The sequence below is a fragment of the Peromyscus leucopus genome, unplaced genomic scaffold (assembly GCF_004664715.2).
Source record: "Peromyscus leucopus breed LL Stock unplaced genomic scaffold, UCI_PerLeu_2.1 scaffold_300, whole genome shotgun sequence".
NCBI lineage: Eukaryota > Metazoa > Chordata > Mammalia > Rodentia > Cricetidae > Peromyscus > Peromyscus leucopus.
In genome coordinates, this window is record NW_023505179.1 from 1 (window position 1) to 127,355 (window position 127,355).

At 45.2% G+C, this 127,355-nt stretch overlaps 1 non-coding gene and 3 pseudogenes across 1 annotated transcript; 3 read left to right on the top strand and 1 right to left on the bottom strand.

The window, feature by feature from the left end:
• Positions 1–6,793: 6,793 nt before the first annotated feature.
• Positions 6,794–8,204, top strand: LOC114695735 (annotated as a pseudogene).
• A 29,394-nt stretch (positions 8,205–37,598) lies between these two features.
• On the top strand, positions 37,599–95,248 carry LOC114695736 (annotated as a pseudogene).
• On the top strand, positions 49,635–49,739 carry LOC114695764. Its single transcript, XR_003734914.1, has one exon. It is a non-coding gene; the product is annotated as a small nucleolar RNA U13 (small nucleolar RNA).
• LOC114695747 lies at positions 56,397–56,637 on the bottom strand (annotated as a pseudogene).
• Positions 95,249–127,355: the final 32,107 nt, after the last annotated feature.

The window sequence follows — 127,355 nt, forward strand, 5'->3', positions numbered from 1 at the left end:
ATGTTAGGTTAGTCTGTGCCAGTTCAACCACCGAAGGGGTCTCCATCCCTTCGGCTGGCAATCGGCCCACAAGTCCCAATGCACACACAAGCTCAGGCATAAAACACTCACACATGTGGCCACAGTTCTCACACATTTATACATTTATGAAGGTAACACTGATGAACAAGATAGGCAGACAAAAAGGAAGAACAAGGGCCCTACAGATGGTCCAGGCAGACGAGAGTCCGGAGAGAGAGCCTCAATAATGCCAAAGACCTACAGATGGGACAGGGACAATTCAACAGTCTCCCGATCCCCAGATGGATCCAAACAGACGGACCCCTCACGGGCATCCTAACAGACGGACCCCTCATGGGCATCTCCCGATCCCCAGATGGATCCAAACAGACGGACCCCTCACGGGCATCCTAACAGACGGACCCCTCATGGGCATCTCCCGATCCCCAGACGGATCCAAACAGACGGACCCCTCACGGGCATCCTAACAGACGGACCCCTCTCGGGCGTCCTATGACGGGGGGACCTGTAAGGATCCCCGCGTCCTGATGAAGGGTTGGAACGTCTTCCAACTCCTCCAGCGTCACCTTACAGGCGCGTCCGCCAAGGTGAGCCTGTCAGATTCAACCGCCGGCTTCGGATAAGAAAATGAAAGTAAAAGGAAAGCAAAGACAAGAAAATTGAGCGCTCTTACCGATCGGTGCAGATGAACCTCCGGAGCTCTTAGGTGTCCCGGCGGGGGGTCTCTGGGGATCCCGGACGAGCCCCCAAATGTTGTGCCCAGATCGTGACCCCCAGAGAGACCACCAAAGACGAGCATGCCGGAATGCAAAAGCAAGGTTTAATTCTGGATATCCAAAAGCAATACAAGCCTAGGCAGGGACTTCGTCCAATACATCCAACGCAGTGGAGGCTGGAGGAAGCGTCCACCTGTCTGCAAGCTCAGTTTTTAAAGGGAAAAGTCACAAGGTTACATCATTTAGGGGTGCTAGTACAGGTACAATTCTGATTGGCTCGCTTCTAGGGACTTCTAGAAATTACTTCTAAGGGAGTGGTTGCCTGCCACCATTTCTCATTGGCTGCCCTCAGGTGGGGGCATTTCTGTGGTCAGTTACCCTGGAAACCAGGGAGAGGACATTCCATAGTCTGGCAGGCATTACCTCGTGACTATCTTGTGGCTCTGTACTTTTACACTTCCTGGTTTCTGGAATCTGAACTGACTGGTCTCAGTAACTTCTGGCCTGTTCCAGTAACTTATGGCCTGTAGCTAAAAGGAGCAGTCTTAGGCCTTTAGTTTTGGGGTGAGAGCATTTTGGTCTTATTTTGGTTCCACAGTAAGAGCACCACTAAATAACTAACAGGCACAGCAATTTAAACTTAAAGCGTAACTTTAGCCCTTGCAGAACTAAGAGTAAAGGAGTGAGTATGTGTTTGTGGGTTGTATGGTGAGGGAAATCTAACATTGTTTTAACACCCCCATCTCCCCACTGCAGAAACAAAATAAGAGGGCATTGCTTTGAGCTCAGTTGTACCAAGTAGCTGAAAGGGAAACCATATGTCCTTAAGACCTCTCTTGAAGCTAGAGTGGCCTGTGTCAATGATGCGGGTACAAGGTTGCTACTGGTAGAAAGCTTATTGCTAAAGCTTCAGTGAATGCTTTAAGCTGTGTTAGCTAGAGAAAACATCTTCAACCTGAGTTAAGCAGAAGGACACCTTTAGCTGTATCGGTCAAATCTTTTTGGATGATTTATTTCCTGTCTTTGGAGGGCTGTTGACCTGTGCAGTTGCATCATGGTCCATACATTTCTGCAGCATCATGCTCTGAGAAGGGCTTTAATAGTCTGCTGTCCTATTCAGTTTTTTTTGTGATTGGGTGAGGGGGCCGTCTGTGTTTCAATTTGTCCCCAGGGCCTGCAAGTTGCATAAGGGGCCCTGCAATTCCTTGAGTGTTTCTTCATCTGCTACAAAAGGAGGAGATGACATCAGGAAGTGCAAGGAAACTTCACCAGCTGAGCTAATCTCATGGTCATTCCAGACACTGGAAACACGAATGTAACTCAACATTTTGGGTAGAGCATCCTGCACAACTCCCACTCAGGGCCTGGGGGCAAGGGTGATACTCTTCAGGTTCACCGAGGTCCTTGATGTTTGACAGAAAAGAATTTCAGCAGGAGTTAGAGTGAAGCCAAATGAGTGAGTTTATTGGTTAAGCAGAAAGGCAAGACAAACCTGAGCCTCCAAATGTGAGCGTCAGGAGAGGAACGCACCTAAGCGCCTCGGCAGTGGCCATATTTGACCTAGAGGCTTTGAAACAACTTAGTCCAAAACTGGTTTAGATATTAGGGGAAGTACAGGCTGGTAAACTTACTTTTTCTTGCCTGCAGAATTTTGTCCTTGAAGAGACTTTCCAGAATCATCATGAAGGCTTGCAGCCAGAGTGAAACAGCATTAGTGTGGCTATATTCCTGCTGAGTCCCTCCTGGCCTGGCTCCGGAGACTTGTAGAACCTAGCCCTCATCCATTTTTTTTTTTTTTTTTAATTTAACCAATACTTTCTGTTTCTATTATCCCTATGTGAATCTTGTCTGAGAGTCTCCAAAGAATCAAAGGCCTATGCAAAACTTGGTTCAGGAAACCTGGAAAACCGTGGAACCTGAGAAATCTGAGGAATTCGCACTCGGCATTGTATCTTTGGGAGCTCCTTTCAGGTTGCTGTAAAGGTATGGAAATTAACCGGTTAACTGTAAATAGAGAGAAAATAAAAATGCCCAGGGCGAAGGAAAGTGCTTCAGTCCTTAGAGGCTAGACGCCCCTGCAGCCACCAAAGACTAAATTCATTCTTAAGGTGCCTCTGAGTCTTCTTTCCATGATCCACGTGAACCCACACACCATTGCCACAACACATTAGGAAAGGCTTTTGCTAAAAAGCCTTGACTCTTCACTAGGGCAACCAGAAGCAGGGTGAAAACTTGACATTTCTGCTTCTGTTTTGTGTCTGTGTCTTTACTTTAAAGGCACAGAGATAAGTCTCATTGTCCTTAACCTTTTTCTTGAGTCAGCTTGGGTTTGAGGAACAGCAAAACTTTGCAGGTCAGAACAACTCAACTTCACCACAGATAAGGACGGTTTTCTATAAAGGAAAGACCTCATCCAGCCACAGAACTAACTGTTTCTCAACAACCACCTTTTCTCCCTTAAATGAAAAAACTTTTGAGACCACTTTGCAGGATTGGAGGTGAAATTAGGTCAGGAAGACCAGGTCTGCTTAGTTACAATACACTTTGCCTCTGGCCCAGTTTTTCCTCTATTTAAACCTAAATCTACCCTGAAGATGAACTTGGAGGCATCAGACTCCTATTTGTTTTTTTTTTTTTTTTTCTCAATGGTGCCACATGGAATCATTTCCTCTTCCTGCTGTTCACCTTGTATTTTTACATGGTATATTTGCGTGGATGGACAAATCTAGCCTTTCAGGGCTGCTGGAGGCCATATATTTGCCCTAGAAGCTCTGGTTCTACTCTAAGAGATAAAATGTTGATCAAATGGATCCTTGCTTGCGCATGGGTCACAGGGAGGTAGGTGAAAGGGTTTTGCAGTCAAAGGGTATCTTGGTGATCAGGGGCCCAAGGAATGCCACAAAATCACACCAGGAAACAGACCTCATGCAAGGGTTTTACTGGGGATGGTGTGTGTGTGTGTGTGTGTGTGTGTGTGTGTTCGTGTGCTCGTGCACGCACACATGTTGCCTCTGAGCTGGGATAGAAACAGACAGTGGTGGGCCAGGCTGTGATGGAGGGCTCCATAGGGGTATGGAGCATGAGCATAGGGAAAACATGGCAACAGTGTGATGGTAGAAATGTGTACCATTGGCAATTAGTGATGATGGGGCCTAGGCTCTGAGTCCTTGAAGGCAGAGAGGAGGGTTCCGAAATGTGGGTGGGTCTTAGTTGACTAACATTCCTCCCTTTTGTTTATTATAAAAGGTAAGGAACGAGAGCCATGCTCTCTAGACTGCTTCCTGTTGTCTGAGGGCATTGACATCTTTGGGGACCCAAGAAAGCTGGGATGCTGGCCAAGGCTGTGAGGAGCAGGCAGTTTCACTTGCTGTCCAGGCTCTGTGGGACCATCTAGTGCTAGGGAAGTGCAGACTGCATTGGAGCAGCTCTCAGTCTTTAGCTGATTGGAAACCTGCTGGAACAGATATATATTAGGGGCAGAAGGCAAAGTTAGGGAGTCTAGGGGAACATTTTTATATTGGGTGTACATTTGAAACTTCCAGGCCCATGGTCCTGGTAGTTGGGGGAGTGGAATCCCAAGACTAGGGGAGGGGGGGAGAGAGGGAGGGAGAGAGAGAGAGAGAGAGAGAGAGAGAGAGAGAGAGAGAGAGAGAGAGAGAGAGAGATCCCACCGTCAGGAATAGGCAAATGGAGAAACTTCATTCTTATCTGGAGTCTGTGTCACCTGTGAGAGGTGGACCTAAGTCGCTTCCCTGAAGCTTATATTATTTTCTTAAGTTTACAAAAAGGGGTAAGAAGTTTTAGATATGTTAACATTACCACTTGTCTGAAGTCTGTACTGCAATTCACACTGTAGAAGAGGCAGTAGACTCACGCCTTTGAGTCACAGTAAAAGCGTGGGAACCCAAAACTGATTCTGGGCTAGAAGCCCTAGCACTCTTTCCAGAAGGCTGGACATATTGATTGGACAGAGACGTTTTAAGCGTGATTGAGAAGCACTTTTAAGTCCAGTCTTAGAAGACAACCAAAGGAAATTTAAAATCTTGAACTTGTGACTAATAATAATAGTCAGTGCTTTACCAGCTTATCAGAACTCCATCAAATGAAATTCTGAACTTTAGAAGTTTTAATGTATGGGGGGAAAAGAAATATGAAACATTTTTTATTTTTCATATACGTTAAATCATTTTCTTAGACCTTTACAACTTGCATTTAAATGCCTTAAAGCACTTTCTTAGACCCTCAGAACTTACATCAACTTTCATATCCTCAGACTCTTCTGCACCTTGTGTTTATATACCTCAAAAAGCTTTCCTAGACCCTCAGAATTTACATCAAATTTAAGCTTCTTCCCATCCAGCCATTTACTGTGAGACTCAGGTGGTTGATTACTGACAAGCCGTCATTGTGAAGCAAGTCCCTTTAAACAAAGGAAAAGTAAAAAGTTACTTGAAACTTTATCTCTCTTCAGAGTCTGGTAACAGGTAAGCTGGAGATCCAGTCGCTCTAGGAAAGTGAGGCCTGAGGCTGGATCTAAATGAACTAACAAGGCAGCTGCCCCCTTGGGGAAGGAGTTGGTATGCTTGTTGCTGAAGAAGCTAGTTAGTCAATATCATCAGAGATATGAGAAGGATAAATCAGAGGAGTAAAGTTTAATCCAAATGGCCCATGAGTCAACTAAAACGACAGACTTGCCCACTACCTAAATAGACAGTTGCTCTAGGCTCCAGTGGTCTCCACGGCTTTGTTGGGGGCAGTGGTCATAGGTTTCTGGCTCTCATACAGGACAGTATTTAATCTTCAGCTTCCACACAGAACAACATTGGCCTTTGGCTGCCACACCCAGGAGAACTTCCTGTGGAGAAGGTTCTTGGAAAAAACTGCCCTTATGCTGGGCAGTGGTGGCGCACGCCTTTAATCCCAGCACTCGGGAGGCAGAGGCAGGCAGATCTCTGTGAGTTCGAGGCCAGCCTGGTCTACAAAGTGAGTTCCAGGAAAGGCGCAAAACTACACAGAGAAACCCTGTCTTGAAAAACCAAAAAAAAAAAAAGAAAGAAAGAAAGAAAGAAAACAACAACAAAAAACTGACCAGGCAGGGCAGGGCAATCAACCCAAAAGTGTCCACAGTTCGGGCAGAGCCCTAGCAGTAGGCAAGGCTTAGGGCAGTTTTCCCCCAGTGATTAGTGTTACCACAATTCAGGTAGAGTCATTGTGCTCCATTTACCTTCTTGGAAACCATAGGGTTCTTGGTTTGAGCTTGCATGTCTATTATGGGAAGCCTGTTTTAATTCAACATTTTAAATGTCATATTCAGCAATGAAGAGTTTGAGGACCATCAATCCACTAAGCATGCCTGATTTAGGTTTAACCTTGAAAACACATTCACTTGTATGTTGTAATTATCTTTAACAGTTTAAGTTGGCAGTATGGTGATGTATTGTGTCCCCCAATATACTGTGTCTCCCAATAAAATTTATCTGAGGATCAGAGGAAATAGCCAACCACTATAGGAAACAAAAGTCATGCAATGTTAGCACAGACCTTTCTTTAATCCTATCACCTGGCAGGCAGGGATCTGTTTGGTTCAAGGCCACACTGGGAACAGAGTCAGGTGTGGTGGCACATGCCTTAAATTCCAACACTAGTTAACTATAGAGGTCTCATCTGGAGGTCTGTACAGACAGACAGGAAGTGACAGAGTTGGACAAGAAGAGGAAGTGATGTAGCTGGGCTAAGATAGCCAATGAGAGAACAGAACAGAAAAGGTATATACACATGAATATACAGGAAGAAGCTCTCTTCGGAAGCTGCGGAGTTGGTGAGGTGAGGTTAGCTCATGGTTTGTCCTAGCCTCTGATCTTTCTCTCAGCCTTTAACCCAAATTTCTGGCTTTGTGTTTTTAAATTAATAAGACCATTTAGAAATTCATCTACATGGCAGCTTTTATGAGACTAGGATTTTACAGCTTTTATCCTTGTTAGGTTTAGCCTTTAAAAAATAATAATTCTTCAAATGAAGCTCTTTTAGCATCAAATAAAACTTTAAAACCGCCCTTTCGCTGATGCAAGAGCCTAGCGCGGTGCTGGGAGAGGTTTCGGTAGGCGCTGCGCCGACTCCGGGGTCTGAAGCTGACCGGTCTGACTTTCCATCCGTGCCGAACCCGCTCGAACCACAGCCATGTCCGGGGACGAGATGATTTTTGATCCTACTATGAGCAAAAAGAAAAAGAAGAAGAAGAAGCCTTTTATGTTAGATGAAGAAGGTGATGCCCAGACAGAAGAAACCCAGCCTTCAGAAACAAAAGAAGTGGAGCCAGAACCAGCTGAAGACAAAGATGTGGAAGCTGATGAAGAGGACAGTAGGAAAAAGGATGCTTCTGATGACTTAGATGACTTGAACTTCTTTAATCAAAAGAAAAAGAAGAAAAAAACAAAAAAGATATTTGATATTGATGAAGCTGAAGAAGGTGTAAGGGATCTTAAGATTGAAAGTGATGCTCAAGAGCCAGCTGAGCCAGAGGATGACCTGGATATTATGCTTGGCAATAAAAAGAAAAAAAAAGAAGAATGTCAAATTCCCAGATGAAGATGAAATACTAGAAAAAGATGAAGCTTTAGAAGATGAAGACAGCAAAAAGACGATGGCATTTCATTCAGTAACCAGACTGGGCCTGCTTGGGCAGGCTCAGAAAGAGACTACACATATGAGGAGTTGCTGAACCGAGTGTTCAACATCATGAGAGAAAAGAATCCAGATATGGTTGCTGGAGAGAAGAGGAAATTTGTTATGAAACCTCCACAAGTTGTCCGAGTAGGAACCAAGAAAACTTCTTTTGTCAATTTTACAGATATCTGTAAACTATTACATCGTCAACCCAAACATCTCCTTGCATTTTTATTGGCAGAATTGGGTACAAGTGGTTCTATAGATGGTAATAACCAACTTGTAATCAAAGGAAGATTCCAACAGAAACAGATAGAAAATGTCTTGAGAAGATATATCAAGGAATACGTCACTTGTCACACATGCCGATCACCGGACACGATCCTACAGAAGGACACCCAACTCTATTTCTTACAGTGTGAAACTTGTCATTCTCGATGCTCTGTTGCCAGTATCAAAACTGGCTTCCAGGCTGTCACGGGCAAGCGAGCACAGCTCCGTGCCAAAGCTAACTAATTTGCTAATCACCATCGATTTTTCCCAAAATGTGTGGTGGAGATTTGGCTGAACAGGTTACCATCAGAGTGGACGTACCATTTGATTAAAAACAAGATAGAAAAGCCAAGTTCTTTGGCAAGTGATTGATCTGAAATCCTTGCAAGATGCCGATACTCAAGCTGTTGACATACTCGTTGCCTACTTTAACAACTGTCAGAGAAACGTGATGGGGTAAGGAGGTGCTTTTTAAAATCGTTCATAGACTTCTGTAAAATGCAAGATAAATTAAAGTTATTATAACAGTGATTCTTTCAAAAAAAAAAAAAACTTTAAAACCATCCAAATAACCTTAACAAAGTGAGCAAAGACAAAGAAACTCGACAAATATTACTGTGAATTACTTGAGTAGACCATAGGAATTTATTATCAAATATACCTTATTTATTAAACATATGCTATTACCTATCTAAGTTTTTTTAGAAGCCTGGTGTTGAACAGTTAGCAAAAACATAAGTAGTTAGGCATACATCTTAAATCAGCTTTTGTTAACCAGAGTAGACCTTTACTCTCTTGCCTTCTTAGAGCCTCCTGGGGACACCATTAAGCAGGATTCTGAGGTCTTCTCTGGGGCTCATGGAAAAAGTGTCCTGGCTATTTATACTGTCAGCGGCAGACTGGAGAGAAAGACACTGGTGGGATTTATGTGCCATCTCTGAACCACACAATCACCAAAGCTCTTTCTAATCTGAAATTCCAGTGTTACTGATGTGGTTAGGGTCAGAGCCTAGCAGCCCTAACAGGCTAGATTTAGCCACCTGTCCTCGACATGCCAATTAAACAAGCAAGCAATGTTGAAAATGGATTAAAGAGATAGCTTCAGTGTGGCCACCTTGGGAAGAGAAACAGAGGTCCATTGACACCACTGTGTTCATCTTCAGGGTCCTAATGCTAGAATAAGTTTGGGGTCTGTGGTGCTTTGAAAGAAAATGGCCCCCAAAGGGAGTGACACCATTAGGAGGTGTGGCCTTGTTGGAGTAGGCATAGCCTTGCTGGGCTTTGAGTTCTCCTATGCTCAAGCTACTCCCAGTGTCTCAGTCCAGCTTCCTGTTGCCTGCAATTGTAGGACTTTCAGCTACGGCTCCAGCACCATGTCTGCCTGCATGCCACCGTGATGATAATGGACAAAACCTCAACCGTCTTATTAAATAAGAAACACAGAACCAACGAAAAGAGAAAGCCGAGAGGTCAGAGCTCAGAGCTAAAATCTTACCCTTCCTCCTGCGAGCTCCTAGCTTCCCGGAAGAGACCTATTTTCTGTGTAAGGCTTTTCATAGTCTTTTTGTTCTGCCTTCTCATTGGTTGTAAACCCAAACACGTGACTGCCTCGTCACTGTCTGTATGTACAGCCCCCTAGGTCTTAAAGGCGTATGTCTCCAATGCTGGCTGTATCCCTGAACACACGGAGATCTATGGGGTTAAAGGCATGCGCCACCACCGCCACACTCTGTCTATGGCTCTAATAGCTCTGACCCCCGGGCAACTTTATTTATTAACATACAATCAAAATCACATTTCAGTACAATTAGAATACCACCACAAACCTTAGAAACTGTAAGTCACCACCTCAATGAAATGTTTTCCTTTATAAGAGTTGCTGTGGTCATGGTGTCTCTTCACAGCAATAGAGACCCTAAGGCAGGGTCACAAAGAAAGGGGCATCTACCCCAGTGAAGTGTCTGGATAAGCAACTTTACTCTGGATCAAGAGGGTATGCTTGGAAGATCAAACACCCAGAGACAGGAGGGGCGCTTAGTTTTTATCCTAACTCAGGGGTGACTGTGTAGGGAAAAGGGGCCACAGGTCCAAGGAGAAAAGTGTCACTGATCCAGGCCATCAGATTTCTGGAATACCAAACTTGGTGTAAACAACAATTTTTCTGGTTGGTGAATATTGAAACATTTGCATAAAAATATCATGAGGTGGAAAAGGTAAAAAGATTTCTATTCTGGGCCAGGTGTGGTGGCACACACCTTTAATCCCAGCATTGGGCAGTCAGAGGCAGGTGGATCTCTGAGTTCAGGGTCAGCCTGGTCTACAGAGCATGTTCCAGGACGGCCAGAGCTACACAGAGAAACCCTGTCTTGAACCTCCCCCAATAAAGGGATTTGAATTCCTTGTCTTGAACACAAATTTTATAGTGTTTGATAGAAAAGTCTCTGGTTTGACATTTCTTACACTAACATGAGATTTAGGAATTGAGATCTGGCTGTGTCCTACCCTAAGTTACTCCAAGTTATGTAAAACACATTTTGTTTTTATTTTTGTTTTTTGCATTGCCCTAAGAGACTACACACACACACACACACACACACACACACACACATACACACACAAAATTATTTCTTTTTATTTCTTTATTTATGAGTCACCGTGTGATTGTGTTTGCTTCTCTGCATACCTGTCTCTGACTTGGAGGCAGAAGAGCATGTTGGGTGTCTTTTACCACTGCCTGCCTGCTCCATGGAGGCAGGATCTCTCCTTGAACCTGGGACTTGTGCTTTCCAGGGTACAATAGAAGTTACCAAGCCCAGGATCCTCCTGGAGAAATTCCATTTTAGAAGTAGCTTTGACTCAGTTTTGAGGATAAAGGATGGTTTTGGATTTGGTTGGATGTGTGAGCAGCCCCTCTGTCCAGAACTACCCTTGAAGCACAGACTGAGAAGTGACTCAGTTCTGGGAATTGGAATCTATTCCAAACTCCAAACGCATCAAGAGGAATTACTGAAGTGAGTAGGAAAAGAGTGAACGTTGACTTGAATGAGTTACCTACATCCAGGATGTAATTCACAAGCATAGTAAATGCTTTGGAACACTTAGCAGGTGAAGCATCATGCTCAGAGGCATGATCAATCCAAAGATGGGAGGAGAAAGACCGCTGACCCAAATCATCATGGCCAAGTTAATTAAGTCAAGTATTTAATTAAAGCAAGCTTGTTAATATTCTGAACCACCCCTTGGCACCAACCTGCGTCCTGTCGTTAAAGCCTCATTTTAAGGAAAAACTCCTCCCCTTCCTCTCTCTTTCTTCAACTTTTCCTCCCAGAGGTGTGCACCCTCGACCCCCCCTTTCTCTCTCACTTCTCCATCTTTCTTTCCTATCCTTCTCTTCATCTCTCTATTATAATAAACCATTTCCAAGGCAGATGCAGCATCTGGGTCGTGAATGACTGTCCCCTGCCCCCACCCCATGCCTGTATGGCGTGGGTCGCCTGCCAGCCTGCTGCTGCATTTGCACAGCATGCCAGCGTGTTTCCCTGCACACACGGGATACCGTCGGGGTCCCCCGTATATCATAACAAAGCTTTTTTTATTCCTGTACATGGGCTGCCTCCCTTTAAGGTGGGGTTTGAGAGAGGTCAGCATTGGGGTGAGGAGACAAGGCTTTTATACAGGGGTGGGTGGGGGTCCAAATGGGGGTTCTGGCTGGAAAAATAGGTGGGGTTGCAGGAGCAGAACATCATAATGTGTTAGTACTGAAGACCCCCTGAGAAAAAGACATGGCTGTAAGGTGGGCATAACAAGGTAGTCATACATGGTCATATAACCTTTTGAAACAAGTGGGGTTGCAAGATGGTTATAAATATCTTATTTGGGTTGTTTTGTTTGTTTGGTTTGGGTTGGGTTTATTGAGACAGGGTTTCTCTGTATAACTGTCCTGGCTGTCCTTGAACTTGATTGTAGACCAGGTTGACCTTGAACTCACCACCTGCCTTTGCCTCCTGCCTGCTGGGATCAAAGGTGTTCACCACTACCACCACCAACAACGCTGCCGCCTAGGTATAAACAACTATTTGAAACAAAAAACGTGATTGCCATTCCTGGAACAGGCAGTACAGAACCATTTGTAGTTAAGGTTGAGCAACAGAGGTTTAATCATAAAAAGGAATGAACCGAGTTTGTCTTTACTGTAAGATGGCTTTAAAGCCTACGATGGAGGCAGGCTGGTTCTTTACTACCTCATCAATAGTTCTCTAAGCATGATCCAGGAGTCACAGAATGTGCATATTTATTTTATTCATGCTTATATTGAAATAATTTATATCATTGCATGATACAAATTTCACTATGTACACATACATTGGTGTGTTTCCCTCTGATAGTTGTCCCCAGTCCTTCAATATCTCTTGACTAACTTTAAAAGTTGCTTTTGGGAGCTGGAGAGATGGCTCAGTGGTTAAGAGCACTTGCTGCTCTTCCAGAGGACCTGGGATCCAGCACCCACATAGTGGCTCACAGCCAGTTTTAACTCCAGTCTCAGAGGATCTGATGTCCTCTTCTGGCCCCTGAGGGCAACATACACAAACGCATGCAGGCGTTTACACATAAAAAGAAGTAAATTTATCTAAAAACTGTGAGTTGCTTTTCACAAGACTCAAGTGGTTTGTGCTTAGATAGCCACCAACCTCTGCGGAGGCTGACGCAAGAGGATCGCTCTGCAGAGCCCGAGACTTCAGAACTCAGCGTGGTCAACCCAGAGGTACATTGGTTTTAGTTTCATCTCTTTTGCTATGATAAAACAAACAAACAACAACAGCAACAACAACCACCCCACTCTGGCCTATGGGTGTGGTGGCACATGCCTTTAATCCCAGCAGAGGCAGAGTGATCTCTGAGTTCAAAGCCAGTCTGATCTACAGATTGAATTTCAGGACAGGCAGGGTTACACAGAGAAACCCTGTCTGGAAAAAAACCAAAACCAAACCAAACCACAAAACACTCTGACCAAAAGCAAGCTGGGGGAGGAAGGAATTTAGAGAAGCTTACAAGTTCCAGTCCATCATTGAAGGACGTCGGGGCAGGAGCTTGAGGTAGAAACACTGTTGTGGGCTTGCTTGCTGGCAGGCGTGTGCTGGATTCCCTGCCAGAGGAATAATATGCCATCCCAGTGGACTGAGCTCGTACATAAATTAACAACCAAGACAATCTCACATGGGTGTTCCACAGGATAGTCTGATCTGGGTAACCCCTCCCTTCTCAGGTAATGGTTAAAGCTAACTGGGACACCATCTCAAGAAAAAAATTAATTAACCAAATTGTTCCTATGCCCACAGATGAAATAAGTCAAAACATTGGGGATGATGCCCAAGCAGTGAAAACATTTCAATATACTGATAATGGGAGTCTTAAGTTTTATTATTATGGTTTACTTTATATGTATGAGTGTTTTGCCTACATTATGTCTGTGCACCAAGTGCTTCTGTGGTGCTCTCGGAGGTCAGAAGAGGCATCAGATCCCTTGGCTCTCGAGTTACAGACAAAAATAGCGGTGAGCCGCCCTGTGGGTGCTGGGAATCAAACCTGGGTCCTCTGGAAGAGCAGCCAGTGGTCTTAACCACTGAACTCCAGCTCCAAGTCCAGTTTTATAAATAACTGCTTTATGGGAGAGTATAGATGCTTTTGTGACCGAAATTTATGCGTGAATAATCTTACGAGGTGATGAGTAAGCTTGGACAAGTCTTGCTTCAGCACCCTAAAGACAGTGTTCCTCAGCTCTGTGGAGGAAGAATGAGCGGCAACACAGAGCCATTCTTGACCGGCTCCCGGCAGTCTTTCTTTGAAGCCCACGGACAGGAAGTCACAGACAGGTTTGCCCACGCAGTGGGAGAAGAACCAGACTGATTGATGGCTCTTTGGCTGGCTGGGAAGTGGGCTGTGGGGTTTTAAATGCTGCAGTCTGGATTGATTGTCCTTCCTCTGAAGTTTGTCTGTCCACGCTGAGGGTCTCTCCAGAGAGCGCACCTGACAGAAGCAGCTGCGGGAGACCCAGCCTTTAACTAGGAGAGGGAGTCAGGCTGCCTTCAAACACGCTGGTGCCTGGTGGGCGTGCTGAGAATACCCGAGATAACAGAAAGAAAAACACTTTGTAGACTCTGAAGTGGCTCCTCCTTGTTGTCATTACCCATGGTGCACCTGGCTAGGCATCACAAAGAAAGATGGGGGTGCTCAGCAGAACCAGAGCCGTGCCCCGTAGTCAGCGTATGTTCTGAAAACTTGCGAAAGTAGCCTTAGACTACAGACGCATTGGACCTTCCCTTTTCATCCCAGCACTTGGGAGGCAGAGCCAGGTGGATCTCTGTGAGTTCGAGGCCAGCCTGGGCTACCAAGTGAGTTCCAGGAAAGGCGCAAAGCTACACAGAGAAACCCTGTCTCGAAAAACAAAAAACAAAAAACAAAAAAAAAAAAATTAAATTATCATAGACCTGGGTAGAGAGCTGGCATTCTAAGCTGCCCAAAGAGACAGGAGGAATAATTATCTCTGTGTTGTGTACATTTCCTAAGAAATTAAACACTCCATCTTGCACGAAGTGCCCCCCCCCCAAACCCACCAGAGTGACTAGGACCCTCTCTGCCAGGGGAAGCAGTAAAATCCGAGAGTCCCTCTCAGAAGAGCAGAGTCAAGCCGCAAAGACGACTCTGAGACCAAACCGGTGTCCTAGAAGAAGCAGAAGCCAGCCAAGCCGCCTGGAAGAGGTTTAGCCCAACTTAGTCACCTGGAAAGGACGCTCTCCAACCAGCTGAGCTGCCTGCAGGCTGTGCAGTGTGCTCCGGGTTCCCAGCTCTGTGAGCTGTCACTGTGTCGGGGTGGGCTTTGGTGAAGCAGCTGTCTTTGAATCATTTCCGCTCTTACAAGTAACCACTCACCCATGCTCCTGTAAGTAACCCCAATAAAACTCCATAGTTCACCAAGGGGGACTTGGGAGTTGTCTGTACTTTGGTCTGTTGTGGGCTCCCTGTCTGGGGTGAATAGACCCGTGTATTTTGTCTCTCCTATACAATATTTTGTATCTCCTATTGAGATGACACACTTTTCCTTCCCAGAAGCCCCCTTTTCAGGACAGTCTCTTGGAGCTGCTTCTCAGTATCCGCCTCAAGGCCAAATACACAGAAAAGTGTGAATTTTTCTTCCGTTAATCAGGCATGCTTCCCCAAGGCCCTGTGCTTTTTCACACTTTTCTCTGAAGTCTCCGATCTCTTCTTCCAGCACCTGGCTGCTTGTCAGCCTCCATCCCAAGTGGCATTGTGTTTTCTCTTCCTCTTCCATTGCCTGCCGTGTTATTTTTTTGCTGAAGTTCTAAAACAATTGTCCCCGAGCTTTCTGTCTCCTGTCTTCAAATGACATTTTAATTCCACATATTTGAGGCTTTTGTCTGTGTACCTCGGGCATGCCTGGTGCAGGTGGAGGCCAGAAGAGGGGGCATCAGGCCCCTAGAACTGGAATCAGATGGTCATGAGCCACCTTGTGGGTACTGGGAATTGAACTCAGGTCCTCTGGAAGAATAGCCAGTGCTCTTAACCACTGAGCCATCCCTCCAGCCCCTTTCTTTTGTTAATGAAACTAACAGTCTCAGAAGGGAACCCCAGTTTCCTTTGTAACAAATGGTTGCACATATAGAGGCAAATTTTTAAATATTTGAGCTGTATCTTAGTAAAGCCAGCATACTTTAAAGGATGGATTTAAAACACACAAGCAGCAAGAGTTCCTTTAGCATCGAGCATCTGAACGAATACTTTTTTTTTTTTTCTGAGACAGAGTTTCTCTGTGTAGCTTTGGAGCCTGTCCTGGAACTCACTTTGTAGACCAGGCTGGCCTCGAACTCACAGAGATCCGCTTGCCTCTGCCTCCCGAGTGTTGGGATTAAAGGTACGAGCCACCGCTGCCACTGCCGCCACCGCCGCCGCCGCCGCAGCCACCACCACCACCACCATCCAGCCGAATACTTCTTGATTAACTAAAGGGATGTAGAAATTTCTGAAGTGTCCACCAATAACCTTTTAATCATTCCCTTCTGAACAGTCTCCTGTGCCAGAACTTTACTGATAATAACCATCACGGGTATATGAAAAGATTCAGATTTCACATACATGCACATATTCGCATTAATCACACATACATGAATTAGATACACATCATGTACATATACACATCACATCGTGCACATATACATATCACACATACACAATAATACATGGGACACACAGACACACACACACACAAAGATTTTTATTTTTATTTTTTTGGGATAGGGTTTCTTTGTGTTGTTTTGGTGCCTGTCCTGGATCTCTCTCTGTAGACCAGGGTGGCCTCGAACTCACAGAGATCTGCCTGGCTCTGCCTCCCAAGTGCTGGGATTAAAGGCGTGTGTCACCACCGCCCGGCATGCAAAGATTTTTTAAAGGGCACTGTGGGTAAAACACTGTGCAAATGTGAAGAACTGAGTCTGAATCCCCAGAACCATGTGAAGCTGAACATGTAGGACACACCATTAATTCTGATGCTTCTATGGTGACACAGAATCAGAGGCAGGAGATTCCCGGGAAGTTCACCAGCCAGCTAGCCTAACATACACAGCAGTGAATGACAAGAGATTGAAAGTAAGGACTATTACCCAAGGTTGTTCTCCGCCCCCCCCCATGTGTGCTGTGGTGCACACATGCCCTCATTTGCACACCTGCACACTTACTCGACACAAGATTGAAAAAGAAACAAATGCAAATTCTTTCTTGTAGTGAGAATAGTATTCTGAATCCTACTTAGGGTGTATCTGGCAGCAGGCTGCCACTGAGCTGTTCCATGTGTCTGGCTGCAACAAAATCAGCCGTCCTTGAAAGGTAGGGTAGTATTTGCTAAGACCAACGGAATCACTGGTGAGGGCATGGAGTGCACATAAACCTTCTGCTCAGGGTTACTATTGCTGTGGCGAAACACCATGACCAACAGCCATTTGGAGAGGAAAGGGTTTATTTGGCTTACACCTCCTGAATCACAGCCAACTGAGGGAAGCCCCATCAATCGTTAATTAAGAAAATGCCCTGCAGGCTTGTCTGTCTACAACCTGCTCTTATGGAGGCATTTTCTCAATTGGGTTCTCTCCTCTCGGATGACTCCAGCTTGTGTCAAGTAGATATAAAACTAGCCAGCCCACCTTCCCAGATGCTTTTATCCATGGGGAGTCTGTAGTCACCTCTGCTGGGTGAGGCAGCGCTCTGAACCCAGGCTTCACCTTAGCTTCCTTGTGGACTTGGAACTACCAACACTGCAGCTTGGTGGGGTTTGGTGGGGGTTGGTGGGGGCTGGTGGGGGTTGGTGAATTTGAGGGCAAGGCAGCTATGGGTTGTGGTTTACCGCTCCTTAGTAAATGGTAAATGGTGTTTTCACCAGTGTGAATGAGTCATTTTCTTCATTGTTGGTGCCTTCGCAGTTTGGGAGCAGAGGTTAATTTCATCTTTTCCCAGAAAAGCCACACATTTCTCCTATTTAAGTAAAGTCGTTCTAATTCCACAATGGGCCGAGATCACCAAATGCTCAGTCTAGCAAGACATAGGCGTGTAATAGGTCTGACTCGCTGGTTCAGTGGTTTGCGTAAATATTTTTAAGTCTCTGGTCCTGAAGACAAGTAACCACTGTCAAATGCTTAAGTTGCTAAGAAAGGGTGTCATATCACTGGCGTCTGTTGAAGCGGGGCACCTGTTGACCTAGATTGTCTGTCTATCCATCCATCCATCCATCCATCATCCATCCATTTGCTTAGCACATTTAGTGAACACCTTCAGTGTACTGAATGTATACAGATGCCGGTGGCTCAGAAGTAAGACCAGAGAGTCCATGCAGTGGAGTTCACCTCACCTTTGCTCCTGAGAAACCCTCGGATTCCCAGCTTGGGGTTCAGTGTGCCCCTGCACCTTTGGGTTACTCTTGTCCCCATACTATATTTACTGGACTTCGGTGGTTTTTTGTTTGCTTTTCTCTTTTGTATACAAGTTGCTCCATGAGGACTTTCCCTCATAAGGAGCGGCAGGTTCCATAAAGCCCACTCATGTACAAACCCGCGCACTCAGCCCCACAATCTGACACATAAACAGATCTGGTGAGACTCTGAACTGTCTTTTCCTCACTCGATCCAAATGTACACTGTTGAAAAATAATAAAAAGTTCAACCCTGACAACCTTAAGTTCTTTCTAACGTTAAGCATCTTTATCTCCAAGAGCTAAGGAGCTGCATTGTTATGGCTTACAGAAAAGTCTCTGTGACCTTCCACCAGGCAGGAAAATATGAAAAGATTTTTTTTGTTTGTTTGTTTTTGTCTCTCCTTTTATTTATTTATTTTTCCTTTTATTTTAAAATACCATTCAGTTCTACATATCAGCCACGGGTTCCCCTGTTCTCCCCTCCCACCCCTTCCCCTTCCCCCCAGCCCACCCCCCCTTCCCCTCAGCCCACCCCTCTTCCCCCAGCCCACCCCCCAATCCCACCTCCTCCAGGGCAAAGCCCCCCCCCCCCCCCCCCCCCGAGGACTGCGATCAACCTGGTAGACTCGGTCCAGGCAGGTCCAGTCCCCTCCTCCCAGACATAGCCAAGCATCCCTGCATAAGCCCCAGGTTTCAAACAGCCAACTCATGCAATGAGCACAGGACCCGGTCCCACTGCCTAGTTGCCTCCCAAACAGATCAAGCCAATCAACTGTCTCACCTGTTCAGAGGGCCTGATCCAGCTGGGGGCCCCTCAGCCTTTGGTTCATAGTTCATGTGTTTCCATTCGTTTGGCTATTTTTTTTTTCAATAATTGAGTAAATCCGAAATTTATTATAAGCCACAGTCATCCTAGGGACCTCCATGTTATATATATAGCCTCTATGGTTCTATGGGTTGTGGTCTGATTGTTCTTTATTTTATATCTAGAATCCACTTATGAGTAAGTACATACCATGACTGTCTTTCTGGGTTTGGGTTACCTCACTCAGGATGATTTTTTCTATTTCCATCCATTTGCCTGCAAATTTCAATGTTTTTCTCTGCTGAGTAGTACTCCATTGTGTATATGTACCATATGTATATGTACCACATTTTTTTCATCCATTCTTCCGTTGACGGGCATCTAGGTTGTTTCCAGGTTCTGGCTATTACAAATAGTGCTGCTATGAACATAGCTGAGCATGTATCTTTATGGTATGAATCAGCATTCCTTGGGTATATGCCCAAGAGTGGGATGGCTGGGTCTTGAGGTAGTTCGATTCCCAATTTTCTGAGAAACCGCCATACTGATTTCCACAGTGGTTGTACAAGTTTACATTCCCACCAACAATGGAGGAGTGTTCCCTTTGCTCCACATCCTCTCCAACATTGACTGTCATTGGTGTTTTTGATCGTAGCCATTCTGACAGGTGTAAGGTGGTATCTCAGAGTTGTTTTGATTTGCATTTCTCTGATGATTAAGGATGTTGAGCATTTCTTTAAATGTCTTTCAGCCATTTGTGAATCTTGTTTTGTGAATTCTCTGTTTAGCTCAAAAAGATTTTTTTTTTAATGTCACAAAGTCTTAAGTTAATTTTTTTTTTTTTTTTTTTTTTTGGTTTTTCGAGACAGGGTTTCCCTGTGTAGCTTTGTGTCTTTCCTGGAACTCACTTGGTAGCCCAGGCTGGCCTCGAACTCACAGAAATCCACCTGGCTCTGCCTCCCGAGTGCTGGGATTAAAGGCATGTGCCACCACCGCCCGGCCCTAAATCTGATTTTTTAAATTTAGCTTAACTCCTATTTAAAAGTTAACCGGAGTTATGGATAGTTGTGAGCTGCCATGAGGGTGCTGTGACCAAATGCTCTTAACCACAGGGCCATCTCTCCAGAGCTAAGCTACAGTTCTTAAAGCCGTTTTTTTTTTTTTTCATTTTTTTCTCTTGAATAGTAGCAGAACAATAGTCACATACTGAGGTAGACAGGGCCCTGGACCTGCAGTTAAGGAAGCCAGGTGCTCCCTCCTGGGGTCTAGGCCTGCTTGCCTGCTCCTGTGGAACTCCGGGGACAACTTTTGGTTCTTTTTTTCCAGGATGGGTTCCTGGGACAGAATTCAGGTGGTCAACTTGTACAGCAACCGTTTTTGCCTGCTAGGCCATGTCCTCAGCCTTGCTTTTTTGTTTGTTTGTTTGTCAGGGGTGGGGTGGGGTGGGGTGGGGATGCATGGGGGCCGGGGTGTGTTACGATACTGCACCAGGAGGCACCCAGCAGGCCGGGCCAGGGTATCCCATGCTGGAGGGAAAACATGCCCGGCAGATGCAAGGGCGGGCTACGGCGTGGACAGTCACTCATACCCCAGGCACTGTGTCCACGTGGAAATACGTTCATTATAACGGAGAGATGAAGAGATAGATATGTAGGGAAAGAGGGAGGCGGGGAGGAGAGGGGTCGGAGTTGCACACCTTGTGGGAATGGAAAGAGAAAGAGAAGAAAGGAGGGTTTTTTTTCCTTACGTCAGGACTCGGCGGCCCCAAGGGGCGGGTCAATACTAACGGGGTGGGAGAGGGTTGGGGCACATCTCACTCTGTAGCCCAGTCTCTCTAGAAACTCACTATGTAGCTTAGGCTGGCCTTGAACGCAAGGTAATATCTCCTGCCTCATCCTTCCAAGTGCTACATTGAATGACTTCCCACTCAGCAGTTGTGGAAGGGTCCAATACTTAGTGTCTGCTCAGCCTAACTGCTCTTCTCAGTATTTCCCCTAGGAGAGAGAAAACATAACTAAATAATGTTTAGTTACACTCCTCTATTTATCCTCAAGGACAGACAATAACTTTAAAAAAAGGTTTAAGGCGACTGATTTTTGTCTATCTCTAGGTTCTTTGTTAAATACACAGCAAAGAAGGCAGAATTTAAAATGATGAATAACTCTGGTGGCTTGAAAATGTTTATACCACACCGGCCGTGCTCAGGACTGTGGTGGTATTCTGGGATACATAGCCTCTGCAGGGAAAAGGAGGCAGAACATGGCTCCTGGTCTGGCGATGGACTCATCTTTGCAGAAAGTGTGTAGATACGGGAAACAAAGATTCATGTAAAACTGAAATGGCCTGTTAGAGAAGTTTCTCTGGCTCCCAAACAGCAGCCACCGCTGAAGTCTCAGCCCACGACCATGGTGCATAGTCTCCCGCTCAGAGCCCAATGACTGAAGCAGGTCAGAAGGAAGCATTGTCTTCCTCCTGGTACAGAAAGGTGCACTGCGCCCGCCCCTTCCTTATCTCCTGCCCCAAAGCTCTCTATCTCGGATGACAGACAGGAAGGATAAGAGCATCTGAGGGAAATCTGGGTGGTGGCTCTCACGGGGTGTGGCCTTGTCCTCTACAACCCTTTCAGCCAGTGGCCTCAGAACCTGTGGGATACTTTTCTTACATCATTAGCATCTCCGGACAAATGGCTCCTGGAGGGGGTCCCGGCAGGTGTCAGTCAGGGAAGTAAGCCGAAGGAAGAGTCTGGGATAACCATTCTGAGGGATTTGGGTGAGGCCTGCCTCTGTAGCAAAAGGTGGATGAGGTCTGTTTCCACAGAGAGCAAAAAGGTCACCAGGTCATTAAAATCCACTCCCAGCCTTCTGAGCTGGAAAACAGGGATTTCCTTCATTAAGGAGAGGCCCCTGTGTGTTTACCATTCCTGGTTCCCTAGTACTCTGTGGACACAAGGCCTTTGTGCTCCCAACATCATTTGGTACCCTTTTTAACTTTTTTTTTTTTTTTTTTTTTTTTTTTTTTTTTTGGAGCTGAGGACCGAACCCAGGGCCTTGCGCTTGCTCTACCACTGAACTAAATCCCCAACCCCCCATTTTAACTTTTTATTATGTTTATTTAGTGTGTGTGTGCACTACCCCCTTCCCCCGTGTGTGTGTGTGTGTGTGTGTGTGTGTGTGTGTGTGTGTGTGTGTGTGTGTGTGTGTACACGGACATGCATGTGGAGGTCAGAAGACAATTTTCTGTTCCCACCATGTGAATCCTGAAGATTGAACTCAGGCTTGGTAGCAGACACCTTTACCTGCTAAGATATCTCCCCTGCCCCTGACGGCCATTTTAAACAAATAATTAAAACCTTATACTCCATTGCAAATAATGAGGTGGCACAAATGAATGGTTCCATGTAAGCAGCAGCTGAGGAAGAACTGAAGGATTTGGAAGCCAAGTGTGGTGACGCACACCTTTAACCCCAGCACTTGGGAGGCAGGGGCAGGTGATCTCTGTGAGTCCCAGGCCAGCCTGGTTTACATATTGAGTTCCAAGACAGCCAGGACTATTTAGAGAGACCCTGTCTCCAATACCTGACCCCCTCATGAAAAAAAAATGTAGACTAGAGTTTTAAGAAACCAGTAATTCAGCTGCCCATGGAAGTATAGTATGAGACTTAGCTGCGCACTGCGAACATCAGCACAACCTCCCCATGTGAAGAGTGTATCAAAGGGCCAAGCCGAGACTGAGATTTTGGAAAATATTTAAGGTGGGCTGCGGAGATAGCTCACTGGCTAAGATGCTTGCTGCACAAGCTGGAAGACCTGAGTTTGGATCCTTGGAATGCTAAAAGCCAGGTGTAACCGTTAGGTTCCTGTAATCCCAGGACAGGGCGGGGTGGGTGAAGGGAGGCAGAGCCAGGCGATCCTCAGGGCTTGCTAGCCAGCCAGTCCAGATGAAAGCCATCCCAGGCTCAGTGAAAAACCCTGTCTCAAAATACATGGAAATGATAGAAAAGACACCAATGTGGACCTCTGCTCTCCACATACTCACGCACGGGTGAGTGTGCCCCTCACACCCATGAACACCCCAGCAAACACACACAATTTAAGGTAGAAGGTGAGTCAGGATTTGTTAGGAAGTTTGATGGTGGAAGTGGCTCAGTTTATAAAAGTCCAGCTCTTCCCTCAGACTTTCTTCTCTGACGCAGGATTGCTCAGTGCCCTGCTGCCCTGCCGTATACTGAAGGGTGCTCGTGTGCTGCCATACCATGTGGATCAGGGTTTTCTTAAAAGGATACAGTACAGCTGTATCCAGTATTACACATTTGTTCGTCCTAGATTCATGGTCTAAATTTTACTTTGCTCGTGTTTTGTGTGTGCACACATACATACTCTGTGTGTGTGTGTGTGTGTGTGTAGAGGGCAAAGGTCAACCATGCAAGCTGTTCCTCTAGAACCATCAACGTTGTTTTTTGAGACAGCATCTCCCACTGAGACCCGAGGCTCCCTGATTTGGTTAGGCTAGCTGGCTGGCGACCCTCAGGATGCCCCTGTCTCCCTCCACCTTTCAACCACTGGGATTAGCCATCATACCCAGCAATGGTGATCAAATTCATATCCTCTGCGTGTGCAGTGAGGACTTTACTGGCTAATCGATTCTGCAAGCTCTCTGCTTATTTTTATTAAATTACTCTGTACAAAGATGTGTCAGGGTTTTGTGTACTGTAAAAGTTGGCTGGCCAAGGAGAGAGGCAGTGAGTAGAGAGAATACTGTGTGTTGTGACTGTGCGCTCTTTCTTTCCAGAGCAAACCACTGGGAAGACTGTTACAGCCAAGTCATCAGGGGAAAACTTTGGTGTTTATGGGAGTTAAGCAACTTGCCAAGTGCATGCTTACTGTGGATCAGGTCATTGTACTACATGACCCAATCTTACTAGCCTTCACATAAACTCTTTAGAAGCAAGGGAGCCTTCGTGCCTTCCTGTAATCCAGATCTTCCCTGTGATCTGACTCTAAGGCCCAGAGCTTTAGCTAAGCTTTCTGTAGGTGAGCCCAGTGGTCCTGGCTCACTGCCAAGTAAGATGGGCACAGGGGAGGTCTCTGAGCTTAGGGAAGCTCAGTCTGCAGCTTCCAGTCTTGTCACCTCTGCTATGGTTAATCTTAGGTGCTTAAGAATACCTAGAAACTGGGTGTGGTGGCTGGAATGAGAACGGCCCGCCTAGGCTCATATGTTTGAAAGCTTGATCCCCAATTGGTGGTGGAACTGTTAGGGAAGGATTAGGAGGTGTGGCCTTGTTGGAGGAGGAGGTGTGTCACTGGGGGCTTTGGGGTTTCAAAAGCCCATGCCATTCCAGTGTCTTTCTCCCTGCCTCATGCTTGTGTCTCAAGACGTGAGCTCTCAGCTGCTGCTGCAGAGCCTTCCTTGCCTGCCTGTTGTCTTACTCCCATCCATGATGGTCAACTGTGAACCCAAGTAAACTCTTCTATAAGTTACCTTGGCCATGTGTCTAGAGAAGTAACTAAGAAACTCAGAGAAGACTTGTTTTTGAGTGTTCCTGTGAAGGTATGTCCAGAGAAGGTGTGATGCTCAGTAGAGTGGGTGAGAAAACCCTCCCTGAATGTGTGTGGTACCATCCAATTGGCCAAGAAGACAGTGAGAACAAAAACCAGACAAAATTTAAATGTGTGGACCTAGTGATCTCTGAGGTCTACGGCTCCTGTCCGTTGACACTGGCCTCTATGTGCCTGGCCTTGGTATCTCAGGACTCCCACGGGGTCTCAGCCTTTTGCTTTCAGTCTGAGAATTTCACACTTCCCAAGCTTCCCTTGTCCTTTTTGTGTTAAAGATATATTTTTTACTTTAAATTATGTGCCTGTTTCTGTGTGGCATGACACATGGGTACAGATGCTGTGCAGTCCAGAAGAGGGCGCTGGACCATTTTTGAGCTGGCGTTACAGGTGATTGAGTCACCTGACTTGGGTACTGAGAGCTGGAGGAGCAGTAGGAACTCTGAAACACTAGGCTGTTTCTCCCCTGGTGTTTTGGCCTTTGGACCTGAGCTAGGACACTACAGACATCCCAGGTTCTTCAGCTGGCTGCTGGTTTCCGCTTCCATGATTCTATAAGCCAAGTCCCCAATAAGTCATATACTGACATCTGTCTGTGTATCTGCCCGCTCACCTCCCAGTCATTCTGCCCCTTTCCTGTTGGTTTGTCTCTCTGAGTGTTGTCGGGATTCTTACACACCTGGACACCTGTGATGCAATGAACAAAACTTGGAGGGAGGGTTAGCTGAACTGGGGAACTTAAAAAAAAAAAATTTCCTTTCAAGTCATCTGTGAGCTGTTTCTTCTCTGGGAAATCGTGAATGGAACTACCCTTAGCTACACAAATGTAAATCATGTACGTAACCTTTGCTTTTAGTAGAAAACAAATAAAAGCAGAACCTTGGAAATCTTAGATAGAAGTCTTTTGTTGTTGTTGTTTGTTTTTGCTTTTTGAGACAGGGTTTATCTGAGTAGCCCTGGCTGTCCTGGAACTTGCTTTGTAGACCAGGCTGACCTTGAACTCAGAGATCCGCGTGCCTCTGTTTCCTGAGTGCTGGGACTAAAGGCGTGTACCACCATGTCTGGCTGACAACAAATCTTTTTGACATGGTAGAGGACAATTTTGAAAATGTTCTGGTTACTAGAAAAATATGCGCTGCACTATCCGTGGTTTCTAGTGTTCTGATTCACCATTTGTCTCTTATAAAGTTGGTTGTTAGGAAGTCAAGTTCCTTATTATGAAAGTGGAAAGGCTGCTAAGGACCACCACCGCTATCAAGTGACGTCATGTTGGGTGGAGCTTGGCTCTCAGCTGTACGTGGATCTCATTCTAAGAACTACACAGGTCGAAGCTGCAAGAGATTTACAGAGATTTACATTTGTGCATGGCTTTGTCCTTAAGAATCCTGGGGGAGCCCGGGCGGTGGTGGTGGCGCACACCTTTAATCCCAGCACTCGGGAGGCAGAACCAGGCAGATCTCTGTGAGTTCAAGGCCATCCTGGTCTGCAGAGTGAGATCCAGGACAGGCTCTCAGAGAAACCCTGTCTCAAAAAAAAAAAAAAAGAATAGCAACATGAGGGGTGGAAGTGTAGCTCAGTGGGTAGAGAGCTTTCTTAGCATGCACAGTGCCCTGGGTTGAATCAGAAGCCCCGCATGAACCCTGAATGGCAGTGCACATTTGCAATCTCAGCACTAAGAAAGTGGAGGCAGGAGGATCTGTAACATGAATCTTAAATGGTCTTATTAATAAAACAACTCAGAGCCAGCTATTGGGGTGAATTCTGAAAAATCAGAGAAGCAGAATAAGCCACAGCTAACCTCACCTTGCCAACTTCTCAGCCGATCCTGTTTCCTCAGACTGGAAGCCTCTGAGTCTTCATCCGGATGGATTTCAGCTGACCTGCTGCTAAAAGCCTAAAAGCTTAAAAGCCTAAAAGTTTAAAAGAGCCTCTAGTTCCTGGTTTTCATGCCCTATATACCTTTCTATTTCCTGCCATCACTTCCTCAGATTAAAGGTGTGTGTCTTTCCCAAGAAAGACATAAGATCTCAAATGTTGGGATTAAAGGTGTGTGTCATCATGCCTGGCTCTGTTTACAGTGTGGCCTTGAACTCCCAGAGATTTGGATGGATCTCTGCCTCCGGAATGCTAGAATTTAAGGTGTGTGTTACCACTGCCTCACCTCTAGGTTTAATATAGTGGCTGTTCTGTTCTCTGACCTGCCCCCCCATAAGTTTGGGGTGCACAATATATCAACCATAGAATCAGAAGTTCAAAGTCATCCCTGGCTCCAATAGTGTGAGGCTTTCCACCTCAATTAACCTAATCTAGGTAATCCTTCACAAGCAGGCCCAGAGGCTTGTCTCCCAGTGATTCTAGATCCTGGCAAGTTGAGCATCAATATTAACCATAATAACTCAATGTGGCACCCAAACTGGTAAGCCATAATCTTCTACTTCTTGTAACCATACGCTCATGACATAATGCAAGGAACAGTCATTCCAACTTCAAGAGTCCCCATAGTCTTTAACAGTTCCTAAACTGTTCAAAAGCTTTGGTGTAATCTCTTTTGAGACCCAGGCTCTGTCTTAACTGTGAACTTTTATAACATCAAAAACCAAGTTACATACTTCCAACATACAATGATACAGACTAAATGTTCCCACTCCAAAAGCGAGGAATAGGCCATTGCAAGAAACGATCAGACCAAAGTAAGATTGAAACCCAGCAGGGAAAAAAGAAAAAAAAAACAAATTCTGCAGCAATGTGTCCAGCCTCTGGTTAGTGACAGAAGTGTCTGGACTCCACAAGGCTTGGGTAGCCCTGCCCCTCCAGCAATACTGCCTGCAGCACATATATCCTTTCTCTAGGACTAGTTCCACTTTGTGCTTTCAATTTTCCCAGCAGACATCCCATGGTCCTGGCATCTCCAACATCCTTCCTAGCAGACATCCCATGGTCCTGGCATCTCAAACATCCTAGTGGCTCCGTTAAACCTTGGTTTCTAGAAATAACCTGAATGCTTCCTCCCTGAAGGTGCCATGGAAGCTTCCAAAGGAGGAAGGCAACTAAGAGTCCCACTCAGCTCTGCCACCTATGAACCACATCAATGGCCAGCATGCACAGGAGTGGCTGGCACATATATACCTCGGTGGTAGCCAGCTGCTCTCTCTAACTGGAGTTAAGACCTGCTTAACAAGAGAGATACGATGCCTGGCAGTGGAAACCTGGCTAACTAGTCAGTGCTAGTGATGTCCACGGCTATTGGAGGAGAATTTGCAACCATTAATTTACTAAATCAGCACCATCCCTAACAACAACTTGTAACCATTTGTTAAAGTTTAAGAGGAGAAAGCAAGGGCAGAAAGAAAGAATGTGAGCGCTGAAAAATGGGGAGGAGTACTGTGAAATGTGTCTTCTGGATATTATATGGCTGTTGCCCTCGTGAATTTGCAGCAGCTGTGGTTACCTGCACAAAGACGCAGCCCACCAACATTCCACCATGAATGGGGGAAGGGCTGGTAAGGCCCCATCTCTCCCTGAAGATTTATAAGCAGTTAATTTTTGTTGAGGGAGGTGGGTGTATTGGCTGCTTTGTATTGTTGTGATAAAACACCATGACCAAGGCAACTTATGGAAGGAAAAATCATTTGTGCTTACGATTCCAGAGGGTGAGAGTCCAAAATGGCCGAGACAGTGTGGCAACAAGTATCAGGCTTAGCAGGAGCTGGAAGCTTTGGGCTCTCATCCTGAGCCACAAGCATGAAGTGGGCGGGGTAGGGGGTGGGAATACACGAGCTTTGAAACTAGAGAGCCCACCCCCAGTGACACACTTCTTCCAGCAAGGCTGCATCTCCTAGACCTCCCCAAACAGCACCATAACCGAGGTCCAAATATTCAACTAGATGAGCCATGATGGACGTTCTCATTTAAACTACCAAAAGGTAGACATTTGAGTCGTAATTCTCAATGGTGTAGACACTGATAAACTTCTCAAATAAGTAACATCCCACCTATGCTCCTGAAAGCAGAACTTATTAAAAGGATCGGGGCACATTTTTTAAAAAAGCATGAAAATACTAGAGAGGACTTGTTGGGAAGAAAGAATTTGGCGGCAGGTGGTAGGAGAGGGTAACAGGGAATATGGTCAAAATCGTGTGTGTGTGTGTGTGTGTGTGTGTGTGTGTGTGTGTGTGTGTGTGTCTTTTATGAATGAATGAAAATGATAAAGAGGAGTAAACCACCAAACTGTGATTAAAAAAAAAAAATCTATCTTCCTTTAGTTAATTCTGTTGGGTATTTATCACAGCAACAGGAAAAGTAACTAATATCGATGATGGTCTTCCCACTAGTTTACAAAAATTGTCCTTCATTTCAATTGAGACGTCTTCAGAATGGCCTTTATTGATCAACAGTAAAGTGGTCAGACCATTCAGTCTCTAAGACTGAATATTCCCCACAGTTCTCCAGAGGGCTCACCATAATTTTCCTGAATACTCAGTTCATGGCAATCTAGTTTTTTTGTTTGTTTGATTGTTTTTTTTTTTTTTTAAGTCTTTCCACTAAATTATTCTAATTTCTACTCATCACTCAGTGTCAGAGCTTCTTCCACATTTTCAGGCATCTCATTATATCACCAACCCCACTCCTGGTACCAATTTTCTGGCTTATCTTGCCTTACACTGCCATATCTGAATGCTATGGACTTGGAAGTTTATAATGAACAGCAATTTATTTGGCTTACACTTTTGAAAGCTGGTAAGTTCAAGATCATGGAGCCTCACCTAATGGGAAAACCTTTGCTGTGTCATAGTACTGGAGAGAACACCACCTGGATACATATAAACACGTACAATCAAGGATATGTGTGTTTCAAACTCTTTTTGTTTTTGGTTTTTTTTTTTTTTTTTTTTTTTTGTTTTTTTTTGTTTTTCGATGATAGGGTTTCTCTGTGTAGTTTTGGTGCCTGTCCTGGATCTTGCTCTGTAGACCAGGCTGACCTTAAACTCACAGAGATCATCCACCTGGCTCTGCCTCACGAGTGCTGGGATTAAAGGCGTGTGCCACAACCACGAGGCTCAAACTCAATTTTTTTAAAAAAGATTTTATTTATGTGTTTATTTGTGTATACAGTGTTCTGCTTGCATACATGCCTGCACACCAGAAGAGGGCACCAGATCTCATCTTTACAGATGGTTGTATGTAGCTAGAGTTTTCCTGCCTTGCCCACACTCAGGACAAATCTTTGTCACCTGCCAGTCCCACAGCCGCTCAGACCCAACCAAGTAAACACAGAGACTTATATTGCTTACAAACTGTATGGCTGTGGCAGGCTTCTTGCTAACTGTTCTTATAGCTTAAATTAATCCATTTCCATAAATCTATACCTTGCCATGTGGCTCGTGGCTTACCGGCATCTTCAATGCTGCTTGTCCTGCAGCAGCGGCTGGCAGTGTCTCCTTCCGCCTTCCTGTTCTTTCTTTTCTCCTCTCTGTTAGTCCCACCTATACTTCCTGCCTAGCCACTGGCCAATCAGTGTTTTATTTATTGACCAATCAGAGTAATTTGACATACAGACCATCCCACAGCAGTTGTGAGCCACCATGTGTTTGCTGGACTTGAACTCAGGACCTCTGGAAGACCAGCCAGTGCTCTTAACCCCTGAGCCATCTCTCCAGCCCAACTCAAATTTTTTAATCAAGAACTCCTGCAATAATGAGACTAATCTTTCTATGGGGGCAGAATCTTCATTATGGCATCACTTCTTACATGTCACACTTCACATTGGGGATTAAATTCCCAACACATGGCCAGACATAGTAGCTCACACTTATAATTTCAGCATTTGAAAGACTCAGACACACATTTTGTCTTTGTTATTCTTTTGAGACAGGTTTTCTCTGTGTAACAGTCCTGGCTGTCCTGGAACTCACTCTGTAGACCAGGCTGCCTTGAACTCAGATATCCGCCCACCTCTGCCTCCTGAGTGCTGGAATTAAAGGCATGTGCCACTACTGCCAGGCAAAAAGGAGACATATTAACAAGAGAAAAGCAAGCAACTTTATTAGCCCATCAGTGCATACCATTTGGAACAAACCTCACTGAGAAAAGACAGGTCAAAGCAATACCTCCAAACTCTGGCTCAACTTTGACAAGAGAATATCAAAGTCTCGGTACATCTCATAGGGATTCCCGGAAGACCACCCATCCTTTCTCAGTGGGTGGGGGTCTACAATGTCAAAACTATTATGTTTATAACCTTGTGTTCACCCTCATTCTCTCTCACATATAATTGATGTTTTTCATGTGTCTGGCAGGCCAGCTACAGTCCCTAGTTACTGATTCAGACGCTAATCCCAGATGTCACTATAAAGTTGTTTTGTCTGTATAACCGACTGTAAGGTTTTGGCTGTAAATCAAAGACTGCCCTAGGACTGTCCAGGCAGTCTGAGGCAATTGGTCCAAAAACTCTACAGTCAGAGCTGAGGCCTTTCCAGAGAAGAAATTCTGACTGAACTGCTGGTGGGTCAGAGTTCCAGCTTTCCTTCCTCATAGCCTGTGCATTCATTACTCCTGGCAGCAGATCTCTACATTTGTGCCTTGTAGCAGGAATCTTAAAAGTTCTTATTAAAAAAATCAAACCCGAGGCAAGTTATTGGGGTCCATGCTGGTAGATCAGAGAGACAGAACAAGCCACAGCTATCTCACCTCACCGATCCTCATCTGGTCTTGTCTCCTCAGACTGGAAGCTTCTGAGTCTTCATCCGGAATGGGTCTCAGCTGAATTACTGCTCAAAAGCCTGAATGCTTAACCAGCCAAAATCTTCTAGTTTCTGGTCCTCACGCCTTATATATCTTTTTGCTTTCTACCACCACTCCCTGGGATTAAAGGCTTGCTTTCTGGGATTAAAGGCGTGTGTCACCATGCTTGGCTATTTCCAATGTGGCCTTGAACTCACAGAGATCCAGAGGATTTCTGTCTCTGAAATGCTAGGATTAAAGGTGTGAGTGCCACCATTTTCTAGCCTTTGTATCTAGTGGCTGTCTGTTCTCTGACCCCAGATAAATTTATTAGAGTACACAATATTTTTGGGAACACAATACCACCACAGTGCCTCCTACTATTGTATTCCCTGGCTTAGCCCAGAATGACAGATGTGGGCAGTGGAGGTGGGTATAGAGAAGCAGAATCCATTGGTGTTTCTGTTTTTTTCTTTTCTTTTCTTTTTCTTTTCTTTTCTTTTCTTTTCTTTTCTTTTTCTTTTCTTTTTTTTTTTTGAGACAGGGTTTTTGTTGTAGCCCAGGCTGTCCTGGAACTCAGAGATTTGCCTGCCTCTGCCTCCCCAGTGCTGGGATTAAAGGTGTGCACCACCACCACCACCACCACCACCACCACCACCACCACCACCACCACCCAGCTTTGGCATTTGCTCTTTCTATGGAGTCTCATGTAGCCTTGGCTGCCCCTGGCTGGCATGGTACTTGTGCTGTGTATACTTGGCCTTCAATTTACCAAAATCACAGCCATCTTCCAGCCTTCCAGTATCTCTCTCTTTTTTTTTTCCAACATAATAATTTTTATTGATTATTTGGAATTTCTTTTTTCTTTTTCTTTCTTTTCTTTTTTTCTTTTTTTTATGGTTTTTTGAGACAGGGTTTCTCTGTGTAGCTTTTGCACCTTTCCTGGAACTCATTTGGTAACCCAGGCTGGGATTAAAGGCGTGCAACACCACCGCCTGGCTGCGGAATTTCATATAATGCACCCCATCACACTCACTTCCCGTTCCTCCCAGGCCCACCCTCCCATCCTTGTACCACCCCACCCCACCACCAAGGGAAAAAAAACCCACACCAAGTCCAGTTTGTGTTGGATATGTACTCATTGGAGCATGGTCAAACTCTTGGTGGCCAGGCCTTAAAGATAGCTGAGTGTGGTCCCCCCAACCTCCCCCGTCCACCAGTCATCAGCTGTGAAGAGCTACACTTCAGCATCTTTATCACAGTTTTTAAGAACTCTCTTCGAAGGCTTCCTGTCTGGACTTGGGGGATTGTCACAGAAGCCTTCAACATCTCTCATTCCCAACGAGTCCGCAGTCACCCAGAACACTGCAAAAGAAGCTTCCTTGCCCATAACGGCCAGCATCATTACGGATCATAGGCTTCCACCTGGTTTCTGGTGGCGGAAACCATGAAACCTGCACCGGCACAAAGCAGAGGAGACAAGAAAGGTCTGGTTGGAATGTGTTCAAGTTAACGCCGACTGTGGAATGTGGAGAAGTCTGTCTGAAAACACAAGAAAACAAAACAAACCTCAAAACAAATAAAAAAGACCACTTGAGGGAGGAGGGAGGGAGGGAGGGAGGGAGAGGAGGAGAGAGAGAGGGGGGGCTAAAAAGTGACTCTCTTCTCTCATCTTAGGGATGTAACACATGATAGAGCATTGGCCTAGTGTGCTGCAAGGCCCTGGGTTTGATTTGCTAGTACTGTAACAAACAAACAAACAAACAAGTAAGTGTTAGTATGCTGTTTTATTTGAACCCGGGACCTTGTATATGTGCTCTACTGGTAAGCTATACTCCCTGCTGCCTGCCTCCCTCCCTCTCCCCACACCTCCCCTCTTTCCTATACAGGACTTGATATGTATTTATATTCTCTATCTATCTATCTTATCTAATCTATCTATCTATCTATCTATCTATCTATAGATGTATTGATATTCTATAGCCTTGGCTTGACTAGTATTGGCTGTGTAGCCCAGCCTGACTTCAAACAGGAATCTCCCAAGGGCTGGGACTGCAGGCTTGCCTACCCTTCTTGTTTTAAGTTGAAAGGACTTGGAAACCAGCAGTTGCTAGAATAGGTTTCTCTCTTAAGTTTCCTTATTTGCATACTGACCACAGCTCCCCAAGTGGAACGATTCCTTCTACTCCTCTGCAGAAGACCAAACTGATGATAGTTGAGGTTGAAACTCAAACATGGTGGGAGAATCTTTTTCTAGACCACCGGCTGTCACTGGGGTTTAGGGAACCAAACCCTCAACGTGGAGATTTTGTTGTCAGCATCTAACCAAAGCGGTGCATCTGTAAGGAGAGCCTCTCTGGAATTCCCTGATCTGTGTTAAGCTCAGACTGCAGAGCTGAGCTGAATACACAACTGCCCCACCCCCACCCTGCAGTCTCATTAGCCCAGAACCTCACCAGACAGATTCCTGTAAAACATGAGGCCAAAGAGATGCCTTTCTCTAAATCTCCTAGACCATTTCATTCAGCCTCAGGTGTTGACAAAATTCTCCAAATCCCCATGCACTGGTTTAAGGTAGAACAGTAATGAATGGATTAGGCTTCATGGTTGGTTGTGTTAGATAATCTAATATTTTAGGATTGCGAAGGATGTTAGAAATTATGGAAGCATAAAAGGAGTATTGATTTATCACCAAAACACAAACATTTTGAGAGTGAAAAAGGATGCTGTTAAAGTATATGCCAAGGGGCTGGAGAATGTAGCTTAGTAGGTAGAATGCTAGTGTAGGATGCATGAAGCCCTGGTTTGGCTACTCAGCCCAAGTGAACCAGACAAGATGGTGTATACGTGTTATCCCAGCACTCAGGAGGTAGGAGCAGGAGACTCTGAAATGGAAGGCCATCCCTAGCTATGGAGTGAGTTTGAGGGCAGCCTGGGATACTCACGTATACTCAGTCACACACACAACACACACACACACACACACACCAGATAATAGGTGAAAAACAGGCATCTGGACAACTTTCGTACTGAGCATTTACTATTAACTGAATTTTATGTTTAAAAAAATGTGCATGGTTTTATTCAGAAGTATGGACCTTGTCTTAAAACCCAAAGAAAAAGTGTTAATTGTGGGCTGGGTGTGCTGGCCTATGCCAGTGGTTCTCAACCTTCCAATGCTGCGACCCTTGAATACAGTTCCTCACGATATGATAACCCCCAACCATGAAATTATTTTCATTGCTACTTCATAACTGTAATTTTGCTACTGTTGTGAATCATAATGTAAATATCTGTGTTTTCCTATGGTTTTAGGCAACCCCAGTGAAAAGGGTTCAACCGCCAAAGGGGTTGAGACACAGGATGAGAATCAGTGATGACCTATATCATTAATTCCAGCACTCCGGAAGCAGAGGCAGGTGGATTTCTGTGGGTTCAAGGACAGCCTACTCTACAGGGCAATTCCAGGTCATCTAGGACTTCATAGTGAAACCCTGTCTAAATAAGGAAGAAAGGAGGGAGGGAGGTTGGGAGGAGGGAGGGAGAGAGAGAGAGAGAGAGAGAGAGAGAAAGAAAAAGACAAAATAGAATGTTAATTGTTCTGGAGTTCTAGAAACTTCGATCAGACTTAGGGATGATAGGCCACTCTCCTTCCTTTCTTTCTTTCTTTCTTTTTTTTTTTTTTTTTTTTTTCGAGACAGGGTTTCTCTGTGTAGCTTTGCGCCTTTCCTGGGACTCACTTGGTAGCCCAGGCTGGCCTCGAACTCACAGAGATCCGCCTGGCTCTGCCTCCTGAGTGCTGGGATTAAAGGTGTGCGCCACCACCACCCCCCGGCGGCCACTCTTCTTTCCTGTGTCCCTGTAATTTCTCTGTCCTATTCAGCCACAGCAACCAGTATTATTTGTTTGTTTAGTTTTGAGTCAAGGTCTGACTATGTAGCCCTGCTGGCCTTTAACTCAAAGAGACCCACCTGCCTTGTTTTCTTGAGTGCTGGGATTAAAGGTGTGTGCCATCATGCAGGCCTAAATAATGATGGATTTTTAGATAACTTCTTTCTAGATTAGTGTGGGCCCTAAAGCCAGTATTAAATGTCATTGTAAGAGAAGAAAAAGGCTGAGGATGTAGCTCAGTGGTAGAGTTTGCCTAGGAAGAAGGTCACACCAGTACTGTAGGGGGAACTGGAGTTATACACACCCAAGACCTCTGTGAACAACAGAAGCTTGAAGAGGCTTCTCCCTTAGGGCTTTTGAGGGAGCCTGACCATGCATCACAGACACCTCGATTTCAGATTTCTGCTTCCATTAAGGTAAAAACTCCAGGCAAGAAGGGAAGGAGGTTCCTAGGAGGTAAAGCCTCTCCTTTCCTAAGGTTGCCAAGGTGAGCCTGTGTCTTTTGCAAGACTGTTCTGACTTTGCAGTGTTCAGGTGAGAAGGAACACTGTCCTTGTTGCACATTTCCGATTTCCGGATCCAGCTTTGCTTACAGAGCCATTCCTAATCAAAACCCCAAACCACAAGTTTGGTTATGAACAAGCAAAACTTACTGGGGTGTGGATGCATTCAGCACCGGCATGTGGTAGCAGAAACAAGGGCTGCCTGTGTGTTTCCTCTGCAGGGGGACTATGGGTGGACTATTCAGCTTCCTTAGTTATTTTGGTTGGAGGAAATAGGGGAGGCTAGATATTTTACCTGGAGAGTATTAAATGATCTAGTAGATCCTAGATTGTGAGCTAAATATATACATCACACATGTATACACAGAGATATGTTGGCCAGCTTCCAGAAATGTTTATTTCTGCACATAGATGCTTCTTTTGTGTTTTCGAGACAGTCTCATATAGCCCATGCTGGCCTTGAACTCCTGGTCCAAGAGGAGTTCCATTTTCCAAGTGCTGGGATTACAGGTTTTTCTCATCATGCCTGGTAGCTGCTCCTCCATTTCCCTAGTGCTGGGAGTACAGGTTTTTCCTATCGTGCCTGGTAGATGCTCCTCAATAAACCAATTTTTAAATTATGTTTTATTTATCTTGTGTGTGTGAGGCATGTCTTGGAGCACCTGGGGTCAGGGGGTAGATTGGTTTTCCGTGAACACCATGGGGGTCCAAACAGGTCAGCGTGTTTGGCAGCAGGCACATTTGTTGATGAGCCGTCTCACTGGCCCAGCCGCTGCATTTTGAGTGTAAGCTCCTGACACTTTTTCCTTCACAACTTCCTATTGAGGAAAGTGTGGGCTGCTGGTAGGAGGTGCAGAGGCGCTTCCGTCTTCCTCCACGCCCCCTGCGGGTGGCGGCAGCTTTCTCTGCAATATTTACTATTAACACTTTCTATTCAGTTTGCTGGCCCTCCGACTTTTTATAGCTCCCCAAACAATTCCCGACTGTCAACTGTTAAACGGGTTTGGTCCTAAGAATTTTAGAGCCGATTCAGGATGGTCTGAACCCTCGGGCACTTTGCCCGCTACTGCTTTCAGTCAGCATCCCTTCTCGGCTTATTCTTAAAACTGGTTGAGCTGCGGCGGAATACACGTGCAGGATTTTTTGTTCTTTGTTCTAGTAACGGCTAGCACCCTAGCGGCGTGGGACGCCGACCCCGCCCGGGAAGCTCGTGCGGGTTGGGTGAAGGATAGCATTTGCTCAGCATTTTCTTCTGCAGTCTGTGCTCTGAGCGTGGGTGTATGCCAAGGGAAGCTTAGGCTGGAATCTCCTCCAGGGAGGGGAGTGACAAACAGCCCCCTCCCGCCCGCCCATTTAAGGGATCTGGCTATTTAGCCCTAGGCGGACTGTTGGAACGCTGCACAGCCCAGTCTCCAGTCTCAGATTCCTGAGTGCTGGAATTACAGTCCTGCGACACGGCCACTCCAGTCTTCTGGGTCTATTCTGTGCCAGGTAGGTGTTGGCAGGGTGGTTAAGGCGACTTGTGGAGAGAAACAGCGCGAGCGAGCTTTCTCCTTGCCTGCTCAGTTAGGAGTCAACCCTGCGGCTGGCTAGGGTAAGGAAGGAGATGTGGGGGAGCCAGGAGCGGCGGCGTGTGACTGCTCACCTTGCTCGGCAGTTTCCTCCTCCGGAAAGCCTTTCCCTGGAGGTCGTTTGGCACGCTCACAAAACAAGATTTTCCGCAGCTTCCGGGACGCGCCAGGGGTCCATTCTATGGGTGAAGATGGAAAGTCTGCTCCCCAAAGGACCTTCGCTTGGGAGTGCAGGGCACGGGGGCGGGGGAGAGGCGGGGCAGAGGGCGGCGGCTCTCCAGGCAGCGGTGCCCCCGGGACGCAGTCCTGCCAGGGAAGCTCCCCGTTGGGTGGCGAGGGGGGTGGGGCAAGGGCAGAGTGCAGAAAAAGGGCTCCCGGCACCCGAAAGCAAGCGGCTGGCTGCCCGCAGAGCCCGCAGCCCACGCGGAGGTGCAGGTAACCTGCAGGGATCCTCACTGCCCCGAGGGCCTCGGTGAGTCACCGCGGGGTTGTCGCAATCGCCACCCGGAGGAAATCAGGCCCGGGGTGGGGCGCGTTCCTGGCTGCCTCCGTGAGCTCTGACCGCACCAGGGTGTCCCCTAGATCGCCGCCAGCTGGGTCTCCTCGCCCGGCACTCAGGTCTGCTCCCGCGGCGGTGGCCACAGCTTGGCCTGGGCCTCTCGTGGAGAGTTAGCCCCCGGGGACAGCGGGGACCTAAGAGGAGGAGGGAAGGAGGTCGCCGTAGTTCTGAGAGTTCTTCCTCCCTCTGCCTTTCCCTCCGCAGAGCAGAAGGGAGTGAGGCGGGCGGCGCGGACTCCCCGGAGCTCAGCTCCGGGTGGGACGAAGTGTTTTGCGGTGTTTTCCGAGCTGCGTTGGACAGCCTGGGACTCGGATTGCTACCTACCGCGCTCGGATCTCCTGGGGACCTCTCCCAGAGGGCGCGCCGAAGACATGGAGGGCGCAGACTTGGCGATGAAGCTCCTGTCCACCTGGCTGACGCTGGTGATCGGCCTCATCCTGTTGCCCTCGGCCTTCGGATTGTCTATAGGCATCTCGGAGATCTACATGAAGATCCTGGTGAAAACCTTGGAGGTGAGTGAGTGCCGGGAAGGATGTGGAGCCCCGGCTGCTCTGAGAACTTAGGGAGCCGGGAGCGACTGAGCGCCTGGACTTAGAACTGTGGGAGCATTTTGAGCAAAGGGTCGGGGTTAGGGGTTAAGGGTAGGGAGTGGGGTTGGAGCAGGGACCTGAGAGAGTATTTCAGTTTCTAATCTGCTGTTTCAAGAAAGACTGGGTCTCTATTTGCTGGGAGAGCCAGGCTGATCCCAACCAAGAGCACCAGTCCACCTCACAGGAACCCCTCCACCTGGGTTCTGCCATCGCTGCTGTTTTTTACTTACTGGATGAACTCTATGACAGCTGATTGTTGTATCAGCAGATTTATTACCCACTATGCCTCTGGAGCTGTTACTTCCCTCCAATTTTTACAGCCCCAGGTTTCAGAGGTCCACAGAGGCATCATGTTCCACTTCATGCCCAAGATAAGAAACCAGTGGCTGGGTGGCAGAAGAAAAATCTGATTTTGTTTTAGTGGAGTCATGGGGATTTTTATCTAACCAGGGACACTGGAATACCACCGCAAAGGTTCTCTGCCCTCAGCTTGGGCCTTTGGTTTGTTTCCACACTCCACTTCAGCTTGAGTTTATCCAGGTCTTTAGTAAAATTCAGAGGGCCTCTCCATGCAGGGGGGCAAGTGCTGTGAGATTCAGAGTTGAAAGGTTTGTTTGAATTTAGTGTGACAAATGGCAGTGGTCTTAATAAAGAGAGGCCCTCAGGCTGTACAGATCTGCCTAGATTTGGTACCTAACTCTCGTCCCTGTTTCTTAGTGTCTGATCTAAGAAGGTAATCTGACCCCTGTACTTTATTTACTCATCTACCAAGTAGAAGTACCAACACCTATTTGCATATCATTTTCATCTGTCTGTTTATTTGGTTTGGTTTTTGTTTTTTTTCAGAGCTGAGGACCCGAACCCAGGGCCTTGCACTTGGCAAGCGCTCTACCACTGAGCTAAATCCCCAACCCTTGGTTTGGTTTTGAGATAGGCTGTCACTCTTGGAGCCCTAGCTGGCTTTGAAATTCGCGAATTCTTGACAGTCTATTTATTTTTTCCAGATAGGAGGCATCACACTTAGCTTTCCACATAAGGGTGTATGTGTGTGTGTTTTCTGAGACAGGGTTTCTCTGTATACCTTTGGAGCCTGCCCTGGAACTCACTCTGTAGACCAGGCTGGCCTCAGAGATCCATCTGCCTCTGCCTCCCAACTGCTGGGATTAAAGGCGTGTGCTACCACAGTGCCCCACATAGTTGTTTTTAAAATACATCAGGGTACAGGAAGTCCTCAGCAGGGTGCCTGTGTGTTAGGTGCACTGTGTGTTTGCTACGATTAAATGGCTGGTATGGTTGCTGTTTCTCCAGCATCTCTACCACCACCTACAGCTGTGCAGGGTTTTTGTTTGTTTGTATTTTTTTTTTTTTTTTTTTTGGCTGTACTTTCTGTCCTCCCATAGGACATGGCTCTGCCCTTTCTCAGTAAAGGAGTGGTCCTAGATATGTATCTCTAGCCCATGGCTGCCTGCTAATGCTTTCCTCCAGAGCCTGTGGGACTGTCCCTTTGTGGCTATTTCTTTGCTGAATCCTTGGAGCTATATTAGATTCTTTATCTCCAGTCTGCTTCACACTTTTTTTCCCCCCCAAGATGGCATCTCACCATGTAGCTGAGACTGGCCTTGAACTCTGGATCCTGCTTCCTCAGGCTCCCAGGCATTGACAGAAGAGGTGTGTACCACCTTGCCAGCTAGCCCTCATGGTTTTTGTCTGTCCTTTCTCCTATCACCATTACACAGTGTTGTCACACTGTGAGTTTTAGTTTCCTCCCCCGTTAGACATTCAAACGTGCTCACTCCACACACACGGCAGATGATCCTCTCCAGCCCGTGCTCCTGAATTGACTGAGCTGGTTCCCTGGGCAGCAGTGCCCTTTGGAGAACCAGATAAGGGGAATCATACACACTGGCTCCTAGGTGCTTATTACTGCCTTTCTTGCTTTAATCTTTCTGGACAGCTAAAGATATGGCAAGGAGGGAGTCACCACCTGGTTGTTCTCAGCTGGCAAATTACTACGTTTGATGAGCTGATTGGCAGTCCAGGCTCTGATCTTGAGTTTGTTTGACAGGGCCCTGAGTTTACTATCTAGAGCAGAAAGAAACTTCAGGGATAGTCTCTCTCTCCACATATGTATGAGTTTAAACCCAAGCAACTCACACATGCATGCATGCGCACAGACACACACCACCAAACACACACACAGCATACACAGCATGCATACCCCTCCCCACACCACTTACACACACCATGTACACACACACTACATACAATACCCCACCCACCCCCACACATGCACCACACACTATAGCCCAAGCTAGCCAGGAACTCAGAACTCAGTATACAGTCTCATCTGACATCTGAACTGACTTCAGACTGCCTTGGCCTCCCAAGTTCATATTTTGAATTAGTGATGTGAGCTTCTATATGTAGTGTCAGAGGTGAGTTTCTTGATAATTGGGGAAGTTTGTTTTCAAAAGAGGTCTACTTTTCATTTTTTTCTTTTTAATTAAAAAAAAAGGGCTCTTTATGGGGAGGCAGGATCTCATGTAGCCCCAGCTGACCTTATCTTGTGTAGCTGAGGATGATCTTACACATTGGAACCCCCTCTCCTCAGTTCCCAAGCTCTGGGATTCCAAGCATGTACCACTACCTCCAGTCTTTATGCTAGTCAAGCTCCACCCACCATGCTCCAGAACTTTGAATTTTTTAAGTTGGTGTCCAAAGCAGTGAGTCCTGTGGCATTTTCGCACATTGATGCCAATATAGTTTGGTATTTTAGGTCTGCCTCCTCCCAGCTTCTCCTAAGGACTGTTATTCTAGTAAAAGCAGGAATGCTGTTGATCTTGGACACTGGGTAGGAGGCAATGTAAGCGGTCATCTCCATTGCTAAGTTATTAGGTTATGGGGTGTTCACCATACAGAATTTAGATAGAGATTCATTTTGTGAATCAGCTGACTGCCGGTCATGGCTGCCTGGAGCTCCTCACAGGGACTCATCAGGGAAGAAAGGTGTGACCCCAGGGTTAACACTCTTCCCCCACAACAGTGCTAGCTGTTTCAGAAACTTCTGGAAGGCTAGGCTTACCGCAGTGGATTGCTTTCTCCAAGTGCAGGGATAATTTCCTGTGGATTCATGACAGCTCTTTAGTGTTAGGACATCTTTAGTTCGCTGTGCATAAACAGGCTACAGAGTTAATTTATAGAGCGGCGCTTCTGTTACTCCCATTCCTCAGTGAGTTCTCAGTTATTTGATTCTAGGCTGTCTCAAGAATATTCTTTGGGGAAGATATATACACACAGACACACAGACAGACAGACAGAGACAGACAGACAGACAGACAGACACACACAGAGAGAGAGAGAGAGAGAGAGGGAGAGAGAGAGAGAGAGAGAAAATAAGTCTCACTATTTAGCTTTGCTGGCCTGGAGGAACTCTAAATATGATGCCAGCCTGGGTATATATCCAGTTACAGGTCAGCAAGGGATACACAAGGAGACCCTGTCTCAAGAAACTAACAAGCAAATAAACAAAAACAAACAAAAGCAAACCACAGAGAGCTGCCTGCCTTTGCCTCCCCAGTCCTTGGATTAAAGTCCTGTGCCGCATTGCCTGACTATATGCTGTTTAAAAAGATCATTTGGCCTTGTCATTGTGGGTTTATCTTAATTTTTTTTAAATTGTTAATAGGTGGCTTTTTAAAGGACCATACTCAAGTTCTAGAGGTTGAATTGGGTTTGGATGCCTGCTGAATAGCTTGCTGTGGTGCTTGTTATATCTATTGTCAGGTAGCTTGCTGAAACCACCACATGTCATCCTAGCATACCGGGAGAGCTGAGACAGGGGGATTGCTCCAAGCTTGAGGACAGCCTAGGGTACAGAGTGAGACCTTGTCTTAAACAACATCTTGTGAGCCATCTTGATGGCTCATAAGAATTGTTGTCATTGGGGCAGGAGAGATGGCTCAGTGGCTAAAGGCACTGACTGCTCTTCCAGAGGTCCTGGGTTCTATTCCCAGCACCCATGTGGCCTGTAAGTCCAGCTCCAAGAGGTTCTAATGTTCTCTTCTGGACTCCTCAGGCATTGTAAATATGTGGTGAACAGGTATGCATCCAGGCAAAGCATCCATACACATAAAATAAATAAGTCTAAAAAATTAAAAAGAAAGAATTATTTATTATTATTATTATTATTTTTTTTTTTTTTGAGACAGGATCTAAGAATTATTATTTTAATTGTTACATGTTCTCTTTACTACATGGAATATATATACACATATGTATGTGTGTGTGGAAAAGTCGATGGGGAAGAAGCTAGTGAGAGAGGGTGAATGGGGGGTGAATGGGGGGAGAGTGGCAGGTATGTGGTGATTTTTGGTCAAAGTAGATGATGCAGCTGAACAAAAATATCCTTATGAAACCCATCACTATGTACAATGACTATATGTTGATAGTTATTAACAGGTAGTTACAGATAGTTACTAACGGGTAGAAACAGAAGAAAATCTTTTGATCTGCTAAAGCATGTCAATATAACACCTACAAACACCAGCATGGAGTTAGAAATACCAACCTTTCCCTTTGTCTGACAGAGCGGTCATGCCTATAATCTCAACACTCAAAAGGCCGAGGCAAGGCTGTTGGGAGTCTGAGGCGAGGTTGAGCTGCAGAGTGAGTCCTATCCTAAGGAAAAATCAGGAGCCTGGTGAAATGGCATGTGTCACCAAGCCTGCGGACCTGAGTTTGATCCCTGGAACCCACAGGGCAGGGTAGAGAGTGAGCATGTCAAGTTGTCCTCTGCCCTCCACACATGCTGAACTGTACAGAGAGTCTAGGAGTCATCTCATTCTCTGTGAGCTATCACCCCATGTCTCCTTTCCCGCCCTTCTTCTCCTCCCTTTCTGTGTTAAGTAGGACAGGATCTCCCTGCAGTGTAGCATTAAGGTAGCATTGAACATTTTTTTTTTTTTTTTTTTTGCTTACAAACTGTATGGCCGTGGCAGGCTTCTTGCTAACTGTTCTTATATCTTAAATTAATCCATTTCCATAAATCTATACTTTGCCACATGGCTGGTGGCTTACCGGCGTCTTCACATGCTGCTGGTCATGGCGGCGGCTAGCAGTGTCTCTCTGCCTCAGACTTCCACTTCCCAGAATTCTCCTCTCTCCTTGTCCCACCTACTTCCTGCCTGGCCACTGGCCAATCAGTGTTTTATTTATTGACCAGTCAGAGCAATTTGACATACAAACCATCCCACAGCACTTCCCCTTTTCTTTTTTTCAAAAGGAAGGTTTTAACTTTTACACATCTTCAAAGCCAGCTTGGTATATTTGGGAATTTGGGCGTAGCTTCTCTTACTACTTCCTGCTGAAGGGGGGGCGCTGTATCTTATGGGGACACAAAGAAAATTTTAGGATCATGGAGTAGTCCGTGACGCTGTATCATCTGAGCCAGTTGCCTTGAAATGATTCTGGATGTTGGATCATCTGGTGTCATCAGAGACCTTTCAGGTGGTCTTGGCTGGTCAAACCTGATGTATCTTAATCTAGAACAAATCCATAGCCTCTGGCTTTCTGTAGAAACAAAAACAGAGCCTCCTTTCCAAAGAAACATATCCTTACATCCAAATTTTGAAGTCAAGGTACCTTTAAAATATACATTTTGGCATAACTCAACAGCTTTTGCAATCAAATGTTTTTCTTCAGTTACAAATATCAAAGAGAACATAATCCAGATTCTCTGTGTGGTAGCCATCTTTATGTGGCTTATTTTTTATATTACCTTGAGCCTATTGCTTTAAACTGCAGCCTTTTAAGCCTGAAATGGCGCTGTGGCTTCTGGCTCCTCCCACTTCAGCTTCCTAACATGGCGGTGGTACGTTTTCTGCCAGCTCTGGGAGCCATCAACTCTCAGAAATAGTGGGTCTATGCTTCTATCAAGGCAGAGTGTAGCCCAGAAACCTCTTTTTGTTTTGTACTAGCAAAGGCTAAATCCACCATGCAGCTTAATGTGCCACTTGCAGAGGCCTCATTCCCGCCATACTGCAGGTCGAGCACACACACCAGGAACCCGCCATAGTAGATAGTAGCTCAAACACACACGCTGCCGCTAACTTGAAAGAGACAACTAGGAACTGTTTTTAGCTCCGTTTTAGAATCTTTTTACTCAGGTTTTAGGTGGAATCTCTTGCCAACACGTTGGGTGCCATTTGTAGCTAGAGTTTTCTTGCCTTGCCCACAGTCAGGACAACTGTAACCCGCCAGTCCCACAGCCGCTCAGACCCAACCAAGTAAACACAGAGACTTATATTGCTTACAAACTGTATGGCCGTGGCAGGCTTCTTGCTAACTGTTTTTATAGCTTAAATTAATCTATTTCCATAAATCTATACCTTTCCACGTGGCTGGTGGCTTACCGGCATCTTCACATGCTGCTGGTCATGGCAGTGGCTGGCAGTGTCTCTCTCAGCATTGAGTATTCTTGCTTTGCTTTTTCCTTTAAAGAAAATATTTCTAATTTAAAAAGTTGTTATATTTATTTATTGTATTATATTCTTATTCTTTATATACTTATATATAATTATATATTAGTATTACTATATATAAAATTGTATATTATTATCTATATACTTGTAAATATTACACATTTATATTATTTATATTACATTATTTTATGTTTTTGCCATTATATATACACATATATACATTATGTATATTTGCATACATATAATTATTTTTTGCACATCTACTGCATGCTGCTTTCTCTGTTGTTAGATGTCCCTAGATATGAATACATGTTTCTGGTGTGGCAAGCTATTTGAAGATAAGGGCTTGGATATTTGGGATAGAATCAGTTCAGTGAGTCTTGTGACCATGGTTTCTAAAGGGTATATAAGAACTTGCTAGGTGCCAGGCAGTGGTGGTGCACACCTTTAATCCCAGCACTCAGGAGGCAGAGGCAGGCAGATCTCTATGAGTTCAAGGCCAGCTTGGGCTACAGAGTGAGTTCCAGGAAAGTCACAAAGCTACATAGAGAAACCCTGTCTGGAAAAACCAAACCAAACCAAACCAAACCAAACCAAACCAAACCAAACCAAAAGAACTTGCTAGGTAATATGTATGCCATATTGGGGGAAATAGTTTCGGGATACAAGCTGAGAAGTAAAACTTCAGACTGAGGAGGTGTCCTCAGGAGAAATCCACTGATAATCAAATGTACTGTCAGAATCTCTAGTGTGTGTGTGAGGTTTTCATGTTTATCCAACAGGAGTAGAGGTTAAACATTGCAAGGTGCCGCTGCTGTCAACGTCCAGGTTAACTGTAAGGTTAGCCATTAAGATGAGAATCAAGAGGGATTGCTCTTCCATGGTTTGAGGTTTATGAGTAGAAAGAAACAAGGAACAGAAAGAGAATATAGAATTATGGACAGGAAGGAAGTGAGGGGGCTGTGGATACAGCTCAGTAGAGTGCCCATTGTGGGCACAGCCCTGGGTTCTTTTGCCAACCCTGAAAGAAAGAAAGGGCTAGATGTAAATAAAGTAGGCATGACAAGGAGTAACCTCCCTCCTGTTCTGGAGGAATAAGATGGAGGCATGGAAAAGTTCTCCCATGTTTCTGGCTCTGTGGTCTCTGGTGGGTCACTTTATCACAGCCTCGGTTTCTGCATGTAGAGATCCAATATCCTGTACGATCATTCTGAGGGTTAAGCTGGGAGAGGAAACGAAGGTGCCTGTCACAGAGTTGGTGACGAGTTTTAGTAGAGTGTAGGTTGGGACAGTACGACACTGCCTTGTCTGCTCACGAGACTAAGATTTAAGGTGTTCACTTCGAAGGTGAACACTCATTCAACTGATTCTTCTTGCCTATTAGGCTCATTCTCTCATCTCTTTACTCTCTCCTCCATCCACCAAAGGTTTCCCATCCTTTGGAAGAGGCATGCCCATAATTCCCAGGAGGCTATTACCAAGTTTGTATAAAAGACACTCTTTCTGATGTTGGCAATATAGTCAGTGTGCTAGAAGACCCAGGCTGTTTATAACGAGCAACGGCAATGAAGGGAAGCTGGTTTTCATTCATCTTAATTCCACAGGGGCCTGTCATTATTCTTATTGATTTAGGGCAGGCGTTCAGTAGCGTGCAGCTGCAGGGGTAGAATCAGGGTTTCAGTTTGAATCTGGAGCCAGGATTTTCAGTCCGCCGTAGGGTAGACTCTGCCAAGTTCCCATTTGGCTCCAGATAACTGCCAGCTGCTATTTTTGTCAGCCTACTATCTGAATTTTTAGATGATTTTTAGTTGTTTTCCTTATCTCCTTCCCTCTTTAGTCGGTTCTTGACTCTTTACAGTTATAATGATCTAGAAGAAGTTATAATTGTCTAGGGTGAGAATCTTATAATTTTGCAAGCTTTTGGCTTGTTGTAAAATCAGACTTGAGGACTGGGGATGTAGCTGAGTTGGTAGAGTGCTCTCCTGGTGTGCCTAAAGCCCTGGATTCGATTCCTAGCACCACATAAACTGGGCAACGCGGAGCATGCCTATAATCTCAGCACTTGGGAGGTGGAGGTAGGAATATATATACATTCACTCATAATTAAAGAAGAAGAGATCATGAATTTGAGAGGGAGTGGTGGGGGACATGGAAGGTGGGAAAGGGTGGCATGAAAATGATGTAAATATGGTATTCATGTATAAAATTTTCAGAAAAAAAAAAGAAAAAAATTTAAGGTTGTCCTCATCTCCATAGCCTGGAATACATGAGATCTTTTTCTTTAAATCTAGCTTGAAACAAACTTTAGTGAATTTGCCTCTTACAGGCTTTGGAAATTAAGTGGTGAGATGCTGACAGATCCGTGTCTTTTAGCTTTCCTCAGGGCCTGAAGACTGAGGTGAGGTGTAGGAGCAAGGTGGTAGAGCTGCTTCTGTATTCAGGGTCCTCTTGTCTGCATGGTCTTGAGGCAGAGGCATTCTGAGATTAGCTCGAGGAGACTCTGAGTCTCCAGAAGAACTGCCAAGGGGCGCAGCCATGGGTGGAGAAGCCGGCATGGTAAAAGACAAATAGTTTCCTGTTGGACGACACACTGGTGGTCTTGGGGAGCTGCTCATTTGTGCCCCACATCCCATACTGGGGGTCCGAACCCAAGGACTTGACATGCTAGCAAGTGCTCTCTACCATGTGCTGTCTCTGAAGTCTGCATTTTACTTTGTATTTTGAGATAGGGACTCAGTAAGTCATGCAGGCTGGTCTTTAATCACTAGAGTTAGTGACTAGAGTTAGTGGAGGCAGGCCTTGGATTTATGATCCTCCTGCATCAGCCTCCCACGTAGTTGGGCTTACAGATCTGTGTCAGACCCTGCCTGGCTCACTGATCTTTGTTGTCACCTTTGGTGTTGACCCTCCTTAGAGAGATGATGAAACAGATGTCCCAAGAGCTTAAAGTCTCAGCTGGGAAATAATAGGAAGACAAATTCTCCCTGACACCAGGCAGGCTGCAATGCCTCTTCACTTTCAGTGGTGAATAAGCACATACTGGAAAGCAGTTGGCTACCCAGATCCCAAGCCGTTGTCTACCCAGATCCCCAACCAGTTGTCTACCCAGATCCCCAAGCCGTTGTCTGCCCAGATTCCCAAGCTGTTGTCTACCCAGATTCCCAAGCAGTTGGCTACCCAGATCCCCAAGTAGTTGTCTACACAGATTCCTGTTGGCTTTGAAGAATTGCTTCTCCAACCTTGAAATTTGCTTATCTTGAACAGTCTTTGCAATCTTGGTTCTCTCAAATGGGGAAACCGTATGCATTCTCAAATGTCCTGCTCTTTGAGGGATGTGATTTGCTCTTTGAAGAATATCTTTTATACGACACAAGCCAAGCAGGCTAAACAGCAGAGATTTACCTTCTTTCTCAGGATTCTGAGGACTGGAAGTCTTAGGTCAGGGAGTCCATGGGACTGGCTTCATTTCTCACTGTCTTTACACACATCTCTGATATTTTTCTTTTTTCTTTTTTGTTTTGTTTGAGACAGGGTTTCTCTGTGTAGCTTTGGAGCCTGTCCTGGAACTTGCTCTGTAGCCCAGGCTGGCCTCAAACTCACAGAGATCTGCCTGGCTCTACCTCCTTAGTGCTGGGATTAAAGGCGTGTGCCACCACCGCCGGCTCTATCTTTTTTTTTTCCTTAAACAAATGATAATAGATGTCCAAGCTTTAGGGAGAAACTATGGAAATTAACCTTTACCTCAGTTGAGAAGATGGGAATCCAGAGTTTAATGCTCGTGTCCCAAACAGGAATAGAAAGGATGCAGCCTGATGAGCATGGAGTCTCATGGTGGTGAAGGGTCACTGGAAGCCTGGAGGATGTGGCTCTATTTTTAGGTCTTCTAAGTTAGGTGGCAGAGTCCTGCTCGGCTGTGTGCCACTGTGCATGGCTGTGTGCTGGTGCCACTGTGCACGGCTGTGTGTGTGCCGGTGTACATGGCTGTGTGCTGGTGCCACTGTGCACGGCTGTGTGTGTGCCGCTGTGCACGGCTGTGTGCGTGCCGGTGTACACGGCCCTGATGGCGTCACTCCTTGACCTTGGTGTTATGTTCTAGGCTATTTATTCTCTATCGGTTGTTTTCATGCTTATTTGGAAAAACAAAATGTTTAATCTCTCTGTCTGAACATATACATAGAGCCTTCCAAATTTCTTTTTGTATATTAACCTATCTTTTTGTCCCTTCATGGTGCTTATATATAATTATAATTATTACAATGCACTTGACCTCTTCTTTTGCTCTTTCCCTTTGCTTTCAGGTTAGTCAGCTTAGACTTTAGTATCTAGGCTGGGTGTGGTGGTGCACACCTTTAAAATCTCAGCACTGAGATGCAGAGGAAGGCCAATCTCTGAGTTAGAGACCAGCCTAGTCTACATAGTGAGTTCCAGGACAGCCAGGGCTACTCAGAGAAACCCTGTCTCTGAAAGAAAAAGATATTAGTATCTGAATTGTAACCTTAGATATCATTTTAATTGGTTTTAAAAATAAATATTCTGTATCTGTCTGTCTGTCTCTATTTTCTATGTATCTATCATCTACCTGTTTATCAATCTATCATCTATCAATGTATTTGTGTATCTATCATCTCTATCTTCCATGCATGTATGTATGTATCTTTATTATCTGTCTATCATCTATATATCTATGTATCTGTCTATCATCTGTTTATCTATCCCTTTATGTATCTATCTTTCTGTCTGAAATCTATCTGTCTTGTCTGGTCTGTCTATCATCTATGTGCTGCTGGAGATTGAACTCAGGGCCTTGAATGTGCTAGGCAAGCATTCTATCACTGAGCTACATCTTTAGCCCTTAATTGCTAAATTTTAAACTCAAGACCTAGACTACCTAACAGGAATGGGGCACATTATCGGCAAAGTCTTTAAATTCTGTGCTGAAAAAAATCCACCTGCACCTTTTAGGTTATGATGGTAATATTAGGAATGCATGAAGAAAGGGCAGGCTATAGCTCAGGTGGTAGACTACTTGACTTGCATGCATGCGGCTCTGGATTTAATCTCGAGGCTTGCATAAATCAGATGTGGTTTGTAATCCTGGTGCTGGGGAGGTAGAGGCAGGAAGGTTAGTGCTGAGGGGCTGGACTGGGGTCAGTAGTAAAGTGCTTGCCTGGAATGCTCCAGCATTGAGTTTAGTTCCCTTTTCTTTTTTAAGTTCAAGGTTATTCTTGCCTACTTAGGGAGTTCAGGCCAGTCTTGGGTTATATTAGACCCTGTCTCAAAAACAAACAAACCCAAACCAAAGAACATATGAAAAACCCATCTTAGGATCTTTCTTTAGTGTGGTGATGGGCATTCATGTCCCTGCATGAAATATGTCCCCCCGCAACACATCATTATCACATTGGCACAGGAGCCTTCTGATAGGAACTTAGAGGATCCTGTGACTTTTGGTGTGTGAAACAAATGAGCTAAAGTGGTCATTAAAAACACCTTGGAAGGCTGGGCGGTGGTGGTGCACGCCTTTAATCCCAGCCTTTAATCCAGCACTCGGGAGGCAGAGGCAGGTGGATCTCTGTGAGTTCGAGGCCAGCCTGGTCTCCAAAGCGAGTTCCAGGAAAGGCGCAAAGCTACACAGAGAAACCTGTCTCGAAAACCAAAAAAAAAAAAAAAAAAAAAAAAAAAAAAAAAAAAAAAAACAAACAAACAAAAAAACCACCTTGGAAGCCAGGCTTGTTGGCGCACGCCTTTAATCTCAGCACTTAAGAGACAGAGGCAGGCAGATCTCTGAGGCCAGCCTGGCCTACCAAGTGAGTTCCAGGATAGCCCAATTTTGACATTTTTTCATTATACTTTTAAGTATATTCAGAACAAACTGATACTTAATAATCCCTGGTCTTTCACTTCCCAATCTGTACCCTCCCAATTACATGTTCCTTATGCATTTTAATAGGTAAAAAAATGGGTGAGGTGGTCTTCTGGTGATTTTTTACTGATTTTTGTTTTTTCAATGCTGGAAATTGAACTCAGGACTTCATGCATGCAAGGCCCGCAAGCAGTCTACCACCTTAACTACATACAGCCCATCCCCTATTCATACATTTTTTAAAAAAAGATTTATTTATTATTTTATGTGCATTGGTGTTTTGTCTGCATGTATGTGTGAGGGTGTCAGATCCCTGGGAATGGAGTTACAGACAGTTGTGAGCTGCCATGTAGGTGCTAGGAATTGAACCGGAGTCCTCTGGAAGAGCAGCCAATGCTCTTAAACACTCTCTTTAGCCCCATACATTTCTTATGCATTGTAATATTACTTACCATTTGACATCATACTTTAAAAGTGCAAGTGTTTTTTTTCAACATAGCATTTAGAGATCACATACTTTGCCCCGCCCCCTTGGCTTGGGTTTTGGTGGGCCTTATTTTCTGGTCCAGACATTGTTGAAAACAGCTATAACCTGTTTTCTTACCCTACCAGCTTCACCACCTTTCTCAAGAAGTAACTTAAGTATTTGTTGGGACGTCATCAGTGACAGACAGCTCTAGGAGCATACAAAAGACGTGTGTTAATTAATCCTCTGGGTGAAAATAAGACCACGACCACAATTTTTGAGCCAAATTTGAAGCAAGTTTTATTAAATACTGGCCAGGACTGTGGACACTGGCCGGGTCCATACCTGGGATTCCCAGAGAATGGCGGAGAGTTAGTCCGGTGTTTATAAAACCCTGCAAGGCCACGCACTTCTCACCTTTGTCCAATCCAGGGCAAGCATGTGTCCTGATGAGCTTCCTGCCTACATGTGACCAAGCATCTCCTGTGCAGTTGGGGCAGCCAACCTTGTGTACAGATGGGAAGACAGGTGGCTGGTTACCTTACATGAACAGCCCCTAGCATTCTAGGAGGTCATCTGTCCTTGGACAAGTGGGGCTCACAGGTTAGAGGCGTTTTTTGTTTTCTAGATCTCTTAAGCAGAGTATTAAAACTTAAAATCTAACTTTAGCCCTCATCCTAGCAATAGTGTACATAGAGAATCCTGGGGTGTCTCTCCTCATCAGACGGTGCCCAGCTTTAGTTTTTAACGTCACTTCTATATAAGTGTGTTTTGGTGTTTGCATGTGTCTATGGAAGAATTTCAATGAACGCTTCTTGTTTTGAACAGTGGGCCACATTACGAATTGAAAAAGGAGCCCCAAAGGAGTCAGTTCTTAAAAACTCAGCTTCTGTGGGTAAGTCTTGCTTTTTTTTTTTTTTTTTTCATTACGATCGTTTAAATCTGCAAACAGTCTGAAGTTGGTCCAGCAGTGTCTTCTGTAGGCCTGAGGTTCTTCATCGTTTTGTCTGTATTGTAGAACGGTAGCTGCCTGAGTTGTTATCAGGAGGGTTGGGCAGTATGTGTTAGTTCCTCTCTGGGTTCTTCTAAGACCTGCATTTGAAGAGCAAGTTTGTGGCTTTAAAGATGTAGCCGGGGATGAAAAGAGATACAAGCAGGCAGTGTGTACTTTGTTACAGTACCCCTACAAGCTAACGTGAGGATTCAGCTCATTTACATGTAATCAAGGACTTGGTGTGGTTCAGTCTCTCACAGTTCTACATACTCACTACTTGTTTATTTGTTTTTTGTGTGGTTTTTTTTTTTGGGGGGGGGGGAGGAGTTATTGTTGTCTCTGCTACATTTTCCATTTGCTGTAGATTATATGGCCATTGTAATTATTCAGTGATTACACAATAGAATTTCTATGTTTTATACATATATTAGTGTTGTTTGAGCTTTCTGATCTTTACATTGAAAATTTTGTTAATTTGAAAATATCAGAAAAAAATTATTTTTTTTCTGTTTTGGTTTAGGGTTTCTCTGTGTAGCCCTGGCTGTCCTGGAACTCTCTGTAGACCAAGCTGGCCTCAAACTTAGAGATCCGTCTGCCTCTATTGCCCAAGTGCTGGGATTAAAGGTGTATGCCACCCCCGCCTGGCATGATAATTATGTTTTTCATCTTAGTTTTTTTTTTTTTTAAAGATTTATTTATTATGTATACAGTGTTCTGACTGCAGGCCAGAAGAGGGCACCAGATCTCATTCCAGATGGTTGTGAGCCACCATGTGGGTGCTGGGAATTGAACTCAGGACCTCTGGAAGAACAGCCAGTGTCCTTAACCTCTGAGCCATCTCTCCAGCCCTCACCTTAGTTTTCAACGTGTCCTTTGACTTTGCTTGTGTGTGTGTTTTGATGGAACCAGTAAGTTCTTTGCTTTACTTTGATCGTTTGCATCTTGATTTTGAGACTGGTAATTTTTTTCATGAGGGTCGGGGGTGGGGGGGAGGGCTGTTGGTCAGTTTTTTTTTTTTTAAATCACTATCACAAGACACGGGGTGGGTTACTCTACTCAGCTGTGAGAGCAGGGTGCAGCTCTCAGTTCCTGGAACATCTGGAGGACGGTGGAGCTCAGGTGGGGTGTGGGAGGAGGAAGCCTCTCCGGTCGTGAGCCAGAAGCAGACTCAGGGGTCTGTCTCAAGCTTGACCAACTCATAGCTACAAGTACTGCCACAGGGCTGCAGAGGCAGAGCCTCTTCCCAGGGCAGCAGCACCCTGGTGACCCAGGGACTCATTTGAGGCCCCACCTCATAGAAGTCCACAGAGCTCAGTGCCACCACGCTGAGGACCAGTCCCCTAACACAGGAACCTTTGAGGTTACCCTTAAACCGCAGCAGAGACCAATCCCAACCATCGCAGAGACCAGTCGGACTGCCTGGGGGTTAGAATTTAGAAGCTGAGATTTTATCAGGGTTTCATTCTAACTTCTAGTCAGATGCTCTCAAAGCGCACTCCTTGGGATACATTTTCCTGCTGAAGGCTGGGAACACTGAACAAGAAATAAAACTGCAGGCTGGCGGGATGGCTCAGTGGTTAAGAGCAAGCGGATGACCCAAACGTCATTCCCGGCACAAACACTGGGCGGTTCACAACCACCCCTAACTCCAGTTCTAGATCTGGAGTTCCCTCTAGTTGCCACAGGTATCTGGACTCATGTGCACACACCACACACAGACACAGAATGAAAAATCATTCAGATAAATAATAAAGAAGTTTACAAAAAACCCACCACAGCTCTTGTCTGGGATTGTATCTCGATGGTAGAGCATATACTTCATGTATGTGAAGCTCTTAGTTCAGTCTCCAGCACCCTAAAAACCCAGTAATAACACAGTCAGACTCTAGGGGGGATGTTTGGAGGCACTACACACTGCCCCTTCCTCTGGAAGAGTACTGTTGTGTGGTGACAAAGGTCTAGAAAAGTCTGTAGTAAAGACTGCATTAGCTGGGCATGGTGGTGTATGTTTGTAATCCCAGAATTCTGAAGGCTGAGGTAAGCGGTTACATGTTGCTGGAGGGCTTCTCTCCAGGTTCCCCAAGTCCCGCAGTCCCACAATCCACTTATAAAATAATCACTCAGACGCTTATATCACTTATAAACTGTATGGCCGTGGCAGGCTTCTTGCTAACTGTTCTTTTATCTTAAATTAACCCATTTTTATAAATCTATACCTTGCCACATGGCTGGTGGCTTACCAGAGTCTTTACAGCTGCTTGTCCTGGCGGTGGCTGCAGTGTCTCTCCCCTCAGCCTTCTTTTCCCAGAATTCTCCTCTCTCCTTGTCCCACCTACTTCCTGCCTGGCAACCTACTTCCTGCCTGGTCACTGGCCATCAGTGTTTTATTTATATAGAGCAATATCCACAGCAGTTACATGTGTGGTGGTGGCCTGGGCTATGTAGCTGATCCTAGGTCAGCGTGAACTATGTTACTAAGACCTTGTTTAAAAAAATTGGAAAAAACAAGAGTGCACAGGTGAGAGAGATAGAGATTTTTTTAATTATTATTATTAAATTAAGCTTTCCCAGGGCTGCTTGACTGCAGTCTTCTTTCTCCCATGCAATCTATGACCCCTGTTAGCTTCTGGTAGAAACAAGTTAAAACCAGTCCTTGTTTATTTATGTGCCTAAAGAAACAGTTTCAGTGGGAGTAAGAATCCTGACAGTCATTTCAGGCACTAGGTTCCTAGAAAGTCAGATTTTATAGGAATAGTGACTAAACAATAAGGAAGAATTAAATCATTAGATGGATCAAAAGTGTTTTCAAAAAGGCCCGGAGTGGTCCTTCACCTGCCCTGTAGCCTCTCTGATGGAGTCTTTGGTCTAGCCTTGCTTGGGGGGAATTCCTGAGGGCTGAGACGGCTGTCTCTAACTAAGGAGCAAAGCTTTCTCTCCCTCACTGGGATTTTTTTTTTTTACCTCACCACCAAGGTTAGTTAACAAGGCCCACAAGAAGTTGAGGGGGTATCCCGTCATGCATAGCACACACCCTCTCCCACTGCGTTCAGTGAGCCTCCCAGAACACAGTGGGAGTGTATCCTCCCTTCCTGTCTTTCCCCTAGCTGTTGGAGGTGTTTACCGTCCATGTACAGCTCCTGGCTTGGGCCTCAGAGGGCTGCTGGGCCAGTTCTGCACACACAGGAGACAGCAGCAAGTGCTATGGAGGGTCTCTGGGGTCTTTTGCCCTCTTTGCCTTGATGGGTATAACTGTGCCCCCCACATTCCAGCATCATCGATGGCTTAGAATTGACCTGGGCAGTGGTTCCAGATGCTGCCACCAAGTTTTTACAACAGTTTAAATGCTCACTCATTTCGAATGACTTGCCTTTATTTCCAGTTTCAGGGTTGTTTTTTTTTTTTTTTTTTTTTTTCTTCCCTAAATATAAAAAAAAGTAGGAAAATCTTGCCCCTCTTACTTAGTATGGAAAATGGTCAAGTGGTCAGGTACTTTGTAAGAAATTTATCATCTGAAGGGTTGCACATAAGGAGCTGTAGAAACTGTATGCTGTTGGGAGCTGTGGAAATTAGTTGGTAGATTGCTTGCCTGGCATACATGAAGCCCAGGCTTTGATCCTGGCACCACACACACTAAGGGAAGTGGCATATACACTTGCAATCCCAAGCACTCAGGATGATAGAGGCAGAAAGAAGAGATGGTCAAGAGGTCAAGATGTCTTTGACTAGACTTTGAAGCCAGCTTGGGCTACACAAGACCCTCGAAAGAAAGAGGTGGAGAAAATACGTCCTAATTTGGAGTAAGGCTAGCACCTATGAAATTTAATCCAGAGTGCTGTCCTTTAGCCTGTGAAATCGGAATAAACTCTCTAAGTTATGGAGCATCTATGACATTTAAACTTGGCCTGTGTGGGATCTAAGTTCGTTAAAATGCGCGTCTGTTGGGAGATAGTCACCGGTAGGCTCCTGTGACAGGCGCTCAGATAGGTGAACAACAAAAGACAGTGTAAGAGGAGTTCTGCGTTCCATGCTCATTTGTGTCTGCATTAATCCATGTTAATCACGACGGCACGCTGTGCACCTCTGCCCCACTTCTGACTCTATGTTTAGGAAGCCTGGACTTACGGGGTGTGTGCCCTGTTGATCCATCCAGTGTTTGGGGTCATTAGGGAAATGGTGTCACAATCCTAGACAGACAGTAGAGGGTGACGAAATGCACTGAGTCCTGGTGTGCTTGGCTGGTGCAACCTTCCGGCTGCGGAGCATCGTGTCTCTGCACTGGAGCCAACAGAAGCACAAGTCGGTGCAGAGCCATCCAGCTCAGGCAAAGGGTCACAGGCAGGCCTGGGGGCCCCCGGGCGGTGTGATTTTTGACATGCCTCTGAATTATTTGTCCCGATAATAATACATTTGGAGGACCTGCGAGGCACAGATTGGCTAGGGAGGGTGGTAACTACTTATCTTCTGCAGGCTCACATGGATTGTTTCTGCTGCTTTTATTTAGGGAAACATGTATTTTATGACACACCAGGTCTCTCTACCAGTTCTGTGCCTTTCGTACTGTATTTCTTCTGTGCTTCAACTATATAAGGCATCTGCAAGTGAACCTAGGAAATATTATCTTCATGGAGAAGTCATCCTCTTCTGTCTTTTTTTTATATCACTAGTTTATTTACCATTTTATTTAGTAATAAGAGTTTAAGAAAATCCAATTTTCAGATCACATCTCTTAAACAACTTCACTCTGTTAAAGGGATGAATTAAATATTCTCATTTTTAAGTAGCTGGTGTCTTCCTATAAAGAAAGGAGCAGCAAATCCAGATCCAAAGCCATTTGTTTTACACCAAAAATGGCAAATTCTTCCCCCGGCCCTCCTCATAGTGGCTGCGACAGACCACAGAGGCGATGAACCTCCGCATACTCTGTCCCAACATGGTGCCGCTGGGAGCTCCTCCAGGGGCGCAGAGCTGGAAGGCGGCAGAAACAGCCTCACCACCACAGTCTCCTTTCTTCACGACCTCCTTTTTTTCCGTCTTTAGCCACATTCATTTTCCTGTGCTGGTTGTAGAAGATGGTGTCATTGATTGGGCTCAGGATCCGCTCATGAGGAGGATCTTCCTTGTCTGCATCTTCTTGGGATTAGAGGTCTTTCTCTCATTGTTACTATATAGGTGCAGGTTAACCCCTTCAAGTAACTGTTATATGGCGTTTAGTTGGTGGGTATATAATTAGTCCCTTCCCGGGTATTAGCTTCACATGAACTAGCTACAGCCGCAGGAGGAGGAAGGGAAAGATAGGCAGGGGTGGATGGCTTGGAACTAACTCTCCGTGTAGACTAGGATGGCCTCAGAAATCCACTTGTCTCTGTCTTCTGAGTGCTGGGGTTAAAGGTGTGTGCCACCTCGCCTGGACACCCAGAAGAGTGGCTGGCCACACTCTTTGGGTCCTTGATTCCAGGACAACCTTAGGCTTGAATGGTCATTTTTGAATTAGTGTAATTTCTTGTGACATCTTAGCGGCAGCAGGTGAATTGTAGTGTAAGTGCAAGATGACGCTGGGACTCCAGAATGGTTACCAAAGAGTCAGCTGGTATGAGGGAGGTCAGCACTGATCTGCGAGTGAGACATCCAGGGCAAAAACTGTCCACAGAGCTGGGCACAGCCATCTGGCTTGCTCCTGAGTGTGTTTCTGGTCTTACTTGAACGTTTGCTGCGAGAATGCATTCGGCCTCCACAACTTCAGCGGGCACAATGCAGGGAGATTTGGGGTTGCATGGCCTACGGGAATTTAGCTCACTGCTGTATTTCTTTTCTGCTTTGAACCTCAGGCCCCCAGCCTTTTCGCCATCTAAGCACCCAGCAAGAACCAAGTATTAAGGTGAAACTAATGTGGTGCAGAGAGAAGCTTGTTCAGAATTCAGGTTGCCTAATATTTCCTTCTAATTTGGCTTCTGCACTTCTTCCTGTGAGGTATTTGACTAACTACATTGATAGCCTGTAATACACTAGTTATGAGACATTAATAACCCGTTAAATACACAGGAAGTGTGGGAGAATATTTTGCTAACAAAAATTTTGAGAAATTTCATTGTTTATAAACATTTATTTATTCTGGGGAAGTTACTAAGTTGTTTTTGATAGTCTGTTCTTTTTTCCCCCTGGTGGTCCTAATGATCAAATTCAGGTCTCATGTTTGTTAATCAGGTGCTGTAGCATTGTGCTATACCTTAGCCCATAGCCTGTTTAAATCAGTTAAGTTGGTGTAAGTACTATTTATTGTCTTGGTTTAAAACTTGCTGAATACACACCCAGTACTTACTACCCTAAAGCATGGAGTATAATACATTTAATGGAGCACTCTTAACCTCTGAACATCTCTCCAGTCCTGTTAAGTTAGTTTTTCAAAGCAGGGTGTGGTGGTTTAAGTCAGAATGGCCCCAGGGGCTCATATGTTTGAATGCTTGATCCCCAATTGGTGGTGAACTGTTAGGGAAGGATTAGGAGGTGTGGCCTTGTTGGAGTAGGTGTGTCACTGGGGGTTTTGGGGTTTCAAAAGCCCATGCCATTCCAGTGTCTTTCTCCCTGCTCATGCTTGTGTCTCAAGACGTGAGCTCTCAGCTGCTGCTCAGAGCTTCTTGCCTGCTGTTGTCTTACTCCATCCATGATGGCCATGGACTCTAACCTCTGGAACTGTGAGCCTCTGGAACTCTTTCCTCTGTAACTTGCCTTGGTCACGATGTCTTATCACAGCGATAGAACAGTAACTAAACATGGTTTAACTCTACAGCCTGGTCTGGTCTGGAATGCAGATGTAGTTCAAGCTTGCCTCAAATTCATCATAGTTTTTTTTTTTTTAACATAGATTAATAGAAATGGGTTAATTTAAATGTATTATATAATTAATATAAAATTTTATATGTTTATTTGGGACTGTGTAATCAGGACAGAAAAAACTCGGCCTCCATTTACAGTTGTATACTAGTGGATATTAAGCTATCAGGATAAGATGAGTGGACATGATGTGCTGTCAAATTGCTTTCTAAATAACTAGCCTTTACCACACACTAGTGTTCTATGAGCTTTGGTCAGAGATGCTTCTCTCAGCAGCGATCAGCAGTGGCTGCAAAGACGCATTCATAACTGGTCAAGGTCCAGAGAATAAATGACAGCGATAAATGGACGTCTTTATCACCCCCTCCGGGCTCGGGAAACACTGAGATGGAAGGGGGAATAGAATGGACACATGAGTCAGCGGAAGGCAGGGGAAGTGTGGAAAGCTGACCCGGGCATGACATGGCTTTGAACTCACAGTAGTTGTGATTACCTGGACAAGAGCTCCCTGAGATTGGGCCTGCAGCACCTGTCAAGGAGGGGAAGGGGTTCACACTGAGGAATATATGGCTGCCCTGCCCTCCTGAGGATAGGTGGCTGCCCCCGCCCCTCCCTGAGGATATATGTGCAGTTAATGGTTGGTGAGGGGAGTGAGAAACTCGAGTTGACAACCTACCTAGCACAACTACTTACTGAGTGAAGCTGGAAATTGTTCTCTAACTCACAGTCCACGGTCTTGTAAGATATTAAGCTTATCCGAACTCCAAGTGTGGATGCACCAGGTGACCTTGACGCAACTGTATGTGATGAATGCAAACATGGAAATGACCATTTTCACTTCAGGGGGACTGTTTATTTACAAGGTCTAGCTCTAGCACTGTATAGTAGCCAGAGCGAATTAACTGGACTTACATGGAGAATGTTAAGAGAAAAGAAAATATATACTGTGATCAGTATTTCTTTAAAATTTCCTGCCATGGGGGCTGAGAGTGTGTTGCTCGGTGTTACAATGCTTAGCATGTGAGAACCCTTGAGGGTTGGGTTTGCCTTAAATGTTTTTTTTTTTTTTCCAGGACAGATTTCTCTGTATAGCCCTGGCTGTCTTGGAACTCACTAAGTAGACCAGCCTGCCTCCACTCCTGAGTGCTGGGATTAAAGGCATACACACCATGCCAGCATGAGAATCCTTGAGTTTAAATCCAAGCAACACACACACACACACACACACACACATTAAAATTTACCACTGAGTATGGATACTACATATTTATGTAAACATTTACAGATAAATTTGAAATGAGAAATACTACAGAGAGTGGTCTTCTGGGAAGGAGGTGGCAAGGTGGAGATTTAGCTTTAGCTCTTTCTGTAAAGGTATCTGAAGCTGGGCCTGGGGAGGTCCTCAATTGGTAGAGTACTTGCCTAACATGCATGAAACCAGGGTTCAATTCCCCAGCAGCTCACAGACTGGGTGTGGTAGGGCATACCTTCTGCTGAGACACCAGCTTCCTGGCCTCAGCTTTGAATCACGACTCTGACAATGGCACTCGGTAGTCTTACAGGAATGGAAACTAGGTACTTGTCCAGGGGTCGGACTTGGTGCTTGCCTCCTTCAAAACACACCGGCTTCAGCTGAGTGGTGTCTAGAATTTAAAACCTGAGGAACAAAGGCATTGTTGACAGAAAGGTATTACTTGGGGGAGTTGGGCTTGTGAACTGTGTTTTAGACTGGGTGACTCTTTGTTGTGGGGTGCAGTTTCCTTGTAAGATGCTTAGCAGCATTCCTGCTGATGCCTCTAGATAACAGCGGGGCACGCCCATCTGACACCTCGGAGGCGTGCTGATCCTTCCTTGTCCGCCCGCCGATCCTCAGCTACACAGTAGTGCATTCAGCTATTAGTGTACACCATTGTTAACATGGCTGACTTTTGTGTCCAGCAGGGCTTGGTTTCCGGTTCTCAGTGTTGATTTGGGGAAGAGCGGGACGACAGGACAATGAGGGTGGAAGAAGGTTGGCTGTGTGAGCAGCCTGTTTAACAGAGATCACTGGCACGCAAGGCAGTGTGCTCCCAGAAAGGCAGAGACAGGTTAGGCCCTACGACTGTAGCTCTAACCCAACGAGAAGGCAATGCTTGTGTCTGGGTCTCACCCTTCGGCCGAGGATTTGCTTAACTTTGAAGCGGATCAGAGACGTGCGTGCCTCTGGCTTATTAGGTTCCGAATGTCCGTGCGTCTGCTGGCCCACTCCCAGACTGACCATTTGAAATGTTCCTCCCAACACGATGCACATTATTGTGTGAGAGAAGTCTTGTTGCCCCCACTTTGCTGATGAGGGGAGGAAGTTCAAGCAGCCTGATCTAGATGGCACACACCCGTCAAGGCTGTCTGAAAAGGAATCCGGATCTGTCTGTGCAGAAGCCCCTCCTACACTCCCCCCCACCCCCGTTACTCTAGAATCCTGCCGTTCTTTCCTGTGCCTCTGGTCAGCACCTGCTTCTCTCATCCTGCTGGCTGAGGCGACTCTTCGACGATGGCACCTCCTCTGCCCCTGTTGTTGTGACCCAGCAAGAAAGGATGGTTTGCTTTCCTCACCCCTTTCCCGATGTCTAGCGTGTAACCCTGGGAACTCCTGACAGATGCATCTTTTGGTATCCCAGGGGAAATGGCTGGCTGGAGTTCCTGCACAGCTTCAGGATGGGGCTGATGACCCTTCATCCAGCCCCAGGGGATAGGGACTGCATTAGTTACGCCATGACCAGGGCGATCTCCAGAGAAGAGTTTATTGGGTTTACTGTTCAGGGGGCTAAGAGTCCATCTTGGCGAGGAGCATGGGGACAAGTGGCAGGCATGCAGGAGCAGGAAGCTGAGAGATCGTACCTTGAACAGGAAGCAGAGTGAACCGGAAGGTGGGGGCAAGGCTTTAAACTCTCAGCCAAGCCCCAGGGACATACTTCCTCTAGTGAGGTGGCACTTCATAAACTTTCCTGAACGGTGCCACCAGCTAGGGACCAAGTGTTCAAATGCCTGAGCTTATGGGGCATATTTCTCATTCAAACTACCACAAGAACTAACGGTTAGAGTAATCTGTTGTAGCTAATGATCTAATTAATCATGCCTATCTAATGAATCCTCCACGAATCTCCAGTGAACGGGGGTTCAAAGAGCTCCCCGGATTGCCAAACAAACTACAGGTATTGGGATGGGAGGCATGTCCCATTCCAGAGGACAGAGAGAGGTGCCCATGCTTGAGACCCTTCTGAATCTTGTCCTATGTGTTCTTCTGGATGTTCATGTGTATCCTTTTAAAAATGTTCCTCTAGTAATCAGCAGTGGCAAGTAGAGTATCCCTGAGTTCCGGCAGTCATTCTTACAGATTGATGAACCTCAGAAGGGATTGATTTTGGCAATCCCTACCATAGCCAATTGATATGGTCACCTGAAGTGGTTTTGTGAGGTTGAATTCTTAATCACTGGTGCCTGACTTTGACTCCATGACTTCAGTTCCAGCACTGGGGAGACAGATCTCTGTGAGTTCCAGGCCAGCTTGGTCTACATAGACTTCCAGGACAGCCAGGGCTACATAGAGAGATCCTGTTTCAAAAAGAATATTTAACACTGGGCTGGGCAATGACCATGCACGTCTTTAATCCAGCACTCTGAGGTGGATCTCTGAGTTTGAGGCTAACTTGGTCAACACGGTCAATTCCAGGTTAGTCAGAACTCATAGAGAGACCCTGTCTCTCAATTTTTCTTCATGTTATTTATAAATTGAGGACACATACATGTATACCAAACCATAAAGTCTAACATGTTTTCTTCTTGGCGGAATTTCTTGTTTAATTGAGTTAACTGTGTAAAAACAACACAGTGATTGTGGGCTGCCAGCCAGAATAAACAGTGTATTGAGTGAGTTGCTAAATTGGAACCTTGCCTGTTATTTCCAATGCTTGTTGATTTTCTCTGTGGTGCTGACTGACAACTGATTATAATGTCTATAACCCACTCCTGCCTTTCATGCTTCAAAACGGGATAATTCCATAAGAAACACACACCCATTTGGCTTAAGACGCTTCACATTTTATGATTGTCTCATAACTATCCTCCAGAGAGCATACAATGACTGAAAATGAAGTCGATTTTTCCTCAGTTGTTGTTTTCAATTAAAAAAGTACATTTCTAATACTTCTAGCTTAGCATGAGTTTTAGTCTGTTTTGGCTTACATACCAAAATATGGTAGTTTGGATGGTTTAGAAGCAACAGAAATTTATTTTCACGCTTTCAGAGACTAGACAGTTCTGTTCAAGGGCCATAGACAAGGGCCTTTTTCACCATGTCCTTAGGCGGCAGAAGGACGAGGGACTTTTCTGAGGTCTTCGTGTGTGTGTGTGTGTGTGTGTGTGTGTGTGTGTGTGTGGTGTGTGTGTTGTGTTGTGTTGTGTTGTGTTGTGTGTTCCATGTGGAGGCCAACGGTCAACATTAAACAACTTTCTCAGCTGCCTTCATCTCATTTACTTATTTATCCATTTATCTATGTATCTATGATCTATCTATCTATCTATCTATCTAGCACTCTGAGGTGGATCTCTGAGTTTGAGGCTAACTTGGTCAGCACGGTCAATTCCAGGTTAGCCAGAACTCATAGAGAGACCCTGTCTATCTATCTATCTATCTATCTATCTATCTATCTATCTATCTATCTCTATTTTGAGATAGGGTCTCTCATTGAACCAGTAATCCACCATCTTGTGTGGCTAGACAGTGAGATCCAGGAATCTTCACTGACTACAGTCATATAGTCTCTATCTTTGGGATCTCAACTGAGGTCCTCATGATTGCCATCTCCCAGCTTTCAGAGGGACATTCTCAAGGACTCCACTCTTGTGACCTAATCAACCTCCAAATGTCCCATCTCCAAATACCCTCACATTGGGGATTAGATATCAATGTGTGGATTTTATGGGGTATATAACCATTTATTCTATAACAGTAATTTTATTTGGGTCTTGAAAACCAAGGGACACCAGCAGAAAATAACTTAATTATAAAAAGAAGTGTGTGTGTGTGTGTGTGTGTGTGTGTGGTTGGTTGGTTATTAACAGATATATAAAACCATATAAAAATAAGACGATAGAAGTCACATTTATTGAGTTTAAGCATTTGAGTCTTTTTATCCTTAGTAAGTAACAGGGTCAACAAACCCATCCATCATTCCATCACTCTGGAGATACTAGTTGATGAGATCTGTTTACTAAACCAAGATGTAGCCTCAGCATTCACGTTCCGGTCCTGCAGACAGATGTCACAGGTAGCTAATTGGGTGCCGACTTTCCTGATGAGGCCTTCTTCTAGCTCGTAGATGATGTCACCAACCCGCTGAGTAACTGGTTTTGGCACATGGTTGGTTTCATTGTTTGGGGTTGTATTGATCAGTCTGACATAATTGAAAGTACAATGGAGTTGATTGAATGCTCTTTAAATTAATCATGCTTTTAAATAGTATAGGAAACAAATAGAATTTAAAGTCATGTTAAAGGCTGGGAGTACAACTGAGTGGTAAAGCATATACTTAACTTGCCCAAGGCCCTGGGTTCCATACTTGCTAATAAAAAGTTTAAATCTTGGTGGTTTTGATAAGTGAGCCATTGACCTGGGGGACTTCATTTTACCTAATTTACCCAAGGATGATGATGCAGAGGACATTGGGTCCCCTCTCTGAGTTCTTAGTCTTATAAATAAAATAAGAATGGATTTAAGTGTGAGCAGGAGGACAATTTTTTTTAGAGTTTAAAAGAAAAACACCAAGCCAGTTGGTGGTGGCCCACGCCTTTAATCCCAGCACTCGGGAGGCAGAGCAGGCGGATCTCTGTGAGTTCAAAGCCAGCCTGGTCTTCAGAGTGAGATCCAGGACAGGCAACCTAAACTACCCAGAGAAACCCTGTCTCGAAAAACCAAAAAAAAAAAAAAAAAAAAAAAAAAAGGAAAAGAAAAACACCCCAAGGCAGACAAGCTGTAAGTCTCAGCAGCTGGAGGAGGGGAGCAGAGAGAAGGAGGAAACATAGCCAGGCTGTTTAAGCCAGCATGGATATCAGAACAAGCAACCACATAGCGGTGAGGGTAGCTTTGTTAAAAAATAGCAAGCCAAATTATCAGGGAAAACATAGTTGGGTTCTGGTCAGCAACTGGAAGAAAGCAATGGAAAAAAGAAAAAGGAAAAGTTGTACATTTCTAAGCCAGGCCTGAGAAGCACCTCATGGCTGCTTGGTCTGTAGGGGCAGGATTTTGGGAAGGGAAGGATAACATCTCCTGAAAGGGAAATTATTCCATCTATCTCTTGTGCGGTTTAGATGAGCCCACCTGCCCAGGTGATTGACCCAGCCCAGGGAATGTTAGGTAGGTATCCAGGGCAGGCATTCTGTTCTCTTGACCAGAGGACACCCCCATCCCCCCACCCACAAGTCTTCATTGATACTCTTACCAATGATGCTATTTACATGATAGAGAAAGGCTTGCCACAACATGTCAGAGGAAGGAAAACAGACAGCCACTGGTGAAAAACCAGAACCTAGAAAGATGCCAAGATGGCTCCCACAGCTCTAAGGCTCAAACATGCTGTGATAGACTCCTCGACCCCATCCCTCACTGAGAACCATGGCTGCCAGGCAACTCCACATACCTAGCAGTCTTAGCCTGCACTGTGGTGATGTTGGGCGTGTCCTTACGTAACTCTAGCTTCGAAGTGGGTGGTGTTTACCAGTATCTAAGTGTAAATGAGAGCCAGGCAATGTGTCATCGAATTCCACAAATGTATGCATACAATTAATTTGAGAAAGACAGTCCCTAAGTGCTTCATGGGATGAAATCATTTTGGATGGATGAATTGATGTTGAACTTGCCTTGTAGAGATGATTTTTAAACTAGGGAAAAGAAGGAAAAGCTTAATCGTCTGTGAGGGTGTGTTAGTCTAAAGAAGGAAGAGGCAAATAGGAATAAAGTTATGTAGGTGGGCATAAGTAGGTCCCCACAGCATGGCGGTTTAGAGCTGTGTATGGCTGTTCCTGGATTAGTTGTGCTTGGACTGAGAGAGACAGTCAGCCTATTGGAAACGGGAGCTTCTGGTTCACAGAGGACCTGTCCCAAGGCAATAAGGGGAAGAGCAGTAAAGAATGACACATGGCATTCTGCTCTGGCTTCTGCGTGGCCTCCTGAGCATGGTACATCACCTGCATACTCATATTCATGTACCACATACACCTTACCATACACAGAACACACACAGAGAACACACACACAACACACACAGAACACACACACACAGAACATATGAACCACACACACAGAACACACACACACAGTACACATACACACACAGAGAACACACACACATAGAGAGAACATACGAACACATACACACACAGAACACAAACACAGAGAACACACAAACACACAGACACACACACATTCATGCACACACAAAAACAGAAATTAGCAAGATTTGAGATGGCTGTTTTTCAAATTCAGGGGAAAAAATGAGGGAAGTCTCACTAAAATTGTTTAATTATTAGAGGAAGTAAACTTTACTTTTCTTCATATTTCTAAAAGATGAAACAAAAAATGTTGTCTTAAGTCAAAATCACATAATTAAATTGTATGTAAGGAAAATCTCCTTATTAGTTAAAAATGATCAGAAAATTGGACCAGGTTAGTATATGTTATACAGTTGAGAATTGTGTGAGCTTCGTTAAATAATGAAACTCATTTAAAAAAGAATTAAGTGTGTGTGTGCTCTTGAAGAGGATTCTTCCTCCAGCTTCAGAAGAATCAGATGACTTGGTCCCCACAAGCACTTGACCTTCCATGCACATATATACCTACATCACAATTTTTTTTTTTTGGTTTTTTCGAGACAGGGTTTCTCTGTGTAGCTTTGCGCCTTTCCTGGAGCTCACTTGGTAGCCCAGGCTGGCCTCAAACTCACAGAGATCCACCTGCCTCTGCCTCCTGGGTGCTGGGATTAAAGGCGTGCGCCACCAACGCCCGGCCCACAATTATTTTTAAAGCTTTATTTTGTTTTTGAAATTGTGTGTGTGTCTGTCTGTCTGACTGATGACTATCAATGTGTGGATATGTGCACATGAGTGCAGATGGCCCTCCTAGGCCAGTAGAGGGCAACAGAGCCCCTAGAGCAGGAGTTAAGAGGCAGTTGTGAATTACAGCGCACTACATGGGTGCTAGGAACTGAGCTTTGATCCTTTGGAAGAGCAGCAAGCTTTCTTAACCACTGAGCTCCCTTCCCAGTCCCTCTTTTCATTTCTTCTATTTTTATTTATAGTTCCTGATTGCCTCAGTTGGTATAAATTCTCTATAAAAAATTGAAGGTTCTTCTGTAGGCTGTGTTTATCTCTGCAATGGTGGGGTCACCTATAGGAGGTGGGTCACTTGTTCCATGGGTCTAGAAAGCCACAAAGATCTTCAGTTCTTTCTCCTTTTTTTTCTCTAAGAAGTTTGTGGCATTATTTTCCACTTCTTTTTTTCTTTCTGAAGCTCCCCCCCCCCCGCCCTCCAAAAAAAATGAATAAATAAAACCAGTAGATGACCCAGTGTCCAAGTAGGCTGTGCAGAGAAGGTGGGGCACATGAGGTGTGCTTTTAGGGTGAGAGAGACTCCTGGGCCCAGGAGAGGAGCGCTCCATGGTCTTGGGTCTAAAGAGAATCCTTTGCGTGTGCAGTGATATGTGGATGGGCCTGGTGACGGGCGAAAACCTCAGGCTGGGCCCTTCCCGTTTCTTTGTGTGGTGACCTCGGAGTAGTGTGAGGGAGGCCTTCCTCACTTTCCTAGGTCAGATGCACGGTTTCCCCGCATGTCTCCCTCAAAGTTCTGTCTGCCCCAGAGCTTAGATTAACTAAAGAAGACTACTGACTGCTTAGACTGTTTCCAGAAGGCCTCTCTAGAGCAGTGCACCCTTCCATCTGTAATTTCTCGGAGACGGTGGTGAACAATATCGAGAGAGAGAGCGTAGGGCATACAGCTTCTGGCATGAGTGAGGGATCCTGAGCTCCTGGTACCCGACAGCCCCGATGGCCTGTTCACTTCACCTGAGTCAGCCCTGCCAGGGGATACGCTCTGGCCCTTTCATATTTCAGTATATTGAAAAACATACGGTGGTGAGGCAGCGTCATGGAGGAGCGGGACTATGGGCCTTTGAAAACAGATAACTCGTTTTGGCGATAGTCCAACGTGTCTAGTGAATGACATTGTTTTTCAGGTCATAGGCAATGATGGTACCCCATTACAGCCATTGACATTCTCTTGGTTTTCGGAGGAGGATACTTAGGGTTATGCACATGCTGAATACTTGTACCACCCAAGGTACATTCTCAGTTTTCTCTTGGATTGGGGAGTTGTGGAAGGAGAGAGATACTAAGAGATAGGAAATTTGAGACTAGGGCTGGAGAGATGGCTCAGTGGTTAAGAGCACTGTCTACTCTTCCAGAGGACCTGGTTCAATTCCCAGCACGTACCATGGCAGCTCACAACTGTCTGCAACTCTCGTTCCAGGAGAACCGACACCATCACACAGATACGCATTCAGGCAAAACACATATGCACATAAAATAAAAATTATTAAAAACAGAAATTGAGACTAGGTAAAGAGGACATGTTCTGGTTACTTGATGGAATACATAAAATAATTTAATTTATGAGTCATGGTGGTGCATGCCTTTCATCCCTGTAACTGGGAGGCAGAGAGAGGCAGACCTATGTGAGTTCAGGGCCAGCCTAAGCTTCATAGAGGAAGGCAGATCTATGGAGTTTAGGGCCAGCCTGGTCTACATAGACCTAGTTTAAACACACACACCACATAATTAATTTTTTTGCAACATTCTCCCCACCAAACCCAGTATGTCTTTAGTTACGTTGGTACCTTATCTGTGTTTCATTTATATCTCTTCCTCTTTCGGCCTCCCCAGTGACGTTGGTACTGCTCTGCTTGACTGAGTAAACTTCCTCATTTCTGCTGACTCATGTCAAATCAGCATGTGTACTTGAGCTCATGTATCTAAATAGGTGTGTACTCTAATCTCGCTTACGTCGACCCAGCCCACAGGATGTCTCAGCATCAGCGTGTGGTGCTGGCAGGCTTTCAAGTCATCTGATGCCCAGCTAGCTTCTATGCAATGAACACAGATCCATTACCTCCTTTAGTCAAGCTTGATTTAAATTTCGAAACTTTGAAATAATATTTCAAGATTGATATGACCTTTCTAAAAGACAGTGTCTTAGTCTCTAGTGCTGGCTGAATGGTTAAGATTTAAGGTCTGGGCTACGTGGGAAGCTGGCCTCCTCTTTCCAGCCCATGCCCAGTGTATTACTCTCCATCCTTCACTTTGCCTAGGGTGGTTTCTCATTGATTAGTTATTCCTGTTGGAAATCTATGGAAGTGGAGTCATGCTGTACGCTCTCCGTGTGTCTTCCTTTCCTGTTCAGCAGACTGTCTGGAGGCTTCCTTCTGTTGTATGAAGTGGATTTTTTTAAAACTGGTATATTCCTTTACACAGACACTGAGGGCTTGTTTATTTGTGGTTATATTGATTGACATTTGGTTTATTTTTAGTTTTTAACCATTAGGAACAGGGCTGCTGAGAACATTGTTGTAATAGATATTCAGGTGAATCCTTTGACTGTAGGATAAACAACTAACTGTTCAGCTTTATTAGAAAGTGCCAATGGTATCCTAAAATGTTTGCACATGCTCACTAGCAGCAAAGACCAATCACTCATGAAGGAACTCAGTACTACCATGTGCTCCCCTCTGGATCCCCGATTAGGCACAGACCACACCCAAACGCCAATTTCCAAGCACAAACCGAATGCGAAGAGATCTCTTATTAAGCAAGGCAAAGAGTAGCTGAATCTGAATTGGGCAGAAGTAGCAGCAAATAGCTTTGCCAGGGTTACTGTTAGAGAGGAAGAAGAGGAGGCCTGTTTCAGAGTGAGCTGGGACTGGTTGGTAAGTTCTGATTGGGTATTTTAATTAGTTTAGTCAAAACAATGAATTCCAATTCCTGACCTTGGTGTTTTGGTAGCTGGACCTTGCTAATCAGTCCCAGGAATGGTCAGTGCCAAATACGGGACTAGACTTTGACAGCTAGCTTTAGGAGTGTCATCTAAGGGCTTGTTAGCAAGGGGAGGAAGGTAAAAGGCAGAATTTGTCTGCACCTGGTGTTTGCCAGTCTCCAGCCTACCAGAGCCCTTTAATCTATATAAACATTTATCAAGAATTTGATACATTTGTTTCATCTGTCTGTTTTTTTGGGATTCTTTGTGGAAGTATTTGTGTTTTGATTTTGGGACAGGACCTCAATCCTCCTGCCTCAGCCTCCAGGTGCTGAGATTATAGGTGTGACCTACAAACCATCATACTTGGTTTGTTGAACTATTTTTAAAACTCAGATGAATTGTAGATTAAGCATATAAATGACATAGAAAGTTTAGAATTTACAAATAAGTAACAGCATATTCTGGGTCTGGAGAGATCACTCAGCATTTCAGATATAGGAAAAAAGAATCTAAAATTTCAGTTCCGCTGCTTTTCCAGAGGTCAGAGTTCAGTTCTTAGCACCCACTTCAGACAACTCACAATAGTCTGTGACTTGAGTTTTAGGGGACTGGACATCTTCTTTTGCCGGCACAGGTACCTACACTCACATGCACAAACACTGGGTTCAGTTCCCAGCTCTGCAGAAGCTGGATATGGTGGTTCATGTCTATGTGGAGATCTGAAGTAGGAGCATCAGAAGTTCCTGGTCATCCTCAGCTACACAGCGACTTCATTCAAGGCCAGCTTGGGATATGAGATGCTATCTCAAACAAAATCAAATAACAACAATCGTAACACTAATTCCACTATTACACTTGACTAAATTTATAGCAACAAAATATATTTAAAAAAACAAAAAACAAAAAAACAAGAGCATTTGACCAAGAATGAAGTGATCACCAGAAACTCCAAGAGTCACTGTGAAGCAGGCAAGCCGGGTTGCCTAGTGTAAGCCCTGAAGCTGTACCCTGACCAGTGGCCCGGGGGATGCTTTGGACTTGGTGAATCTGGGGCCTAGCTTGCCTAGTTACGCCCGAATCATTGTGAAAAAGAATGGGAGAAGGTGGCCCAGGAACTTGATTATACTGTGTTGTAGTTGGTTCAATGATTCACATATCAATGTCCATAGCAATTAACAACGAGGGAAGAGATGGGTCAACGTTCATATCTTGACAGCGAAGTCACTGGACATCGGCCTGGCCACTCCCTTGGCATTAAGTATTCCTGTTCTTAAATCCCAACAGGATTTCTTCAGCTCTCTGCACAGCTTTAACATTCAGCTATCTGTTGTAATTGTTCTCTCTCCGTCTGTTTAAGATCAGGCTGATCATATCTTATGGCTCAGAAGGAAACTGGGTATCCCTCACACCAGGAGAAGGCTCTGCAATCTGTAAACTCCTCCCTGCCCCACTCTCTTAGTAACTGGGGATGAAACAAGAGAACAGTGTGTAGGAAGGAGCCGTCTTAGGGCTTCTATTGCTGTGAAGAGACGCCACGACCATGGCAACGCCTATAAATGAAGAAAACATTTAATTGGGTGGCTCACTTACAGTTCAGAGGTTCAGGCCATTATCATCATGGTGGGGAGCATGGCAGTGTGCAGGCAGACGTGTGCTGGCTACTTCTTGATCAGAAGCAACAGGAAGTGGACTGTCTGTCACACTGAGTGAAGCTTGAGCAAAAGAGACCTCAAAGCCCGCCCCCACAGTGACACACTTCCTCCAACAAGGCCACGTCTGCTTCAACAGGCCACAGCTCCTAATAATGCCACTCCCTTTGGGCTATGGGAGCCATTTTCATTCAAACTACACAGAGTATAAAATTACAAATACATTACTTTGTATTTTCCAAAGGGAACTTAATTATCTTCCATCCAAAGCGTGGTTCTCAACCTTCTAATCTTGTGACCCTTTAATACAGTTCCTCAACCATATAGTGACCCCCAACCACAAAATTATTTTTGTTGCTGCTTTATAACTGTAGTTTTGCTACTGTTTTGAATTGTAATGTAAATATCTGTGTTTTCTGAAGGTCTTAGGTGGCACCCATGAAAGGACCATTCAGGTGTCGCGACCCACAAGTTGAAAAATACTGGTCTAGATCAAGAAATGGAACTTGCGGGCGGTGGTGGCGCATGCCTTTTAATCTCAGCATTTGGGAGGCAGAGGCAGGCAGATCTCTGTGAGTTCCAGCCAGCCTGGGCTACAGAGTGAGTTCTAGGACAGGCTCCAAAGCTACACAGAGAAACTCTGCCTTGAAAAACCAAAAAGAAAAGAAAGGAAATGGAACGTATTAGTTTCCAGAATGTTCTTAAGTCCCAGCCTTCCCCTGGAAAGTGTACACTTGTTAATCCATACCAGATTTAATTTTAGGTGTTTCCACTGACAATGTCCACAGACAGTTTTCCATAAACAATGTTAGGATAGGTGGTTGTGGCCCCCCGCCCCTGACAGAGTTTCTCTGTGTAGCCCTGGCTGTTCTGGAATTCACTTTGTAGATCATGTTGACTCCGAACTCACAGAGATCCACCAGCTTCTGCCTCCGAGTGCTGGGATTAAAGGTGTGTGCCACCATTGCCCGGCTTGATTGCCTACTTTTAAAAATGTTTTTGGAGACGGTATCAGGTAACCCAGCTTTTCCTCACTCTAAAGCTGAGAATGCTGTGGAACTTCCCGGCCTCCCCCTCCTGAATCGCTGGGATTACAGGTGTGTGCGGCCTCTTCCACTCTTTAAAAGATGATTTCTAATTAAAATTTTAACTCTATGTATTCATGTTTTGCCTGCATGCATGCTGATGTACCATTTATGCCTGGCAACCCAAGGAGGCAAGAAGACAGGACTGATCCCGAGCCCTGGAGCTAAGATGTGAGCTACCAAGTGGGTGCTGGGTGTCCATATGGGTCCTGTGGAGGAACAGCCTCCTCTTCATCCCCCACTTCCACTTTTGTATGATGCTGAGGATCAAACCCACAGCCTTTTGAATGCCAGGCAAGCACTCTGCTGGCTGAGCCATGCCCTCAGTCCTGCCTGTTCTCTTGATAAAGGGTTATGACCGAGTTGGCTTCTTGATCAACCAGGTTTCAATGAGAGAGTGTGTTTGGAATAATGGACTTCTGACCTTTGGAATGTTGGTGGGTTAAGGTTCTACTGATGTATGTAATTACCATGTCCTCTTTGGGTCTGCAGTAGGCCTGGTTTCCTTAATTGGTGGCTTAGAAAGCTCCCTTTATAACCAGAGGACAGAGCACTAGTATGATTTATAACCGGGCAGTTATTCCAAAAGTTCACTCAGCTAATTTAGAGTTAATTATGGTTGAGATGGTTTTAACTTCTGCCTCCTTTTCACAGGCCTTTCACATGTGGCGTTATTTATGTACCAACGACTTGCTAAAGGCAGAGGGCCACAGGGCAGCTTGTGCAATTAATCTCTTGCATTAGACCGAGAGCTAGCTCTAATTTTCTTTTTGTCCAAGCGTGGTCTGTGTTGGCTCAGCCTGAGCATTTTGTATAAGGACAAAGTTCAAATATTCACAGCTTTATTTCCTTAGACTGAGTTGTAAAATTAAAGGAAAAATTTCCTAGAATCAGTGTTTGCCAATTTAAGAAGTGTGGACTCTGAGAGATCAGGATTGATCTGTTAGAAATAGCCAGACTTTCTTTTAAAAATTATTATTATTTTTATTTTATGTGTATGGGTGTTTTACCTGTCTGTATGTCTGTGCCCTTGAAGGCCAGAAGAGTATGTCAGATCCCCTGGAACTGGAGTTGTATGTTTGAAAGCTGCCTGTGGGAATGAAACCTGGGTCCTCTGGTAGGGAACCAGTGTTCTTAGCCACTGAACCATCTCTCCACCAACTCCTGCTCTTGTCTTTTCATTTTGTTTTTTTTGTTTTTCGAGACAATTTCTCTGTGTAGTTTTGATGCCTGTCCTGGAACTCGCTTTGTAGACCAGGCTGGCCTCGAACTCACAGAGATCTACCTGGCTCTGCCTCCCGAGTGCTGGTATTAAAAGCGTGCACCACCACTGCCCGGCACTCCTGATCTCTTTAATGAGAGTGTAAAAATTGTATTTGTATTCATTTGATGTGTGTGTGGTAAATTTTGGTCTCTTTCTAGACATTTTTAGTGCCCAATGAAATATTTCCATTTTTTCTAACCTCTAATTTGATGCCTGACTCATAGTTTTCACTGTATATTGATTACATTAGTTTTCCTTTTCTGTCAGAAGTTTATAATTTGGCAAATTGGATGCATAAGTTTCACCTGCAATAGTGACTGTATCTCAGGAGGAAAGTGACATGTTTGGAGTGGTACCTCCCCATAGCATCTAGTTCATAGTAGAATTCATCTTCAGATATTATGTGTCTGTTGATATTTTTTATTTTCCTGTTGTGGTTTTATCATATTTATGCTCAGCACACTGTTTAATAAATAAAGTTATTATAATTTAAATAAATTTTATTTAATAAATAATTTATTTAAATAAATTTCATTTAATAAATAAATAAAACAATATCTTGAGATGTCAGAAGCTTAGTATATTTAAGGCAGCTAAAAGATTTGACATGTAGGAACTTGGTTTGAATATTGGATCAGAAAAAAATTGGTTTAAAAGATATTATTGGATTTTTTTTCATGGCAAAAAAGTTGAATGGGGTAGATTAGACACCAGCATTGCATTAGTGCCCGCCTCTTTGATTTTGATGCTTTTGTTCTGGTTAAGTATCCCGAGGAAATGTCTGTTGAGAGATAAAGAACATGGTGTGCACAATTACTGTAAGTGGGCCAGAAAAAACTCATTTTTATACCTGGAATAACAGAGTGAATGTGGTAAATCTGGGTGGGTGACACATCCCGGTAGCCCTTCTGTGCATGTGGTGTTTTATAAAAATACCTCTGTGAGTGGAATTCCTGAGTCATACTCTTTGAATGTTTGATTCTACTCCACAGTGCTGAAATGCTTTCCAGTACAGTTTTACTAATTAGATCCCTGTTGGTTCCCATTTCCAGAGCACTTGATATCACCGTATTGTTTTGGCATAGCGTGTGTCTCTCGGGCTATAGCGAAGCTGCATGTCTTTTCAGAGTATTGCGTCATAAAAGCTACTCTTGCCGTGTTCTTAGCCACTCTTACTGAGCTTTTGAAGTTCATTTTTTTTTCCTGCTGACTTTTTGTATGTCTTAGTATATGCTAGAAATCTTCTTTGTTGATCTTCTGGTGTCACACTTTTGAAGACTCTTGACAAAAATACAGAACTGCATTACATTTTATTAGAGTTGCAGGGAACAGACTTGATGGGGGCATAGAAAACCCTGCATATCAGGTGGGTGGGGCTGGCAAGCTGCCGTGTAGGCAGACTCTTCTCCCTTAGCTCGGTGACATAATCAACCCACAGTTGCATTCTCTCATCTCTGGCCTTTCTCAGAAAGGATTTTTTCAGGAGGTATATCAACTGTCCCTGGTGTATTTTATTCAGAGATTTACTGACTAGCTTTGCTTTCTCCCCTGGTAGATATTTAAGAAATATATAGGTTGCTAAATACCGAAACTGTTGCACTGCTAAGTATTGGCCAGGACTTGAACAGAGTGCTCTCTGCCTTAGCGGCTTTGCAGAGCCTGTGGAGCAAGAGGGTAACTCGGTAGGGACACAATCTTTCTTGGACCATCCACTGGCACTAACAAAAAGCAAGAAAGATTTGACTTAATTTTAAAAAAATAAAGACAATCCAATAAGCATCCAAGAACATGCTTTATTGTTCTAATTATTTTGATAATAAACTTCTTTTATTGTTATGATAAGTTATAATCAAATTATTAGATAAAACAATTAGGCAAAACCACACATACATTCTCTCTCTCTCTCTCTCTCTCTCTCTCTCTCTCTCTCAGTGTTAGTAGTCCTGTAAGGAAACTAAAAATGTCCAACTTCTTCTTTATATATAAAAGACACACACCCCACGGAGTTGGTGACTGTCCTAAACACAACCTGACTTTTAATTTCAAGTCACTTTTTCTTTCTCTCCTGCTGTGTCTTGAACCCAGAACAGATGGTGCTTGACATGATGGGGGTCGTGAGGGCATGAAGAAAGGACAGACACACAGACAAATGTGCAGAAAGCTCGCTGTGCTTGCTCTGATGGAGTGAGCCTGTTTGACATCAACAACTCAGACCCTCAGGGCACTTGTTCTGAAGAACCCAGGAGGAGTCAGCTGGTCCCGGTAGGAAGTGTCTGCACGTGGGCAGTCCCAGGTTGCAGTCATCTGGGAGGGAGCTGGGGTTGCCAGCTTTTACACACACTGGCCAATCACTTGGACTAGAGCAGTGGTTCACAACTTTCCTAATGCTGTGACCCTTTAGCACACACAGTTCCTCATGTTGCGGTGACGCCAACCATAAAATTACTTCATTGCTACTTCACAGCTGTGATTTTGCTACTGTTATGAATCCTAATGTAAAAAATCTGATATGCAGGAGGTCTGATCTGTGACCTCCCAAAGGGGTTGAGAACCACTGGCTAGAGGACAGCTTTGCCATCCTCTGAGCCTCACTCCAGGAAGGCTTCGCCAGTGTCCGTGAGTGTGAGTACTGGTGTCCTTGACACGGCTGTGCCTGTGCCAGCATACATATCCACCCAGGACTCCATCCGCTCCTTACACATCCACCCAGGACTCCATCCGCTCCTTACACTTCCACCCAGGACTCCATCCGCTCCTTACTCACCTCCATCACTCCTTACACATCCACCAGGACTTCCACTCCATCCACTCCTTACACATCCACCCAGGACTTCATCCACCCCATACACATCCACCCAGGCCTCCATCTGCTCCTTATAGACCACTCAGGACTTCATCCAGTCCTTACACACTCACTCAGGACTTCATCCCGTCCTTACACATCCACTCAGGATTTCATCCCCTCCTTACACATCCATCAGGATTTCATCCTCTTACACATCCATTCAGGACTCCATCCACTCCTTACACATTGACTCAGACTTCATCCACTCCTTACACACTCACTCAGGACTTCATCCCCTCCTTACACATTCACTCAGGACTTCATCCACTCCTTACACATTCACTCAGGACTTCATCCCCTCCTTACACATTCACTCAGGACTTCATCCACTCCTTACACACTCACTCAGGACTTCATCCACTCCTTAACATCCACTCAGGATTCATCCCTCCTACACATCACTCAGTATTTCATCCCCTCCTTACACACTCACTCAGACTCCATTCACTCCTTACACATTGACAGACTTCATCCACTCCTTACACACTCACTCAGGACTTTATCCACTCCTTACACATTCACTCAGGACTTCATCCACTCCTTACACATTCACTCAGGATTTCATCCCCTCCTTATACACTCACTCAGGACTTCATCCACTCCTTACACATTCACTCAGGACTCTTGGGCTCCCTACACTCCCCCAGTGCACCTGCTGTTATTCCTTCAGAACATTAAAAAGAAAGAGAAAGAAACATCCCATTCTGGCAAACATCCCATTCTGGTAAACTTGGCTTTGAAAATCCTTTGAATTACTTTCTTTAAGGAACATAGTCAGTGGAGAAGAAAATCTAATGTTGTTGCCCAAAGAGAAGCATGTTTTCTTCTTGGTGTTTTTCTACGTAAATATATTTCCTGACTTAGCTATGTTTAAGATCTGGTCTCTTTTCCCTTGATACTGGAGCCGTATTAACCGTGGTGCTGTGTATCCCTGGGTAGAGTGCTGCAGGGAACATCTTCCCTTCCCTGCGTCTCTTAGGGAACATTTTAGGAGCAGGATTACCAATCCTCAGCAGAACTCTTTTAGTCTTTTCCCGGTTGAGTCACTTTTAAAACGGGCAGCAAGTCGTTCCACTTCACACAGGGGATATGAGGGTACCAATTTCAGTCACCAGGCTCTATCATGACATGAAATTACCTATTTACTAACACAGGTTGCTCCTATCAATCTAGTTGTGCTTTGCTTATTTTTCTGAAATGTCTGTGGTTTCTTTTTGTTTTGAGACAGGATCTCATTATGTAGCTCTGGCTGGCCTGGAATTCTCAATGTAGACCAGGCTAGCTTCAAACCCATAGAGATCTGTCTGCTTCTGCTTCCTGAGTACCTGTGTAAAAGGTGTGTGCCACCACGCCTGGCTGTATTTTCTTATGAAATATTTTTGGCAGTACTGAGGATTGAACTCAGGGCCTTATACACACTAGGCCAGCATTCTATCACCGAACATGCACCCCAGCCTCTTATTATTTTTATGAAGTCGCTGGGTAGAGGTCGCTCTGTGGAGATGCTGTGGCCTCACCTCTCCCCACCGTGACGTGACTGCTGCTCTAACATCTTCCTGTTGCTCATGTGGAAGCTTGTTTTCTGTGTTCTGTGCAGTTAACATTGCCCCACGGGCAATCCCTCATCGCTCCTACGGTGTTTTCTCATGTCCTGATGCTTTCTTTCAAGGTATTATCCAAAGAGATGAGTCACCCATGGAAAAAGGGCTCTCTGGTCTTCGAGGAAGGACTTCGAGCTCTCTGATGTGTTTTATTTCTCCAAGAAGGCTTGGAAGCCATTGTGGAATGAAGTGACCCAGAGGTTCTCCTCCGAGGAGCTCGTATCATGGAACCTCCTCACAAGAACCAATGTCAACTTTCAGTACATCAGTCCGAAGCTCACGATGGTGTGGGTGCTGGGTGTCCTAATACGCTATTGCTTTCTGCTCCCTCTGAGGTAAGTCACTGCCTGGTTGGATGATGCCACCAGCTTCCCTCTTCATTATGTGTGGAATGGCTGCTTGAGAGTATGTGGAATGGATTCCACCTCTTCCCGGTTGGAAGACACCACCAGGTGGGACCTGCAGCCATGTGTTTGTTACCTGTACACTCCTTCTTCCAAATGAAGAGTGTGTTCAACCCCAATCTCTCTCTCTCTCTCTCTTTATTCCCTTTGTTCCTATAGTGGTAAATAATTTGAGGACGGAGGCAAAGAGAAGTTAGAACAAGAGAGGGATGGTAGGTATCTCAGTCAATAAAGTGCTTGCCAGGCAAGCATGAGGACCTGACTCCATCCTCACATGAGCTGAGTGGCCTCTGAGTGTGATCCCACTGTTGGGAAGCAGAGACAGGTGGGTCTCTGGGGCTCCCTGGCCAGCCACTCTAACCTACTTGGCCAGTTTCAGGCCCGTCTTAAAAACAGTGGATGACGGTTGAACAATGGCCTGAGAGACTGCACTCTGGTCTCCATCCACCTGTGTATGCCCACACAGGAACATGCACTCACCTCCACACACAAAATAGTTTCATATGTGCCAGAGCAGCAACTAAAGAAGAGCTGCCTGCAGGAATAGCCTCTCTTTGGTGTGTAGAACTGAGAGGTGGTAGCAGAGAACAAGTTCCCAGAGACCCTTGCCGCACTGGAAGAGCCATTCAGTAGTATGTCCTTGTTCCATCCAATTCTATCACTGCCATTCAGTTCTTGTTTTTGTTGTTGTTGGTTTTTCAAGACAGGTTTCTCTGTGTAGCTTTGCGCTTGTCCTGGAACTCACTCTGTAAACCAAGCGGGCCTCAAACTCACAAAGATCCGCCTGCCTCTGCCTCCCGAGTGCTGGATTGATTAAAGGTGTGCGCCACCACTGCCCAGCGCCATTCAGTTCTCAGTAAAGATTCCCATACCTGGATCCTCCTTTGATTAGGCTTGAATACTGCCTCATCAGCACATGACCTCAAGACAGTAGATGACACCCGTCAGGGAGATGACAGTGTGGCCATGTCTCTTATGGTGATGGCAGGGAGCAGGCCTGTGTACCAGCCACAATGTTGGTCATTTTTTCATTTTCTTGGACATAGCTATAGTTTCCAGGAGTTGCTACCAGCCAGCTGCCATTGGCATATGAATCGAAACTTCACTTCCATGACCAGGCGGGTGATACTGGCCTCCTTCAGATCTAGCACAAGAGACAATGTGTTTACTTGTAAGTTTTAGCATTGCTTAAGTATAGACAGACACAAGTCACTAAGTTCTGTTTCCAAGGTGTGTGTGTGTGTGTGTGTGTGTGTGTGTGTGTTTTCCTGTGTCCTAACACTGCTTAGACTGTCTTTTGGGAGTTGTTGCGGCTGTGAATAAACAGTGAAATTCAGGACGACGTATATACTATTGCTAGGACCTTGACTCAGTGCTTCCAAAGTGGGGTTCGAGGATTCCGGGGTGCACTAAACTATGAGTTGACATTTGGGAAGGAAATATTAGACCTTTTTTTTTTTTTTGGAGGGGTTTGGCTTTTTCAAGACAAAATTTCTCTGTGTAATAGTCCTGGCTGTCCTGGAACTCGCTTTGTAGATTAGACTGGCCTCGAACTCACTGAAATCAGCCTGCCTCTGCCTCCTAAGAGCTGGGATTAAAGGTGTGTGCCACCACCACCCAGCAATACTAGAACTTTTAATTTGTTTGCTTATTTGATGCTTTTTGAGACAGGTCTCATGAAGCCCAGGATGGCCCTGAACTTGCTATGCAGTAGTGAATCTTTAGCTGAACTGTCAGATGTTTGCAGCAGTGAATTCTTTAGGCTGTGTCCCCACTGTCCGGCAGATGTTTGCAGTAGTGAATTCTTTAGGCTGTGTTCCCACTGTCCGGCAGATGTTGCAGTAGTGATTCTTTAGGCTGTGTCCCACTGTCCGGCAGATGTTGCAGTAGTGAATTCTTTAGACTGTCCGTGTTTGCAGCAGTGAATTCTTAGCTGTGTCCCCACTGTCGCAGATGTTTGCAGCAGTGCATTCTTTAGCTGTGTCCCACTGTCTGGCAGATGTTGGCAGTGATTCTTTAGGCTGTGTCCCCACTGTCCGGCAGATGTTAACAGTAGTGAATTCTTTAGGCTGTGTTCCCATTGTCTGGCAGATGTTTACAGCAGTGAATTCTTTAGCTGTGTCCCACTATCTGGCAGATGTTAACAGTAGTGAAATCTTTAGGCTGTTCCCACTGTCTGGCAGATTTGCAGTAGTCTTCTTTCTTTTCAGGGTTACTCTGGCTTTCATTGGATCAGTTTGCTGATCATAGGAACCACACTGGTTGGACAGCTCCCGGACAGCAGGTGATGTGTCTCCCTCCATCCAGCCCCACTCATGTAGGACGCCCCCCCTCCCCCAACGGTGTCCACAAAGCTAGAATCTGGCTAGTTTCTAGGTTCATTAATTTTGTGGTCTCAAGCCGTTTATGAGAATTCTTACTGAATTCATCTCCATAGTCTTTTTTTTTTTTCTCTGTTCAAATTGAAAGGTAGCTTTTTCAAAGGAGAAATGAAAGGAAGAAAGAAAGTGGACTGAGGGAACCAAAGGAAAAATAGTCTTTGACATTGGCAGCCTGGAGGTCCAGACCAAAGAAACCTCAGCTGGTCTTTCAGGACTTTATTAGAATCTAGCGGGTGGGGGCTCCTTCCTGCTAGAATTGTGTCTAATTCTCCTGGTTCATGTTGGCCTGGCAAATGCATAGATGAGCTGGCAAGAACCCCTCTTTGCTGAAGCAGAACATGGGATGCTGCTGTGAGCCGCACATTGAAGCTTTCATTGTGTTTCTTATGAGTACCCAGAACAAAATAACAGAAGGGTTTCTTTTTCTTTCAGCCTCAAAAGCTGGCTGAGTGAACTGGTGCATCTGACCTGCTGTAGGATCTGTGTTCGGTCCCTATCCGGCACCATTCATTATCATAACAAGTGAGTGTCTGCCGTGGCTGCCCCGACCTGGGAAGTCTGTGGTCATCATTGCTTGGTTTTTCAGAAGGAAGACAAAAATTAACAGAGTAGTGTTCATTGATGGGCAGTTATGGTGTGCTGTGGGGGTAAAGTTCTCATAGGTTACTCCTGGGGGGGTGGACACTGCCATCCCATGGGATAGACAGATGAATGATGGGAACTCTGGATCTGGTTGCTAAGGGTGGTACAGATTCAAAGTCAGGTTTTGAGCTGGCGCAGTTTTGAAGATGCTGTGTGGGGACCAGCCCCCACCTTTTACAGGGTCCTATGAGGAGGAGAGAGGATAAGAGATATTTGGTAGAAAGAGAGACCTAGTTGACAAGAGGGAAAACAGAAACACAGGAGAGCTTCAAGAGGACCTGGATCCTTATTCACTGGCCCAGAACTTTATTCAAAAGGGGCTTTTATAACAATGCCATGGAGTGAGGCAGAGACCTCCCCCTTGCTAGATACAGCCAAGTGTAGACCCTTCCAAACACCTGGTACCCAGGCCCGTGGTCCAATCATCCTCTTATGCATCCCTGCTGGGTAAAGCAAGCTCAGCTCTCACTAGGAAACCTCTGTGGGCTCCCACAAAGCTGCTGCTGGCAGTCCTGGGGTACGGCAGAGGCAGAGGCCTGTTTTCCACACTTAGTCTCTCCTTGTCTAAAATTCTCTACTTAGTTCCTAAGATGAAACACTTTATTCTGTTCTCTTTACCCACAGTCAGAGAATACAAGTAGCTAGGGAAAATAATCAACTAAATTAAAATGATTGTGATTGATTTTGAAATACTTTTCTCTTAATTTAATATTTATATTATTTTTTTAAAATTGTTATTTTAAGTTGGTTGAGTGTGGTGGCCCACACAGTAATCTTAGCATCTGGGAGGCTGAGGCAAGAGAACCAGATGTTTGAAGCCAGCCTGGGCTATAAGAGACCCTGTCTCAACAAAGTAGCATATTATACTTAGATCAATCAACATTAATCGAAATAGTTGTGATTAAATAAGCAAAAATATGAATTATAAAGAGAATGTCATGGTTCCTCACAGCTCATCATACTACATGGGGATAATGTTTTAAAGATGGGACCTATGTACCTAAAAACTTAAAAAAAAAATCCTAAGTAAGATAAGTCTTTACATGCTTTTCTGTAAAACATTGAGCGTTTTCCGAGGTGTCGTACTTACGGTTATCTTGATTGCAGCAGTACAGACCCCAGAAGGGAGGCATTTGTGTTGCCAACCATACGTCTCCCATCGATGTCTTGATCTTGACGACGGATGGCTGTTATGCCATGGTAAGAGCAACTCAATGACATTTCAAGTATGTGTATTTGCTGGATCGCAAACTCGAAAGTTAGTTTCATATTAGGAATTTGGCTGGACTTAGCAGTATAGGCTGTGCACTACATTTGCACAGGAACAAACAGTGCAAGAAAACAGCTGTTAACAGAGAAGGCGGGAAAACACCTTGACAGAACTTTGTAAAGTTGATTTGAACATGCCAACAGTGTTTAATTATACTGTATGAAATTAAAGCCATCCTCTTCAGAGTTTTACAGTTCCTCGTCAGCCAATCAGCTCTCTCTTCAGGGAGATAAGTGTAATTAGAAAAAATCTGTTTCTTTAATGAGGATCTGGCAAAGAAGGCAGAATACTTGTGTCTCCGTCCAGTTCTCAGATTTTGACCACAGCCTCCAAAGAAAGCAAAGAGCAGAAAATCCAGTAACCATGGAGCCCACAGCAAAGCCAGGTCCGCAGTGCCCTAACCACGGAGCCCACAGCACAACCAAGGCCCCCAGTGCCCTAACCAAAGAGTCCACAGCAAAGCCAGGTCCCCAGTGCCCTAACACGGAGCCCACAGCAAAGCCAGTCCCCAGTGCCCTAACCACGAGCCACAGCAAAGCCAGTCCCCAGTGCCCTAACCACGGAGTCCACAGCAAAGCCAGGTCCCCAGTGCCCTAACCACGGAGTCCACAGCACAACCAGGTCCCCAGTGCCTAACCACGGAGTCCACAGCACAACCAGGTCCCAGTGCCCTAACCACGGAGTCCACAGCACAACCAGGTCCCAGTGCCTTAACCACGGAGCCCACAGCAAAGTCAGGTCCCAGTGCCTTAACCACGGAGCCACAGCAAAGTCAGTCCCCAGTGCCTTAACCACGCCACAGCAAAGCCAGGTCCCCAGTGCCTTAACCACAGAGTCCCACAGCAAAGCCAGGTCCCCAGTGCCTTAACCACAGAGTCCACAGCAAAGCCAGGTCCCAGTGCCCTAACCACGGAGTCCACAGCACAACCAAGACCCCAGTGCCCTAACCATGGAGCCCACAGCAAAGCCAGGTCCCCAGTGCCCTAACCACGGACAGTTGCCCTTTCTTGGCCTGAAGAGGAGCCCCACTCTGGGGTTCCCCCGCATCTTCTGTTGCTCTGACAGGTCATCTTGACATTTCCTCTGGGTGAATCCCAGAGGCTGACTCAAGCTCCCCTTCTGCTCACTGGTTAAATGTGTCCTCAGGAGGTGTGGAGAACAGGATGACTACTAGATACTAAATGTCCTGGGCTGTCTCCTCATCTCACAGCTGTGGGTTGTGGATGGTGGGTCAGGCTGTGAGGCAGAAGTCAGGTTTGGTTCACCCGTCAGTTCTGCAGATTGATATTGGTGGCCTAGGGTGCTTTTCTGGGAAAGGTTTATGGGTCAAGTGTGTGCTGTGAGTGAGCAAGTGGTGAGTGCCAGCATGGACACTAGTTTTCACTATCCGTGGGTTCTGTGATCAGCAAGGCCTGTGCAAAAATTCCCACTTACTGCTACATGTTTGCTTAAGTCAGTGGCTTCAGACGTGGCTCAGTGGTAGAATACTTGTCTAGCACATGTAAGCCCCGATCTGTCTCCAGCACTGCCAGAAAAGCGGGGGAAAAAAAGTCTAAATAAAAAAGTACAACCTGAGGCCGAGCAGTAGTGGCGCACGCCCTTAATCCCAGCACTCGGGAGGCAGAGCTGGGCAGATCTCTGTGAGTTCGAGGCCAGCCTGGTCTACAGAGTGAGATCCAGGACACAGAGAAACCCTGTCTCAAAAACCAGGGAAAAAAAAGTACAACCTGAACATGGTGGCATATTCCTATAATCCTAGCACTCGGAGGAAGAGAGGCAAGAGGATAGCTGTAAGTTTGAGACCAACCTGGACTAATATGGCAAGTTCCAGGCCAGTCAGGGCTGCACAGTGAGACCCTGACACACATACTCATTTCCCTACCAAAGTAAATAAATAAGTGAAATAAAATACTGAGAATAGATAACTCTTAGACAAGTCCTTTTTTTAATACATCATTAATTTAAGTGAGCTTTTCTTGAACCTAAAGAATCTTTTGTCATCTTCAGGAAAAGAGATAGGAATTGGTTGTTTATCTTTTGGTAGATTGGGAATCAATTGATAGTTACATACTTTGAAAAATAAAACTGGAAAAAACACACATATGTGTCATACAAACACAATTTTGAATATAATCTCAGTATTTAGGTACCCTCCCTAAAGCCCACCCAATGAAGCCCTCAGTAGAGGCCCCGAACGGGCCTGGACATTCACATCAGCATTTTTTTGTGTGTGGACATGCACTTTTGTGTATGTGGACATGCACATATTTGATTTTCTCTATGATGCAGTTAAGTCAAGCCTGAGATTTCATTGTAGGTAGGGGAGGTGGAGACCTAGGCAGCTGATCTGCCTATCTCAGGTCCATCTTGTGCTGACCTAACAGAGTATTGCCGATGGGATAATTTGTGGGGGAACGGAAGTTATTGGCTCACCATGCAGGCTGAAGATCTAAAGTCAAGATGTCTAGCAAAGATCTGATTGTACTGTCTTCACATGTCAGAAGGCCTGGAATTACAAAAGGAGGTCTGCTCCCAAGAGCATTGCACTTTGTGGAGATATTTATTTTCATTTTATATGTGAAAGTCTTGCCTGTATGCACATCTGTGCATCAGAGGCATGCAACTCCCTAGGAGGACAGAAAAGGCAGTGAGTTCACTATAACTAGACAGTGGTTAGCTGCCGTGTGGGTGTTGGGAACCAAACCCAGGTCCTCTGCAAGAGCAGCAAGTGCTCTCAGCTGCTGAGCCATCTCTCCAGCCTCAGCAAGAGCCCTTTTGTTAATGGCTCTAACTGTTCATTGAGCAGAGCTGTTGTGGTCCAGACTGCTCACATTAGGTCCTTTTCCAGTACTGTTGCACGGGACTCAGTTTCTAGTCCATGGATTCCGGGGGATGTGCTCAAACCACAGAAACTGTTTAACTAGGATTTTGTGTTTCTGAGACCACCCACTATTTCTCCTGTGCTCTGGCCAACAAAGAATTGATGGTAATACATTTGAAACCGAAGACCTCAGAATATTGTTGGTCTCTTTGTAGGTTCCTGACGTTGTTGCTTGGTTATTTCTTCTTGAGGGTTAAAAAATGCACACGTGTAGCATGAATCTTAAATGGTCTTATTAATAAAATCAAACCTGAGGCCAGTTATTGGAGTGAATGCTGGAAGATCAGAGAAGCAGAACTGTGCTGCTCCAAGCCTAAAAGCTTAACCAGCTCTAGTTCCTCATCCTCATGCCTTAAATACCTTTCTGCTTCTGCCATCAATTCCTGGGATTAAAGGTGTGTGTCTCTGTTTTTCAGAGTTCTAGGACAGCGAGTGGAGCAAAGTGACTGTAGTGTCCAGCTAGACTTTAGCTGCTGAAGAGCACGTTCTGGCTTGCACTGGGCTTTGCAGATGCCTTGACTAGATTTAGACTTATCTGTCAGTAAAAGGCAGCCGGTCTTCTCTCTGAGTGGAGAATAGGATTCCCTCTCTGACAAGACCCCTGGCAGGTTTTCGGTAGCTATATCTTTATGTTTTTCTGTCTCTCCTGATTCTTCTAGGTTGGACAGGTTCATGGTGGATTGATGGGGGTCATTCAGAGAGCCATGGTTAAGGCTTGTCCACACGTCTGGTTTGAGCGCTCAGAAATGAAGGACCGACACCTGGTTACTAAGAGGTAAACAGTGCAGTTCCTTGGCCTTCATTGGAGTAAACAGAGAAGCTGATTGCCTTGGATCATTTGGCCAAAGGGCAAAACAAAACACAAAACAAAAAAAAACAAACTTAAAATGAAAACAAAATCATGCAAAACTCTATTTTTCTGGAGTCATCAATAGGACTGAAGTAGTAGTTCTGTAGTCAGGGAGATGTGTGGCTGCATATAAAAAGACTGGAAAGCTCAGATGTCTGTTTTGCTGTGACTCAAGTACAATCACTGAACTTTTAAAAGTTTAAAATTACCACTGGAGAACTTAGAGAAAAATACCGATAATTTATTTGCTGAATGAATTTTTTTTTCTTTCTGCTGAATGGCCACTGCCACTCCGAATCTAGTTACCAGAGAGCTGATAACCACTGCTGTGCCTTCCTATTACCATCACAAAGCACAATCAGCTTAGTAGGGAGGGGTTGATTCTGGCTCCTGGTTTCGGGGTAAGCAGTGTGTGGTTCCTCGGCTCTTGTGCTTGGGCTCGTGACTGTACAATAAACTCCAAGTTTGTGGCAGAGGAAATCTGTTCACTTCATGGCGACAGGGAAGCAAGAGAGAGTGGAGGGGCCAGGGTCTCAGTCTTCCACCAAGAGCATGCTCCGCGGCTCCTTAGTGCCACAGGCGGCAGCTGAACCGTGAACACATGGTTGTAGGGAGTACCTCCAAACTACAGCAGGTCTTCACAGAAAGGGAGGGAGGGAGGGAGTGTCTTTCTGGGGCTCCATAGAGATGAACTCACTAGGAACAAAGCTGAGGAAAAGCTTTCCCTGAAGAGGCTGTGCTCACATGCAGGTGTTCCTCATGAAACGCCTTTCCTTCTCTGTGGCGCCTAGGCTAGACTTACTTGTGCTAGGCTAGCCTCCTGCCTCATCCTCCTGAGCACCGGGATTACTATCCCTGGCTACGGTGTTTAATTGCATAGGAAAGTTCATCATCCTGATTCATCAGAGGAGTTTCTTACTTAATAACCATAATGCAGACAGATCAAGCATGATCAGAATCGCCCCCCCCCCCAGACAGTTTCTCTGGCTGTCCTGGAACTTACTTGTGGACCAGGCTGGCCTCGAACTCACAGAGATCTGCCTGCCTCTGCCTCCCAAGTGCTGGGGTTAAAGGCGTGCGCCACCAGAACTCCCATGTTTTTTCACACAAGGAATTATCAACATGGAGCAGAAGGGCGGAGTGCTCACGGCACCTGGCTATCTAGAAATCTAAGAGTAGCCAGAAGAGCTGGACTTGGTAGTGCATACCTGTACTCCTAGGAGTTGGAGAGTAGAAACAGGAGGTCAGGAGTAAACATTTGTGGCTGTGTAGTGAGTTCAAGGCCAGCCTGAGCTAATGAGACCCTGTCACCTGTCCCAGACAGACCCAAACCCACTCACTCCAGAGGAAATGAAAAAAGCGTGCCGATCTCCTTATCCCCTCTGCCCTTCATCCCTTTCTCTTTGTCCCTTATTTCTCTTATGACTTTTTCTTCCTGCTAGAGGATGTGACAAACAAAAACTCTCCCTGTCTCTTGTTTCTCAAGATCGACTCACAGATCCTTTATTTTCCCTTACAGATTGAAAGAACATGTCGCTGATAAGAAAAAGTTGCCCATATTAATCTTCCCTGAAGGTAAGAGACTGCCTGCCAAGCTACAGCTGATGTCGCCAACCATCTGAGGAGCACTCTAGGTTTGGCACTCCGAGAGGAAGGGACGGGTGCCTTTTCTTTTCCTGCTTTTTGATGACAGGGTTTCTCTGTGTAAAGCTCTGGCTGTCCTAGAACTCTCTCTATAGATCAGGCTGGCTTCAGACTCACAGAGATCCACCTGCCTCTGCCTCCTGAGTGCTGGGATGAAAGGTGTGCACCACCACCACCTGGCACTTATTTGAGTTTTAAGCAATTTTTCCATAGGGGTATTAAACAGCATGGTCTATGACTTTGTAGGAATTATTCTTTACATGTATTAAATCGTCAATTGCTGTGATGGGGTTATTGCTGAGCGTTTAGTGGCAAAGTGAAAGTTTGCTGTTAAAATTGATCCAAACTTGTAAAGTATTTTTAAAGCAAGGGTTGACTTGTGGAGCAGCCCTAAAGTATCTGCAGCCTTGATGATGTTTTAGAGTATAGAAAATTATTTCCTGGGCCAGCGAGATGATTTAGTAGGTAGGGGGCTTGCCTGTAAGCCTGATGACCTGAGTTCAGTTTCTGGGATCCACAGGTACAAGAGGCATGACTCCCTTTTGTTGTTCTGACCTCCAAACACATGCACCCACATAAAAATGTAATAATTTTTAGAGCAATTCCCTCTAAAATTTGTTTTTAAAAAGCGACTCCCTTCCACATCTCCTCTGCCAGGTACCTGCATCAATAATACTTCAGTCATGATGTTTAAAAAGGGAAGCTTTGAAATTGGAGGGACCATATATCCAGTGGCAATAAAGGTAAAGTCTGAGTCTTAAAGGGGGGAGCATTTGATGGTTAACTTTATTTGATATTGTTACAAATTTAAAATGTGCAAGAGTGAAGAACATTTGTGTATTTAGCTTCTTTGGGTCTTTACATTGTACATTTGTGCTCATTCTGTCTGGACAGGCAATAGATACATGCATACAGAGCTGGTAGATGATATGTACACAGGAGACACTTAGATACAGAGATAGGTAGATGCATATATAGGAAGATGGACAGACGGACAGACAACATGACTATGCAGCAGAGGTTATATTAATACTCAGGATGTAGTGGTGGGCAAATCTGATTGATCCTTGCTTTTATCAACTTTCTAATTAAGTGCGGAGTCATATCAACAGCTTTTGTAGTTAGCACTCTGGACTCTACTGCTTAGTTCTTGTGAAAAATTCTATCAAGTGAAGTAAATTCTCCTGGGGACTGATAGGTTCATTTATCTTACCGCCTGAAAAACACTGACTTGGGTGAGAGAAGCCGGCATGGAATTCATGGCTGGAATGTCTTGTCTTTCATTTTCTCTAGTATAACCCTCAGTTTGGTGACGCATTCTGGAACAGTAGTAAATACAACATGGTGAGCTATTTGCTTCGAAATGACCAGCTGGGCCATCGTCTGCGATGTGTGGTACATGCCTCCATGACCAGAGAGGTATTACTGAGATAACTTCCAGTCTTTGATGCTTATTTAATTAGATAAAGGCAAGAAAACCTTTGCCTAAAGCCTTGGGTCTTTCCATTCCTCCATCATGCTTTTCTTCATTCGTAATGAAAGGGTTGTTTCTTAGTAATGTATTTAGTTCTATAAAACAAATAAAAATGATTACGAGACATTTTAAGGTGTTTAAAAACTTCATACTCAAGATGTGTAACTTTTTCATTTACCCAGGAAGGAGAGGATGCGGTGCAGTTTGCAAACAGGGTTAAATCGGCCATCGCTGTCCAAGGGGGGCTGACTGAACTTCCCTGGTAAGAGTCCTCCCAGAAGCACTCTCTGTGTATTCAACAAAACCGCACTGGTTAGCTATAGACTTAGCAAGAAGTACGTCACAAAGACTTAAATAGGGTAAAGGCTTTACTCTCTCCACTTAAGCACCAGAGTCCAGGCTGGCTAATGCTTCTCCTTTATTCCTATACAACCTCAATAGGTGCTTCTAACTCATGGCCCACGTGTGCACAGCAAATGGCCGCTGGGGGCCTTTGAAAAGGGACACACCTGTCTCCATAGGTGCACATGCTAGAAATTGCACACATAACTTAGACTTGTTATCTCTCTGCTGCAAGTCTTGGGGTAGCGGTTAACTGCAAAGGAAACTGGGTGATACAGTGTTTGCTCTGGATGACCATGTTCTTAGGTAAGATGAGAGTTCTTGTACTGAAGAAGAAGGAGAGAAAGGGAGCTTGGCTTGGGGGGGCGGGGCTGTTTGTGTTTCACTGTAACTGTATCAGAACACTTAAGAACTGGAAGAAAGGAAGTGGAGTATTTTGGTGAAGCTTGGGCTGCCATAACACTACCAGAGTGGTGTCTTCACAGAATTTGTTTTCTCTAAGTTCTGAAGGCTAGAGGTTTAAGCTTCGATGCTGCACAGCCAGTCTCTGTTGAGGGTTCTTCCCTGTGTTTCAGAAGGTTGCTTTCTCCATTTCTTGCATGACCTTCTCTTTGTTCAAGCCCGGAGAGAGCAAGTTCTCTCGTGCCTGTTGCTATGAGGGCGCTAACCTCATTCTAAGGGCCCCATCCTTTTGACCTCACCTGACCCTAATGATGCTCTAAAGTCCTCATTGTCAAATATGGTCACCCTGGGAGTTTGCCTTCAATCTATAAATTTGTGAGGATAGAAATATTCGGAGTAAAGCAGTGAACAGTGAGGGTTAACTAGACCCACCGTGTAGCAGGAGGTTGATCCTTGTATGAGTGAGGATAGAAATATTTGGAGTAAAGCAGTGAACAGTGAGGGTTAACTAGACCCACCGTGTAGTAGGAGGTCGATCCTTGTATGAGCGGGCTGTCATCAAATGGTCTGTATGTCAAGTTCAGCAAATTCAGTGAAATCTCTATGACCTTTTTGGATGTTTCAAAAACACTTTATATGATGAGTTCAATTGAGGCAATTGTAGTGTTGTTCTAGGATTTGATTTCTGTGTTAATAGCAACCAAGAACATCCTCAGTGTAGGGGCCCAGGATTATTTAGGGCTACATCTTTTTTTTTTTTTTTAAATATATTTTATTTTATTCTTGTGTGCATTTGTGGTTTTGCCATGCATGTCAGGGTCCCCTGAAAATGGAGTTACAGACAGGTGTGAACTGCCATGTGGGTGCTGGGAATTGAACTCAGGTCCTCTGGAGAAAGAGTCAGCTCTCTTAACCCCTGAGCCATCTCTCCAGCCCTAGGGGCTACGTCTTTAAAGATGGGCTGGCTAGCATTTTATATTCCTTTATCCAATAGTAGGGCATGTCACTAAAATATATTTTGCCCATTCACCTCTCTTGAAACCAGTTAATTTATACCACCCAGCCTATTTCTGGCAAACACTGTGCTTTTTTGACACTCATTTTTATAGGAAAAAAGTCATTTAGAAGTATGCTAACTAGCCAAACTTTGGATATTGGTGGGAGGTGAAAGTATATGCCAGATGAGTCCCTGGAAGTGTGAATTCTTGACTGACAGCAGCCGACTTGTTCTAAGCTGCAGGCTAGATAAGCATTTTACATCCTGCAATCTAATCTGGAGATGTTAACCTGGCAAACACAGTAATCACAAAACTCTAGGCCTGAGGCGAAAAGTGTCTTAGTGACTCTTCAGGTTCACGTGTGTAGCTGTCTTCCTCTTTTTCTCTTCTTAAAACCTTTCCCAGCGCTTCCTCTTACCCGGCATGCTAGCCCTGTCTGAAGCTGTCACGAAAAGCCTGTGGCTGGCTCTGTGGTCTCAGGCAGGGAGAGAGAAGCAAGCAGAGAGAGAGAGAGAGAGAGAGAGAGAGAGAGAGAGAGAGAGAGAGAGAGAGAGAGAGAGAGAGAGAGAGCAAGCACAGGCAGTCAGCCACAGGGTAGACTCACTGTCAGATTCTATCAACAATGGTCTTCACCTCTAGTCCTAGTATTAGGAGACAGAGGCAGGAGGATTCCCATGAGTTCCAGGCCTACCTGTGCTGAATAGTGAATTTCAGGCCATCCTGGCAACAGAGTAAGACCTTGTCTGACAGAAACAAAACACCAAAACAAATCCTTTGTGAATTTCCATTTCCTTTTACTGAATCACATGCCATTTTATAAACAATATTCCTTTTAACTACCTGGCCTGTTTTTCCAAAAGGGAAAAGCCTTCCTGCCTTTCCAGGTATATTTTCACTCACCTGCTGAGTGTGAGTGAACACATCTAGACTGATTTCTTTGCAGACGAATGAGAACTGCTGTGTTTTTTTTTAGGGGGGTGGGGACAGGGAGGTGGTATTTTTAATTTTAATTTTTTGGTTTTTTTGAGGCAAGGTTTCTCCATGTAGCCCTGACTGTTCTAGAACTCACTTTGTAGACCAGGCTGGCCTCAAACTCAGATCTACCTGCTTCCGCCTCCCGAGTGCTGGAACTAAAGACGTACACCACCATGCCTGGCTTTTTGCTGTGTGATCCTAAAGCTGACTATCATGTGGCCACGCCTTCCTAAAGAGCTGAGATATGCCGTGACTGAAGTGGGGAGAGTCTGATAGAACCTTGAAACCTCTAGAGGTGAGAGGTCATAGCTGGGGTGGCTCTCGGGGGTTTGGTACCAGGAGATTTAAGAACGGCATTATTAACATCAGAAGCAGTGCGTCTGTGTTACTGTCCAGTTTAGTTCAGGCCTTAGAAAAAAGAAAAAGGTCCTTCTTCTCTCTCCTCTATTTCTCACGACTCAAAATCCGTGTAAATGCTACAGATAATTAGAGGTGGTTCATTTGGAGAAAAGAGGATTGTGTGTACAATTCTTAGGACCCGACCACAACCTACAGTTTTATTTCATGGGAACTTCCCATACCCGACCCTCTGAAAAAGTCTGTGAACAGTGGTCCATTCTCAGAACATTGTACTGGCGTCAGGCAGGTGCCTGTCTGAAGGTCAAGTCCTGTCCCGGTGGCATTGGGTTCACTGTGTAACCCATGATCATTCGGCACTGTTAGAACTTGCCTAACTGGGCTAAAGTTCAACAGTCCACATAGAAAGTAAGCAAGTTCTCAGCCCCCTCCCCCTAGGAGTTAGAATCCACAGTATTGTAATGGGGGAGGAGCAGTCCCTGGTAGCCCGGTCTCTTTCCAGTCTCCTTGTGTCCAAAGAAGGAAAGACACTCAGAGCCCTTACCTTATAACACAGAGAGGTCTGTGGTTCACAGCCCTGGAGAGAGTTCAAAGCTTTGAGTGGAGGAAGGCTGTTTCTACTGTGCCAACTCCTGGTCAACTGCAGCTTACAATTGTGTTGCTTGTTTTATCTTGAATCTGCTTTGGAGTATAAAAGTATACATATGTTTTGAATAAAAATAAAATTGTTAAACATAGGGTTAGATTCGAATAATTATTAAATAATTTATTTTAAAGAAAATAGCCTGTGTTTATAACTCATGCATGGATAACAACACTCTCATCATTTCATGTGTGTGTGTTTACAACTTTTCACGGGGTTTCTCAGCAAGCCACAGCCAATGAAAAACCAATGTTGGGTTTTCCAAGGAAAGAATCTGAAGAAACATCTTGGCTTTAATAATCCTTGTTTCTGTTTAAATATTGAATACAACAGCTCTAACTTCTGAAACAACAGAAGAAGGCTAGGGGTGTAGCTCAGTGGTAGAGCGCTTGCTTAGCATGCACAAAGCCCTGGGTTCAATTCCCAGCGCCAGAAAATGTCTGCCTCTTTAGGCAGAAATGGCACGCAGGCAGTAATGTGCTCCGTTTTTACCAAGCTCAGAGAGCGTGTCCATTGCTCAAAGGAACACACACTTGGTCATTTGTAGAGAGAGGCCAGAACCTGCTCTTCCTGCGTCTATGAAGTGTCCTGGTACATGAGGCACGTGTTACCACATGGCCCCATTTCTTCCCTGGCAGAGTATCTTTGCTATGTGTGCCTTTCTGTTCATAGGGACGGAGGACTGAAGAGGGCAAAGGTGAAAGATACCTTCAAGGAAGAACAGCAGAAGAATTACAGCAAGATGATTGTGGGCAATGGCTCTCCCAACCTGGAGCTGGACTGAGGCGCCGTGGATGAACTGGCTTCCCAGAGCTGGCCTTCAGACGGGAAATTTTATAACATCGTTTGTTGTACTGTTTTTTGCTTGTTTATTGTTAATCTTTTCTACCGGCTGATTGTCTCTACCTTTCACACCAGAGGCAGAACCCACAGGTGCAGGGGTTGGGGGGGGGTGCCCCCTTTTTGACATTTTTGTTATAGTGTTGGTTCAATGAATTGTCAGGCGGATTCTTGAGTGGAAGCAGATTCTGCCTTTTGTAAAATGGCGTGTCATTGATGATTGAATGAATCTTTGTCTGCAAACCAGTGCTTCTAGAGCGTGTTTGGAGCTTGTTAATAAGGTAATTCTCAAAAGCAGCTCCACACTCTGTAATTTGATTCTGTCTCCCTTTCATTTCTTTTATTTTATTTTATTTTTTTGAGATAGGGTCTTATTTATGTAGCCTAGGCTGGCTTCAAACTCACCCAGGACTGGCCGGGAACTCTTCACTGGTCCCGGATCCACTGCCCAAGTGCTAGGATTCCAGGCAGGTGCCGCCACCCCTACCTGTCGGCGTCAGTGCTGTAAGTGGTGGGATCACACCATAGCGCCTTCCCATGATGGCCACAACTATGGCTGCATTCTGCTCTAAGGCTGAAGGAAAAATGGAGGGTTATTTTTAGGGGAAAGGACCAATTTGTGGTCACCTGAACTGAAAGGAATGGAATGGAAATGATTTTTTCCTCGAGTGTTACGAGAGAGATGTTGATTGGTTAGACTCGATTAAGAACCGTGTAGGAGTGGTGTTTGTTCCCACAACTCGGTTCATCCAGCCACAGTGGGAAAAGCACCGTTAGTTTTTCTTGTTTGTATGCTAGAGATCTCCTTTGTCTTTTTTTTTTCTTTTTTGTAGCAAAACATGTTTTTCAAAGGGAAGGAGCCTTTAAAGAAACAATCACACTATCTTCAGTATGAAGGAGCTTGCCTCCCGCCCCACCCACCTCACTGTAGTGATTTAGTCCCAAGCGTTCCCAGCCTTTTAAGCAGAAAACTAAGTGGTTTAATTACCTTTTGGAAACTGAGCCTTAACCTTTTTAAAGGGAAAACTAGCATTCTCTGAGTCCAATAGCATGAGCAATATTTGATAGCAATATATTACGCTGTGAGCTCTCGAGGCTGTTAGCTCAGGAGTAAAACCCTGTACAGGAAGTGAACTGTCTTACTGACTATGAATAAATTTTATATTTTTAAATAAGTGTTGCATTATTCTTCCTTTGCTCCCCCCCCCCCTTTTCCTGTAACAAACAAGGGTTTTTGTTTCAGTGACAAATTTTATCGGATCATGCGCTGGCTAGTTTTTATATGAACTGGACACAAGCTAGAGTCTTCAGAGAGGAGGGAGCCTCAATTGAGAAAACGTCTCCATAAGGTTGGGCTGTAGGCAAGCCTGTGGGGCGTTTTCTTAATTACTGATCAATGGGGGAGGGCCCAGCCCGTGGTGGGCGGCCATCCCTGGGCTGTGGTCCTGGGTTCTATTAAAAGCAGGCTGAGCAAGCCATGAGGAGCAAGTCAGCAAGCAGCACCCTCCGTGGCCTCTGCATCAGCTTCCGGCTCCAGGTTTGTACCCTCACTGCTTTGGATGATGAACTGTCATATGGAGCTGACTGAAATAAACCCTTTCCTCCCCAAGTTGCTTTTGGTCCTGGTGTTTCATCACAGCAATAGGGACCCTAGCTAAGACAACCCAGAACACCGGCCACCACTTTCTTTCTCACCTTGGTTTGTGGCCTCGCCATTTGCAATCTGGCCCTTGAATCCCACTTAAACAAAGCCCCAGGCTGGGGGTATTTTGCAGGTGAACTCAGGCAATTACATGTAAATGACTAGATAGGCAGGCCTGGGACACACTACCAGTACTCCTCTGGATGATTAGATCCAAAGGAAACCGAGCACGGGTGCCCTCATGTCCAGTGGGTGGTCTTCATGTCCAGTGGGTGCCCCTCTGGGTCTGTTGCTTAGGTTTTATCTCTCCCTAAAGCCTCAGCAGGGTGATTGTGATGGAGAATCAGCACATACAACACTGCTGAAGTGATCCTTTGTTTGATTTATTTGTTGTTTTTTTTTTTTTTTTTTTCTCAGAAAGAGAGGTTCCTGTTTCTTTTTACTTTTAGTATTCAGTAAGGCCTGAATTACTAAATCCATTTCATGTTCCAGTTCTCAGAAAAGTTGCTGTGTTTGGACACAGATAAAATGTGTCTTTCATAGAGCGTGTGAGGACAATAATAATGCTGGCACTTATGCTAGTTAATGGCATGCTACCTCAGTCAGAACGCCGCTCAGTTCTAGGACTCCCATCTACCTTAGTTTCTGACTTCTTGCAGGATGACTTTGCTGTCCAGTGTGTTTTTTGGAATGCTAATGCTGGTCAGATTTGGATCATGAACCTTAGAACTCTCCTATTGTTAAGCTTTTTGTTTTGTTTTGTTTTGTTTTTTTGAGGCGGGGTATCTGTAGCCCTAGCAGGTCTGGAATTCACTGTACAAACCAGGCTGGCTTTGAACTTAGATCAGTGTGCTTCTGCTTCCTGAGTGTTGGGATTAAAGGTGTGCAGCACCATGTCTGGTCCTAATACTATTTCGATGAAAAAAATTTCTTTGAGACAGGGTCTCAAGTAGTCCAGACTGACCTCAAACTTGCTCTGTGGCCATGGCTGACCTTGTGCTTCTTATCCTACCTCTATCTCCCAACATCCTAGTGCTGGGATTCCAGGCTTGCACTCCCATACCTATTTATATTATTGTTTTGTTATTATTATTATTACTACTACTATTATCATATGCAGTGCTGGGGACCCAGTCTGGGGCATGGAGCATGCTAGGTATCCACTCTACTTGAGCCGTCTCCCCAGCTCTAATATTGTTTTAGAAATACTGTGCTCTGTGGGGTGCACACCTGAGTAATCCAGCACCGGGGAACTGGAGACAGGATCAGAAGATCAAGGTCGGGGGCTGAAGAGATGGCTTAGCAGCATGTATCAGACAGTTCACATCCATCTGTACTGCTCCAGGGGATCTGGCCACACCCCACATGTAGGTACACAGACATAATTGAAAATAAAAAGTTTAGGGTCATCTCTGGCTACAAAGTAAGTTTGAAGCCAGCCTGGACTATAGGAGACCTTTTAGAAGAACTGCTACTACTTCTACTGTTTTCAAAGCTTGGCGGGTCATGCTTGGTATCCCAGCACTCGGAAGGCTGAGGCAGGATGACTGCGGTGAGTTTGAGGCTGACTTTGTCTACATAGTAAGTTCTGGGCCAACTCGGGCTGTAGTGTGAGATTTCATCTCAACCGCAACTGCACATGCAGAGAGAGGCTGGGGGAGAGGAGGTTCAGTGTCTGGTGTTTCTGAACCTTCATTACCGTAAATGAGGTATCAAGGGCTCGGTAGAAAAACTCCATCAGATATGGCCTTGCACCTGAGCCTCCTGTAGACTTATTATCTGAGCTTTGAGGTTGCCCATTTTTCATTTGAGCACTTTGTCCTGGCTATGTTTGCAGACAGCGGGTTTGAGGAACACTAAGAGTTCCTGACCTACCATGGCATACCCTGGACTTGGATGAGAAGTCCTGTATGGAGAAGTGGACACAGACCGTAGTGTGACAGCCTGTGCAGAGAGCCATCTTCAGGAAGGTTTCTGTGTGATCAGACTGTCCTTGGCTTACTCACACAATCCTGGTGACTGTCATTCCTTTAGTGTGTGTGGTGTGTGTGTGTGTGTGTGTGTTGTGTGTGTATGTGTGTTAAGGAATCCTATAAATGTCTTCAAATCAAAGATGGGGGTTGTTGGTTTCTTGTGAGAACAGCTGTCTTCCGTTTGGTTTCTGAAGTATGGTGTTTTTTTTTTTTTTTTTTTTGGTTTTTCGAGACAGGGTTTCTCTGTGTAGCTTTGCGCCTTTCCTGGAACTCGCTTTGGAGACCAGGCTGGCCTCGAACTCACAGAGATCCACCTGTGCTGGGATTAAAGGCGTGCGCCACCACCGCCCGCTCTGAAGTATGGTGTTACCAACCTAAAGCTCCTGATGGATAGAAGGATGTGGTGAGAGTGGCAAGGCAAGGCTACAGTCTGGGATTGGCACCTTAGGTTAGGTGCCCTCAAGGTGAGTCTCTACCTCTCAAGTTGTGGATTGCAACTGTCCGATGTAACATCAATTTGTTCTTTCTTTCTTTTTTTTTTTTTTTTGGTTTTTCGAGACAGGGTTTCTCTGTGTAGCTTTGCGCCTTTCCTGGAACTCACTTGGTAGCCCAGGCTGGCCTTGAACTCAAAGAGATCGGCCTGGCTCTGCTCCCGAATGCTGGGATTAAAGGCGTGTGCCACCACCGCTGGCTATCAATTTGTTCTTGATGGATTTGTTACTGTTTGGTGGGTTTGGGGATTTTGGTGGGGAGGGGGCGTGATGGTGAAGGTGTATCCCATGCATTTCTGTTACCCTGTGGCTGGGCATCTGGCTCTACATCTGGGGATCAAGTTTTCAAGTCAGGGAGGTTCCCGCAGCTCCAGTGAACCCTTTGGCCCATCTTTTGATTTCTCTGCCTTAGATTTTTGAAATGAATCCATGTGGTGCTCTAAGCCTTTCACTCATTTTAATAGCTGAGTAGTTTTAAATCTTTGGTGGGGGTGTTATTTTTATTATTATTTAATTATTCATTTGCTGTTATTCAGCACTAAAGTTTGACACAAGCCACTTGCCTTGCTCACATTTGGAAGTGGGAATGGATGGTTTCTACCTCAATCCTGTCTTTTAATCTGGATTTGGCTGTTTTAAGAGCAAAAGAGTCATTGCTGGTTTTATTGTGTTTGCTTTTTTTTTTTTTAAACAAATTATTATTGTTTTGAGAAGGAGGGTCTCCTACAGTCTGTAGTCCAAGGTGGCCTCAAACTGAGGTTGACCTTGAACCAATGCTCATCCTATTTCCACCCACTAAGGGCTGGATTACGGTTGTGCACCACCACACCTGACTTTATGCAGTGTTGGGGATCAAACCAGAGCTTCAGGCATGGGAGACAAGTGCTGTGCCAACTGAACTACGTCTCCACCCTGTTTTCAAATTAATAGTTTGCACCGGGTGGTGGTGGTGGTGGCGGCGGCGGCGGCGGTGGTGGCGCACGCCTTTAATCCCAGCACTTGGGAGGCAGAGCCAGGCGGATCTCTATGAGTGCGAGGCCAGGCTGGTCTACTGAGCGAGATCCAGGAAAGGTGCAAAGCTACACGGAGAAACCCTGTCTCAGAAAAAATTAATATTTTGTTGAAGAACATTTTTTTTTTTAACAAGGTAAGTGAGGTACAGGAAGATGTGAACTACCACATGGAACTCAGGAGGTTTTCACACAGCGGACACAGAGACCCTGTGGCAGGAAGCAGCTGAAGGAAGCTGCAAGGTTTGTGGTTTTCTCCTTACAGTGTCAATGGCTCACTGACCACGAGCAGGGAGCCCGCCAGTCTGTGAAGATACTCCTGTGCTGTGAGTCTCCTGTGGTTCTGACTGTGGTGGGGAGCCTGATTATCGTGGGAACCATCTTTGATACACGCAGCCCTGGCTCCTATCTGTTGCTAAAACCGAGTACCAATTGAGCTCTTTATCCGACCTTTATCAGAATTCTCAGTGCTGGTGTATGTAGCTTCAAGGATTGTTCCTTCAGAACCACAATTTTGCTCAGGACACGAGAGGAAATGACTCCGGGAATCCATCCCTATTTAGAAAGTTCTGCAGATATTTGGTTGACCAATGGTGCCAAATGTTTGAGAAAATGCAGCTTCACCTAGTCTCTGTGGAGAAAGAGCCCATGTGAAGGTGCCATGTTAACTATTACATGGATTTTAGGCAAGGCATAGCTGGGATCAGCCTGTTAGTCCTAGGGTCTACACTACTCCAGGATAGACTGTAGCTTGACCATTATTTTGCTTAAACAATGGGTAAATGCATCATCATCACTTCTTCCTTCATTGGCTGGTCCACATGACTGATAATTTTGAAAATGATAGTCTGGTTAATTCGTGTATATTCTCCTTGACTTGGATGCCTCTCGTATGTTCTCACAGTTTGACATGGGCATTACATTTTGGAAGAAGTAACAAGGCATGCGCATCCTTCTCACCGCATCTTCTTAGGTGGTCCATGCTTCCGATTGTTCCTTCAGGAGGGTGTTCACTCCTGGCATTTGATTAATATAAATTGGTTATCTAGTACTACTATAACAAGATGCCAGGAATGAATTTCTCACAGTTCTGAAGGCCAGAAGTCAGAGGTAAAAGTTTGAACATGGCTGCCTTCTTATTCACCTTGCTTTTCTCTGTTCTCTGTGTTCTGTGTGTCATCTCCCCTCTTATAAGCCTGAGTTGTGGGGAGGAGGGGCTTCCTGTGCTGGGTTAGGACCTCAGCCTGAGTTGTGAGGAGGGGGACATCATCTGGTCTGTAGCAGGTAATGTCTGCTGAGCTTTCATACTGTGAACTTTATCCTTCCTCTAATAAGAGTCATTTGGGAGGGATATTTGAAACTAAGTATCCATTCTGCAAACTCCTAGTTCATCCCTTCTTGCTTCATACAGTGCATTAAAATCCGTTGTCCACATTGCTTATTTTGATGTACAGTTTGTCTCAGATTTGACCTCTGGAGCCCCTAGCTTTTCTGTCTTTCTGAATAGCCCAGACTTGGTTTCCTTCAGTGGAAAATGGTATGTAGAAGCCAAAGTTTGTACTGGTGTATGCACTGCTCCTGGGTGGTGTTTTTTTATAACCCTGTCAGGGGACAGAGCTAGGAAGTGTATGCACACAACACACACACACAACACACACCACACACACACCCCTTGCATCTGAATTTTTGTCTCTCTACCAAGATATCAATCATCTATGATCTATACCTATAATCCATGCCTATTATTATTTCTATCTTAGCTATTGATCATCTACACATATCATTTGTCATCAGCATCATCTCTGGGTAACTTCTATCCTCTGTATTTAACATCATTTCTCTATATTCTTCCTTCTTTCCTTCCTTCCTTCCTTCCTTCTTCCTTCCTTTCTTTCTTTCTTTCTTTCCTCTCTATATATCTATTCTATCTATCTATCGATCTATCTATCTATCATCTGTGTCTATCCTCTATCTACCTATCATCTCTATCTATCATCTATCTACCTATCTATCATCTATCTCTCAATCATCAGTCTTCTTTTCTTTCCTCCCCCCTTTTTTTCTATCTCTTTTAAAAGTGCAGTAATTATTTCCAATCCAACACTTCAGGGTACTGTAACATGAATCTTAAAAGGTCTTATAACAAAAAACCCAGAGCCAAATATTAAGGTGAAAGCTGAGAGATCAGAGAAGCAGAACAAACCAGCTACAAGTTCTTACCTCTAGGAAGTCCTCAGTCTCAGAGAGTGAGTTCCTGTTTCCTCACGCCTTATATACCTTTCTGTGTCCTGCCACTTTACTTCCTGGGATTAAAGGCATGTGTCACCACTGCCTGGTTCTGTTTCTCTCATGTAGTTCAGTGTGGCCTTGAACTCACAGAGCTCCAGATGGATTGATCTATGCCTCCTGGGTGATAGGATTAAGGGTGTGTGCCACCACTGCCTGGCTATGTCTAATTTAGTGGCTGGCTCTGTCCTCTGGTCTCCAGACAAGCCTTATTGGGGTGCACAATATATCACCACATGGTACGCTTGAGTTTTTCTACCTTCTGTATTGTAAGTCTCTTCCAGTGAGGAATCTGTTTTCTACCCTGATCCTGATATTTACTCATTAGTAATCCATCTCATAGTCCTTGCCACCCTCCCCCACTTGGGCATCTTTCTCCCTTCACTGTGTGTCTGCTTGTACAGGTCAGAAGAAGCAGAACATATCTTAGGTGAACCTGCCACGCAGCCAGCAAGCTTGAAGAGTCCCCCTTCCAGACTGGCCCTTCTCAGTAAGGATGTCCTTCTATCCCAATGCAAGGTCCTTCACCTCACCTACTTTAGTTCTGGTGCCCTGGGAAGTCCTTCTCTGTGGAGCTTCTCTGCCTGGGCCCTGACAACTTCGCTGGTCCACCACAACCTTCCTACCACCAGTGGGAGGTCCTTTGCTCTGCCCACTTATGGCTTTAGGACTGTGTTGTTCAAGGAAGGAGGCCTAAGGGTGGAAAACCCAACCTGCGAGCCTCAAGTGGAGACTTGGTTCTTCTGTGTCTCAGGGTGACAGTTCAAAGGTCCTCAGAGTGATCTTTGCTGCCATCAGGAGAATAATTCTGGAACCGAGTTCAATACAGGTCGAGCGGATAGTAAAAGATGGTATGGTCTGATATTCAACGATACTGGAGACCAGAGACCCTCAGATTTTCCAGGCATACTAGAACCCACGCCCTTACTTGAGTCAGAGTAAACTGGGATGCACTTAGGCAGAAGAGGCTCTCCCAGGGAGCCGCAAATGAAATAGTCCTAAAACAGCTGGCTTTGTGAATACACGCCGTTAGTGCACATTGTGCACATGCTTGTGCAGCACACATCCGGTATCAGTTACTTTTCTCACAGCATTGAAGAGAAATACCCTACGAAAGCAGTGTAAGAGGGGAAGGGCTGATTCTGGCTCACAGTTCGACGAGATTCAGTCCATCATGGCGGAGAAGTCGTGTGGCTGCTGGAACGTGAGGCAGCTGTTCAGGAAGCAGAGGGCGATGAGGGCCGGCGTTCAGTCTGCTTTCTCCTTTTCACCGAGTATGGGAACCACAGACCAAATAAATGAAATGATGCTCACAGAGAGATGCTCCCATCTCAGCTAACCACGTGTAGGGACTCTTTCACGGACATGCCCAGAGATCCTGTTAATATTAACTGTCCCCCTCCTGTACCCAAAGTGGCCCGACTCTTCTCCTGCTCCGCATTTTCCTTTCTCTTTGCTGTAGAGGTTTTAAAACTCTAAAACAGTTAACGCCCACCCCCGCCACCTTTGGATGCGTTCTCAGGCATCCTAGGCTGGTCTCCAGCTCAGTACGGAGCCAGACCCGAGCTCTGTGCTGCTGCCTCCGTTGCCAGCACTGGGGTTCGGGGGTGCACCACCAGACCGGGTCTGGACAAGACCGCGCTTCCGATGGATCGGGATGGGGCTCAGAATGCCCGCACCCACCCCCCTCTCTCTAAGGCCTTTGATTCGCGGCTGCGCTGTTGAAAGCCCGAGTGCTCTACAAATCAAAAACGAAACAGCCTTAGCGAGGAATATGTAATTTGTAGGATCCCCCCCATCCCCCAAACTTCACTGTGGGACCCAATTTCAGCTTTGAAAATACAAACACAACGACTTTGTTGAACATTTACAGAATCTAAATATCTCCCCTGAATAAAATTATATATAACTATTAAGCTAGTATTAATCCCACTGGGCCAGAATAAGACCACTACCACAATTTGTTTTGAGCCAAATTTGAAGGAAATTTTATTAAATACTGGCCAGGATGATGAACACTGGCTATGTCTATACCTGAGATTCCCAGAGAATGGCCAAAAATTACGCTAGTCTGGTGCTTATAAGGCAAAACCCACAAGGCTACGTAGTTCTCACCCTCATCCAATCAGGGGTATCCTGGCATAACTCCTGCCTACATGTGACCAAGCACATCCTGTGTAGTCGGGGTGGCCAACCTTATTTACAGATGTGAAAGCACATGTCTTGTTATCTGACATGAACAACGGCCTTCAGCGTGCTAGAAAGTTATCTGCCCTTGGACAAGTGGGGCTCACAGGTTAGAGGCATTTTTATTTTTTAGATCTCTTAAGCACAGTAATTAAAACTTAAAACATAACGCTAGCCCTCATCCTAGATTAAATATTAACTAAATCAAACTAGACTCTAGACGGGCAATTGTGCCCAGGAGCTTCTGGAAATTTCCTCGCTGCTGCAGAGAAGGCAGTGTGGGTATCATCTGGGACAATGAGCGCTACTGTGGTGCCCAGATTCTCTGGCAGCTGTTCAGCACATGTCCACTGCTCAGTGCAGGGCAGACAGCCAGGGAGAGTCACTGAAAACTCATAAGGACTGGAGCAAGCCTTTCCAGAAGTCGACTTCCCCTTTTATGAGAGACAACAGAGAGAAATAAACTTATTGAGGCCCTGAATATCTCACTGGTGAGTCAACCCCTGGTAGGCAGAGGGGAAATCGCCTCTTCAGCACCAAACCCACATCTGTGTGAGCTGCAGAGTGGTTATCCTGGCGTGGGACCCTTCACTCTCATATCTGGACCTAAAGGGGGATAACTCACTTGAACAGGAACTCTAAGGGACGTTTTTGTCCTGGGAATTGGAGGTTCCACAGTGCTGCTGTTTCCCTTTCCGGGAGCATAAGAAGGCAGACAGGTTAGCAGCTCATGCTTCAGGAGACCTATGCCTGTTATCAGGAGGGAATTTGACTTTATAGAACCACTCAGAATCTAACAGGAATAAATAAAATGATGTAAGAAGCAGGAGTCTGGAGAGACGGCCCAGTGGGTAAAACCGCTGGCTGCTCTGTCCTGAGGAGGAGCGTCTGAGTCTGCATCCCACAGCAAGGCAGCTTCCCCACACTCGGGACTCCGTGCACACGTGTCTACTCATACCCAGACGTATAAAACATAAAATGAGTATTTCAAAGTGATGAAAGAAAGAACTCATTTTCTCACCGTGCCCTGGGAATTGGTCTGGATTATCAAAAGCATTTTGGCTGTGCTTTCAACCTTTCCCCATTCTCTTTTTCTATTTTATAGCATGACTCTCTGGCACATGTCTGGCTCAGCTTCTTCGTGCTCTGTTCATTCTGGATTGCTATTTTAAACACTGTGCGGAGGTCGTCTTGAGCTACAGTCATGTGTCCCGGCAGCAAGAGTCACTCGCCTAAGAAAGGCACAATGCTCACTGAAGTGGTGTCCAAATTAGAATTTTTTTTTAAGAGTACATTTTTCCCCCCAAGTAGCTCTGTGAATGCTCCTCAGCTTTGCTCTAGAGCAAGTCACATTTACTTCCTAGTACTGAACTCATTTCTTTCTGACATGGTCTTGTCAAATAGTTGGTTTCCATCATTAAAAGAAAACCCAGTTTCATAGACTATGAGTAAGTCAAAATCCTAAGCCAAACCTTAACTTCTACCAAGAAGGCAAATGGTGTCATAACAGTTGCGAGGATTGCTACATGCCCACACCTTTAAATTTGTTATCTTCTCTGCAATGTCTTCTATTTTTAAATGATGTTTTAAAGAAAAATTTTACTAATAAAATTTATTCTTTGAAAATTACCTATGTATATAATGTATTCTGATATGCCCCATTACCTCCCCCACCACTGCCAACCTTTCTACACCCTACAAATCTCTTTCCATATTCCTGGCTTTTGCGTCATCTTCCATGAGGTGAGCTCTTCCTGTGTGACTATGGATTTGGAATCCCCAGCGGTACCTGGTGGGTACACAAATTGAATACTATGCCCTCCCTCTCCCACATCTGTTAACTGCTCACAGTTCAGCAGTCATGGTAAGGTCCATGAGCCCTCTCCCGTCTCTGGCTGACGGTTGGCTGGGGCAGTCTTGGATAGGCCCAGTGCCAGTAACCGAAGTGGTGTGGGCTCATGATTGCCATGGACATGTGGTGCTTATCTTACAGCAGTTACATTTCTTTCTGCTCCCTTTTAGACAGTGATCCCTGAGACTCAAGGGGTTGTATGAGCATCTTGTTTAGGGCTGAATTGTCAGGTGTCAGTCATCATCAGCTGTCAGTCACCATCAGCTGTCAGTCACCATCAGCTGTCACTCTCACTCATTCTCAGGATCCCGTGAGTCATGGGTCTCTGCATTCACCTCTGTTCAGTGTAAAGGGAGACTTCTCTGGTTAAGACGGAGTGGCCTTTGTCTGTGGGTGCATGTAGATAATTAGAAGGCAGTTTGATGCTCTAAGGTCTCCCCTAGGACCCAAGACTTTGTGGGGTTTTGACTGGGTTTAGAGTACCAGGCGTGAGTTCCCTTTTGTGGAGTGGGCCTCAGATAAGTTAGTCTTCTTATAAGTTGTACGTTCTGGTACAGGAGATTTTGTTCTGCAATTTGTGACGAACTTAAGAGAGTGATCACTGTAAACTGATCAAGAGAGACACAGTTTCTATAGCATAAAGTCCAGGAAGGAAGTGTGAAAAGGAAGCAGATCAAGTCTGAGAAAGGTTTGAAGTGCATCTGGCTGAAGGCAGGCCTGAAGGAAGCCCCCGAGAGCTGGCAGACCCCCAAGGTCTACATGAAGAACAGACAGTCTGGGTTCCCATCCCCTGGCCCTCTTCCTGCTGCTGACCCATTATAACAGATGATGTAAGGACTCAGTTATTCTAGGCTGGCCTAGGGGGAAAATAGAGTGGATCATATGGCAGCAAACCAAAATAGCTTTTGGATCCATCACCTATAGTGTTACCCTTCTGAGCAAAACCTTGGCAGCTATTCATCATCATTCATTCATTCATTCATTCATTCATTTATGCATGCATCCTTTGGTCATTTGCAGAAAAATGTCTTCTGGGGCAATACAGAATTCTTCTACTTGAGTGCTTTGACCCCCTCCTCTGTCCCTTCGTTGGCAACTCAACTGGTCTGCTGGCCGTCTTGTATTCTTTCTTTAGTCTTGGGTTAGATGTCTCCAGCTCTTGAAGTAGAGGACCAGACCAGGCCCAAATGGGTGACTGTGGGTTTCTAGCCCTGGCTCCGTCTCATGAAGGGTTGGCTGTGCATGAATGGGGCAGAGCCGTGGATTGTGCAGGAAGGTAGTTTCAAGAATTCTGACTTCAAAATACGAGTGACTGATTCTCTTTACTTAGTCCTCTGTAATGGACTTCTACTGAAGCCAAGAGAGTCGCATGCTTTCCTGGAAGGGGAAGGTTCACCTGCCGCTGCCTTCACAGAATCTCTTCAGCCAAGTCGTGGGCATGTGCCAACTGCATTATCCGCCTCTCAGCGTTTCTGAGTACAAAATTCATTTAATCTGCTGCTTTCATTCAGCACACCAGGAATTCTAATCCTACAAGTAAATCATTATCCTCACTTTTAAATGAAAAAGCGGAGTTCACAGAGCCTGGACGAGAGGTGGAGTCACAACTGCTGTGTTTTCTGTTGCTTTTCTTCCTCTGTTTCACTTAGGCCTTTTCACATTCGCCGCCGCCTTTCTTCATCATCACGGCCCCTTAACAGCGCCTCCTACTGGGGTGGCTCTCATCTCCTAACTTCTCCATTTCCCTCTCTGTTGCTTTCTCTGGCCACATCTGAAACTTTGTTGCCCTTCCTCTTCCCCCTACCCACACCAGCTCAGTGGTTAAGAATGCTCGCTGTCTACACATGAAGACCTGAGTCAGGACGCCTGCAACTCACAGGCATTACATTCTGTACCACCCCTTCTTGCTAGCTGACTCACTCTAGAGCATTGGTTCTCTCTCAACCTGTGGGTCGAGACCCCATCAGCAAACCCTGTCTCCAAAAATATTTACATTATGATTCACAACAGTAGCAAAGCTACAGTTATGAAGTAGCAATGAAAATAATTACGTTGGTGTGTGTGTGTGTGTGGTGTGTGTGTGTGTGTGTGTGTGTGGTCACTATGGCATGAGGAACTGCATCAAAGGGTTGTAGCATTAGAAGGAAGGCTGAGAGCCACTGTACTAGCGTCTCTGTCTGTCTTTCCTGCCGCTTCTCTGTCTATTCCTTCCTCCTGTGCTGGTGTTGAGGAGGGGAGGCTGCCGTGAATCCAAAGCTACGAGGGTCCTGGAGACCTCTAAGAGCCGTGTGAGTAGGAACATGGCTTCTTTCCTGACTGAACCTCTGGTTAAACCTAAAGCTGGCAGCCTCTGGATTGCAGCTTTGGACTCTGACACCAGAGAAACCCAGCTAAACCAACATCCAGACACCTGACCTGGTGCATCTATAAAAATCAAAATTCCGTGTTATTTTCAGCGGCTGAGCTTGTGGTTACTGGTTGCTCAGAAGTAGGTGGCTGACACCATACCTTCCTAGTCCCTAGCCTTGAAGCAGTGACATGGCTGCTCTGTGGGGCAGGGCTCAGATTGAGCACCAGGGCTCAGATTGCTCACCACCAGGGCTCAGATTGCTCACCAGGGCTAGATCGCTCACCAGGCTCAGATTGCTCACCAGGGTCAGATTGCTCACCAGGGCTCAGATTGCTCACCAGGCTCAGATTGCTCACAACAGGGCTCAGATTGCTCACCAGGGCTCAGATTGCTCACCACAGTTCAGTCCTCTTCCAGGGAACTGTATTGTCCCTGGGAAGCAGTTCCTAGCAGCTGCCAATTTCCCAATGTCCCTTTTCATCTGAATGGAGCCATTGACAGGTTCTCAACATCAGAAGAGACTGGCAGCCATCTGGGTCATTTCAGCAGGAGAAAGTGAAGAAGTGGGTGTGTTTCCTCCACCCTCTTGGCCTGTCTGCTGGTGGAGGAGACAGGCCAAGGTCCAAGAGTCTGGAGGACCGCACAACCAAGGAGCCTGGGCATCTTCATTTTACCTCATAAAGGGACTGGAACGCCTGGGTTACACAGAGTAGGAGAAAACAAAAACTCTCATGATGTTAAGCCACAGACTTCTTGGTTTTTGTTTATTGTAGCAAACTTATTTGTTTAATTTTTTTTAATTGTTTATCCATTTTTCCTATTTCAGAAGTGGAGATAAAGTTGTTATGATAGAATGCAACAACTTATTTGAAACATTCGTCAAAAGTTTTAAACTGTTGTAAATTGCCGGCAGTGTCTTCACAGTGACGCGGAGGTAATCGGAGAAGGAGTGATCGTTATTTTGGGTTGAGGTCAGTGCGGGGCTAAACCTCAAATTTTTCTACCTCCTGCCAGCTCTCTTCCAGAGCATACTGCCGAGGCGCGTTGGAGGGGGCTGAGCTGCGGGTGACATTTGCTGGAGGACATTCCTTTTGGACTAGAGAAGGGAGTCAAGGCTGCCCTTGTGCAGTCGAGCCAAATGCCTCTCTCTGCACCGGTCTGACATTTAACTGTCTGCTCCCGCAAAAGACACATCGCTATATTACACACATATTTAGTGAGGAGATGAATGGGTATGCATTTTGAAGTGATTCTTAAAATACCTTCCTTTTGTATAACGGAGTCTTTTTTTCCCCCTTGACAATGGCAAAGAATAGGTCATTTAACTAGATGTGTTGTCAGTGGAGATCTCCACATACTTCTGGGAGACATTTGTCTTCTCTAGATGGCCCGGGTAAAGCCCAGTGGCTCTCCAAAGCGGTGTACAGATGGACACACGTGCTGTGACCTCCCCAGACTAGACGAGAGCTCTTTCTCAGAAAAAGAAATGGCCTCCTATCCCAGGGGGGGGGATAGAGTTCTCAATAGAAAGTATGTGCTGAAACCCAGTGTGTGACTACAGAGCTGGCACTCCAGATGACGCAGGACTGTGATCCTGAGACCAGTGTGGGCCGTGTAGTGAGAGATAACCTGTCTAAACCAAGAAACAGCCAACAACAACCCAAAAACAATATTCTCTATAGGCTTAAGTTTAGTAGCATCTTTACTAGGTTAGAAAAGTACCTGGTGGTACAAAATACAGTTCCTGCCTCGTAGAGACAGATAGCCGTAGGAAGGAGAGAAACAATTAAATTAGAAGTGTACGTAAAATGGTCAAAAGGCAAAATTATAAACTGTGGTCAGAACATAACATGTGATGTGGCATTTTATTACCAAAGGAAGCCTGCTGGGCCTAAAGTTATGTTTTAAGTTTTAATGACTGTGCTTAGGAGAGCCAGAAAACAAAAATGACTTTATTTAACCCTTTAACCCACTTGTCCAAGGGCAGATGACTTCCTGGGATACTTGGGGGCTGTTGTTCATATGTAGGTAACAAGCCACATGTTTTCACATCTGTAAACAAGGCTGGTTGCCAACTGCATAGGAGGTGTTGATTCACACGTAAGCAGGAGGTACGTAGCAGGAAGTGTGTCAGGATGTGTGCTTGCCCCAATTGGACCAAGGCAGGAAGTAAGTAGCCTTGTGGGTTTTGACTTTATAGACTGGGACTAACATAATTCCGATCATTCTCTGGAAATCCCGGGTATGAAGGTAGTCAGTGTCCATCGTCCTGGCTAAATTTTCTTCAAATTTGGCTAAAAATGTGATAGTGCTCTTTATTCTCACCCAGTGGGATCAACAAGCCAGAAGGAAAGTTTTTCTCTATAGAGTATACAAAACCTTTTACTGTGGTGGTAGGAGCTTGTGCTTATCAAGAGGTCAAGAACTCCCGTTCTCATAGACTCCCATCAAGCCTCATGCAACGACAGCACCTGGTAGTTGGTGTTTATGTGCAGTCAGTCTTAACTGAAAACTGTAGGTGAGCTTTAAGAAGACTTCTCAGCTCTGGTGCTCTAAATCTAGACTGGAGACGGGGACACGGACTTGTGATATATGGATAGAGTAAAGCAAAATTAAATAAAGCTCTCTTTGGCCATGGAGAACAAGGAGGCTAAGAGGGTGGTGGAATGGGTAAGAAGAGGGGCTCTGTGACCCTCCCTGTTCAGAGAGCATTTTTGATATACAGTCTAAACACACTGCAGGTGATGCTATCCTGAAAGAAAGGACCACAATTGCACCTTTGCACATCTGTTTGTTTTAAACCATTATGTGCAGGATGCCCACGAGAACACAGCTGTAAGTACTGGAGTGCATTCAGAACCATCTAGATTTTTTTTAAAAAAAATCCTAGTATGATTTTTTTTTTTTCCTGAGTAAGAAGAATGTGGCTTATCAGGGTGACCATCTGGTTGGGAAGCTATGGAAAGAATGCTTTTGGGCCATCTTGGACTCTGTTCAGCATCGCGACTACACCAAGTTCAATTTGACTTGCCAGGATAAAGTTTAAAAACTTGGAAAGGGAACCTATTCCAACTGGATTCAATAGATTCAACAGAACTCATGGAATTGCTGAGGGAACCAAATCCTTGGAAAGTAGATCCAGGACTCAGGGTCAAGTAGAACCTGCCATTTTTCATTATTCCAACCTGGTTTTAGTCACACTTCAGGAAGATAGGTTGTTGCCAGAAAAAACTTCAATTTCGAATCGAATAGTTTTTCACATTGTGATTCAGCTATACAGAGAAAAAAACTTAAGACTGTGGCCTCATTGGGTCACATGTTAGTGATGCAGTTATGTGAGTAGGACACCATGGTCAGCCAGCTTGAATCCAATGGCTATCCCCTGCGGTTGGGGGCAGAGGGAACAGGATGGGCTATGTTCCCCAGGAGGGGTGATTGTGGTGGAAATGTTTGTTGGGAAAATGGGAAAACTTCAAAGAGTAAACCCATCCCACTTTGTTCCACTGCAAATGCCCAGCCCTAGCCTTCTGCCCGGGCATGCTGCTTTGAAAGGTCCCAGCTTTTATGAGGACAACACAAGAGCTCATCTCTCCCAGAGGAGACAACACAAAGGTATGTTGACTTGAACCACTCAGCACGAGTCCAGGTTTTCAGGATGCCGTCCACTCCTCGAGTTCCAATAGAGTGCCTACTTTGGTGTCCATGAAGAACAAACTCTTGGGATGGCTTGATGGCTTCACTGGCTGTTCTTGCAGAGGACTGGGGTTGGATTCCCAGCACCCAAGTGGTAGCTCTCAACAGTCTTTAACCAGTTCCAGAGCATCAAACGCACTCTTCTGTCCTCTTCAAGCAATAGGCAGCCATGCGGTACACATCTATATATGCAGGTAAAACACTCACGTGCAGAAAAAAAAAAATCTTTAAAAAAGAGAAAAAATGATGATTAAAGTCAAAAATGATGATTGAAAGTCCCCAAAAGGTTCTGGAAGAAGTCTTGCTTTAGGGGTCAAACTCATCTGACTCATTGTTTCAGAGAATCACTAATTTGAGCCCAAATATTTGTTAGGGAATCACTTTAGGTTGAAGGAATGTGTCCCGGACTTCTCTGCACTTAAAGGTGTGTACGTAAAAGACACCATCACAGTACTAAGAAGGAAGGAACCATACCAGCAGCATGATTCACACACGTGCTGTGCTCACAGCATTTGGAGAAAAACTCCGAAGCCGCTGAAGAAACAGCCTTGCCGATGCAGAGAAGAGGGATAACGGGGCCTCGAGACAGGGGAATGATGGTGACTGATTTCAGATCAAAGGATGTTTAGCAACAGCTTGTCCAAATATATGGGGACATTTTCTTCCTCTTCCTTATTTCTTTTCTGGTCTTTTGTGCCAAGCAGAGTCCGGTGGGTGCACCCGAAGGCAGATTTATCACAAAGGAGAATATTGAAATCAGTTTGCATTATTCACTGCTGGTTTGGAAGCTCATTGTCCTGTTGGCAATTTTCAAGCAATTTAAAGCAAACCAAAGGACTCATCTTTAAAACATACGGTCAGTTTAATGATTGGGAGGGATGGATTGGTAGTGTGCATAGAGTGTGGGTTTCGACATGAGATTGACCAGGCCTGAGTTCTAATGTCTTTTGTTACTGGAATGACCTCTAGCAAATTCCTTGGCCTTTAGAGTCCTCTGTTTCCTCATTTGAGTAGAGAGAATACAGCACCTTGTGAGCATTAAATAAATATGCAATAGTTTGTCACATAGTAGGGATTCAGTAAATACTTAAAATAAAAATCAGAACAAAACACTTTTCCCTCTGTTTTATAGGTAGGTACTAAGTGGTTAAAATCTATTTATTAATGTCAAACAGAATATTGATTTAATGATCATTGCTCATGCATTGATTACTGTGGTCTTCACTGGGGACCAATGTCATCTGGGGTAAGTATTGAGAACACAGAAATTAAAATTCTAAACCAATTTATTATGTCGAGTGTGGTGGTGGGGAGTCACTGACCTGGCGAAACTCAGCATGTTGACTCAGGGTGGACTGGTGGTAGATGGGGTGGGTGGGGTGGGGGGTGGAGTTGGGGGTTGGGGGGGTGCGCTTCTTCTGCTGTGGCAGGTTTAGCCTAACTGTAGGGAGCATGTGACACTCCCCTTTTTGGTCCTTATCGCCTACTCTTTGGAGGAGTATCACTCACAGCGGGGGTCACCTAGACAGTGTGGCTCAGTCTCTGCTTTATTCCCGAGGGAGCCTGGCTTCAGGAAGCTGGCATGTCCCCTTAAATATAATGGATAGGCTTTGTTTTCCACAGCATCCTCCTGCCCCCCCCATCACTTGTTATTCAAAACCCAAGCAGCTTTAATTCTTAGATTGAGTACAATGTGATGCAGTTACCTAATATGAAAATCACATTCTTCTGGCAGGGGTGAATGTTACCAAATACATTGCATACATGTATAAAGTTTCTGAAGAACTAATAAATTATATTAAGATAATATCCCTCAGTATTACAATATGGCGTCTACTCTCCTATTTGCTTTTCTCCGTGTGCTTGATCAACAATTGTCTCACAACATTTGTGGGAAAGATGGATGTCATTTTATTAAACCTTTAGCAATCACAAAGTTCTGTTACATACCTTAGGGGACATTCCAAAGGCCTGACTAGAAAATACCTCAGGATCATTTATTGGTGTCAGGGTGAATGTGGGTGTGTGTGTCAATAAAGTCATTTATCTACCAGTTTCCAATGCCTCACTGATTGAAGGCTGCTTGGGGATTATGGACACTGACGCTGGGTCTGGGAAAATGGGTCAGGGGGGAGACTGCTTGCTTTGCACCTAGAGAACTGGGTTTGAATCCCCAGCACCCCATAAATAGCCAGGCACAGCAGTTCATGCTTGTAACCATGGCATTAGGGGCAGGGGTGGGTGGATGCTGAGAGCTCCCTGTCCTGCCAGTCCTGCTGAAATGCATAAGTAAAAGTCCCCAGCTAGAGAAATGTGGGTCTTCCATGTGGGAACCATGTGTGTGGCTGAAAGTATTTATCTCAGGCTTCCAACTGCTGAGGGTGACTTACCAATAGTGATTGTCCTCACACCTCCATGGTTGTCCTCAGCTGGCTCTGAGCGATGTTAGGAACCTCCACTCTGCAGCTCCACGGCTGTTTTTCCACTATAAAATGAACCTCCTTGTTTGGGTTGTATCTCCCTTTTCCTGAGCTATAAATCCATTGTTGGCAAGGCAAGGTCAGCTGGTCCACTGTGATGTAAGGAAACTAGCTGATATAAGTAAAAGTAAAATATTTGTCGAATGAATGTTCTTACCAGGAATAAGTAAATATTCATACTAGAAAAACCCTTAGTTTCATGATTATTATGGAAGCTAGTTTGAATGTTTGGTAAGGAAAACACACAGAACATGGAATGATATTTCCGACGTCCATTTAACTCGGGTGTGAAATGCTTTCAGCGAACCCCATCTGGAGCTGGTGTCAGGGCTTCAAGGAAAATGTTGCTTTTTTACAACTTTGTGGTAAAAAAGAAAAAGATGGAGATGACACACTTTTTAAAGCAAATATTGTGAATGGGCAGTAGTTCTCCTTAAGGTAACGAAGAAAGTCTTTGTAAGGACCGGGGGTATGGCTAGTGGCAGATCATACGCCTTGACTGAGCAAGGTCTTGGGATCAATTCCCTGCGACACAAAGGGCATTTATATCTGAATTCTCTCCAATCCATTGTTTGCGTACCTACTTGTGAAACTTTCTCAGTAGGAGAGTTCAGCAGCTCATGAATTTCCAGGCAGAGGACGTGATCGTGTGTAATGTGACAATCTTGCCAGTAGGTGGCATCAGAAGCCTTTTGAGTTTCAAAAGCATTCACAACATTATTCTCAAAATATTAGACTAATGTCGGAGCCTTCAATAGGATTTTTTTTAGCATCTGATAAGCGGAAACGAAGGAAAAAAGATCCATATAAGCAAAAATCAGTTAACAATACCATTGCCATTTCAGCTGACAGTGCAGTGGGAAAGAAACACAGGATGGTGGGGGATTCCAAGGTGCTTGTCTGCCTGGTGTGGACTGCCTGGATGGCTCCCTTTCGAAAGATATTCTGAAAGGAGCCAGCTGGTGCGGAGTTCTGATGTAACGGATAGTGGGTGGGTTTTGCTGAAAGTCAAGCTGCTTGAATGTATAGCTTTAAGGTAAACTACGATGTTTGCAAATCGCCCGATTGCTATATCGAAAGTGGAAAACAAAGTGATTCCTAGTAATCTATGTGTAACTCGACACATGGCGGATCTCTTTTCCTTTCCTTTCTTTCATTCTTTCTTCTTTGTCTTTTTTTTTGGGGGGAGGAGGGGTCGTTTAGCCTAGGTTGGCCTTAACTTTGAACTCACCACATGGTGAAGGATGACTTTGAGTTTATGATCCTTCAGCCTCCTTTCCCCAAGTTCAGGGATTATGAGTGCCTAATGTGGTGGTGAGGGTTGAACACGGGACTCTGTGTGTTCTAGGCAAGTACCCTGCAACCGAGCTACATCCCAGTCTGGCCGAGTCTCTTAACATTTCAGCTGAATCTAACGAACAGTTACTGTGAGTCTACGTGCAGCAGGCAGGCAATCAGCCTTTTATTTTTTCCCCTTTAAGGAGACTCTGATTTTTCTCTATCACAGTCAGGGAGCTTAGTCCAAGGGGTGTAGTACAAGGAGAGGAGTCAATATGCTCTCCAGCTGTGGCCACCTCTGCCAGCCCTCCCAGTTTGGAGACTTCGTTCAGCCTGGAGGTGACCAGAAAAAAGAGCGGCCAGCACAGTTGTGCACTGTTCACCCTTCCACATAACAACCATCGTCATTGCAGATGTGTATCGAAATCTAATCTGGGGAGCCTTTGGGAAGGTGACTTAGCCGGTACAGTACTTGCTGTAGAAGCACAGGGATCTGAATTAGGATTGCCAGCACGCACACAGGAAGCTGGGTGTGGTAGCGTGCGTGCATCTGTGACCTAGTGTGGGTTGGGGGTGGGGTGGAGGATGCTACAGCAAGAGGAAGGTGGGTCCTTGGAGCTTCTTGGTCAGCCAGTGTCACGGAATTTGTGACTTCTAGGTTTGGTGAGAGGCGCTGTCCTAGAAATAGACTGGAGAGTGACTGAGGAATACATTCCATGTGGACCTCTGGTCTACACACACACACACACACACACACACACACACACACACACACACGCACGTGCACCTGCATGAACAACCCATATGTACACAAACATGTATGCCTACATGGAACACACATATACACATCTAGGCTTAGCTTAAAACACCTCATCATTTATCATACCCAAATTTGATAATCGTACCCTGAAGCAGGTTCAAGTGAAAAGTTTGAAATGTCACCTCCGGTGCCTGTTCACCCAGAAAGGCTTGAGGTGGTGGATGTTTGCCCAGACAGCGGCAAAGAAGGATGCCAGTTACCTTCTGCAGAGGCAACGAGAAGGGATGAGCAGCGGTAACCTGGGGCTAGAACCTGGGGCCAGCGAACAGTGTGTCTTTGGACATACAGCATCCTGGTATACACCGAGGAAGAAGCATCAGTCAGCAGCCTGTGATTTGGAGAGAATGACTTCCCTGTGCTACATCTTGGTGTCCTCACTGAGAGGCAGGAACCAGAGTTCCTAGCTCTTAAAGTTGTTCCAAAGCTGGTGACAGAACATACGGCAAAGTGCCTGTAATCACTTCCTGCATGCCAGACGTCCTACAAAATGTGAGGGCCGGCCTTTATGTTTGGAGGGAGGGTTGTCACAGTTCATGGCCACCAGATCATGCTAGGAATGTTTGGTATTGAAAATACACCATCGATACCAGCCTGGTGTCATTTGGTAGCAAAGCCAACAGGCTATCTTTTTTTTTTTTTTTTTTTTTTTTTTGTGATATATATTTTTTATTTTACAATACCATTCAATTCTACATATCAGCCATGGGTTCCCCTATTCTCCCCCCTCCCACGCCCTCCCTTACCCCCAGCCCACCCTCCATTCCCACCTCCTCCAGGACAAGTCCTCCCCCGAGGACTGTGATCAACTTGGTAGACTCAGTCCAGGGAGGTCCAGTCCCTTCCGCCCAGACTAAGCCAAGTGTCCCTGCATAAGTTCCTGGTTTTCAAACAGCCAATTCATGCATTGAGCACAGGACTTGGTCCACTGCCTAGTTGCCTCCCAAACTGATCAAGCCAGTCAACTGTCTCACCTATTCAGAGGGCCTGATCCAGCTGGGGGCCCCTCAGCCTTTGGTTCATAGTTCATGTCCAACAGGCTATCTTATGGTGCAGTGATGAGCAGCTGAAGCATTGGCTGTAGTCGTGGAAGCATCCACAGGCCGATCCGTACAGGAACAGCTGCGTGTGTTTCTCATGCATTTTCTTCTGCGGGGTGAGCTGTCTCTGCACGCCACCGTGACTCTAAAAGGAACGGATTAAATGACACATTCTGCTGCTTCCCACAGCCTTCTCCTGCCTGCCAGGCGATTCTCGGCCTGCTGGCTTGAGGCACTGTGTCTCTTCACATGCCATGGGCAATATGGGAGCATGACTGCTTTTGTTGCTGATGAAAATATTATGGCCTCAGTTCCCTGTAATCAATTTACTGCTTTATGGACCCAAAGTCCTCCAGAGAATTTAATAAATTCACATAATGTTTCTAAGTGCTGCATTGTGCATTTGGAGCGCTGATTTAGCTGACAAATGTGAAAAATTCGTGTAGCTAGACAACTCCCTGGCGATCAGACATGTGTGGAGGCTAGAGAGAGCATGTTGCTCGAGAGAAGGTCAGCATTAACATACGCCGAGAGTCTCTGCTGTTGATTGGCTTTGTGTCTTTGCAGCTCTGATGGATGGGACCATCTGACTAGACATTTGGGGGGCTCTACCCGTCTCCAGTGGGGATGCACTCTTGGTTCTGTAACAGTTTTGCGACTTACGGTCTGGGCAGAGACAAGAACAAAGATGATGGAGAAAGAAGAATCAATGACTGGGACTGACCGCCGACTGAGATAAAGAAACGGTCACTGAATTATGCATGGTCAGTTCTGAGGGTGCCAGGGCCTCCAAGGGAGCATTTTATGGTATAATATCACAGAGTCATTTGTTTAAAAATGAGTTCACTTTAGCTTATATTGAATTTTCATGCGTCTCTCTTCCACCCCAATTTCTTTCCAAAAAATAACCAGGTTTACCATAAATAATATATGTTAAGACATCTTTATTATTCAAAATAATGTTTTGTGTCTGTTAAATATACACATAAGCATTATGCAGAGTTATAATCAGTCAAAACCAGTTAGTATTTTATTTTTCCTCTTTAGTGTTATTTCACAGAAGTGATGATGGTATTGATATCTATTGAGATGGGGCTCAAGTCGTCCACTTGTATTGAGTTTCACAAAGTTACCTTTAGAATGACAAGGGCATCATTGTGCCAGACAGTACTGTTTTCAGAGCTACTGAGGTTTTACCTTTGAATTTGTTTTGATTTTTAGCTCAAGTGAGGATTTTACTCAAAATGGGACAAATCATTCACAGGTAAACCAGGCCTGGGGATTTTATAACAGCTGGTAAGGAAAGCAACTTCACACCTCCCCACCTCTAGTGACTGGTGGACCAGGTTTGGCCTCTGTGCTGGCAAGCTCTAAGTGTCCAATGAGTGACGGGCTGTGGACTCTCTCCTGCTGGCCCCTGGGGTTAGAGCTCCCTAGGCTGTGGACCTGGCTGGTTACAGAGGCCAGCTGCCTTGCTGGTCAGAGGAAGAACAGCTGTGTGCATCTGGATGCTGTGAGCAGTGGTGGTTGACCTTTTAGTGTTCTAGCACCGCAGGGTGGTGAGAGAGCTGTGGGGACCCAGGACAGTCAAGCACTGGCCACCGGAGACAGGACTGGAATGAAACCCCTCGTTAGTGACTTGGGGTTCCAGGTATGATACTTGAGACGTGAGTATCATAAACATGGGGTGCCAGGTCATGGTTTGTAGCTATGTGGCAGGGGAGGGGCTGGTAGGTTGTGAAACACATTTTATTTTATTTTTTTTTTCACATTTCTGAATAAGCTTCTATCTACCTGTTCTAACCCATCCAAAGCCGAGCTGGATGTAGAGAGAAGGCAAGTCACTTTCCTGTAACCCCAAAACAAGGCAACCTCCGTGGTACGACAATTCTGGGTCGCTGTGGTAGGACGAATTCTGGGTTCTGTGTCGTCCACCGGTACTGTCCCTAATTGGCAGGTGGTTCTTTATTTTTTAGAGTATAGGGACTCTCTTTCTCAACTACAAAGTTTAAGAACACTTATACAACAGTAATTTTGGTAGTTAAAAGAAATGTACTCGTGACCAAATCCAGAGTCCTCACATGGCCATGATACTCCCCATATATAGTCACTAAAAGAATGTACAGTAGTAACACAGCTCCTTTTCAAAGAGGCCTTAGTTCTTGGGGTGCACAGGTTTAAAATCATTGCACCCAAGATCTTATATATATATATATTAAAATAAACTATGTCCTAGAGGGTAGAACAATGCAATGATATTGTCTACTACACGTGTGACAGCGAAACTCTGTCACCCAAGAATTACCAGGGGATGATGAGAAGGGAAAGCATTGGGGCCTTAGTGACCGTCTCTTGGAAAAAGTGGGGGACTCCTAATGAACTTTCTAGGTCCAGTTTTCTCCAAGGGTGATGTCACACGGTGCCTGTGTAGTCTTCCCATCACCCATCCTGAGTGGGGAGAGCTGAGACACCTGTGCAGGCAGGCGGGAGTCTGTATTATTACTCAAATGACAACCAAGGAGGCCACCCGTCCTGTGAGCTTGTCATTTTATTTTACCGCTACCTTGTCGCTGTCCTTCCCGATAAGTGCATCTCCACACTTGTCGGGTCAAAGTTGCCTTTGATTGGAATACAGAATCAGCCCATCTCCATATGTATGCATTCCTTTTCATTTTCTAAAACGAACATCATAAAAGGACAGAAATGTGACCTCCAAAGGCTGGATACAGACTTCAGATATTGTACAGCCGCTTCATCTTTTTATTAGATTTTCTGTGTTTTTTCCCCCCTAGTTGCTGGATAAAATCCATACAAATGAAATACTGGCTCACTCAGTAAATAATAATGAAAAGGTAAATTCATTTTGCAGACGAGACAGTCCATGTAAGACATCATTTTGAATGACTGTGATGTCTTGAACTGATCCCTAAGCTATGATGGTTTCTCAAAAAGAATGCCTGGCTTTCAGCTTCTCCAACTGTGCCTGTGACCTTTTCTTAACCCTTTGGCTCTCAAGAAAAATTGATTTTTTAAGAAACATGTGCACAGTGTGCTGCTAAAATCACATAGGTACCGTTTAGTGCCTATCCCTTGGTGGTCCATAGTAGATGCACACAGGGAGGGTCTGACTTCCTTCTTCCTCCCTCAGCCTGCCTCTCCTTGTCTCGTTGAGTACTCAGGAAGTAATGATGAGGGTTTTGAAAAGCAAATGGAAAAGTAATATCTTTAGGCCATTTTTAAATTTTGTTTTGTTGTTGTTTCTTTTGAGACAAGATGTCATATTGTATCTGGGTTGGCCTGGAAATTGCTGTGTGCCCCAGGGTGCTTTTGAATTTAGTAATCTTGCTGTTTTAGCGTCTCAAATTCTAGGATGACAGAGTGAGCCACTCTGCTGGATCTGGAACTAAGACATTTACTTACTTACTTATTATTTTATTTAGTATATGTTTATGTGTGCACACGTGTGTGGAAGTCAGTGTTGGGTGTCTTTATCAAAACTCTCTTGCTGTGGATAGTCTGTATGTCAAATGTGTTGCTCTGATTGGTCAACAGATAAAACACTGATTGGCCAGTAGCCAGGCAGGAAGTATAGGCGGGACTAACAGAGAGGAGAAAAGAAAGAACAGGAAGGTGGAGGGGACACTGCCAGCCGCCGCCAGGACAAGCAGCATGTGAAGATGCCAGTAAGCCGTGAGCCACGTGGCAAGGTATAGATTTATGGAAATGGCTTAATTTAAGATGTAAGAACTAGATAGCTAGAAGCCTGAGCTATTAGGCCGAACAGTTTAAATAATATAAGCATCTGTGTGTTTATTTTATAAATGGGCTGTTGGACTGCTGGGGCTTGGTGGGACTCGAGAGAAAATTCTCCAGCTACACTCTGTATCTTACTTTTTGATACAGGGTCTCTCACTGAACCTAGAGCTTGCTGATCCTGCTAGACTGATTGGCCTGCAAATCTCTCTTTCTTTTAACTAAAAGTAGACTACCCAAAGTTCAGAAATTCCAGGTTGTGCACTGCTTTAATAAAGGATATGCTCTGAGGATTGAGCTCCCAGGATCTCACCATTGTAGAATGTCTTGGATTGATTTTGTACAGACTGAATAGCTATGACGTCACCAGGTGAGGTAATCCTATGGGACCACTGTCATATCTGCTGTGCATCTGTGACCTAATGCCTGGATGCATGTCTGTAAATACACACATATTTACTGTGTGTCTCAGAAGACACAATGTGTAAGGAAGGCTTTAGGAGAGAGTTTGTGCACAGCCTTCTAGGCAAGTCTTGGGCTTGACTGAGAGCTTTGAAGATGAAAGCGAGTTGGGGCTTTCTACATACCAGTCTTTCTTGCGATAGCTGGTTAGAAGGCTGAAATATTGTAACTTCTGACAAGGCAGGCTTATGGGCTTTTGGATGTGAGAAAAGAGACCAATGGCTGTTTCTATTGCTGTGATGAGAACACCATGATCATGGCAACTCTTTTTTTTTTTAATTTTTTTTATTTATTATTATGTATACAGTGTTCTGTTTGTATATATGTCTACACGCCAGAAGAGGGCACCAGATCTCATTACAGATGGTTGTGAGCACCATGTGGTTGCTGGGAATTGAACTCAAGACCTCTGGAAGATCAGTCAGTGTGCTTAACCTCTGAGCCATCTCTCCAGCCCCCATGGCAACTCTTATAAAGGGAAACAATTGATGTGGCAGCTTACAGTTCAGAGGTTCAGTCCATCATGGTGGGGAGCATGGCAGCGTGCCGACAACATGGTGCTGGCTACATCTTGATCAGAAGGCAGAAGGAGTGACTGTGACACTGGGTGGTGTTGAGCATAGGAAACCTCCAAGCCTCCTCCCCCGACCCCAGTGACACACTTCCTCCAACAAAGCCACACCTCCTCATAATGTCTCTCCCTTTGGGATTATGGGGGCCAATTACATTCAAACTACTACAGGCTGTGACTGGATGAGCATCCTATCTATAGAGAAGCCAGGCTGGTATGATGTCCAGGTGCTCAGTGTGTCATCCTCTGCTTAACCAGAAGCCCTGGATCAGATAGGGTCACTAAAAGAAGGAGTGGGCTTGTGTCCTGAAGGTGTGGAAGGCACCAATGGCTGCAGTGTATGGGAAAGGAGTCAGTCTCTCAGCTGGGACCCTTTCCTGGAGAGTCTGCTTAAACCTCTGTGTTCTCAGCTGGAACCAAGGCTTGATTCCTTCACTGTCCTTTGGTCATCAGAATGAAATGAGCAAACACAAACAATGTAGCACAAGGCCCGGCACATAGTAGTCTGGGTAATGGTACTATGTAACATTTTCATTCAGTTGTGGGATGGATGTCACCGTGTGGTTCTTTTCTTTGTGTTGATATGATTTCCTCCTCTAACTCACACTATCCTTAGATGTGTATCCTTTCTATAAGAACTATAAGAACCTCTTCCTAGTTGATGCACAGATGTAAAGCACAGCACATCCATATGATGCCTCTCTGAGGCTTAAAATTTGATCCGTATTAACAAAGGATGATTTTGGACTTTTTCAGAAGTAACAATCTTCCTGGGGGAGGGACTGAGTGCCCTTTGGATAGAGTTTGTCTTTTCCTCCATTAGTGTATACACACACATGCACATGTGCACAAATAAGAAACACATATTCACACACATACGCACATACACATGTACACACATATATACACACAAGCACACACATTTGTGCACATACATGCACACACAATCACATGCACACACACATATCCTCCTGAACATGTGTACACATGCAAGCATATGTGAACACACACAGATGCACATAGACACACATACAATCCTGTGTGTTCTCACAGGCTGAGAAGCAGAATGGAAAGCAGGGGCCTTGCTCATTCCACCCGGGGCAGAAACTATAGTGGCTGTTAGCAGAGCACAGAGGAGGGACCTGCAGTGGGAAGAGCTAAACATGCACACGTCCACAGAGCCACGTCCACGGAGCCACGCCACCTACTGCTTTGCCATTCCCTCCTGCCTGAGCCCCACACACTGGCTTTCCTGAACCCAGAAGTCTCCAGAGCTGGAGGCTGATTTTCCCCAAGAGCTCTGGGGAGAAGAGAGACATTCCAAGTGCCTGCTTGGGTCACAGGGCAAATCTGTCACGTCTTCCTTACTGGGAAGCTGTGAATTGTGCACAGGCCAGAGAGCAGATGGATTGAGTTTACCCTCACGTGGTGGGTTCTGTAGCTAAAACTATTCTTTTGACTATTTATTTATTTGTGTATGTGTGTGTGTGTGTGTGTGTGTGTGTGTGTGTGTGTGTGTGTGTGTGTATGATGTGTACTTACATGTGGGTGTCAGAGGACAACTATGGGGAGTTGGTTCTATACTTTACTATGGAATCTAGGAGCAGACTCAGGTATCTGGATTTTGTGGCAACTGCTTCTACCTGTTGAACTACCCCATTGACCACTCTTTTGGCTTTAAAGAGAACCAAAAGTTGTCTAATATTCTAGAAATTGTTATTTTTTTTAATTTACAATTTTATTTACTATTTTATATGTGTGGGTGTTTGCATGCATGCATGTCTATGTACTGCATGTGTGCTAGAAGGTGTTGGATCCCCTGCAGCTGGAGTTACAGATATTTTTGTGAGCTGGGAATCAAACTCAGGTCCTCTGGAGGAGCAGACAGTGCTTTTAACCACTGAGCCATCTAGCTCTAGAAATTATTCAGACTTGTCAGAATGAGACACTTCTTGACTCAAATGGCAAGTATTTATGCTCTTTTCCTACCAGAAAATGACACTAAAAAGTACAGGTAAATCAAGTGGACTGGCCAAGCTGTGCGAGCACACGAGCGTGTCTGCAGCTGGGTTAGAGAAAGCCTGGCAGACTTCTGTCTGCATAAGGACTGGAGGTCCCATGAGAAAGGATCCAACTATGCAAGGCAGGAGCCAGGCTTCGTAAGAACAATCCCAAACCAAAGCCTGAGGACCCTGAGGGGTGAACAATTTCCAACCTGAACATTTGCAAACCCAAAGCTACTGAGTAGATTAGACCAAGCAAGAGGAGAAAGTACTGGCAAGCTGGTGGCTTGCTCTCCAGTCGGGACTCAACACAGACCATGCTGCTGAAAGGGGAGGGGGGGCAGGGGCTATGGAGCAGCTTTGAAGACAGACATGAAGCAAATTTGAAGCTTGCGTCTACAAAATGGATTCTGTGGCATCTATCTTAGTTACCATTTCTACTCATGGATGGAATTTCAGAGACTGGGTAATTTCCAAAGAAAATAAATTTATTTGTTCCAGAGTTCTGTAGCCTGCAAAGCCGAAGACAGACCTATTGGGAAGGGTCAGAAAAGGTGTACCTAGAGAGAAGGTGCCACATTCATCCTTTATGAGGATACTGTGTTCATGGTATCTAATCTATGCCTGAGATTGTGGTACTAGCTCATCCAATGTCCTCTCATAGGATCTACCTCTCAGCACTGTTACATTAGGAACTGAGTTCCTAACATATCCATTCTGGGGAGACACGTTCAACCCACAGCACCTGTGGTGATATATTGTTTGTAATCTAGGAAATAAAGCTTGCCTGAATATCAGAGGACACAGCTCACCTTTAATCCTAGCACTCAAGAGGCAGAGGCAGAGATCTGTCTGGATCTCTGTGAGTTCAAGGCCACACTGGGCTACATGAGATTAATTCAGTCTAAAAGAGAAACAGAGCTGGGCAGTGGTGGCACACACCTTTAACCCCAGCACTAGGAAGGTTGAGACAGGAAGTGATATGGCTGGCAGAGAAGGGACTATAAGGTGGGTAGAGACAGGAATTCACACCCTTTCAGGCTGAGGCGTTGGTGAGGTAAGAGGTGGTGGCTGTGTCTTGCTTGGCTTCTCTGATCTTTCAGCTTTCACCCTGATATCTGGCTCTGGGTTTTTATTAAGACAATTAGAATTTGAGCAGCAAGCACCGGTAAAGTCTAAACTTAGCAGGGTAGGGGTTGCTAGAGCATGCTTTGGGATTTGGCCACTGCTGGAGAGAGGTTGGGAAGATGTGGTGTGGTGACCCAGGGAACTTGGAATGTTGCAGCCAGGATGTCCCCATGGTGTTGTCTCCAGTTGGAGATCTGAGACTAGACCTTACACTCTTACACTAAGTACTCAATGAATTCCAGGCGATGCTGAGAAGAGGTAAAGCTTTGGTCATGTGAATGTTGTCAGGCACAGGAGGCTATTCCAAGGGGCCCAGAGCCGAGGCTTGTGGCTGAGTGGCATCCTCAGGCTGCAGGAATGAATCCTCTGGTCCTGAACTTGGGATGTGGGCGGTGCGGCACAGTTTGTTACAAAGGGACTTATTTTTTTGAGAGACCAGTGGAATGCACCGAACCTTCTGACTTGGGGGAGCTAGAAGTCAGTGTGGACTATCAAAGCAAACTCTGCTGTCCCCAGGTTTGGGGAAATCAGGGGTGGGCTTAAAGCTGACACCAAGCCAGACCAAAATGAATGAGCTACATTTTCGGGGAGGTACTGATACTTGAACCCAAGCTGGTCCATGCCAAATGCTTCACTACTGAGCAGCTCCCAGACCTTTGGTTTGTAGAGTTTTGAGGTCTGGTCTAGCTAGGTTGGTGAGCAGAACCAACTTGTGATCCTCATGCTTCTGCCTCCAAAGTAGCTGAGATGACAGACATATGTTACTACCCTGGCGACAATCTGTTTTCAGGATGGGAAGGGTATACCTTAAGAGTCTCTTCCTACTCTTGGAAATAGTAACTCGTGTATTTTTCCCTCCAAGATTTGTTACTTTTATTTTTATTTACATGCATGTGCCTGTCTGAGTGAATGGATGCCGCATGTGTGCATTGCCGGTGGAAGGCAGAAGAAGGCATCAGATCCCTCGGAGTTAGAATTACAGGCGGGTGTGAACTGACCTATGTGGGTGCTGGGATCTGAACTCCCATGCTGTGCAAGAGCAGGAAGCACTGTGAAGGGCTGAGCCATCTCTCTAGTGCCCTGTATGCTTTACATGTGATGTGATGCCAGAGTCACAATGTGACAACCATAACCCAAATAACACGCACTGAGTGCTAACCGCAGGTCAGCAGCCATCCACAGCTTTTCGCTATGGTCTCCTCTTCGACCCTGAGATCATTTCAGCTCCTTTGAAAGGTGAGCAAACCGCTAGGCGGTGGTGGCGCACGTCTTTAATCCCAGCACTCGGGAGGCAGAGGCAGGCGGATCTCTGTGAGTTTGAGGCCAGCCTGGACTACAGATTGAGTTCCAGGAAAGGCACAAAGCTACACAGAGAAACCCTGTCTCGAAAAACCAGAAAAAAAAATTTAAAAAAAATGAGCACACCAAGGCACAGTGAGTGGAAACAGCCGGGGTGAGGATGCAGGGCTAACAATTAGCAGTGGTGAGCTGCAGACTCAGGCAACAGGGAGACCAGAACAAGGCGAGGCAAATATAAAAGAGGTGGGCTCTGGCGTCTTGAGAGCTGCTCAGACAGGGTTCTTTGAATAATAGTGTGGGTCACGGCATGTGGGCCATCTTCTGTAGAACTGTGTCCCATCCATACACAAACAAGTCTCTGATCTCCCCCCGAGGTGTAGTCCCTTGAGGGGTGTGGTTTCTTTGGGTTAAGAACCGAATAAGGGCTGGAAGGATGGGCTGGAAGGAAAAGTAATTCTGGAGATAAAATGGTTACTCTGCCTTCTCTCTCTCTCTCTCTCTCTCTCTCTCTCTCTCTCTCTCTCTCTCTCTCTCTCTCTCTCATGGTGTTGTTTCCTTTAGGTTTTATGCCATACTCCTCTCAGAAAAGATGTATCAGGATGATGTGAGGTTTGGAAACAACCACTGAACTATTGTATGGCATTGCTCTCAACAAAGAGGGGCATTATCATTGCTGTTATTAACCATTTTGCCCTACATGCTGGAAGATGATAGTTGGCTTAATTGCAGAGAAAGGATTGGGGAATGGTGGCACACACCTATAATCCCAATCTGTGAAGCTGGGGCTGGAGGATTATGAATCTGAGTTCAGTTTGGTCTATCTATAAGAAAAATGACAAATCAAAACCAAAAAGAGGGGACTAGGTATTTCATTCTTTCAGACAACTTTGGAAGGCAAGACTCCAACACCTCGTGTTCTGTCTTCATGAAGGCTGAACTGATAGATTCTGATGTTTGGCACCAGGAT